The following is a 144,179-nucleotide window of genomic DNA, read 5'->3' as shown; positions in this document are numbered from 1 at the left end:
TCATCTCCTACCACCCTTTTCAGATCGACGATATACTCTTATATACCATTACCTCTACTGATTCTCGTTTCAGTACTGGTTTGGCTACCTACTTTATGTAGATGAGTGTCTTTTAGTAAGTATGTTTTCCTTTATTTAAGACAATCTCAGCTATGGTTTGGCACTTTATATGTAAAGTTCTAAATATAATGTTTGTACTTATATTTGCCATGATTCAGGTTTAGCAGTATATTTCCTTTTTGCAGACTGTCAGTTTCATTTTGGGAAATGCATATTAAAAAAAAAAAAATTTCTTTACTGAAATTTTAAAATTGACTTTCTTTCTAAATTGCGGGCTATCAGGCTTGCGGGTGCGCAAAATGCTATAAATTATTGCGTCATTCTTGGCGCAAGACTTTTTTGGCGTGAGAATTACGTTTGTTGACGTAATTTCATCATTTCTGGCGTCTTGGCACCGAGAATTTTCACATAGTTGCGTCATCTATGACGCTCGTGTTTGTTGCAGACGTTTTTGGTGCCAAAAATATTTTGTCAGTTGTGGGCGTCATACTTGGTGCCAGACTTTTTGACATTATTTAAGTCTTCATTTATTTTTGCTTCTGGTTTCCAGAGGCTTATTTTGTTTGCATTTTTTCCCATTCCTGAAACTGTCATATAAGGAAATTGATATTTTGCTTTATATGTTGTTTTTTCTATTACATTTGCAAGATATCTCTCAACTGTTCCTGTATCAGAAAACACTGTTGGATTCCTACTGACTGATATCAGTCCTACCAAAGCTAAGTTCATTTATTTTAATGTTATGAATTTTTATCTTTAGCTATGGTTTGTAATAAGTTATCATGATAAACTTTTACATGCAGAAAGAATGTCCATCAGTATTAATGCATTGTCTGTTTGCTATTCTTTTAACATCTATGTACTAGATATTCCTGGGAATTTTTAAGAATATTTTTCTGATTCTATACAGAAGGCTTTGTCTGCCATCCCCGCCTTCTAAAAAAAAAAAAAAAAAAAAAAAGAAAAAAGAAGAAACTTCTCATTTTAGTTGATGAATTTTCAAATGACCGACAACATACTGAATTATCCTTCTCCGATGAGGATTTATCTGATTCAGAATATCCTTCTTCAGATATTGACAGTAACAAATCTACTTTTTTTTATTTTTTGGAGTACATTTGTTCTTTGTGGAAAAGGTGTTGATTATATTGGATATTGAGGAGACTAGTCCTCTTGATTTTAAGGCTAGTTAACATTTAAATTCTGTTTATTAACCTCCTGTGGTTACTTCAGAGGTTTTTTTTTCCAGTTCCTAATAATAGGGAATTGAATAGGCCTGGTACTTCTTTTATTCCTTCTTTAAGGTTTTTTAAAAAAAAAAAAAAAAAAAAGTTGTATCCTTTGCCAGTAGTTTGGAGTTTTAGGAAAAGATCCCCAAAGTTAATGGGGCTATCTCTACTCTTGCTGAACGTACTACTATTCCTATGGAAAATAGTATTTATTTTAAAGATCCTTCAGATGGGAAACTTGTATCTTATCTAAGGAAAATTTATTTATTTTCAGGTCCTTTTCTCAGGCCTGCAATTTCTTTGGCTGATGTTGCAGCTGTATTAAGCTTTTTGTTGGAGAATTAGCGCAACAAGAATTTGATTCTGGTTTATCTAGTATTGTTCGCTTACTGCAACATACTAATCAGTTCTGATGCCATTTTTTTTATATCATCAAGATTGATGTTTGATCTATGTCTTTAGCTATTTTTTAGCTACAAGAGTTTTGAGGCTTAAATCTTGGAATACTGATATGACTTTTTTAAGTCTAGATTGCTATCTCTTTCTTTCCAAGGTAATAAGAGACCTAAGGGTAAATATAGAGCTTCTAAATCGTTTTCGTTCTTTTTTGTCAAATTAAGAACAAAAACCTAATCCTTCCCTATGGAAACCTTCCTTATATGGAATAAATCCAACCCATTTAAGAAACCAGAAGCCAGCCCTAAGTCCGCATGAAGGTGCGACTCTCATTCCAGCTCAGCTGGTAGGGGGCAGATTAAGTTTTTTTTCAAGAATCTTTTGGATACATTCGGTCCAAAATCATTGGTTTCAGAGTATTGTCTCTAAGGGGTTTCGAATAGGATTCTGAGTAAATCCTCCTGTGAGAAGATTTTTTTCTCTCACGCAATCCAGTTAAAGCTCAGGCTTTCCTGAAGTGTGTTTCAGACCTGGAGTTTCAGAAGGAGATTTCTTTCAGACCAATTTTGGATCTGAAAATATTGAATCCTTATGTAAGAGTACCAATTTTCAGTTGGTGACTTTAAGGACTGTTCTGCCTTTTATTCAGCAAGGACATTATAGGTCCACAATGGATTGCAGGATGTATACCTTCATATTCTGATTCATTTAGATCATTTTCAGTTCCTGAGATTCTCTTTTCTAGACAAGCATTACCAATTTATTGCTTTTCCATTTGGTCTAGCAAAGAATCTTTTTTAAAGGTTCTTGGTGCCCTGCTTTATGGAAACCAGAGAGCAGGGTATTGCAGTCTTTTCTTATTTGGACGATATCTTGGTACTAGCTCAGTCTTTCCGTTCTGCAGAATCTCACTCTAATCAACTAGTGTTGTTTCTTAGGAAACATGGTTGGAGGATCAATTTTCCAAAAAGTTTCTTGATTCCTCAGGCAAGGGTCACCTTTTTTAGGTTTCCAGATAGATTCAGTGTCCATGACTTTAGGTTTCCAGAGACGTTTGAAAGTGGTTGCAGCCTGTCAGCACCTTCAGTCTCAGTCATTCCCTTCAGTGGTTATGTGCATGGAAAATTTAGGTTTCATGACTGCAGCATTGGACGCGATTCCCTTTGCTCGTTCTCTCATGAGATCTCTCCAGCTTTGTTTGCTGAATCCATAGTGCAGGGATTATTCAAAGATATTTCAATTAATATCCTTAAATTCCAATGTTTGATACTCTCTGATGTGGTGGTAAATCACTAGCGTTTAGTTTAAAGGGGCTTCTTTGTTGGCTAACCTGGGCTATGATCTTTACAGATGCAAGTATTTCAGGTTGGGGAGCTGTTTGGGGATCTCTGACAGCACAAGGGGTTTGGAAATCTCAAGAGGTGAGATTACCAATCAATATTTTATATCTCCGTGCAATTCTCAGAGCTCTTCAGTATTGGCCTCTGTTGAAGAGAGAACTGTTAATTTATTTTTATACAGACAATATCACATTCAGTGGCATTTGTCAATCAGCAGGGTGGGACTCACAGTCCACAAGCTATGAAGAAGTATTGCGGATACTTGCTTGGCCGGAATCCAGCTCCTGTCTAATCTCTGTGGTGCATTTCCCAGGTACAGACATTGGGAGGCGGATTATTTTAGCCGTCAGACTTTTCATTCTGGGGAGTTGCTCCATCCAGATGTGTTTTCTCAAATTGTTCAGATATGGGATCTTCTACAGATAGATCTGATGGCCTCTCATCTAAACAAGAGACTTCCCAGAAGCCTGTCCAGGTTCAGGGATTTTCAGGGGGAAGCAGTGGGTGCGCTGACACTTCCTTGGTGTTATCAACCTGCTTATATTTTATCGCTTCTAGTTCTTCTTTCAAGAGTGTTCTTCAGAACTATCGTTTGTGTTGCTGGTGGCTCCAGCATGGCCTCACAGGTTTTGGTATGCGGGTCTTGTTCGGATGTCCAGCTGCCAACCTTGGCCACTTCTGTTAAGGCCAGACCTACTGTCTCAAGGTTCGTTTTCCATCTGATTTTCAAATAATTAAATTTGAAGGTATGGGAATGGATCGCTTAGTGCTAAGTCATAGAGGTTTCTCTGACTCAGTGATTAATACTATGTTATAACCTCGTAAATCTGTCTCTTGAAAGATTTATTATCGAGTTTGGAAGACTTACATTTCATGGTGTTCTTCTCATAAATTCTCTTGGCATTCTTTTAGAGTTGCAAGAATTTTACAGTTTCTTCAGGATGGTTTGGATAAGGTTTTGTCTGCAAGTTCCTTGAAAGGACAAATCTCTGCTCTTTCTGTTTTATTCACAGAAAGATTGCTAATCTTTCTGATATTCACTGTTTTGTTCAGGCTTTAGTTCGTATTAAGCCTGTCATTTTAATCAATTTCTCCTCCTTGGAGTCTTTAATTTGGTTTTGAAGGCTTTACAGGCTCCTCCGTTTGAGCCTATGCATTCTCTGGACATTAAATTACTTTATTGGAAAGTATTGTTCCTTTTGGCCATCTCTTCTGCTAGAAGAGTTTCTGAATTATCTGCTCTTTCCTGTGAGTTTCCTTTTCTGATTTTTCATCAGGATAAGGCGGTTTTGTGGACTTCGTTTTATTTTTTACCTAAAGTTGTGAAACTCTAACAACATTAGTTGAGAAATTGTTGTCCCTTCTTTGTGTCCTAATCCTAAGAATTTTCTGGAGAGATCCTTACATTCTTTGGATGTAGTAAGAGCTTTGAAATTTTATGTTGAAGCTACTAGTTTTCAGGAAGACTTCTAGTCTATTTGTTATCTTTTCTAGTTTTAGGAAAGGTCAGAAGGCTTCTGTCATTTCTTTGGCATCTTGGTTAAAGCTTTTGATTCATCATGCCTATTTGGAGTCGGATAATTCCCCGCCTCATAGGATTATGGCTCATTCTACTAGGTTAGTTTCCACTTCCTGGGCTTTTAAGAATGAAGCTTCTGTTGATCAGATTTGCAAAGCAGCAGCTTGGTCTTCTTTGCATACTTTTACTAAATTCTACCATTTTGATGTTTTCTTTTCTTCAGAAGCAGTTTTTGGTAGAAAAGTATTTTAGGCAGCTGTTTCAGTTTGATTCTTCTGCTTATAATTTCAGTTTTTTTCATTATAAAGATTAAAACTTTTGATTTGGGTTGTGGATTAATTTTACAGCGGAATTGGCTGTCTTTATTCTTATCCTTCCCTCTCTAGTGACTCTTGCGTGGCAGGGGCGGACTGAGACCAACCAGGGCCCCCAGGCAAAAAGTGTGGCAGGGCCCCCCACCCCCTTTTTGCTCCACCTACCTATCTCCTCTGCCTCTCCTCCACCCTATTGCCCCTCCCACCTCTTGTGCCCCTTCCCTGCCATGTTTTTAATTGCCATATAAAGAGAGACAATTTAGTTTTCTTAAATATTTTAATAAGAACAAAATATAAAAGTGGTGCATTGTGCCCAAATATATATATATATATATATATATATATATATATATATATATATATATATATATATATATATATATATATATATATATATATATATATATATCAATCTCTCTCTCAATCTCTCTCTCTCTCGCTCATTCCCAAATCACAACCCAAGTTAGTAACAGGTATAATATTTATTTGTATTATCATTTACACTTTGACTTCCTCCCTTTAGATGAAAAATTCATCTAAAAAGGGGGGGGGTCAAAGTATAATTTATATTAAAAATAAATATTTAATTTATGCATTGCATATTTTGTTTTTTAACAAGAAACAAGTACTGTTTAGTTTGCATCATATATTTTGCAATGATGCAATCAATTAGGCGAAAGGAAATCATTAGTTTAGAAAGAATAGAATTTTATCAGCAGAAAGGGGTAAGGTTTTTATGCCCCTATTGATTGCTAGTTATGTTTCATCCTGAATAGTGTGTACAGGTCTGTAGACCATACAATCTAGAAGGAAATAAATGGACTAGAAACTGTTCAAAAGACAGCTACTAAGTACTAAAATGATGCATGAAAAATAAAGTTTTCAGGGAAGACTTTAATACTTACAGCTTAAAGGAGCAAAGGGAGAGAGTTGATACTAAAGGATTTAATATGTATGTGTATGTATATGTGTGTGTGCATGTATATGTGTGTATGTATATATGTGTGTGTATATATGTGTATGTATATATATGTGTGTGTATATATGTGTGTGTATATATGTGTGTGTATATATGTGTGTGTATATATGTGTGTGTATATATGTGTGTGTATATATGTGTGTGTATATATGTGTGTGTATATATGTGTGTGTATATATGTGTGTGTATATATGTGTGTGTATATATGTGTGTGTGTATATGTGTGTGTATATATGTGTGTGTATATGTGTGTGTATATGTGTGTGTATATGTGTGTGTATATATATGTGTGTGTGTGTATGTGTGTATATGTGTGTGTGCATGTATATGTGTGTATGTATATATGTGTGTGTGTGTGTGTATATATGTGTATATGTGTGTGTGTATATATATGTGTATGTATATATGTGTGTATATATGTGTGTATATGTGTATGTATATGTGTGTGTATGTGTATATGTGTATGTATATGTATGTGTGCATGTATATGTGTGTGTGTATATAGGTGTATGTATATGTGTGTGTATGTGTATATGTTTGTGTGTATATAGGTGTATGTATATGTGTGTGTGTATGTGTATATGTGTGTATATGTGTGTGTGTATATAGGTGTATGTATATGTGTGTGTATGTGTATATGTGTGTATATGTGTGTGTGTATATAGGTGTATGTATATGTGTGTGTATGTGTATATGTGTGTATGTGTATGTGTATGTATATGTATGTGTGCATCTATATGTGTGTGTATATGTGTGTGTGTATATAGATGTATGTATATGTATGTATATGTGTGTGTATGTGTATATGTGTGTGTATATAGGTGTATGTATATGTGTGTGTATGTGTATATGTGTGTATATATGTGTGTATATGTGTGTGTGTATATAGGTGTATGTATATGTGTGTGTATGTGTGTATGTGTATGTATATGTATGTGTGCATGTATATGTGTGTATGTATATATATGTGTGTGTATATATATGTGTGTGTATATATATATGTGTGTGTATGTAGATGTGTGTGAGAGACCCAGGGAGGGAGAGCCCTTAACATGGTCCTATGTGTGTGTTAATTTAAGCTAACAGACAAAGATATTCAGATATTCCCCAGAGCCCATATTGGTTAAACACATATTTTATATTTTGTGTTGTTACAAATCTATTTCTATACAATCCAGTATAAATATATATATATATATATATTTATTACCTGCGGTGCCCTGTACAGTTACACAGTGTGTGCTTGTGTATACTGTGTGTAGCGAGCCTGTAGGCAATAAAATAGCAGAGGAGGAGGGCGGCATTAGAGGAACTAAGTCTCACCGGTTACCCGCTCATTTTAAAAGCATTTTTTTTTCTTCTTAATGTGGCTGCCGCTGGGCAGTATATTAGGCATGCAAACGGAGCTTATTAAAAAGGCAGGGGGAAATAAGGCTCAGTAAATTTTGCCATGCTCACTGAAATGAAAAGAAAAAAATACTTACTTTTTAATAAGCTCCGTTTGCATGCCTAATATACTGCCCCACTGCCCAGCCACATTAAGAAGCAAAAAAAAATGCTTTTGAAATGCCGGTATGTGCACTAAAGACTCCGACTCCTACTCCTGAGGTAAAATCAGGCTGTGGAGTGGAGAAGTGCAGGGATGACAGCTGGAGAATGTCTGCTCTCCCAGACTCCCACGGAACTCAGTGAAAGCAGCGGGAGTTGGGCTGTCAGTATGAACACAACAGCCGACAAGGGGGGTATGATGTTTATTAACTAAAAAAATGCTGTCTCTTTTTTTGCTGCTGGTCTTCTTTCTTTACTGCATTGTCAGTAACGAAAGCTGTGTCTCCAGCAAGCTTTTACTCAGTGCTATTTCTGACACTTTTGAAAGAGTGGGGGAAGGGAGCAGACATGGGGCTGGGACTTAGTAGTGTGTGTGTATATATATATGAGAGACATGTACACACACATATTATATATATATATATATATATATAACTCACTCTGTATATATATAATATGTGTGTGTGTGACCATAGTGAATGCAAGCCCTGGTGAACATCTACTTAAAGACTTTTTTTTTTTTTTTTTTTTTACACCCTGACCAAAAAAAAAGTCTATAAAAAAATGCCTTAAAACTGGGGTGGGGGTGGGGGTGGGGGGGGGCAGAAAAATTTTGAGTGCCTAGGGCAGCACAAAACCTAAATACGCCCCTGATATATATATATATATATATATATATATATATATATATATATATATATATATATATATATATATATATATATATATATATATATATATATGTGTGTCACGGCATTCTATATTATATTTTATGATGGGTTCAGTCCCCAGGTGTTTTGGAAACCCCCAAATCATGACCTTAACTATTCTATCTTTATTAAGCAAAGCTAAGTATTTAATTATCATCATTTGAAAAAAGAAAAAGAGTCTTATTAGGCATTGCTTAAATCGCCTGGTTACATTTTGTGATTTGGGTGCCTCATTGGTAAGCAGTGAAGCTGTTTTTGGTCATACAGAGATCACTGCTGCAGTTTCATGAGGCTCATTGTATAGGCAATACAAATTTCAGTATATGTTGTAAGTAGACAAATTTATGTACACCTAGCCTCAGATTGATAAGAGCAAAGAAAAGTAGATATATTTACAACTAGAGGGTTTTTAGCAAGTGTGTTTTAAGATGAACACCTGAATAGATTGCTATATGGTTTTGTTATACACATAACTGATTAATCCAGTGAGTAAATGCTTCAGGGCAAGCCTGGTTAAGGTTGACTTAAGCTGTTAGCCTCTTACCATATGACTGGTTAGTATGACTCAGTCAGGTGAGACATTTAAATGACAGTTCAAATTAATAGAAGATTAAAGATTAATCAGTGTAAGTAATTAGTAAAGTACTGCAGTATGCTTAAGTTGCTTGCTTGATTTGCTAATAGCAAATCAAGCAAGCAACTTAAGTAGACTGCAATACTTTACTAATTACTGTCTTACACTATCCTAACAACTCGAAGTTCACTAGTTCAGTCAAACAATGATGCCTGGGATTTTTGCAAATCGCTGCTTGTCTCTGGCTTCCGGCTCCTTCACTTACCTGAGTCGTCGTCGCCTCGCCTGACTCATTCCTCCTCTCCTCCTTCACCACACATGGTCACACTGTCTGATATGCTATTGCAGTGCCGCGGCTGCCGCCTCTCTAAACGTGCTGTTAAAATTGTGTGCGCACGGCGTGTGGAGGCGGAGCTGAGCAGCCAGACAGAACCAGGGCAGGCCAGGAGGTGATCATTAATATGTGGACCGGATTCTGGATATATACACACCAGCCGGTCCACATATTGCAGGGCTGGCTACTGGTTAATTGTTACTCTATCTCCAGTCCAGCCTTTCTTTCCTTCACAGTGCCAGTTGTCACTTTCTTACCTAACCGGCTCCTGCTGCTGCTGCACCTGCTTGAGCTTCCTTCACACGAGTAGTCATCAATCACGAGTGGTCACAACACACTGCTGCTTCACTCACACTCTTCTCGTCTCCTCCACCACCGCACCAACCGGACCCCCACCCACAAACAAAAAAAATTAAAGGCAAAAAAAAATAATTCTTAAAAAAAAAAAAATAATAGAAAAATAAAACTGCAGCTTTAGATTATGCATGGGGCCCCTTTAAGAAGCCGGGCCCTCGGGCCAGGGCCTATTTGCCCGACTTGTCAGTCCGCCCCTGTTGTGTGGAGTGCCACATCTTGGGTATTTGCTATCCCATACGTCACTAGCTCATGGACTCTTGCCAATTACATGAAAGAAAACATAATTTATGTAAGAATTTACCTGATAAATTAATTTCTTTCATATTGGCAAGAGTCCATGAGACCCACCCTTTTTATGGTGGTTATGATTTTTTTGTATAAAGCACAATTATTCCAATTCCTTGTTGATGCTTTCGCTTCTTTCTTATCACCCCACTTCTTGACTATTCGTTAAACTGAATTGTGGGTGTGGTGGGGGGTGTATTTATAGGTATTTTGAGGTTTGGGAAACTTTGCCCCTCCTGGTAGGAATGTATATCCCATACGTCACTAGCTCATGGACTCTTGCCAATATGAAAGAAATGAATTTATCAGGTAAATTCTTACATAAATTATGTTTTATAGCAATCTTATACATAGTTGCAGACTATGCTGCCATAGAGGGGCAGAGACACCTGCTCGCTCCTAAGCTCCTATCAGCTTACCTAGGTTTACTCATCAACAAACAATATCAGGAGAACAAAACAAGTTTGATAGTAGAAGAAAATTGAAAAGTTATTTAAAATTGCATGTTCAATCTGAATCATGAAAGTTTAATTTTGACTTTATCGTTCATTTAATTTCTGATTAATGTATAAATCAATTTAATGTCCCTTTCTGTTAATGCTGTCTATTTTGATTTTTAAATTAAAAAAAAGTGCAAACTCTGAACTCGATTTTCACTGGCTGATAAAGGACAGTTCCTACATTTCTATTGGTTGACAGTGACACACCCACAACATAAAAATAAAAGTTTTTTTTTCCCAGCATAGTAACATCTGTTAAAAAGGAAAATAAATGGTCTTAATGCAACTTTACAAAAATCCCTTGTATTTTTTTAATTTCATTGCTGGTATCATAGGCTTTCAAGAAACTAAGCTGATAAAATTCTTATTTTTGGAAATAATTCATTAAAATGTACTCTAAAATATGACGGTGTCAGCTAGCTTTGTTCTTTTATGTGTTTGCTTAAAAGAAGGATTATGTTTGATGTTGTTCTACTACTTATGTTTCATCAAAGGGTTTTTGGTTTCCTAAAAGCCACCTGCTAAACATTCCACATATGAAAGGGAAATTTTACCAGTGCCTTACAGACAAAGGTTTGTAGGTTGCTGAATTCAGCTAAACTGAAGAGTGTCTTGTTTGAAAGGAAATAAACGCTCAAATGTATGAAGGATGTCAAAAGACGCTACACTTTATACTACTCACAAGATATAATAGGTATCTAGAAAACCTGCAGCTGTACAAAAAAATGTACTGTGTGTTGTTGATCAATTTCGTTTTCTTGATATTAGTGTTTAATTTGGTTTTGTTAATTTGCACTGTACATAAATCTTAGTGAATTTCAACAGTTTATAAATGCTAAACTTTCCTGGAAATTCAGAATTCTTTTTTTTTCGTTCTTATTGAATAATGATGTTAAATGTATCTATTGAAGTCATGTACAGGAGAAATCAGGAGAGAAAGAAACTTTATTTAACTGATGTTTCAGGAAGTCCACATTTTGGGCTCAATTTATCAAGCAAGGGCGGACAGGGGTGTACATATTCACCCCTGTCCGCTCCAGCTCTCCTCTAGCGGGCAGCAATCTGCTGCCGGAATTTAAGATGGCACACAAGCGATATTTTGGCTTGCGTGCAATCCCGCCTCCTACCCGCGTACAACCAATCATGCACTGGCAGGAGCTGTCAACATAAGAGGTGAAGAAGAGGGTAGGGAAGCAGCAGCCTTGATAAATCGTGACTGCAGGTCCTCTTGTGAGATATGGCAACAATGGGCTATTCGTGGATTTATGTTTCAGCAGCAGTAATAGTTTATCGAAGATCCATACTGGGCACCACCTATTACCTATTGGGTAAAAGTTAACATGCACTGAAGTTTTACAAAGAAACATAGATTATGAGGCATATAAGAACCATACGCCCAACAAGTCTGCCCAATATTTCCCCAAATTATAAACTTATCTAGTTCATAGGATAGACCTATGCTTATCACAGGCATTCTTAAAGTTCCCCACAGTTTTGGTCATTATCACCTCTTGTGGACCAATTTAAGATGTATTCAAGATGTAATGGACTCCAGATTTACCATGACTCTCTCACCAGCAGGAGGAAGAGTAGCAGAAGTCAACTCTCCCTGCAAGAGGAATCCATGAAAGGCCAAATAGATAATGTTGCAGTCAAAAGGGCATAAGGAGATACAAGAGCATCTTAAATTTTGACCTCTCAATCAGCTGGCATGAAGGGTACTTAACTAATTCAGAATGATGAATACCTCTTTAAAATGGGATTGGGTAGGGAGAAAGGAAAGGCCCAACCATAAGCTTTAAAGATGGATTTAGCCTGAGCTTTTCCAAACAAAAAACAACAACTTTCTGTTAGAGCGTGGATAACCCATCATAATATCTGAAAATAGAGATGGGAAGTATTAAGGGGTGAAGTGTGAAACAAAATGGTTAACAATAGACAGCTTTGTAAATTTATGCCCAAAAAGCATAATCTGGAGTGATTTAGACATGCCTTTATGTACCACATGGACAGCTGCCTGATTTATTAGAAAGAAACCCAAGTGCAGACCGGAAACAGCAAGCAGTGTGAGAAAGACTTACTTCTCCAATGCCGGACATACACAGATGTAATCCATCCAATGCTGGACATATGCTGATGTAATCTCTCCAATGCTGGACATACACTGATGTAATCCTTCCAATTCTGGACATACACTGATGTAATTCTTCCAATGCTGGAAATATGCTGATGTAAGCACTCCAATGCTGGACATACACTGCTGTAAATCCTCCAATGCTGGGCATTCACTGATGTAAGCACTCCAATGCTGGACATACACTGATGTAAACCCTCCAATGGTGGACATACACTGATGTAAACCCTCCAATGCTGGACATATACTGATGTAAACCCTCCAATACTGGACATACACTGATTTAAACCCTCCAATGCTGGACATACACTGATGTAAACCCTCCAATGCTGGACATACACTGATGTAAACCCTCCAATGCTGGACATACACTGATGTAAACCCTCCAATGCTGGGCATTCACTGATGTAAGCATTCCAATGCTGGACATACACTGATGTAAATCCTCCAATGCTGTTAATACACTGATGTAAACCCTCCAATGCTGGACATACACTGATGTAAACCCTCCAATGCTGGACATACACTGATGTAAACCCTCCAATGCTGGACATATGCTGATGTAAGCCTCCAATGCTGGACATACACTGATGTAAACCGTCCAATGCTGGACATACACTGATGTAAACCCTCCAATGCTGGACATACACTGATGTAAACCCTCCAATGCTGGACATAGACTGATGTAAACCCTCCAATGCTGGACATACACTGATGTAAACCCTCCAATGCTGGACATATACTGATGTAAACCCTCCAATGCTGGACATACACTGATGTAAACCCTCCAATGCTGGACATACACTGATGTAAACCCTCCAATGCTGGAAATACACTGATGTAAACACTCCAATGCTGGACATACACTGCTGTAAATCCTCCAATGCTGGGCATTCACTGATGTAAGCCCTCCAATGCTGGACATACACTTATTTAAGTCCTCCAATGTTGGACATATGCTGATGTCAGCCCTCCAATGCTGAATATACGCTGATGAAATCCCTCCAATGCTGGACATATGCTGATGTAATCCCTCCAATGCTGGACATATACTGATGTAAGCCTTCCAATGCTGGACATAAACTGATGTAAGCCCTCCAATGCGGGACATACACTGATGTAAGCGCTCCAATGCTGGACATACACTGATGTAAGCGCTCCAATGCTGGACATACACTGATATAAGTGCTCCAGTGTTGGACAAAAGCTGATGTTAGCCCTCCAATGCTGGACATATGCTGATGTAAGCCTCCAATGCTGGACATACGCTGATGTAAGCCCTCCAATGCTGGACATATGCTGATGTAAGCCTCCAATGCTGGACATACGCTAATGTAAGCCTCCAATGCTGGACATATGCTGATGTAAGCCCTCCAATGCTGGACATATGCTGTTGTAAGCCTCCAATTCTGGACATATGCAAATGTAAGCCTCCAATGCTGGACATACGCTGATGTAAGCCTCCAATGCTGGACATATGCTGATGTAAGCCCTCCAATGCTGGACATATGCTGATGTAAGCCTCCAATTCTGGACATATGCAAATGTAAGCCTCCAATGCTGGACATACGCTGATGTAAGCCCTCTAATGCTGGACATATGCTGATGTAAGCTTCCAATGCTGGACATACGCTGATGTAAGCCTCCAATTCTGGACATATGCAGATGTAAGCCTCCAATGCTGGACATACGCTGATGTAAGCCTCCAATGCTGGACATACGCTGATGTAAGCCTCCAATGCTGGACATATGCTGATGTAAGCCTCCAATGCTGGACATACGCTGATGTAAACCATCCAATGCTGGACATACGCTGATGTAAGTCCTCCAATGCTGGACATACGCTGATGTAAGCCTCCAATGCTGGACATATGCTGATGTAAGCCTCCAATGCTGGACATATGCTGATGTAAGTCCTCCAATGCTGGACAAATGCTGATGTAAGCCTCCAATGCTGGACATATGCTAATGTAAGCCTCCAATGCTGGACATATGCTGATGTAAGCCTCCAATGCTGGACATACGCTGATGTAAGTCCTCCAATGCTGGACATATGCTGATGTAAGCCCTCCAATGCTGGACATACGTTAATGTAAGCCTCTTAAATATTTGTTTGTTTGTTAATTTGTTTAACCCCTTTACACTGTTAGGACATTCCATGCTGTCCTAATAGCACTGGACTTTAACACCGTAAGGACAGCTTGGAATGTCCTACCTTATATGATGTTTTGCAGCTTCCCTCTTTGACGCCCCTAATAGGCGTGCCTAGCTGCGTAAGCAGTCCGACATGATCCGGTCACAGCCTTGAAATCAAGTGATCACATTGACAATCACTTGATTTAATTTTTACTTTAAGTGTTTACATCGGAACTTTGTTCCGATGTTTACACTATTGTGCCGGCAGGAAGGGGATAAAGGGTTAAAAAAAACATTTTTTTTGTTTTTAATCAAATGCAAAAAATAAAGCAAAATGATTAATCTGAAACTGAATTCAAAGTCAACCATGTAACCTCTCTATACCTGACCCTATCTCCTCAGCCATCAATATCACAATTACAACCTAGGACAATATATATTAGAAACACAGCATTTATTGCAAACTATAAGATAAACCAATGTGGCCATTTAATATATAACCTTTTGCTTTATTATTTATTATACAATATTTTTATTTAATTCCAAATATTAATTATAAAGTATCCAGAGAAGAGCATTTATCATTAAAGGAATATATAAGTAAAACAAAAAACAAACTAATATTTAGCTCCAAAGCACGTTATTATAAAGATTATTATTATTATTATTATAATTATTATTATCATTACTAATCTGCGTTTATCATGTTCCCTCAACAGCTTTAGCTTTACAGAAATCTACTGAAATTCCTAGTACCCTTCACTCAAGAGGATATGAGTGATTTTTTTTGTTTTTGCTTTTACTAATTTACTAATTTATTTTAGTTAAAGGGACAGTATAGACACAATACATAATTAAGATTACCTAGCAGAGAATTAAGGTTACATAACAGAGAAACATCCAGCTATTGATACCACATCTATAAGCTTGTAAGAACAACATGAAACATTTACATATTTATTGAATGTTAAGAGCCAAAAATGGCCGTCAAGCCTAATTAAACTTATAGTTATTTTATTTTTATTTTATTTTTTTCTTACATTTTATATACAATATCCTTACTTGTCAAGTAAACCGAACAAGAGACACCCTATCATTTTTTTAAAGTCTTCATAAGTAGAGATATATCATTGGGAACAAGTTGAAAAAAAATGATTGAAAGATGAGTGAGTAATAGCCGTCTATATTATCCCAGAGATAGATACCTGACCCATACTAGGAATTATATCCAGTGTTCTGGTGCACTAAGATTAGCCAGGTAAAAGGCTCAAGACTTAAAGGGACAGTCTCCAGAATTGTTATTGTTTGAAAGGATAGATAATCCCTTTATTAACCATTCCCGTTTTGCATAATCAACACTGTTATATTAATACACTTTTTAGCTCGGTGATTACCTTGTGTCTAAGCCTCTGCAGACTGCCCCCTTATTTCGGTTCTTTTGACAGACTTGCATTTTAGCCAATCCGTGCTGACTCCTAGGTAACTCCACGGGCATGAGCACAATGTTATCAATATGACACACATGAACTAACACCATCTAGCTGTGAAAAACTGTCAAAATGCCCTGAGATAAGAGACTGCCTTCAAGGGCTTTGAAATTAGCATATGAACCTATCTAGGTTTAGCTTTCAACAAAGAATACCATAAGAACAAAGGGATCTTTTCCAGATAAGCCCCGCCAAAAAGTTAACCCCCGCCACCCAAAAAAGATGTAACATTAACTCTGCTGAGACACTATATCTAGATGTGGATGCCGTCTGTTTCATGACCACTGGTATATTATGAATGTACCACTGTTTATTACTTTGTGTAAATGTTTTTTAAATGTTTTGTATTTGTTTTTGTATACTGTTGCCATGATGGCAGAGAAGCTATTGTGCATATATAGGGATACCAATGTGAGTGTGTAGTGGTGTCAGGAAACAAGGGGAAGATATTGGAAAACCATGCAAATATGTTATAGGGTAACTACCGATACCTTGATTGTGGTCTATGTAAGCAATCATTTCTAGATATTGGCTTGTCTCATTCAACCGATTGTGTTCCATTCTAGATACAGCTGGGAGGTGGGCCCTTTATGCATTATACGCATGCGTGCTGCACTGATCCACTACGGGATATGTGAATCCCCCTGACTGCACTGGTCAAATATTAGTATCCTGCTTGCGGTACCTTGTTGGGTAAAGATATCTTAAGTGACCCATCCTTACATATCTTTGGTACACTATGAACTATACACTCCACCCTGAACGACCGTCATGAAACATACCTGTCTGTCATGGGGGCTTGCCCTCTTTAACCTATAGGCACACACATACACACTCTCTCTCCAAGTGAATAGGGGGCGGGTTTACCAGTGCTAAACGCATGTGCATTTCATTTGCCCCATATACTATCAGGGAATCTCCTTTTGATCACTATGTAGCTCTAGTTATTGTGAAACATCATTTTAATTGAGGGGTACTCTAGACTCTGTACGATCCACCCTGGGGCCCTTTTGAGAGTCACATTGAGGTAATCTGTTGCCTAGAGGCGGATAAGGAGTTGTTTTTATGGCGTGCGTTAGTGCATTTTAAATTGGAGCTGTCAAAAGTGGCGGGGCTTAACTTTTCGCGCATGCACTTTTTGCATTAGTGGCGGGGCTTATCTGGAAAAGATCCGAACAAAGACATTTTTTATGATAAAAGTAAATTGGAAAGTTTTTTTTAAAATGGCATGCCCTATCTGAATCATGAAATTTAATTTTGACTAGACTGTCCCTTTAATGATAACAATAACATTTAGACATGACTTTTCAAATTGATACACTACAATAGATTACAAACATATCCAAAATCAGTTTTCTTTATATTTCAATATTTTCTTATCAATAATAAAAACAAATCTATATATTTTCCTATATCTATTACAGTTGCAATAAATTGATTGATCTGATTTATAATTAATCAGTAATGACAATAACTAAATTTGCCAAATTCAAATTGCAAAAAATGCTAACATTTTATATTCTTTGACATTTATAGCAAAACATTTAAATGATTTAAGGGAGGCAGATTTTAAAACCTACTCATTTATTCTACATAAAGTAAAAAGGAGCTGTGAATGTATTAAAATACATTATAGGTGAGGGGGAAAAGGCATTTGTAGGCTGGGAAAATGAAATGATTTCTCATGAAAGATCATTCATGTGTGTAATAGACTTGGAAATGGGCTCTGCTTTAGTAGATAATTCAAGGTTGCTCGAGGAGTAGGTAGACTTTTTCAGTGCAGAGCAATATACAGTATGCATCTATATTCAGAAAAGTTATTTCTCAAAATGTGACAAGCCTAGTTATAGAGCATATGTAAAGTTATTGGTCTATGTGTGTGCATGCAACTGCATTATTAACATATAAAATAAATAAAAAGCTTTTTTTCTAATCTTAAGAAATTCATGTTTCAAATGATAGAAGCAAAAATGTGTATGATATGACCAAGAAATATTACCTGCATTGTGTACACGTCTATACAAAGCTATACTATTTATGTTATGCGTGTAAAATTTAAAAAACTAAAATAAACTGTGGAATATATATATTTTTTTGCTTGAGGCAAAGGGGTATGTTTGGTGTAGACCAGCTAGGCCTTAGAGCAGCAGGATTTAGGGGAGGGCAGCACATTTTTAGTGTTTGGTTCTATGACATAATTGTTTCCCACCCCTAAATTAAACTCAGATTTTTACCTCCCACCATTTTCTGAAGACTTTCAAGGACAAGGAGATGAGGTGGACCCCACAGAGTTTTGTGCGTGTGGCCACAACAGATGGGGTGGGCCGGGGGTGTTCTGTGTAAGAGGATTGTAATATGGGTGGAGCCTGGAGAGACCCTGGAATCCTGGAAGGGATAGTGGGCAAACCTCTCAATCTGTGGCAATTCCAAGAGATCAAGGATGGTTGAGAGGTATGCAGACCTGAGAAATGTATAGCAATTAAAAGTTGTGACTGTGGAAGTCAGCAGATGCTCCATTGCTAATAATGGGCGAATGTTCTGAAAGTGTAATTCATTTGGACATTCATTTTCGACAATCGAATGTTGATAAGAAGGAAAATCCTTGAAAATTCAGTAATCTAATGTTATTTCCGGTTCTCTAATGTTACTTTCGTTTTCGAATGTTCATAATTAGATCAAAAATCCACATTCGAAATTTCGAATGTAACATTTGATTTCAATAATACTTTTCAGAAGTTCAATAGTTTATTTGTTAGAGAATTTAGTAAATTGATACATAATAGATACAAATATATTGATTCAAATTTTCCTGTTTTGAATATTGCATAATTCAAATATTATATTTAAAGAGAGCATTAGAAATACTATTACATTAAACGAATGTTAGAATGTTGTACAAACATTTGAAATTAAAAACTAATGAACAAATAACGTGTTAATAATAATCGCCTAGATTTAGAGTTCTGCGTTAGCCGTCCAAACCAGCGTTAGGGGCTCCTAACGCTGGTTTTGGCCACCCGCTGGTATTTAGAGTCAGTTAGGAAAGGGTCTAACGCTCACTTTCCAGCCGCGACTTTTCCATACCGCAGATCCCCTTACGTCAATTGCGTATCCTATCTTTTCAATGGGATCTTTCTAACGCTGGTATTTAGAGTCTTGGCTGAAGTGAGCATTAGAACTCTAGTGACAAAACTCCAGCCGCAGAAAAAAGTCAGGAGTTAAGAGCTTTCTGGGCTAACGCTAAAATCCAAGATGGCGTCCCTCGAATTTCTGATTGGCTGATAGGATTCTATCAGCCAATCGGAATTAAGGTAGGAAAAATCTGATTGGCTGATCGGAACAGCCAATAGAATGCGAGCTCAATCTGATTGGCTGATCCAATCAGCCAATCGGATTGAACTTGAATCTGATTGGCTGATTCAATCAGCCAATCAGATTTTTCCTACCTTAATTCCGATTGGCTGATAGAATCCTATCAGCCAATCAGAAATTCGAGGGACGCCATCTTGGATGACGTCCCTTAAAGGAACCTTCATTCGTCGTCTAGTCGTCGGGAGAAGAGGATGTTCCGCGCCGGAGGTCTTGAAAATGGAGCCGCTCCTCGTCGGATGGATGAAGATAGAAGATGCCGCTTGGATGAAGATGTTTGCCGGTCCGGATGTCCTCTTCTTGCCGGATAGGATGAAGACTTTGGACCCTCTTCTTGACCTCTTCTTGCCGGATAGGATGAAGACTTCGGAGCCTCTTCTGGACGGATCGGTGATACCCGGCGTGGTGAAGATAAGGTAGGGAGATCTTCAGGGGCTTAGTGCTAGTTTTTTTAAGGGGGGTTTGGGTTAGATTAGGGGTATGTGGGTGGTGGGTTGTAATGTTGGGGGGGGGGTATTGTATGTTTTTTACAGGCAAAAGAGCTGTTTTCTTTGGGGCATGCCCCGCAAAAGGCCCTTTTAAGGGCTGGTAAGGTAAAAGTGCTGTAAACATTTTATTTTAGAATAGGGTAGGGCATTTTTTTATTTTGGGGGGCTTTGTTATTTTTTTAGGGGGCTTAGAGTAGGTGTAATTAGCTTAAAATTCTTGTAATCTTTTTTTATTTTTTATAATTTAGTGGGGTTTTTTTGTAATTTAGTGGTTTTTTTTTGTAATTTAGTTTAGTTGATTTAATTGCAGATAATTGTAGGTAGTTTATTTAATTAATTTATTGATAGTGTAGTGTTAGGTTTAATTGTAACTTTAGGATTTATTTTACAGGTAATTTTGTAATTATTTTAACTAGGTAGCTATTAAATAGTTATTAACTATTTAATAGCTATTGTACCTGGTTAAAATAAATATAAAGTTGCCTGTAAAATAAATATAAATCCTAAAATAGCTACAATGTAATTATTATTTATATTGTAGCTATATTAGGGTTTATTTTACAGGTAAGTATTTAGCTTTAAATAGGATTAATTTATTTAATAAGATTTATTTTATTTCGTTAGATTTAAATTATATTTAATTTAGGGGGGTGTTAGTGTTAGGGTTAGACTTAGCTTTAGGGGTTAATACATTTATTATAGTAGCGGCGAGGTCCGGTCGGCAGATTAGGGGTTAATACTTGAAGTTAGGTGTCGGCGATGTTAGGGAGGGAAGATTAGGGGTTAATACTATTTATTATAGGGTTTTTGAGGCGGGAGTGCGGCGGTTTAGGGGTTAATACATTTATTATAGTGGCGGCGAGGTCCGGTCGGGAGATTAGGGGTTAATAAGTGTAGGTAAGGTAGCGCCGACGTTGGGGGGGGGCAGATTAGGGGTTAATAAAGATATTATAGGGGTCGGCGGTGTTAGGGGCAGCAGATTAGGGGTACATAGGTATAATGTAGGTGGCGGCGGTGTACGGAGCGGCAGATTAGGGGTTAATAATAATATGCAGGGGTCAGCGATGGGGGGGCAGCAGATTAGGGGTTAATAAGGGTAAGGTTAGGGGTGTTTAGACTCGGGTTCATGTTAGGGTGTTAGGTGCAGACTTAGGAAGTGTTTCCCCATAGGAAACAATGGGGCTGCGTTAGGAGCTGAACACTGCTTTTTTGCAGGTGTTAGGTTTTTTTTTCAGCCCAAACTGCCTCATTGTTTCCTATGGGGGAATCTGGCCGCGTCTGTAAGCAACGCTGGTATTGAGAGTTGCAGTGGCGGTAAATATGCCTGTACGCTCCCTTTTTGGAGCCTAACGCAGCCATTCAGATAACTCTAAATACCAGCGTTGTTTAAAAGTTGCGGGGAAAAAAAACACGCGTAGCTAACGCACCCCTTCTAACGCAAAACTCTAAATCTAGGCGAATGTGTTAATGTGTTAAAATTTATTTCAGTGAATACACGACTAACTTGTCACAGTCTACGCAATGCAGCAGCACAGTAAAATAGAAATGCTTTCTTGCATAATCAAAATATCCAAGTAGAATCACAAATGCAGCATTTTGGGAACAACTCCCTTAGTCATGCAGAAGTTACAGGTTATAACACCCACTTCCCTTATATACATCAGAGTGCTAACAATTACACATTTGTCTTTTTAACCCTTTAGTGACAGGGTGAAAGTGCCTACATCGGAACACCTGTTCCGATGTAGACAAATTGAAACTACGCGATCGTGCATACGATCGCGAGATTTCAATTATTGGATCGTATCTGGGGGGCGTCCCCACAACCCTAGGAACGCCCTCCAGACCGCGATCAAGTCCTAGAAGCACAGACGGCTTCAGGACAGCCGTTTGTTATGACGTTCTATTCCGTCATAACGGCTTTAAAGCCCAGTGAATTTATGACGGAATAGAATGGCATAACGGCGTTAAAAGGTTAAAGGGTTATTGTTTTGTGCCAGGAAGAGCACGGAGTGTAACTTTTAGTGCTGAAGGGGAGAATAGCAGAATGCAGTGAAACCACATCACCTTTATTGGAATCTTATACTAAAACAAAGCAATGAATATACATTAGGCAATGCTCAGCTTTGAGTTGCTAATGACTTGTTAATTGTTAAAGGTGGCATACACTGGCAAGAAGACAGATCACTGTAATCACACACAGACAGGAGGAACGTCATCTAATCAGACGACAAAACACTATGTAGAAGATGTTTTAGCAAAGTTTCCTCTCAACAGCTGCTTGTTCAATTCTTTGTTCTGTTTGGAAGGAATTCTGCTAACAAATCTTCCAAGGTCTGATGATCAACAATTCTCCTGTTTGGAGAGAAATTTTAGCGCAGACTTCACAGGGGCTGAACTCACTGAATGATCAAAGAAAAAAGGCAGAAACCTCCAACACTGTGAGATCTCTCTAATTGCTATGTTATTTCCCAAAATATTCATTACAAAAGATTCAAAAGATTTAAACAAACCACATTTTTCTGGGCTGCAAAAGTCTACTAGATATTAAAAACTGTCCCATTTTACAGATGCAGATATTTCAAACTCCAAACTATTTCGAAATTCAAACCTTTTCCGGTCCTAAGCAGTTTGGATAAAGGGTTGTTATTGTTCATTCAAAAAAATGGAAGGTGTAGAACGAAGAACTAAAAACTGAGCGGATTTTTTTCCAGCTCCATCAGCTTAAAGGGACATAAAACCTAAACATTATCTATTATTTAATTTGCTTTCTTCTCTTGTTATCCTTTGCTGAAAGGTTTATCTAGGAAAGCTCAGGAGCAGCAAAGAACCTAGGTTCTAGCTGCTGATTGGTGGATGCATATATATACTGATTGTCATTGGCTCACCCATTTGTTCAGTTAGAAACCAGTAGTACATTGCTGCTCCTTCAACAAATTATACTAAGAGAATGAAACAAATTAGATAATAGAAGTAAATTAGAAAGTTGTTTCAAATTGTATTCTCTATCTGAATCATGAATTTTTTTGGGGGGTTTCATGTCTCTTTAACGTTAAAGTGTTACCCAACAATTTTACTGCAGCCTCTTATAGAAATATATTATCTGAGGGAAATTACAAACCTGATATATCTGACATAAATAACTTTAGCGCACACCACACTTGCGCTTGAGGTATGGATTGTGCATCAGAAAAGTTAGCGCTCTATTCTGCTTGCATTTTTGAACTTCATTTGTAATCTAAGTCTATGGGGCCGATTTATCAAGTGCCGAATGGCCCGATGCCCCTGTTTCAGCGCAAGCCTTTAGGCTCGCCGGAAACAACAGTTATGAAGCAGCGGTCTTAAGACCGCTGCTCATTAACTGGTCCGCTGTCTCTGAGGCTGCGGGCATCAATCTGCTTGATCGTATATGGTCGGGTTGATTGAAACCCCCTGCTAGCGGCAATCTGCAAGGGGCGGCATTGCACATTCAAACAAATTTTACATTAGAAATCGTTAAAGCGCAAAATGGTAAAATTATGTAGCTTCTTCAATCTCTCCTACATGTAATTTCTCACAGTACAGAACAGGTTTATCGGATGCAGAATAAATAACGTTAATTTAAAAAACAAAACAAAAAAACAAACAACAAAATGTAAACTTGCTTTTATTTTTAAAGGAATACCATTCATTTCACAACCACACAAGATTTATAGTATTGTCACCAGAGAGCCATATTAGAATCTGTAAACACTAATTTATAATTGTAATGTTTTTTGAAACCTTGCGCATAACCCCAAAGAATAAAATCCCATTTGTAATGACGTGATTACCGCGACAAATTATGTTTTCAGTAACTAAAGTAACTTAACATAACACAAATGTGAATATTTAATAAATGCCAGCATCGGATCAATGTGTTTGCACAATGGGTTTTCTAGCTATTTCATGTCATGTAGTGATTTTTGTATTGTCGTGTTTTTAGCAGATCTCGTCTGCTGTGCAAGATAACATGTAACAGGCCAATTAATATAATTAAATAAGCAAATTACAGGAACAACCAATAACAAGGGACTTTTTTAAAGTCAGATGAGTAGAGTCTCTATTAATCTAAACCATTGTATGATAAGTATTGCCTGTTCCTTTCAGTTGGTTTTCCCTAAGCACAAAACCAACATTTCATTCCAGAATGTCTTGGAATGTTCTTAAAATCTCCAAAGTGTCCATTATAGGATGTTATAAAGAACTGTAGTGTGTGAAGCTTGATAAGTGAAAAATAGAATGTTCTAAGTGCCAATAAGTTAGAGACTTTGGATTGTGATCACTTTGAACAGGACCGTCTCATGTAAAGTATAGGGCTTTACAATACTGTATTACTTTTTTAAAGCTGAGAAACATTGAAAAATTAGTGACTGTGGTCACCCTGAGATTGGAAAGTACTCATAGGGAGCATTTGACATGCCCTTATTTATCACAAGATAGATTGTGATCAACCCCCATATGCTTAACCCCCACAAAGGTGTTAAACACGTAGGTAAGGTCCTGCTTGGGAGCCACAAGCATTACATTGCATTACAACTCCCAAATAGGAAACTATATGTGACTGTGATAAATGATTGGCTTAATAGCAATGTTCTGCTAGGAAGCTGCAATGCGTGCAGCCACAGAGCAGGACTTTACCTATGTTTTAAATTATTTGTAGGGATTAAATTCAAATAGGTTGATAATAAGCCTTTAGAAAAGTTAATTGAATGATTATCAAATGATTTATCTACAGATAACCCGATACATACAATCATATACTTTTTAACAACACTATGGGTTCAATTCCAATCATGTTTATCAGCTGTTCTGTGGCATCAAACACGCCTTTTTTCATCATTAGAGCAATAACAAATGATAGCACCATTTCCGTAATGGAAAAATATTGTATCACATCTGAGTGGATGTCAGAATAGTCACCCATACGATAAAAGGACAGCACTGATTGTAACGATCGCAATCTATACCACCATTGTCAACTAAATATTAATTAAATATTATTATAATATTAACTAATATAATATTGATAATAACAATAATAACTAATAATATTTACTAAGTATTGATAACAAAAAGGTCCCATTGAATTCTGCCAAAATCCACACAAGAACTGATAATACACATCTGATAAAAGGTATCGATATCGGCCACCAATCTGCACATGTTCAAACCCAAAATACAAGATGGCACTGGTCATGCCAGCAATGAAGACGCACATTTTTGCTGACAATTGAATCACGTCAAATACAAAAAAACTGTACTGAATGAATAATCATCATCAGTTACATGAAAGGCAAATGTAAAAACATGAATAAAACATGTCTACAAGACATTGACAGGTATTCAATACCAATGTATACCTATCAGTAAATGACAAAAACTTATTTAACTTAAAAAACACCATTCTATCCAATTGAAAACACACACACATACTCAGTTAACCCAATAAACCCAATATAAAATTAATCACTCACTGTTAAGGCCGTATTACCTCTGTGGAGTGAGGAAGATGCAGAGAGAGAGAGAGGAGACTGTTGTATCCTTACTGTGTATTGATCTGGCGTTTGTTAAAAGAAAGCCCATATCATTTGTTAAGGCTCCCATTATGGTAAAATGGAGATTGAATCTAGTGAAAGTTACCAATCCTGGCTGTTTTTGCCTCAGTAAGATTTTCGTTGCTTGATAAAAAAAAAAAAAGGACTATGCCGTTTTCCCAATATCAAACAAGAAAATCAAAAAGATCAGAATCGGCCCCTTTATTGATTATCAAATTACTGAAAACTGGACCTCTACTTAATACAGGAAACCATAAGGTGAATAGAGTCCACGAGACATTACTCCTGGGATTTGATTTGACAAGGCAAAGATTCCCAAAGTTTTAAGAGCATTCAGTCCCTCCAACCTCTCTGGTATTCTAGTTTTATCTTTGCCTCTCAGGAGGTATTTATTTAGAGGGGAGTATACTTAAGCAGTGAATGTAATTCTGCTCTGGGAGTTTATCGTTAGCCTACCACAGGTGTCGCAGGGATTGATCCCTTAGTCTCCTCCTATATGATTAGTAGGCCACAAGTTTTGCGGGAACCTGTCTCTTAGCCTCCTTCTGTTGGCTCATCTTTATACTCTTTGTGATGTCCTCTGCTGGTTCTGGCACAGCACTGGATGTACTTTCTACTGGATGTAATCTCTACTGGAAGCAGTCTTTTCTGCAGCTAGAAGCACAGTACAATGAGTGCATCTCAAGGTGAGTGAGGAAATTTCATGCACTCACATAGCCCACAGGCTTTTAGTAGTTACACCAATTTCAAAGTACAGTGTAACCAGGAGACATACATACACATGTAACAGGCTAATTGCATCTTTTTTTCGTTAGACTATTCATACTTCGTCTAGTAATTATGGAAACTTTATTATGTGTTAATAGTTGCTATTTACTTTTCAGCTAAATCCCATGGAAGTTACATCTCACTGCAACCTTATATCTTTTGTTATATGGACAACAAAAGGAATTTATTTGTTTGGTAACATGAGGGGGTCTCTTTGTGTATTTTATGTTGTTTTATGCACTGACTTAGCACAGCAGTTACAGTTCAGGTAATGACTTATATACTAAGGGGTAGATTTATCATAGTGCGAGCGGACATCATACGATGTAGCGTATCATGTCCGCTGCACATCGATAAATGCCAACAGCATACGCTGTCTGAATTTATCATTGCACCAGCAGTTCTTGTGAACTGCTAGTGCAATGCCGCCCCTGCAGATTCGTGGCCAATCGGCCACTAGCAGAGGGGGTCAATCAACCCGATCGTATTCAATCGGTTTGATTTCTGTCTGCGGCCTCAGAGCAAGCGGACAAGTTATGGAGCTTGATAAATCGGCCCCTAACTCCTTAAAGAGTAATATTTCAGCTTTTTATGTTTCCTACTACAGGGAAATTGCTAAGTGTCTTGACATCAAGGCTTTGTTCTTGCTTAGTTATGATATATCCAGTGACTAAACCAAATTATCCTCTTTCAAACCTGCATGCTTTGAACATTTAGCTTCCGTATTGGAAGTTTTTTTTTTTTTGTTAGCAATATCTTCTCTGGAATACTTTGTGATTTTTTTTACCTAAAGTGAATTTTCGGATATCATCAATCAGGAGATTATAGCTCATCTCCTTGTCCTTATCCAAAGAATTCATTTGATGGTCTCTTACGTATTAGATATATTGTAAGAACATTAGAATTCTACTTTCAGATTACAAAGGTTTTTATACAATCCTTTAATTTGTTCGTCCCTTAGTCCACGTAAAGGTCAGAGAGCCACATCAGTTTATTTAGCTTTTTAGCTAAATTTCTTGAATTACAAGGTTTACTTGTAGACCCAATTGTCTTTTCAAAAAAGCATTATGGCCCTTTTTTGTAGATTAGCTTCTCCTTGGATTTTCAAGAATGAGGATTATATTGAATAAATTAGCAAGGCAGCAACATACTTTCTCTAAATTCTACAGCTTTGATGTGTTTGGTAGTAAAGTCCTTTAGGAAGGAGTATCTGGTAATTGGGTGCCTGTCTTAATAAAATGTTGTCCCACCCAATTACTCCTGGACTCCAGAGCTTGGGTATTAGCTCCTAGGAGTAATCACTCATGGACTCTCACCACCTTATCAAAGAAAACAACATTTAACTGATAAATTAATTTCTTTTATGGTGGTAAGAGTCTACAATACCCACCCATTTTCAGTTCTAGTTTGCACTCCTTTCTTGGCTATACGTCAGACTAGAATACCAGAGAGGTGGGAGGGATTAAGTGCTTTTAGAGCTCTGGGAATGTTCGCTTCCTTCTAGTGGTCAGGAGTGGAATTTCCAGGAATAATGTCTTGTGGACTCTCAACACCATGAAAGAATTTAATTTATCAAGTAAGCATAAATTTAGTTTTTTTTCAGTCATTTTTTACTTTTCAAATTCAACAGCTAAGAACAGTTGATAAAGCAACATCATTTATAAAAAAATTATCTAATTATTTTTCTCGAAAATCCGCCACTAAAGTTTTTAACAGTTTTTGTAGATAAATAATTCGATAAGCTTTCCTAATGGATTGTTATCAACACCTACATCTTTTCTATACTTTTCACTTAAACTGGAAGTTGCCTTTTTAAAATATTTGCAGTTTTTAATTGTGAAATCATGCTGAAATTTTTAGCTGATATTTATAAAAAAATATTGCTGAAAATTTTAACAAGATTGTAATCTATGGGCTAGATTATAAGTGAGACGCAAATGGTTATACGCTAGCGTAATCATGTTTTTGCAAGCCATTTTCATTGTACTGATATTACAAGTTGAGCGAAATGGCGATTGCACTAGCGTAATTGCCATTTACGCTTCAATCCTTACCACAATCTCAGAACTATGGTTAACTGTTTTCCGAAACAAAGAAGTTGCACAAAACAGTTCATAAATACATTGCAAAGTACAGTTACACTCATATTAACACTGTCTAATAAAAATTATTTCAAAAAAATATTGCACAAAAAAGTTATAAGGGCTCAAAGATATGAGATCTCGGGTGTTAGAAAAAAAAGGCAAAGTGTTTTAACATTGAGACACATACATACAGTATATATTAATGTATTTATATGTGTATATGTATTTACAGACATATACACACATATAAAAACATTCATATATATGTATACATATATAAACATATACAGTATATAAGTGCATTGGAACACTTTGCCTTTAAGTAGCTGAAAACAAGATAAAACATATTTATGCAATATTCATATTTAATAAAGATTTTAACTATGTATTTACTCTAAATATTTCACATTTGCTAATACAAATATGCTATGTTGTTTGCGCTATGGGTGTTTTTTCTTTTCAACAATTTTTTTTCTACATTGACTCCTATGGGGAATGTAAAAATGCGATGGAGTTTGCGCAACCTTGGTTGTTTAGTTTTTTTTCCCCATTGATTTTTATGGGGGGAATAAATGCACACACAAACGGAAAATTAAGTTGTTTTTTTGTGTGCTATTCGGGTTATGGTTTGCGCAAAATAAGTTTGTTTGAAACTTGTAATACAAACGCAACCCGACTGGCGAAAAAAGCTTAACACAAGCTGAGTTTTTCGTGATAATGAAAAACAAAATACTGCGCCACTTGTAATCTAGCCCTAAGTAAGCTACAGTTTGTAACAAATTGTTGGTAAAATTACAGCATTGTTTTCATTAGAAGATATCCCTTTAAAGGAACATGAAACCCAAAATATTTCTTTCATGATTCAGATTGAGTGTACAATTTTAAACAACTTTCTAATTTACTCCTATTATCAATTTTTCTTAATTCTCTTGGTATCTTTTGTTGAAAAGCAGGGACATAGCAGGACATATGCAGGGACATATGCTTTGGAGCCAGCCCATTTCTGGAGCACTATATGCCATCAGTTTTACAAGAATCTTATTGATTTAAGAAGGGTTGTGCTAGGGCACTAAATTGCAGCACTGTTTCCTGCCATATAGTGGTCCAAATGCCTAGGTATCTCATCAACACAGAATATCATGGGAACAAAGAAAATTTCATAATAGAAGAAATGGAAACTTTTTTTGGGACATTGTAGTAAAACATGTTCTATCATGTGAAGGACAAATAACTTCAAGCTGCTGGGTATAACCAGTGTTCCCTCTAAGGCCACTTTTTGTGATCGACACAGAAGTGAAACGGTTAATTAGGGAACCCCACCCTGAAGTTAACAAACACTAAACAATGCAGACGGCAAGGTATGGTTCCCTAATCAACTGTTTCACTGCTGTGCCGCTCAAAAAATGTGGTCTTAGAGGGAACACTGGGTATAACTACAATATCACGATTACTACTACCATGATATTGTTTTCCCTCCTGTGCCTGAAAGCTGTTTTTATTTTTACCCCAAATCAGTGCCAGTTAGTAAAGGTTTTCATACTGGGAGCCACCATCTTGGAGCTTAGACAATATTGCACCCTGTGACAGACATGGGGACCAAATTATTAAGGGCAGAATGGCCCTGAATACCTCTGTTTCTGCGCTAGCCTTCAAGCTCGCCGGAAACAGGAGTTAAGAAGCAGCAGTCTTAAGACCGCTGCTCCTTAACTCAGACGCTGAGTTCTGCAATCAGCCCGATCGTGTACGATCGGGTTGATTGACACCCCCTGCTAGCGGCTTGCAGGGTGGCAGCATTGCAAAAGCAACAGATCATGTCCACCAGACATTGATAAATCAGCGTCAAGGTGTTTTTTTTCCAGTGGCTGTATTACTCTATATTATTCCTCTATATTTGTTACAAAACGTTTAAACTGTGTAAATTAAAAAACAACAAAACAATGTAAAGCTTCAATTCTTTTAAGCAAGCTTAAAGGGACACTGAACCCAATTTTTTTCTTTTGTGATTCAGATAGAGCATGCAATTTTAAGCAACTTTCTAATTTACTCCTATTATCAAATTCTCTTCATTCTCTTGGTATCTTTATTTGAAATGCAAGAATGTAAGTTTAGATGCCGGCCCATTTTTGGGGAACACACTGTGTTGTTTTTGCTGATTGGTGGATAAATTCACCCACCAATAAACAAGTGCTTTCCATGGTCTGAACCAAAAAAAATAGATTAGATGCCTTTTTTTTTCAAATAAAGAAAGCAAGAGAACGAAGAAAATTGATAATAGGAGTAAATTTGAAAGTTGCTTTAATTTGCATGCTCTATCTGAATCACGAAATAAAATTTTTGGGTTCAGTGTCCCTTTAAAGGGACACTAAAATCAAAATTAAACTTCCACGATTCAGATAGAGCACAGAATTTTTAAAGATACTTTCCAAATTACTTCCATTATCACAATGTGCACCTTTTTATATGCACACTTTCTGAGGCACCAGCTCCTGCTGAGTAGGTATATGCCCTTTGATTGGCTGATGTCTGTCACATGATACAGGGGGAGGGAAAATGGAATTAACTTTTACATTTCCCAGAAAAAAAATATACTACGCATTTGAAATTCACAGTGCTATTGCATTGTCTTTTTATTATGTGTTTGTAATTCATGCAATTTTACTGAATTTAATGATATTTTAACTGAAGTGTACAGTATAGATATCAAAAAAGTCTGCAACATCGCTGGTCTGTGTGTGCACCACTTCTGTGACAGGGTGCAAGAATATGTAAGTTCCAATAATATGGCAGCACCCTGTATGAAGAGGCGGAGCTTCACCATCCTGCACCTATAATGGGTTTCAATAAAAGAACAGATTTGAAGATAAATGCTGGCATGAGAGAAAAAAGAAATAGCACAGTGAATAGTATTTTTTTTTACTGTTGTTGTACCCACTACCCAGCAGTTTAATGTCCCTTTAATTTTTCAAATTTGACTAGAAAACTCTGAGGAATGTTTTAAGTTATGACAGATTGTGTGATACTGTTACACCTATGCTCATAAAAAAACATATTGGAAAATGTACTGTACTGCAAAAATGCTTCTAATCAAATTTAAAATGAAAGGGACAGTCTACACCTTAGTCATCTTAAAGTCATATCCTCCTGCACTTATTCTATACCATGCAGCAGGAATATTAAATAAAGTTATTTTAAAATGAATGTTGTTTCTTGCCACTTTGAAATGACTGCCAAGCTCCGCCCACTGATGACATCACAATCTGGGCTGCATATGGCATCCAATCACAAAGGCTCACTAGTTGGATTCAACAGACTATTCCGCAGAGTGTATAGATCTAGCTCAGATTGTGATGTCATCAGTGGGCGGAGCTTGGCAGTCATTTTAAAGTGGCCAGAAACAATATTTATTTTTAAATAACCTTTTTACCATTCCTTCTGAATGATATAGAAAAGGTACAGGAGCTTATTTTCAGGTAAGACTTTAAGATGACTAAGGTTTAGACTGTCCCTTTAACTACTGTGCATTTCATATTTTATTGTTAAATTCCTTTAGCAAAAGGTTGTTTGCAGTTAAATTGAAAGAAATATGGCAAATTTAGCTATATACTTTCTAATAGAGCTCACTGCCTGATATGCATATCTGCTACTATTGTATTGGTGGAGAGAAACACCCTCTACATGGTTTAAAGGGACATGATTCATAAAAAGCCTTTAAACAAAGTACATTTTAAAGAAAGAGGATTATAAACAACTCTGCAATTTACTTCCATTATCAAATTTGCTTTATTCTTTTGGTATCTTTGTTGAAGGAGCAGCAATGCACTACTTGTAGCTAGCTGAACACATGTAGTGAACTAATGATAAGAGGCATAGATGTGCATCCACAAGTCAGCAGTTAGGTCCCAGTAGTCCACTGTTGCTCTTGAGCCTACCTAGGTATGCTTTTGAACAAGAGAATGAAGCAAATTAGATATTAGAAGTAAATTGAAAAGTTGTTTATAATTGCATGCTCTATCCAAACCATTTTATTTTAATTATGACCTTTCTGTCCCTTTAATGAAATATGTTTTATACTCTTGAACTAATTCACTGGAAAACTCCATCACACTTTATGGATTCAGCTGCTTAGGATAACATAAGTAATAGTGAAATATTTGAATTATCTATTTAACCCACAGAGATTTTGTTCTGTTTTAATATTTCAGATTTAAAGTTTAATATTTTTCAGCTATGTTTCCCTACAGCATTATTAAATGTTGTCATAAGAAAACTCAGAATACAATATGACTGACAAATTTACATTTTCTACATTTGCACACTATTTACCTGTTTGGCAGCACATAAAAGTAGACAATATTTGATATAATATTTTACCACTAGATGTCTCCATACTACACAATACAGTATCCTTTTATTTCACATATTTATTTATTTTATACAAACACATATGTACCAAGCATTTCAGAAGATATTTTTCAGGATATATAATGTAATATATTATGTATGTGTAATTATCCAAAAAATATGTTTAGATATTTAATATTGCAAATTAAATATTTATTTTTGTCAATTATGGGCCAGAAGTATGCGCCAGCAGTTATGCGCGAGTGAAAGGGTTTCTTATCACGGGTGAAAGTTGATAGTAAACGCGAACGTGTGAGCGCAATCGCAATTTATACTAGAAGGATTGCCGCGTCCTTTGAGCTCTGGTTTGGAAAAAAACAAACAAGTGTCACAAAACACAACAAAAATACATTACAAAGTTCAGTTACACTCATAATAACACTGTTTAATAAAATATATTTTAAAAAAATTGCTCAAAAAAGTTATAAGGGCTCAAAGATATGAGATAGCAAGTGTTAGCAAAAAAAAATGCAGGCAAAGGGCTTTAACATAGAGATACATACATATACAGTACTGTACATGTCTAAAGATATATATATATATATATATATATATATATATATATATATATATATATATATATATATATAAATAAACATTTATATTTGTTTACATACGTATTTCTTTCATGTAATTGGCAAGAGTCCATGAGCTAGTGACGTATGGGATATACAATCCTACCAGGAGGGGCAAAGTTTCCCAAACCTCAAAATGCCTATAAATACACCCCTCATCACACCCACAATTCAGTTTTACAAACTTTGCCTGCTATGGAGGTGGTGAAGTAAGTTTGTGCTATAATTTTCTACGTTGATATGCGCTTCTCAGCATTTTGAAGCCCGATTCCTCTCAGAGTACAGCGAATGTCAGAGGGACGTGAAGGGAGTATCACCTATTGAATGCAATGGTTTTCCTCACGGATCTATTTCATAGGTTCTCTGTTATCAGTCATAGAAATTCATCTCCTACCTCCCTTTTCAGATCGACGATATACTCTCATATTCCATTACCTCTACTGATAACTGTTTCAGTACTGGTTTGTCTATCTGCTATATGTGGATGGGTGTCTTTTGGTAAGTATGTTTTCATTACTTAAGACACTCTCAGCTATGGTTTGGCACTTTATGTATTTATATAAAGTTCTAAATATATGTATTGTACTTATATTTGCCATGATTCAGGTTTTCAGGATATTTCCTTTTGCAGACTGTCAGTTTCATATCTGGGAAATGCTTTTTTTATGAAAATGTATTTCTTACCTGGGGCATAGTCTCTTTTTCAAATTGACTGTCTTTTAAATTTGCGGGTAGAATTAGGCTCGCGAGGGCGCAAAATGCCAGAGTTTATTGCGTAATTTTTGGTGCAAGATTTTTTGGCGCAAAGTTATGTTCGTTGATGCAAATTCGTCATTTCCGGCATCTTAGTTGACGCCTAGTCCTTCACAAGGTTGCATCATCTATGAAGCGAGTGTGTCGTTTTCGGACGTTTTTGGCACCAAAAAATATTTTTCTGTTTGTTGTGTGTCATACTTGGGACCAAATATTTTCATTATTTAAGACCCCATTCCTATTTGCCTCTTGCCATTTCTATGTCAGAGGGCTATGCTGTTTGCATTTTTTCCTATTCCTGAAACTGCCATATAGGAAATTGATAATTTTGCTTTATATGTTGTTTTTTTCTCTTACATTTGCAAGATATCTCAATCTGATCCTGTCTCAGAATTCACTGTTGGATCCCTGCTGCATGATAACAGTTCTACCAAAGCTAAGTGCATTTGTTGTAAACTTGTGGAGATTATACCTCCAGCTGTGGTTTGTAATAGTTGTCATGATAAACCTTTACATGCAGAAAATGTATTAATCAGTAGTAGTTTATTACCTGTTGCTGTTCCCTCAACTCTCTAATGTACAAGATATACCTGCAAATTTAATTTTTTTTATTTCTGATTCTATTCAGAAGGCATGTCTGCCATTCCACCTTCTAATAAACGTAAAAGGTCTTTTAAAACTTCTCATAGAGTTGATGAAATTTCAAATGACCGGCAACATACTGATTTATCCTTCTCTGATGAGGATCTATCTGACTCAGAAGATCCTGCCTCAGATATTGACACTGACAAATCCACTTATTTATTTAACCCCTTAATGACCGAGGACGTATACCATACGTCCTCAGAAAAAATACAGTTAACGCCTGAGGACGTATGGCGTATGTCCTCGGTTTGGAAAGCAGCTGGAAGCGATCCTGATCACTTCCAGCTGCTTTCCGGTTATTTCAGGATGCCTCGATATCGAGGCATCCTGCAATAACAATTTGTACCCCTCCGGTGCAGAGAGAGCCACTCTGTGGCCCTCTCTACACCGGACATCGATGGAGGCATTCGTTGGTGGGTGGGAGCTGCAGTGGGAGGCGGGTGGGCGGCCATCGATGGGTTCTGAGACACAGAGGGGGGCGGGATTGGGGGCGGGACAGTCAGGCGCGCGCACAGACGCAATCGCGTGCACGGGGGGGCGGCGGGCGCGTGCACAGGGGGGGAGCGGGTGTGAACCGCTACACTACAGAAATTATCAAGTATAATTGGGAGGAAGGGGGGGGAAAATAACCCCAAAAAGTAATCTATGGGATCTGGGAGGGGGTGGGGGTTGGTCTTGGGGGGTGGGGAAGCTACACTACAGAAAAAAATAAAATAAAAAATAAAAAAGAGACTATATATTGTAAACTGGGTACTGGCAGAAAGCTGCCAGTACCCAATATGGCTGCCAAGAAGGTAGAGGGGGAGGTTAGAGAGCTGTTTGGGGGGGGGGGGGCAGGGAGGTTGGGGGCTAAGGGTGGATCCTACACAGCAGCATATGTAAATATGCAAAGGAAAAAAAGAAAGAAAAAAGGATGCCTTTTATTTTAGTACTGGCAGACTTTCTGCCAGTACTTAAGATGGTGGGGACAATTGTGGGGTGGGGGAGGTAAGAGAGCTGTTTGGGAGGGATCAGGGGGGGGTGATGTGTCAGGTGGGAGGCTGATCTCTACACTAAAGCTAAAATTAACCCTACAAGCTACCTAATTAACCCCTTCACTGCTAGCCATAATACACGTGTGATGCGCAGCAGCATTTAGCGGCCCTCTAAATACCAAAAAGCAACGCCAAAGCTATATATGTCTGCTATTTCTGAACAAAGGGGATCCCAGAGAACCATTTACAACCATTTGTGCCATAATTACACAAGCTGTTTGTAAATGATTTCAGTGAGAAACCTAAAATTTGGAAAAATGTTACGTTTTTTTAAATTTTATCGCATTTGGCGGTGAAATGGTGGTATGAAATATACCAAAATGGGCCTAGATCAATACTTTGGGTTGTCTACTACATTACACTAAAGCTAAATTACCCCAAAACGCTCCCTACATGCTCCCTAATTAACCCCTTCACTGCTGGGCATAATACACGTGTGGTGCGCAATGGTATTTAGCGGCCTTCTAATTACTAAAAAGCAACTCCAAAGCCATATATGTCTGATATTTCTGAACAAAGGGGATCCCAGAGAAAAATGCCATAATCGCACATGCTGTTTGTAAATAATTTCAGTGAGAAACCTAAAGTTTGTAAAAAAAAATGTGAAAAAGTGAACGATTTTTTTTATTTGATCGCATTTGGCGGTGAAATGGTGGCATGAAATATACCAAAATTGGCCTAGATCAACACTTTGGGATGTCTTCTAAAAAAAAATATATACATGTCATGGGATATTCAGGGATTCCTGAAAGATATCAGTGTTCCAATTTAACTAGCGCTAATTTTTTAAAAAAAAGTGGTTTGGAAATAGCAAAGTGCTACTTGTATTTATGGCCCTATAACTTGCAAAAAAAGCAAAGAACATGTAAACATTGTGTATTTCTAAACTCTGGACAAAATTTAGAAACTATTTAGCACGGGTGTTTTTTGGTGGTTGATGTGTAACAGATTTTGGGTGTCAAAGTTAGAAAAAGTGTGTGTTTTTTTCATTTTTTCCTCATATTTTATAATTTTTTTATAGTAAATTATAAAATATGATGAAAATAATGGTATCTTTATAAAGTCCATTTAATGGCGAGAAAAAGGGTATATAATATGTGTGGGTACAGTAAACGAGTAAGAGGAAAATTACAGCTAAACACAAACATTGCAAAAATGTAAAAATAGCCTTGGTCCCAAACGGACAGAAAATGGAAAAGTGCTGTGGTCATTAAGGGGTTAAAATGGAGTATATTTGTTCTTTATTAAAAGAAGTGTTGTTTACATTAGATATGGAGGAAACTAGTCCTCTTGATATTAAAACTAGTAAACGTTTAAATTCTGTTTATAAACATCCTGTGGTTATTCCAGAGGTTTTTCCAGTTCCTGATGCTATTTCTGATATGATTTCTAAAGAATGGAATAGGCCTGGTACTTCTTTTATTCCTTCTTCAAGGTTTAAAAAATTGTATCCTTTGCCAGCAGTTAGATTGGAGTTTTGGGAAAAGATCCCCAAAGTTGATGGGGCTATCTCTACTTTTGCTAAACGTACTACTATTCCTACGGAAGATAGTACTTCTTTTAAAGATCCTTTAGATAGGAAACTTAAATATTATCTAAGGAAGGCTTATTTATATTCAGGTCATCTTCTCAGGCCTGCAATTTATTTGGCTGTTGTTGCAGCTGCTTCAACTTTTTGGTTGGAAACTTTAGCGCAACAAGTATCGGATCATGATTTGTCTAGCATTGTTAAGTTGATTCAACATGCTAATAATTTCATTTGTGATGCCATTTTGATATCATCAAAATTGATGTTAGATATATGTCTTTAGCTACTATTTTAGCTAGAAGAGCTTTGTGGCTCAAATCTTGGAATGCTGATATGACTTCTAAGTCCAGATTGCTATCTCTTTCTTTCCAAGGTAATACATTATTTGGTTCTCAGTTGGATTCTATAATTTCAACTGTCACTGGGGGAAAGGGACTTTTTTTGCCTCAGGATAAAAAACCTAAGGGCAAATCTAAAGCTTCTAACCGTTTTTTTTCCTTTTGGCCATATCTTCTGCTAGAAGAGTTTCTGAATGATCTGCTCTTTCTTGTGATTCTCCTTTTCTGATTTTTCTATCAGGATAAGGCAGTTTTTAAATTCTTACCTAAGGTTGTGAATTCTAACAACATTAATAGAGAAATTGTTGTCCCTTCTTTGTGTCCTAATCCTAAGAATTCTTTGGAGAGATCTTTAAATTCTTTGGATGTGGTGAGAGCTCTGAAATATTATGTTGAAGCCACTAAAGCTTTCAGGAAGACTTCTTGTCTATTTGTTATCTTTTCTGGTTACAGGAAAGGTCAGAAGGCTTCTGCCGTTTCTTTGGCATCGTGGTAAAAGCTTTTGATACTTCAAGCTTATTTGGAGTCGGGTCAAGCCCCGCCTCAGAGAATTACAGCTCATTCTACTAGATCAGTTTCCACTTCTTGGGCTTTTAAGAATGAAGCTTCAGTTGATCAGATTTGAAAAGCAGCAACTTGGTCTTCTTTGCATACATTTACTAAATTCTACCATTTTGATGTATTTGCTTCTTCGGAAGCAGTTTTTGGTTGAAAAGTTCTTCAGGCAGCTGTTTCAGTTTGATTCCTCTGCTTATGATTTACGTTTTTATTTTTATTTTTTGAGAATAATCTTATATTTGGGTTGTTGTGGATTAATTTTTTTCAGCGAAATGGCTGTTATAATTTTGTCCCTCCCTCTCTAGTGACTCGTGCGTGGAGTTCCACATCTTGGGTATTGCTATCCCATACGTCACTAGCTCATGGACTCTTGCCAATTAAATGAAAGAAAACATAATTTATGTAAGAACTTACCTGATAAATTTATTTCTTTCATATTGGCATGAGTCCATGAGGCCCACCCCCTTTTTTATGGTGGTTATGATTTTTTTGTATAAAGCACAATTATTTCCAAATTTCTTTGTTGATGCTTTTTACTCCTTTCTTTATCACCCCACTTCTTAGCTATTCGTTAAACTGAATTGTGGTTGTGGTGAGGGGGTGTATTTATAGGCATTTTGAGGTTTGGGAAACTTTGCCCCTCCTGGTAGGAGTGTATATCCCATATGTCACTAGCTCATGGACTCTTGCCAATATGAAAGAAATTAATTTATTAGGTAAGTTCTTACATAAATTATGTTTTATGTATTTATATGTGTATATATGCATCTACAGATATAAACACACATATGAACACATAAATAAACATGTACACAGTCATATTGAGAGCCCTTTGCAGTTAAGTAGATGAAAACATGAAAAAGCATATTTATGTAATGTTCATTATTAATAAAATGGTATGCTGTGTATTTACTGTAAATATTTCACATTCCAATGTTCTACACATGGTAAGTAGAATATGTTCTATGTATTTTTAAATATATATTCCTATATATATCTGTATATTTCTATACCTATATATAATCATATATATATATATATATATATATATATATATATATATATATATATATATATATATATATATATATATATATAGGTATAGAGCTATATTGCACCAAAATGCCATCAGATATATATGGAAATATGTATTTATAAATAAATAGAACACTGTAATGCAAAATATTCATATTTTCATGTTGGGTTAGCGCACTTGAGAATATGCCATCAGGTTTGCATGCGAGTAAGGTGTTTTTTTCTAATTTTTTTGCTCCATTGACTTCTATAGGGGAAAGTGATCGCAATATTCAAAGTTTTTAAAAAAAAAAAAAAAATGTATCAGGTTAGTGTGCGAGCTTTCAACTTGTAATACAAGCGTTCTTCGACGCCCACACAAAATCCTTACTTCTAGCAGAGTTAGTGCGCGAGCGGGAGCGTTAAATACCACTCCACTTTTAATCTAGCTCTATATGTTTTATTCTTTTTTGAAAAACACTATTTGTATGTAAAAATAAATAAATAATATTGCTAGTTTAGACATCTCTACAGCAAATACCTGTAATCCATTTGAATACAATTTTATAAAAAAAGGTACATGCACAGATCCACTGCAACAAGATAATTCAAGATTAAAAATGTAATTCTACATTACAAAGCGTGCCACATTTATACAACAACATAACATTTAGCCACCAATCAGCAAGCACAACCCAGCAGGGATAGGCACAAACAAAGGCTGTGGCGGACATTTTCCAAAGTACAAACCTTAGTGAAGGACACCAAGGTACATTTGAAATTAAAAACATTATTTTATAGTGCTGGGTGTTATTATACTGATCCAGATTATGATCCTATAACCAGCCCTCCTCTGGCTATACCCATGAGCCAGTGTCACTACTGTAGGGTTGCCACCTCAGCCATGTTTTCCTGGACACTTATGAGTTACACATGCTGCAGGGTGTGCAGGGAGGAACATGTATTGTGTTTCTGGACAGCACTATTTATATGCACTATTCATATTCCTCCCTGCACACCCTGCAACATGTGTAACTTATAAGTGTTCTGTATTTTAAGGGACGGGTGGCATCCCTACACTACTGTGTCATTATATAGTGCTGGGTGTTATTATACTGATGCAGATACCACTGATTCTATAACCAGCCCTCCTCTAGCTATACCCATGTGGCAGTGTCACTACTGTGTCATTATATACTACTGGGTGTTATTATACTGATGCATATACCACTGATTTTATAACTAGCCCTCCTCTGGCTATACCCATGAGCCAGTGTCACTACTGTGTCATTATATAGTGCTGGGTGTTATTATACTGATGCAGATAACACTGATTCCATAACCAGCCCTTGTCTGGCTATACCCATATGCCAGTGTCACTACTGTGTCATACAGCGCTGGGTGTTATTATACTGATGCAGATACCACTGACCCTATAACCAGCCCTTGTCTGGCTATATGCATGTGCCAGTGTCACTACGGTGTCTTTGTATAGAGCTGGGTGTTATTATACAGATTCAGATATACATCCAATATTTCACTCAGGCTTTATTTATTCCATAACTTATCACCCAATATCGATAGCAGTCTCTTGACAAGCCACTAACTATATTCACACTACATATTTTTTTTTTAATTCCTATTATTTAATCAGAAAGAAAGATATACTAAGGTTGTGGCGGACACTGCAAGGGCTAGTAACGGACACCAGTGTCCGTGTACGGACACCTTGCCTATCCCTGCAACCCAGGTGCTGATAAAAAAATGGTCCGGCTCCTAAGCTTACATTCTTGCTTTTCAAATAAAGATAGCAAGAGATCGAAGAAAATATTATAATAGGAGTAAATAAGAAAGTTGCTTAAAAGTGCATGATTTATCTGAATCATGAAAGAAACAATTTGGGTTTAGTATACCTTTAACATTTTGGGGTCGATTTATGAAGCAGCGGATGCTGCTTCTGACCCACTCCACTTCAGTTCCGCCTGAAGCGGAAGTTAAGAAGCAGCGGTCCTAAGACCGCTGCTCCTTAACTCGTCCGCCACCTCTGAGGTGGCGGACAGCAATCAGCCCGATCGAATACGATTGGGCTGATTAACACCCCTGCTAGCGGTCAATTGGCCGCAAATCTGCAGGGAGCGGCATTGCACTAGCAGTTTACCAGAACTGCTGGTGCATACATTTATCGATGTGCGGCGGACATGATATGCTACATAGTATCATGTTCGTCCCCACAATAGTAAATTTACCCCTTTAACTGTAGAATAAAATATCAGCCAAGTTTTAATGTTTTAAACAAAATAACATCCTTTATACTGCAATCATTTTCCAATAGACAAACTCCACCCACCTTTTTGCCTTATTTGGAGGAGCCAATCAGGGCTTTGATCTGCAGACAACAAGGCTATTCACTGTCATAATGTTATTAAAGGGACAGTCTAGTCAAAATTAAACTTTCATGATTCAGATAAAACCTGTAACTTTAAGCAACTTTCTAATTTACTCCTATTACAAAATGTTCTTTGTTCTCTTGGTATCTTTATTCTAAAAAGCTAAAACGTAAGCTTAGGAGCCGGCACATTTTTGTTTCACCACCTGGGTAGCACTTGCTGATTGGTGTCCTAATGTATCCATCCAATCAGCAAGTGCTGAACCAAAAATGGGCCGGTTTTTAAGCTTTTTTTAAATAAAGATACCAAGAGAATGAAGAAAAATTGATAATGGGAGAAAATTAGAAAGTTGCTTAAAATTGCATCCTCTATCTGAATCATGAACGTTTAATTTTGACTAGACTATCCCTTTAAGTACATTGTTTTGCAGTTGTTAGCAGTTAAAACCAATTAGTAGCAGAGTTAGCCTTGATAAATCAGCAGGGTGCATTTCAAGATCAGAAAAATAGAAAAGCCTCAATTGTCAAGGATAAATTGCATGAAAAGGGGAAAAAATTAATAATGAAGGTAGTTTTCTTATACATAACTAAATATTGTATATACAGTATTTTGTACAAAAATCTCAACCTGTTTACGGTTCCTTTCAAAAACAGAAAAAATGACAAGTTATATGAATTGCTAATGCATGGACACATTATTGAACAGCCTAGAGAAATTATTACAAGGACAGAAGAGATTAGAAGCATATTTTATATAGCTACATTTGAAAAAAATGCATCTTTTAAAAGTTAAAGTGATGGTAAAGTCTAGCGTTACAAAAACGCTAGGATTTACCATCACTAAAATAAAGGTGATTTTTATTAATCAGTTAAAAAAACCTGATGAATAGGTACCTTTATTTTGCCGCGGCTTCAGGCTAACCTAAGCACCTCCGGCTGCCCCCGGCATAGCTAAGTTTTTCAAAAATGCCAAAGGGCAAGCCCGGCTATTGGCTAGGAGGTGGAAACGTCACCTTACTGAAAAAAGTGAGGCGGCCGGAGGCAGTGAAATAAAGGTATCTAATCATCAGTTTTTTAAAACTGATGAATAAAGGTCACATTTAATTTTAGTGATGGTAAATCCTAGCGTTTTTGAAACACTAGAATTTACTATCACTTGATAACACTGCGTCAGTGATAACGTTGAAAGCACAATTAGCATAACTTGCTGCAGATACAGCCATAGGTGCTGTGACATAATGCTTCAATTACAATTAAAACATCCTTGTAAGGCAGATTTGTAAACGTGTCTTACGGTCACATCTCAGTGTATTCTGGATATTTTTTAAATGTTTTCATTCTTGCAGTTAAAATAAAAAAACACAACTGAATGACAACAATGCTTCTAATCATATATGAAATACACTGCTGCATAGTTCTGCTAAACAAAGAATGGCCAATAACAACACAATTCTGTGCTTGATTAAAGCTATTTGAATAAAAATAATTTGAATAAAAAAGTAACCCAACAGTTATGTATTTTATTCCTATGCTCACTGGCTGATAAAGAAAGCTCCTATATCAGTATTGGTTAAAGCTAAGGTAAAGTTTTAGCAATTCGAAGACATCATTTGATTTGCTAATATTACCAGATTTCTCAATTTATTTTATATATCTCAAAATATATAGATCTAAAAATCCCTACCGTTAAGATGGTGACTTCTCCCAAACCCTATTTCCTGGTTTTCTGTTCTCAGACTTATAGAACGGTCCCACCCGCTCTATATGTCTCCTAAAAGCGTGTTCACAATGCTCAGTAGAACTGCGCATGCGCAAAACGGCGATCTCACTCTATTATGCGCATGCATAATGCGATTTGAAAGGACAGCAGTATTTACTTAGTCAATATTTTGAAGTCAAGTGCTGCGCTTGTCCTTATCAGAGCAGCCTGTTAAAATTCCTACACTACTACCAATGCGCATGCCTGAAACTGGAGCGAGCATTGATTCCAAGCTTATGAAAAAAAAATACCACATGCGCATAAGAGCAAGGAGGCGGATGACGTAGAGTGATGGCCGCCTAATGGCCAGATTTTCAATTGGATCACAGAAAAAAGTGACCAAGATAGAAAAAAACAAAACAAAAAAAAACGAGTTGATTTACTCGAGCTTCAGAAAATGATTAAAAACAGGAATAACTTTAATTTTAAGCACAATTATACAAATCAATGAATGAAACTCATATTTATTTGGGACATATTATTATATACTCCATCGACAACTAGGTAACTTTACCTTCACTTTAATGAAAAAAGACATGCCTTTGCATGCCTGACAAGAGCATATTTGTTAATTTAGAAAAGGAGCATGCATTTCTTTCATAAAGGTAGTGAGAGTCCACGATCAATTACTCTTGGGAATTTTACTCCTGACCACTAGGAAGTGGCAAATATCACAGGTTCTCCAGGTGTTTGTGAGAAAGGTGCTCAGACTGATTTGAGGCCCAGTTTCCTCTCAGTGAGCTACTTTCTGGGATGTCTCTGGAGTATGGGTAGTGGCACAAGAACACCATATGGGAGTTAGTTACAGGCCTGCCACAGATGTTGCAGGAACTGGTCCCTAGCCTGTTGCTGTTGGTTAAACGTTATACTTTATTTATTTTGATCCTCTGCTGTCATGCGTACAACACTAGATTGGCTATCTACTGGAAGCAGTTTCTTCTGCTTATGGTAAGTCCAGTAGTATGGGTGCCTATCAGGTAAGTGTGGGGGTTGTTATTTGCATTTGTTTAGTCTGTAGGCTTTTAGTAGGTACTCACTTATGTGTATATCATAGCCTGGGGACCATGTGGTTGAAATCATGGTCTGTTGACATGGTTTTTAAATCCAGACTTCTGCCTCTTCCTTTTAATCTATCTCATGTTCCAAGGAGTCTTGTAAGGCCAGAGACTTTTTTTCATTTGATTTCAGATCTGGAATATATGGGTGAAATAGTTCCAGTTCTGGTATTAGAACAGAGTCAGGGTTTCTATTCCACCCTCTTTTTGTTCCTAAGAAAGAAGGAACTTACAGACGTGTTCTGGATTTGAAAACTTTAAACAATTTTCTCAGGGTCCCTTTTTTCAAGATGAAAACTATTAGGACTATTCTTCCTCTTGTTCAACCCGGACAGTCCATGTCCTCTATAGATCTAAAGGATGCTTATCTTCATATCACTTTTCACAGGGATCATTGTCAATTTGTAAGATTTTCATTCCTGGCTACTGCTCCAATAATCTATACAAAGGTTTTGATGACTCTTTATATTTAGCAGTATTTAAAGGGACACTGAACCCAATTTTTTCTTTTGTAATTCAGAAAGAGCATGCAATTTTAAGCAACTTTCTAATTTACTCCTAATATCAAATTTTCTTCGTTCTCTTGCTATCATTATTTGAAAGAGAAGGCATCTAAGCTTTTTTTTGGTTTCAGTACTCTGGACAGCACTTTTTTATTGGTGGATGAATTTATCCACCAATCAGCAAGGACAACCCAGGTTGTTCACCAAAAATGGGCCGGCATCTAAACTTACATTCTTGCATTTCAAATAAAGATACCAAGAGAATGAAGAAAATTTGATAATAGGAGTACATTAGACAGTTGCTTAAAATTTCATGCTCATTCTGAATCACGAAAGAAATTTTTTGGGTACAGTGTCCCTTTAAGTAAACTTTCAGTTCCTTCTCCTTCTGCAGGTCTTTGTATGGAAGTTTTAGGTCTGATGATAGCAGCCTCAGATGCTATTCTCTTTTGTTCGGTTTCACATAAGCCCCCAGCAGCTTTGTATGCTTGATCAGTGGTGCAACAATTACACTCAGTTGTCTCAAAAGATTATTTTGGATGCCCTCTCCTGGTGGATCAATCATCGATCCATTGTTCTTGGGGCATCCTTTGTCCATCCAAACTGGACAGTGATCTTGACAGATGCAAGTTGTTCAGGTTGTGGTGCAGTTTGGGGCACTCAGAGAACACAGGTTTGGTTACTTCAGTAGGTGAAGTTGCCTATGAATATTCAGGAACTATGTGCCATTTTTAGAGCCCTTTAGTTCTGACCCTTCTTGAAAAGAGAGACTTATCTGCGTTTCCAGCAGTGGCTTACATCAATCATCAAGGGGTAACTCACTGATCCCTGGTGAGCAAGGAGGTTTCCCAAATTCTGACTTGGGCAGAGAGCAAATCCTGTATAATTTCTGTAGTTAATATTCCAGGCTTAAGCAATTGGGAAGCAGATTTTCTCAGTTAGCAATCCCTTCATCCAGGGGAATGGTCTCTTCATCTGGTAGTCTTCATTCAGATTGTAGACCTATGGGTTCTTCCAGAAGTAGATCTGATGGCTTCTCGTTTAAACAAAGAGCCCCCTAGATACTTTGTGAGGTCCAGGAATTGCTAGGCTAGGCAGAGTTTGTGGATGCTCTAGTAGCTCTTTAGTTGGGTCTGCTCTTCCTGCTTTCTCAGCCCTTTTCACTGGGCGTCTCAGCCTAACCTCATGAACAGTGCTAAATTGGGAGCTTCTAAGTAAGGTTTTTTAAAGGTTTAATACTAGATTTTTATATGAGTATCTGTGCATATTCTTCTTTACAGTAGAGTCTATTACAATCAGTTATATAAAAATTGGTGTATACTGTCCTTTAAAGATTCAGCTATCTGCTCTTTCTTTCTTGTTTCAAAATAAGATTGCTAAATTTCCTGATATTAAGAAATTTGTTTAGGCTTTAGTCAGGATTGAGCCTGTTATTAAACCATTTTCTCCTTCTTGGAATTTTAATTTGGTTTTACGAGTTTTGCAGGTTCCTCCTTTTGAACCTTTGCATAATTTGGATATTTAGTTTTTGTCCTGGACGGTCTTGTTTCTTTTGGCTATTTCTTCTGCTAGAAGAGTTTCTGAACTGTCTGCTCTTTATTGTGAGCCCCCTTATCTTGTTTTCCATCAGGATAAGGCAGTTTTAAGAACTAAGTTTGGCTTTGTGCTTGAAGTGGTTTCTTCTGATAACATCCATAGGGAGATTGTTGTTCCTTCTTTTTGTCCTAATCCAAAGAATTCTAAGCAGAGGCTTCTCCACAATTTGGATGTGGTCAGAGCTTTGAATTACTATTTACAGGCTACAAATGATTTTAGACAATCTTCTAGCATGTTTGTTTATTTTTCTGGTTCCAGAAAGAGTCAGAAGGCTACTCCCATTTTATTAGCCTCTTGGTTGAACCTTTTGATTTATAAAGCTTACTTGGAGGTGGGTCAGTTTCCTCCTAAACAGATTACTGCACATTCTACCAGATCAGTTGCTACTTCTTGGGCCATTATGAATGAGGCCTTGGTTGATCAAATTTGCAAGGCAGCTACTTGTCTTCCTTACATACTTTTTCTAAATTCTACCATGTTGATGTGTTTGCTTCTTCTGAAGCAGCTTTCATTATGAAAGGCCTCCAGGCAGCTGTTTCTGGGCATTTAATATTATTGGATATGATTTTCTGCATAAAAAAACAAACAAACTATTCAACCAATCTAATTGGAATATTATAAAAATGGTCCTGCCCAGATTATTTATTAATTCCACAGCTTGGGTATTAGTTCCCAGGAAGAATTGATCGTGGACTCTCTCCACCTTTATGAAAGAAAATAGAATGTATGCTTGCCTGATTAAGTAATTTCTTGCATGGTGGTGAGAATCCATGAGCCCCCTCCCATTATTTTCTATCATTGATTGTTTTTTCTGGCGGCAGTTTAAGTATGCACCTCTATTTTCCCTGCTCCTTTTTTGTATAGTACTTATTTTCTTTTTCCTACCTGCTTCTTCTCTGACTTGGCTATATGTCAGACTAGCTGAAGATGAGAAAACACAGAGGTACCAATATGGCCTAGTAACGTCTGTACAAGTGGTAATCAATGTTAAAAAGTTGGGTACTCACAAAGGTGAAGCAACCAATGGTGCTAATGGGACAGACTGGAACTATAGCTGTGGTCCAGCTCACTGTGTGCCGGCAAATCAAACACCCGTTCAGGAGGTAAATAGACAAGGCATTCGTTCCTATGAGTGAAAAAGCAGAGCTACCATGGCCTAGCACAGTATGAACAGGCAGATTACCACTTGTACAGACCTTACTAGGCCATATTGGCGCCTCTGTGTTTTTCTCCTCTTCAGATTATCTATCATCAGGGACTGACCATCATTTTGACAGAGTGCTGCCACCTTATTGAACTCCAAGGACTTTTTTGTTTGTGTTGTGTTATATTCAGATGTTATATGTTATTGATTTGCTGATTATATATCTGAATATGCTAGTTTTATTGCTATATCAATAAGGAAGCGCCCCTATGGGAATTTTGGGTTAAAATTTTCCCCATTTTTTATATGTCAGACTAGTTACCAGTAAGGATAGAGGGGTTTTAAGGGCTCTTGGAATTTTGGGACCTTTGCCTTCTCCTAGTGGTCAGGAATATATTTCCAAGGAGTAATGAATTGTGGATTCTCACCACCATGAAAGAAATACATTTATTAGGAAAGCATAAATTATATTTAAAAAAACAAACAAACAAAAAAACTAATGATAAATATATTTTAAAAACTTTATTTTGGAGGTAACGAAGACTACATTTTTTAATATTGAACGATGTTAAAATAATATTTATTATTTATACATAAAAAAGATAATAGAAAGAAAGATTGCCATTTAACATACATAATTTGCAATAGTTTTACATAATAGTATTTTACAAATATAATATTTAATGGATCAATATAATATTTGTCAGAGTTTTATTTTTTTTTAGCTGGGAAATGTGCATGAATGAATTAGTTTAGTGTCTTTGCCGGGGTTACTGACAATACAAATCAGCTTCTTTTATAAAGCTTTACATCTGTTCCTTTAAAATAGAATAATACTCTACTCACAGCTCACTAGTCCAAAGCTGATGACAGTGATAATCTATAATTTATGAAACTACAAGAAAAATATTTTCTATCCATACTAATGACAATAAGGAAATATACAGGGCAGAGTAATTGATCATTTACTCGATCATCAAATAATCACAATGAGGAAGATGTAGAAATCGCTTATGTGCCCTAGTTAAATACTGTCAAGCCTTTGTTTTTGAGGTCACACGAATACTTGATAAAATCACTGACTTTTGCTGTCATGCACCAGAAGGAAATATGTACTCTATATTTAACCTTTATAAAAATTACACATTCATCATTTTAGATGGCCTGACCTTAGAATGCAGTAACAGCAACTTTGTATAATGCTTGTACTTGCGAGTCAGCACTTTACGGATGGTCAGCATTGCATCAGGAATGCCTTCAGATGGCATGCAATTATGTATATTTTATAACTGTACAAACAGTTTCTGCACATATAAGACTTTTCCAAATGCTTCACATTATCACAAAATGAAATATTTCTCAGAAGAAAGCCTGTCAAAACAATAAATAGATTATCTAAAAACCTCTGTTATTTTTTTTTTTTCAAGGTTTAACTGATGTTATTGTGTTTCTGAGTTATTTTTGTAACATGAATGCTTATTTTTTTTAGGCTATGTAAAACATTGCTCTACAATTTTCTAATTTACTCCTATTATCAATTTTTCTTCATTCTCTTGCTATCTTTATTTAAAAAGCAGGAATATGAAGCTTAGGAGCCAGCCCATTTTTAGTTCAGAACCTAGGCTATGCTTGCTTATTGCTTTACTAAATGTAGCCTTCAATAAGCAAGCTCTATCCAGGGTGCTGAACCTAAAATGGGCTGGCTCCTAAGATTTACATTTCTGCTTTTTAAATAAAGATAGCAAGAGAACAAAGAAAATGTGATAATAGGAGTAAATTAGAAAATTGCTTAAAATTGCATGCTCTATCTAAAGAGCAATGTGTTACATATGCTGCATGTCTTGAAAGCAGTGCAACACCTACAAAAAAAGCTGGCTAGAAAATACTGCAAGAACATCTCTATGTAATAAAGAAGATATATATCTTTCTCATACCACAAACTTCCCCTGGTAGCCACATCAAATTCTAGAGGGACTTTAAGGGGCATATTTATCTAGCTCCATACGGAACTTGATGCCCCGTCTAAAGACTGCTGCTCCATAACCTGTCTGACTGCTCTGAGGCCGCGGACAGAAATCGACAGAAATCAACCCGATCGAATACGATCGGGTTGATTGACACCCCCTGCTAGTGGCTGATTGGCCACAAATCTGCAGGGGTGGCATTGCACCAGCAGTTCACAAGAGCTGCTGGTGCAATGATAAATGCAGAGAGCGTATGCTGTCGGTATTTATCGATGTGCAATGGACATGATCCGATATATCAGATCATGTCCGCTCGCACAATCATAAATATTCCCCTTGTATCCAATCGGAATTCTTGTATCGGGGCTAGCAAGGAAGCATACACCTTGCATGTGCAGGCACAGTCACTCTTCTGCTTCAGCTTAAGCAAGTTTATTCTGAAATCACGTGAGATCTTGTAAAATCTGGCGAGTATGTGACAAATCTCAAGATCACAGCAAAGTGTAAACTTAGCACTGATGATGTTAAATGGCTGATCATTTGTTGTTGGGTTTTTTTACCATGTGGATGACAATGGGAAAAGTAGCTTCATGGTTAATGTTCACAAAAAAAATACACCAGTGAGTAAACCCCCCCTGCAACTGGTTGCGAGACAAGTCGGAGAGGCAACCCCCAAAGTGGCCTCTGGCTTCTGAGCGCTTGCGGTGCTCACCTGCAGGAGCACAGTGACGGTAAGCCGACTTTCAAGGGCTGTTTCCAAAATTGCCGCCAATGTTGTCACCGGAAGTTAACGCGTGTGTCTGGAAGGCCTACCAGAGCTGGCAATGGTAACACCGGTAGAGGGAGCAGAGGATTGCAGAAGCAGAGTGGGCGCCCTGGAAGGGCATTGCGGAGCAGGATATGGGGGAATGGAGCCGGGTATAGGTGAGTTGAGGTGAGGTTACGCCGGCATTGCCAGAAGCATCTGGGGCAGAAGATTGCCCAGGGCCATCTTAAGGGTACCTCTGAGTGAGAGAAAAAGTCATTGAAGGCCAGAGGTCGCCGGCCAAAAAAAAGCAAAGTGGGGTGCTGCATAAGAGAGAGAGAATGTAATGGGGCAAGCAGAGGAGGGGGCAAAGGGGAAGGATGGGGATAATTGACAGGGTAGGAAGGCTTAGCTGCATGGCCCTCAATGAGAGCAGAAGCCAGAGTGGAAAGCAGGGATGCTACCCCACCTGCTGATACTGGAGGGAGGTAACTGAATAGAGAAAAAATGTCAACAGCAGATTCAGTAGATAGCAAAGAATAGGGCTGGAGGGGCTGACTGGGGAGTTGATTCTGCAATACTTGGGATTCCACAATCAGAACTTCATGCCCAACAGGCTGGGTCTCAGGGACCCAAGTTACAGGAGTAGGGAGAATAACTCTGGGAGGGGTAGGAATTTGGCCCCATCAATTTTTTTTAGGTTTCTAAGAGGTGTAACAAGTTGATGTTCTGTATAGGCACTCACAAGATAAATATATAGACAAACAGGCATTGTCCAGTGTAGACTCCCTCCATGCACTGCTTGGATAAATGTAACTTTTTATTCAGTTCCAGAATGATCACTTAACTTGGCACTCACAAGATAAATATACACTGTCTATGTCTATTGTAAATTACAGCTCCTACCATGCACTACTACTTGTGTTAATGTCACTTCCAGTTTCTTGTTTATCCAGTTACAGAGCCCCCATGGGAGAAGAACACTTAGCTAGTGGGCCCCAGATTCAGCTTGATACCCCTGGTCTAGCACGATCCATCACAAAGCAAGAAATTCAGCAGCAACTTGACAGCTTCTTGTTCAGAAGAAAAGAGGAACACGAACTGATGTCACCAGGATATAAAAAGTAAGACACTCCCAGCACCATGCAACATTGTTGCAACTCACAAACTACTCTCCTTCAACTATCCCACTCCCTTACAGACTTAAAGGATCAGTTTACTCATGGGAAAGGAGTTAATTAGCAACAATAACACTATATTAGCAAGTAAATGAGATGATAATACATAAATAAAGAAGTTTGTAAAATATTTTTTTTTTAAATTTTTGTCTTCTTCTTTGCAGTACAGCTCAATGTCCCTGGATCACCCTGATACAAGGGTAATGCTACAATACTCTATTACCCCGCCCCATGGCCAATCAAAGTGCATTAGTAAATGATATGCTAATGACCTCCAATCAGCAGCTAACAAAATAAATGCAAAGTGTGGGGAGTGATATTTTAATTTAACAGTCTCTGGAAGCATAATTGCATAGGACCTGGGTGATTTTCTATATTTTTCAGTTTGTTTTTCAATATACATAACCACCTTATACAGAGACCTTTAAAACGTTAATTGGGGCATTATATACAACCTGCAACTGACGTTTAGAAAAACAAAATTTATGCTAACCTGATAAATTTATTTCTTGACACGGTGAGTCCACAGATCATCTAATTACTATTGGGAATATCATTCCTGGCCAGCAGGATGAGGTAAAGAGCACCACAGCAACAAGGTGCAGAGGTGCATGAGGTTTATAATACAACAAAAACCTGTCTTAAAAAACAGGGTGGGCCGTGGACTCACGGTGTCAAGAAATAAATACATTTATCAGGTAAGCATAAATTTTGTTTTCTTTCTAATGACACGGTGAGTTCACAGATCATCTAATTTCTATTGGGAATTAATACCCAAGCTAGAGGACACAGATGATAAGGGAGGGACAAGACAGGGAACCCAAACGGAAGGCACCACTGCTTGAAGAACCTTTCTCCCAAAAGAAGCCTCAGCAGAGGCAAAAGTATCAAATTTATAGAATTTATAGAGGCTGCTGTCCAGCAGTTTCATAGGCCAAGCAAATTATACTCTTCAGCTACAAAGAAATAGAAGTAGCCGTAGCTTTCTGACCCTTATGTTTCCCATAGAAAATAACAAACAGAGCCGAAGACTGACAAAAATCCTTAGTCGCCTGTAAATAGTATTTCAACACATGCACCACATCTAGGTTGTGCACCAGACTATCCTTATGAGAAGAAGGGTTAGGACACAAAGAAGGAACAACAATTTCTTGATTAATGTTCCTATCCGAAACCACCTTAGGAAGGAACCCTAACTTAGTACGCAGAACTACCTTATCAGAATGAAAAATAAGATAAGGGGAATCACACTGCAACGCTGAGAGTTCTGAGACTCTGCAGGCAACAAGAAACAAAACTTTCCAAGATAATAACTTAATATCTAAGGAATGCATAGGTTCAAACAGAGCCTGTTGAAGAACTTTAAGAACAAGGTTAAGACTCCAGGGAGGAGTAACAGGTTTGAACACAGACCTGATTCTGACCAAGGCCTGACAAAAAGATTGCACATCTGGTATAGACAAGGCAGATATTTGACCCTTCAAAGTACTCGCAGATAAACCCTTCTCCAGACCCTCCTGGAGAAAGGACCCAATTCTAGGAATCCGAACTCTACTCCAAGAGTAGCCTCTGGATTCACACCAATGCAGATATTTACGCCATATCTTATGGTAAATCTTTCTAGTCACAGTCTTATTAGCCTGAATCATGGTCTCAATGACCACCTCAGAAAAACCACGCTTAGATAAAATTAAGCATTCAATCTCCAAGCAGTCAGCTTCAGAAAAACTATATTTGGGTGAAGGAAGGACCCTTGAAGTAGAAGGTCCTTCCTCAATGGAAGTCTCCAAGGTGGAAGAGATGACATCTCCACTAAGTCTGCATACCAGATCCTGCGAGGCCATGCCGGTGTGATAAGGATCACCAACCCCCTCTCCTGTTTGATTCGAGCAATGACCCGAGGAAGGAGAGCGAACGGAGGAAATAGGTATGCTAGACTGAAATTCCAAGGGACTGCCAGAGCATCTATCAGTACAGCCTAAGGATCCCTTGCCCTCGACCCGTACCTTGAGTGCTTGGCATTCTGACGAGATGCCATGAGATCCAGTTCTGGCTGTCCCCATTTGAGAATCAAGCTAGAAAAACACTTCCGGATGGAGTTCCCACTCCCCGGGTGAAAGGTCTGTCTGCTCAGAAAATCCACTTCCCAATTGTCCACTCCTCAAATGTGGATTGCAGATAGACAGCAGTTGTGGGTCTCTGCCCACTGAATAATCTTGGCTACCTCTATCATGGCCAAGGAACTCTGAGTTCTTCCCTGATGGTTGAAGTAAGCCGCTGAAGTTATGTTGTCTGACTGGAACCTGATAAACCGGGCTGAAGCTAACTGAGGCCAAGCCAGAAGAGCATTGAAGATTGCCCTCAGCTCTAGAATTTTATGGGGAGAACAGACTCCTCCCATGTCCATGTCCCCTGAGCCTTTAGAGAGCCCCAGACTGCTCCCCATCCCAGCAGGCTGGCGTCTGTTGTCACAATCACCCAGGTGGGTCTGCGGAAGCAGGTTCCCTGGGAGAGATGTTCCTGAGACAACTAACAAAGAAGAGAATAACTTGTCGCCTGATCCAGATGTAATCGCGGAGACAGATCTGCATAATCCCCATTCCTTTGTCTGAGCATGCATAACTGCAGAGGTCCGATGTGGAAACGGGCAAACAGAATGATGTCCGTGGCAGCTACCGTCAGACCGATTACCTCCATACATTGAGCCACTGACGGCTGAGGAGAGGACTGAAGCGCCCGACAAGAATCGAAGATATTTGATTTTCTGACCACTGTCAGAATTATTTTCATCGATAGGGAATCTATTATGGTTCCCAAGAACACTGCCCTTGTAGCTGGAATTAAAGAACTCTTTCCCAAATTCACCTTCTATCCGTGAGAGCGCAGGAAGGATAACAACATCTCCATGTGGGAGTTCGCTAGTTCAAAGGATGGCTCCTGAACCAGAATGTTGTCCAGATAAGGTGCCACTGCAATGCCCGCAACCGGAGCACCGCCAACAGAGATCCCAGGACTTTTGAAAGAATTCTGGGAGCTTTGGCAAGGTCGAATGGAAGAGCCACAAACTGGAAGTGTTTGTCTAGAAGTGCAAACCTCAGAAACTTGTGATGATCCCTGTGGATGGGAACATGCAGGTATGCATCCTTTAAATCTACTGTTGTCATGAATTGACCCTCTTGAACCAAGGGAAGAATGGAACGAATAGTTTCCCTCTTGAAGGACGGTACTCTGAGGAACTTGTTTAGACTTTTGAGGTCTAGAATTGGTCTGAAAGTTCCCTCTTTTTTGGAAACCACAAACAGATTGGAGTAAAATCCCAAACCCTGTTCCTGCATTGGAACAGGAACTATCACTCCAAGGTTGGAAAGGTCTCGAACACAGTGTAAGAATACCTCTCTTTTTATCTGGTCTAAAGATAATCTTGTGAGCAGAAACCTGCCCCTGGGAGGAAAGGTCTTGAACTCTAGTTTGTATCCCTGGGACACAATGTCTACCGCCCAGGGATCCTGAACATCCCAAACCCAAGTCTGAGCAAAGAAGGAAAGTCTGCCCCCCAAAAGATCCGGTCCCGGATCGGGGGCAGACCCTTCATGCTGACTTTGAGTCAGTAGCGGGCTTCTTAGATTGCTTTCCCTTGTTCCATAACTGGTTGGACCTCCAGGAAGGCTTGGACTGTTCCTGCTTTGTAGAGGGAGAGGAAGGCTTACCCTTGAAGTTTCTAAAGGAACGAAAATTGCTCTGACGTCCCTTCTGATTTTTTCCTCTTATCCTGAGGAAGGAAATGACCCTTACCTCCCGGAATGTTGGAAATAATTTCAGCCAAGCCTGGCCCAAACAAGGTCTTACTCTTGTAGGGAATTGCCAAAAGCTTAGACTTAGATGACACATCTGCAGACCATGATTTCAACCATAAAGCTCTGCGGGCCAGTACTGCAAAACCAGAAATCTTTGCTCCCAACTTAATAACCTGTAGGGAAGCATCCGTAATAAAGGAATTGGCCAACTTAAGAGCCTTGATCCTATTTTAGTAACCCTTCCAACTTCTTATCCATAGGATCCTTAAAGGAACCCTTCCACCTTGGGGACCGTCTGCCAAGAATCCTTGATAGAGTCAGCTATTGGAAACATCTTCTTAAAAATAGGGGATGGAGAAAAAGGGATACCAGGTCTCTCCCATTCCCAAGCAATAATATCTGTAGCCCGGTCTGTTACCGGAAAGACCTCCACCATGGAAGGAACGTCAAAGTATTTGTTTAACTTACTTGACTTCTTAGGATTGACCACGACAGTCAGGTCGGAGTCGTCCAGAGTTGCCAAACCTCCGTAAGTAACAAGCGGAGGTGTTCTAGCTTAAACCTGAAGGATACAACTTCAGCATCAGTAGAAGGAATTAAACTGTCTGAGTCTGAGACTTCACCCTCAGATGCTACCGAAGTATCTTCCTCCTCAGACTTCTGGGAGGAAACATTCGGAATAGCCATGACTGTGTCAGAAACCTTACTCACTGATTTCTTACATTTCCTCTTGCCCTTTCCCTGTAGCATGGCAAAAGCAGACAGCGCATCAGTTACCGCAAAGGATATGTGGTAGCAATGTCATGCAAGGTAACCCCAACTGGAGTTTGAGAGAAAACGCAGGGCACTGCATGTGTGGATGATAAAGTTTGGGACACTTGAGGAGAAAGCTGCCGCATATCTTGGACAGGGGACCCCTGAATAGCATTCACCTTATCTAATGATGGCTCAGATTCAAAAAGTCTATCCCTGTAATGTAATGTTCTTTCAATACATGAGGGACAAAATGGAATTGGGGGTTCCACATTAGAGTCAAAACACAAGCCACATGTAACATTTTGCAGGGCCTCCATCTTACTCAATTTATAAACAAAATAAACGCAACAGCTTTATTTAAGTTTAAAAATATTAATACCAAAAAACGTTACTGTCACTTTAAATTTTAAAAGTAAGGGGGGCGGAGCCTGGAGTGAGAGTGGAATGGCCGCATAAGGGTAAAGCTCCAAGTCAGCTTACAGGCGTTTATGACCGGTCAGACTCATGTAAGCCTGGTATAAGAAGATCGGGGGTGAGCCCAGAGTGTCAGAGCAGTGTGAGTCTCGCGGCGGAGCGCCGCTCATAACACCCGACAAGGAAACAGCATAAGAGGTGTAAAGGGGCACAAAGGGACAGCGGCCATGTTAAGAGGCCACGTGGCGAATTTGTGAGAACATCTACTCACAGACCAGTGCCGGGTGAAGTCAAAAGGAGATGTAGTGAGTAGCGGAGGTTACCGCAAGTCAGCGGGGAAGCATTCTTGAGTGGCAGAGGGTGTTCATATGTGGGGCCATATAGTAAGGGCTGAAACGAACAGCGGGTAACACCGCAAGTGTGCTGGGAGGAATTACCACTCACAGAGGATTAATAGGAGGCCTGCACACACTATAGAAGGGAGGCAGCTGCTAATAAACAGCAAGGGGTAAAATTTGGAGTGACGCTAAAGGGCTGCAGAGAAAATAATGAGCAATACAAATCCTATTGTTCTGGGAGTGCTAAGATGATGCACAAATTAATGGTTGAGACCCACAGTCTGTATAAATGAAGCAGGCTCAGGCCCTGTAGGATTCTTTACACCCCTCAGAGACATAAGGGCGGCATAGCGAAGCACACAGTGGGCACTTCTTTTGACCCTAAAAGAGGCCTTAAACATTATATACATGTGAAGAGGGTCAGAGGAGGAGCTGTACGTTACTGAGATTACCTCCAGAAAACAGAGGGAGCTGCCCCTTTCGAATGTTAAAGCTTGAATAACGGGGAGTGTGAAAACAAGGTGTATTAAAGTGACTCAGAGACTGTTGAAGGTTCATTTGCTGGAATTTACAAGAGAAAGATATTGCCCTGTCACTGGGGAGCGGCAATAATGGCCTCCAAAAGGAACATTAAAGCCACGCCTATAAACAAGCAGTCTACGGCATCCATCTTTTTTAAAGCCACCAGAGGGGAGAAATCGCCAGATCAACAATCACCCCAGTCAGACAGGGACGGAGAAAATGACACGAATCCCCATACGAGTATGGGAGGCCAAGAACCCTTAACTAGAGCTGACCTAGAGCAACTGGTGTCAAAACAAGACATTTCTACAAATTTCGAGAGACTACTTGAGAAAATTGAAACACTTCAGAACACGGTCACTAACAGTTTGACGGAGCTGAAGCAGGAAGTGGGTGAAATAGGCTCTAGAGTTGACTCTCTTGAAGAAAGCGGAGACGCTTTAGCAGAAGGCCTGAATGATATTACAACTCAAGCGACAGCCCAGCAGCAAGAACTGGAAGAGATACAAGACAAGCTTGAAGATCTCGAGAATCGCTGTCGCCGATGCAATATACGCCTGAAAGGTGTCCCAGAATCGGTGAGCACAAAAGAGCTGAACACGTACTTACTCAACCTATTCCAAGGTATTACAGGGGTTGGAGGCGAGGAGAAATTCCAGATAGAAAGGGCTCACAGGGCACTCAGGCCGAAAACCCAAAGGGGAGGACCCGCCTAGGGACATTATAATTCGGATGCTCAGATTCCAAGAAAAAGAGGAAATAATGGCGGCAGCACGCAGAAATCCGACATTTAAGCATCAGGGCAATGTCATCCAATTCTTTCAAGATTTAAGCTTAAGGACATTACAGAGGAGAGGAGCAGTTCGCCCACTCACAGCCCAGCTGAGGAAAAACCAAATCCCTTACAGATGGGGATTCCCATTTGCTTTGCACATCTCCTGGGAGAATAGAATCCTCTCAATCAAGGATCCAGCAGAGATTCCAGAAACCTGCAGAAAAATGAAACTCGAGCCACCAACTTTCCAACAGCAAAGACCCCCTACAGGGGGTGAAGAGGGTAACAGAAAACCACTCCAGAGGAAGTGGACGCGTGTCCCTGAGAAGAGAAGAAAGACGTGAAGTGACAGAATTTTCTTTTCAGGGTTTCATTTAAGTGGAGCTCTATGGTGCTCAGTTTTTAGCCCGGTCGTGCTGGACTTACATGACTGGGAAGAACGGGACTGGCTAGGACCAGAGCGCCGGACAGATGAGTATGCACAGTTGTTAATGCTATGTTTTTCTTACAGGTTATGTTAAATGTTTGTTATGGACTAAGGACTGAGAAGCTGTGGGGTTATGTTTGTTAACAAGTATTAAAGGGATGGGACTAGCGCCTACTCTATTACCCTTAGCTTGGGGGAGGGGTGTAACCTAGTAACCACCAATAGGAGTCAAGTAGCGAAAGGGGGACCCCCAAGCGCCTACCAAGCCGGAGGCAGAGGAAATAGCACTACGAGTAAATGTACTAAAATATTTAATAACAATATCTAAAAACAATGTAAATCATGGATCCATGAAGAGCAATAAAAACAGTAAAACAAATGTAAAAACAATATGCAAAAATAGTCGACAGTAGATATTCAGCAGTAGATAATCAGCAACAGATAATCACAGGTGTTGGACTGGGTAATAAGAATAATTTGAATTATAAAGAATGTCACGTGTCCAAAAAATGTGTAGAAGTGTAGAAAAAATAAAAATACAAAATCAAAAAATCATCGTGAAAAATGTCTCAAAAGAAAAAAGAAAAATAGTGTCTTAGTGAAAACAGTCTAGTGTAATCAATGCTGTGAATTGCAATTCAGTGATGAAAAATTGAGAAAAAATTGAAAAAATTGAAAAATAAGGTGTAAAACAAGATGAAAGTAGTCACCCAAACTTAAATGGATATTCCTTGTAGTGATCCCACAGTGTAGATATATCCTTGAAGGTGTGAGGAGAAGAGGGGCTGTGTCCACAGGAGTGTGAAACAGGATCAGAGTCTGAACCAGATATGGCCCAAAAGAACGATATCCACCTAAAAATATAAAGGAAAATATGGTGCAGATAACTTCACACAATAGTACATAAATGGGAATAGGCTTACCTATTGGGGCCGACGAAAGGGGGACCCCCAAGCGCCTACCAAGCCGGAGGCAGAGGAAATAGCACTACGAGTAAATGTACTAAAATATTTAATAACAATATCTAAAAACAATGTAAATCATGGATCCATGAAGAGCAATAAAAACAGTAAAACAAATGTAAAAACAATATGCAAAAATTGTCGACAGTAGATATTCAGCAGTAGATAATCAGCAACAGATAATCACAGGTGTTGGACTGGGTAATAAGAATAATCTGAATTATAAAGAATGTCACGTGTCCAAAAAATGTGTAGAAGTGTAGAAAAAATAAAAATACAAAATCAAAAAATCATCGTGAAAAATGTCTCAAAAGAAAAAAGAAAAATAGTGTCTTAGTGAAAACAGTCTAGTGTAATCAATGCTGTGAATTGCAATTCAGTGATGAAAAATTGAGAAAAAATTGAAAAAATTGAAAAATAAGGTGTAAAACAAGATGAAAGTAGTCACCCAAACTTAAATGGATATTCCTTGTAGTGATCCCACAGTGTAGATATATCCTTGAAGGTGTGAGGAGAAGAGGGGCTGTGTCCACAGGAGTGTGAAACAGGATCAGAGTCTGAACCAGATATGGCCCAAAAGAACGATATCCACCTAAAAATATAAAGGAAAATATGGTGCAGATAACTTCACACAATAGTACATAAATGGGAATAGGCTTACCTATTGGGGCCGACGCGTTTTGGCCCCAATAAGGCCTTTATCAATACCAAGTCAATAAGGCCTGTGTGTGGTCGGACCATTCCTTGGTCTACGCGGAGCTAGCGGGCCTAGTAAACTTCTCTAGACATTGTTCTTGGACATATAATCCGTTACTGTTGAGGGATCCAGAGATACATGGGAAGGCACAGAGGGCGCTCAGGGAGTATTGGGACATAAACAACGGGTCAGTTAATAATCCATTAGTGGTATGGGAGGCGCATAAGCCTTTTATACGGGGACTGCTTATAAAGGAAAAGTCAATTAAAAACAGGCTGGCGGTAAAACTGGTTGATACTTTACAGAAAGAGGTTGAACAATTCGAGGAGGGAGTTGGCAAAAATTTTGAATGACACTTCTGTTAGGGCAGCCCTGCGGCTGAGAGCTCACTATTTTTTATACGCCAACAAGCCCGATAAATATTTGGCATACAAACTGAGAGAAAGGAATAAATTATTTTCCATACCCAAGCTTTATACAGAGAGGGGGGATCTCACCACACATCCACAAGAAATAGCAGATTGCTTCGCTCAATATTATGAAAATCTTTATGACGGGAAAAAAGTAGGGTCAGGAGATATAGCCGCCAAGACGAGACAATTTTTAGAGGGGACGAGATTGAAAAAAGTCAAGGAAAGCGATCTAGATAGTCTTAATAAGAAAATAACAAGCTCAGAAGTCTTGGGGTAATTAAGGATTTAAAAACCGGAAAGGCTGCGGGTCCTGATGGACTGACAGGGGAATATTATAAACTTTTTAAAAAAGAGTTGGTACCCCATCTGGTCAACTTTTGTAACGGTATAATGGAGGGTTGGGAGATACCTAAGGAAACACTAAAGGCGAAGATAATAGTGATACCAAAAGGGGGGAAAATGTCAAATTTTGTCAGAACTATAGGCCGATTTCCCTAATAAATCATGACATTAAAATCTTTGCCAAAATTATGGCAAATAGACTAAAACAGATTATCCCCACACTGATCCACCAGGACCAGGTGGGATTTATACAGGATATGGAAGCCCCGGACAATGTTAGGAGAGCGGTCACCCTGATGGATTACTTGAGGGCAGCTAGGACTCCGGCTCTATTCCTGTCATTAGACGCAGAAAAAGCGTTTGACAGGGTAGACTGGAGTTTCATGTTCACAGTGCTCTCGGTTATGGGGTTTAAAGGGACCTTTATACAAGCACTTAAAGGTATTTATTCTGGGCCAACAGCAGTAGTGGGGGCGGCGGGCCATATATCTAGACAAATAGCGATCTTAAATGGGACCCGGCAAGGGTGTCCGTTGTCGCCACTATTATTCGCTCTCTGCATAGAGCCACTGGCCTCATACATTAGGAACTCGAAAGATATCTCGGGAGTACAGGTAGCAGCTTCGGAATATAAATTGATGTTGTTTGCGGACGACGTGTTATTAATGCTAACCAGACCTCTGCACTCATTAACCCACCTATACAAAACCCTGGAAGAGTTCTCAGTGATTTCGGGCTACAAGATCAACGCCCCCAAATGCGAGGCACTTCAGATATGTCTCCCATCACACACGAAAAAGGCAATTGAGTTAAACTTTGATATTGCGGGGGGGGGGGGGGGAAATCACATCACTTACTTAGGGGTTAAACTGAGTGATAGCTTGTCAGAGCTATACAGGTTAAACTATCTTCCAATCTATAGGGCCATTAGAGGTGATTTGGGAAAATGGAAAAAAGGGAACTTCTCATGGTACGGTAGATTAATGGCAATCAAAATGAACCTCCTTCCGAGACTAATGTACATTTTTAGAGCTATGCCCATAGGTATTCCCACTAAGGATCTTGAGGCCTTACAGGACGATTTAGTCAAATTCTTGAGGGGAGATGGCAAGACAAGGATAGCGGCGCAGGTGTTGAAACAGCATAGACAGATGGGGGGAGGTGGGAGTTCCAAATCTCATAGAATACTACCGGGCCTCTAGATTAGCCCAATCGGTAGTGATGGGGAAGAGTGACAACGAACTAATTTGGCCTAAGATAGAGGCGGAAATAGCAGGTTACAATAGGGCAGCAGACATCATATGGGACGCAGAGAGGCTTTTGAATGTAAATGATTATAAATCACTGGTTACAATGGAGGCAATAAGCCTATGGACAAAAATCACGAGAGGGTTAAAACTTTGTAGACAGGAGTCCTTGCTTAAACCCATTAAATTCTTAATACCTGGTGAACTGAGGAGGTCGGTCGGAAAGTGGGAAAACAAGGGCTTGTACAGGGTAGCTGATTTCTTGCAGAATTCAAAAATACTCACATACAATCAGATCAGGGAAAGAATAGAGCCGGAGCCCCTTCATTGGTATTTGTATCTACAGGTTAGCTCATCCATACACACTTACATGTCACCAAAACGGTCTATACCTCTTACAGAATTGGAGAGAATGATAAGTGCTCTGTTTAGGGGGGAAAAACTGATCTCTCGAATCTATTTGCTGATGCAAAAAGCGAGAAGCCAGTCTAAATCACCTTTAATGGAGAGATGGGAAGGAGATGTTGGAGAAGTAAGGGAGAAGGGTGAATGGGAGGACATACTGAGGGATGCAAGTAAAGGATTACTTAGTGCAGACCTGAGAGAGAATGCTATCAAAGTATTGTTTAGATGGTACCTTACACCTACCAGAACGGTGCACTACAAGGTAACACATGATGGTAATTGCTATAGGGGATGTCGAGAGAAGGGGACATTCAGACACATGTGGTGGGAATGCCCTAGGGTTCAGACACTTTGGGGGAAACTCTCAACTTTGATAGGACTGCTTCTGAACAAAAGAATTACCCTCACAATATCACAGGCATTGTTGCACGATAGAGTAAGACCATTCAACAAACCAATTAATAGTTTAATCAGAATTCTCTGTACATGTCTGAGAATCTGTGTCGCTAGACATTGGAGAGTGGGGACACCCACATGGCAGGAAGTGACAGATAAAATTGTAGACATCTTTCATTTATCAGAAGCGGCGGCATGGTCACAAGGCCAGCCAGAGCAATTTCAAAAGGTGTGGTTTTATTGGATGTTAAGGAAGGATGAGGTACAGAATCTGTTTGATCAAGAAGGATAATAGGAACATCAGTAGTAGGACACAACATACTTAAACAGAAATGATGGCAAGGGTAGAGGAGACATTTCCCGTCTAATTAGGTTAAGTTTTGAGGAAGGATAGTGATACATGTTAATCCTTATGAGGGTCGGAGACATGTTAATACAGCCTGGAAGAAGGGGGGGTGGGGGGGTGAGTTTTATAGGTTGGGGAGTTGAATTCCTTTTTTCATTTAGGTAACCTACCATAATGGCAGAATAAGAGGGGGAATGGTGAGGCCATCAAATTATACTTATTGTTTCAAGATGATTGCATGACAGTATTTGTTTTATGTTGTCAAGAAGGTGTAAACTAGTGCATGTAAATTTTTGAAACTCTGTATTTCTGCTTAAAATCAATAAAAACAATTTCAAATAAATTTTAAAAGTAAAAATAATTTTTCTTTTATTCCTTGAATACCGCAAAAACAGCAGTGTACAATAACTGTCAGACAGCCTCCTCACCTCACCACTCCTTGCTGAGGTGCCTACCTGTACCCCTGTGAACCGGATTCCTCAAACTACGATCCAGACTAAAGTCTAGCTGTTCAAAAATGGCTCTGTAACACTTGTCACTGATTCCTTTAAGCAGTGACGCAGTAACACACTCCGGACCGGAACTAACATGAAAAGCTCCGGAAAGGCATGCAACACTAATTTCCGCCTCAGAAGCCTGCCCTTCTATTCGTGGACGTAATCTAACTAGAAAGAAGTCGGTCTCCATTATTATTAATGCCAGAGCCGTTGCTTCCCATAGTAAAAACACACTGACTCTGTCCCCCAAGAACCGGAACAATAACCATATCTGAGCCTTCAGAATTGGAATAATAAAATAAGTCTGAGCCTCTCCAAAAGACTATACATCCCCAGTGCCTGCACACACTGTCTACTAAAATCCCATTAACCCCAAAGAAGTTCCCAACTGCTTAAAAGCCACCACTGCTCTACTGAAGAGACTGACATGGGCTACGGCTAAACCCCTGGAGGAAGAAGGACAATCTTGCTCTGCATCAAAATAATAAAATTTATATTGAAGAATCTTCTTTCAGACACCTAAACTTTACCACCTCCTTGCTTTTAACGTAGGCAAAGAGAATGACTGGGGTTGGAGGGAAGGGGGTGATATTTAACAGCTTTGCTGTGGTGCTCTTTGCCTCCTCCTGCTGGCCAGGAGTGATATTCCCAATAGTAATTAGATGATCCGTGGACTCACCGTGTCATTAGAAAGAAATAGACATTTAGGTAGTGTAATCCGATCCTCTCCTAATGCAAACTAAAAACTCAAAAGTCAGTTACAGCTGCCTGCCGTCTTTGTTTTGCAGCGTCAAGATCTTATACAATGTTTCAGTTTGCACATACCTTAATTTTTTACAGCCTGTGATTCCTGAGACTAGCAGTGGGTAAAATGGTAACATTATGCTTTCCAGCTGATTGAAGCTTACACAACAGCATTTTATTCCAGCTACATTACGATCTAGGTAGAAAAGCACCAGCACTAAAAATTAAAAAATTGCTCACTGTTCAACACGGAGCCAGGGGGTGTAGCATGGTCTATGCACTGAAGGCAGGGAGACCAGAGTGGCCGCACAGCCAAAAAATATTCAAAGGGGTATAGGCAATATGATATAAAATCAGAGACTTCAAAAAAATATTTACAGAGAAATAAAATGATGTTTATTGTATGCTCAGCACTAGTATATTTTACTATGCCAGCAGTTTTGATTAAAAAATACTTTTAATTTGGGTAAATCTAATGTTTTTTCTTTCGTGATTCAGATAGAACATGTAATTTTAAGCAACTTTCTAATTACCTCCTATTATCAAATTTTCTTTGTTCTCTTGCTATCTTTATTTGAAAAAGCAGGAATCTAAGTTAAGGAGACGGCACCTGGGTTGCGCTTGATAATTGGTGGCTAAATGTACCCACCAATCAGCAAAGCGCTATCCAGGGTCTGAACCAAAAATGGGATGGCTCCTTAGCTCAGATTCCTGCTTTTTCAAATAAAGATAGCAAGAGAATGAAGAAAAAATTATATAAAGAGTAAATTAGAAAGTTGCTTAAAGATGCATGCTCTGGGGTATATTTATCAAAGCGTCAACTGAAAATACGCTTGAATCTCCCATCGTATTTGTCGCGAGATTGATCCACCGTAGTTATCAAAGCGTCAAGATCGTCAAATGTTGAAATTTGTCACGTAATATATGCTCCCGCAATCTCAATCCAACGCAGATCAATGCTTGCATCATTACAGATGTTTCAAAGTCACATTAGACTCTATTTGACCATTTTCCCAATTTATCAAACATTTAACAGGTACGTTCGTGTCTATTCCGTACCTAGTTTTCAATCCGCCACCCATGAGGCCGCGGATGCCATAGAAATCAATGGGAGTCTGAAAACAAAGAAAGCTTATGTTCGATGCTGCAAGAGAATTAAGTATATTACATAATAAAAGTAAATTAGAAACATTAATAAAATTGTATACCCTTTCTAAATCAAACAATGATAAAAATGAAAAATACATTACTACTTATGGATTATGTTACAACTTTGTCTCTCATTACAAAGCAAGGGGACAATATTATTTTTCCAAATTTGTTGCAAAGTTTTGCCCCAAACTTGTCGCACTAATAGATATAGAGAAAAAAATGAAATAAATACACAACATAATATAGCTATCTTCCTTTTTATTTTTTTGGAAAAATCTATTTGCACCATGTTTAAGCCATGTAATACAAGTTCCACTCTCCACTTCGCATCAATTTTGACGCAACACTTTTCACACCAATTATGATACAAACTCCTAAACAACCCACACACTAGTGAATTTTTCAACCACTTTTGATTGGAATATGCATAATCACATGATTTATGACATCAGCCAATCTGATTCAAATATACATTTTAAACTATCACTAACAAATCAAATTGCTTGATACTTGTGTCATTGATCACTCATCAGAACTTGTAAGTGCCATTTGTTACATTGTGTATTATACTTTGAAAGTATGTGTATGTGAAATTAGTATTAAAGATAAACATTGATGCTGACATTAGGACACACAGTGTAATATTTTAGACAAGGTTTTTAAAATTCGAATTGATGTTTGATTCAATATAATCTTAAACAGATAGCTCAAAGGGATTAGCCCACCTAACATTAAACTGACATGATTCAGATACAGCAGAAATTAAAATCACCTCTTTACTGTCATGATATTTTCAGTGTATTTCTTCCTTCTCTTGAATTTCTTTTTCAGTAAGAAATGTCATCTTATATGCCAGCCCATTTTATAACACCTGTGTAGCGGTGGTTTTTAAAACTAGATTGCAATCAGGAGGGGTTACACAGGTACAGAGAGAAAACTTGCCCAGCTCTTAAAATATCCATTGATTGCAAATAAATACATATGATACTCTGATTACATGTTACATTCACAGTTATATTCGTAATTATATAAATTATATATATATATATATATATATATATATATATATATATATATATACAGTATATATATATATATATATATATATATATATATATATATATATATATATATATATATATATATATATATATATATATATATATACAAATATGTGCAAATATATATGTACAACTTCTAGCATTAATAATCCTTTATTAAAAAAAACCCATAAGATAAAATCATATCATGACTCCTAGAAATACAAATACACATTAATTTATGTGAAAGTGTCATATAACAAATAAATATAAAAATAACTTGCTATGAGATATTGTTTGTTGAGATATAAATATAGCTATTTCTTTGACATTAACAGATGACAAATAAAAGATTAGCTTTAGAGAAATGTGCTTGTTCATGGACAGTAATGAAATGGTATAAATAAAGTTGGTAAAAACCAGAATAACCGCAACATCGATGACGGTTAGTTAACAAAAGTTCGATGCTCATCACTCCGTACTTGACGCGCGTATTTTTTACGTTCATAAGGGGATTGTATGTGGATCTGTGTCAGCGATGTCTGGTGAGCGTATTGATGCCGGCGAATGCACTGAGATTGACGCTTTGATAAATATACCCCTCTATCTGAAGCATGAAAGAAAATATTTGGGTTTAGTATCCCTTTAAGGTGCTGCAAGCCCATTCAGACTTTCCACTTTCATTTTCTGCAGTAATGTAAACGCCGCCTAAGTTTGTTGTATTTTGATAGCTAACTGCTTGACTGCTCTTGATTTCATAGACTATTTTTAAATATGGCTGAGTTCCATGTGTCCCAAATAAAAACTAACACATTTTCAATGTTAATAAAATGATATTTCTTCACTTATTAAGTACAAAAATAACTTTAAACGGTGACATAAAAGGACTGATCATAATTAGGATAGTCTGTCATTTTCACAATCTTAAGAACTCTACCTTAATTATCTATACACAGGAAAATATTCAAAATGCAAATTAATATTTATCAACCTGACAGGGATAACAAATTATTCCATTCATTAAAATTCAAATGTAAAATTTGTGCAGATGTTCTTACTGCTTTTTAGATATAAAATCAATTTAACTTTTCTACATGAAAGTGCATCTGTATATACCATGATTTATTTTTCCTATTGATGTACGTTTTCTTTAAAAAATCATACTATCATGTTTTTTAAAATAATTTAAGAAACCTTATAACTGAGAGACAAGATATAATTAATATTCATTCCAAAACATTTCTGTGATATGTCATTTTCAAATTGATATATTGCGGTTGGAAATACTGATGAGGTACAAATGATTTGGTGTTATGAAAATGACCCTCTGTGGACTATATACTTTTCTTTACACTCCTTGGTGCTACCATACCTAGTCCATTACAAATAGATGCGGCAACTAGGTAGAGACAACTTGCGACAGGTTGAGACCTCCTATGCAGCAATGTAGAGATAGTATTTGTATTCTATAGTCATTGCTACAAGGGTGTTTGCTATTGCTACCGTGGTTTCACCCTATCTATAGTTTTAAAAGTAGTACAACCCTTTTATATGTAAAAAAACTGCAGCTCCTCCATCTTTTACTGCATGTTAACATTAAAGGGATACTAAACCCAAATTTGTTCTTTAATGATTCAGATAGAGCATGCAATTTTAAGCAACTTTCTAATTCCTCCTATTATAAATTTTAAATCCTTCTCATGCTATCTTTAATTGTAAAGCAGGAATGAAAGCTTATGAGCCGGCCCATTTTTGGTTCAGCATTTGGGTAGTGCTTGCTGATTGGTGACTAAATGTAGCAAACCAATCAGCGAGCGCTACCTAGGTTCTGAACCAAAAAGGGTCCGGCTCCTAACCATACATTCCTGCTTTTTCAAATAAATATATCAAGAGAACGAAGACAAATTGATTATAGGAGTAAATTAGAAAGTTGCTTATAATTGCATGTTCTATCTAAATCATGAAATAAAAAATGTGGGTCTAGTGTCCCATTATCTACACCCCCCAGCACAACAAGGTCTAGCTAGAATCGACCAACCTCCTTAAAGTTAACCTTAGCCACACACATCAATTGCAATTAACATTAGCTGCAACAACCCTACAGCAAGTTATCCCTAACAGCAATCTCCCAATGCAACTAAGTGTACATGTGACCCCTAGAGCAAGTTAATCATATTAGCAACCCATACCATAACTGCACATAATCAGAAACAAGTTACCCCTATCCACATCCCCTAAGACCCTCCTCCAGTAAACTTTTTTAAAGTATTGAGCCTTAAAGCATTGATTCATTTTTTTTTTTAAATTTAATTTATATAGAAAAACAAATTAATTTCAAATTAAATAAAAAGAAACCTCATACTATAAAAAAGAGGTAACCTCTCCTTACTTATCTAACGAATGTGGTTCTGTGCTGTGAAAAAATCACTAAAATATTAAAATGGTCTATAAAACAGACCACACTAACATATGCAAAATAAAACAATAGAACAATAAAAACAAAACAATTTATGTGACATGTTATGTGACATCACGAGACATATGAGACATCACCAGACATATGTGACATCACCAGACATGCTTATTAATACACACTATACAATATATTTTTCAAATCTGTTAGGTCTGCAATATAGTATTTAGACATTCCTATGTTACTGCATAGATCCAGTGATACAAGCAAATATGATCTCCTCTATTTCCATATCTATTACATGCAGAACAATACATATATTCCTCTATAAGAATGATATTGTTATTATAATATTATATGCGCACAAATCTCCTGTACAGTTAAAGGGACACTCAATTCAAAATTAATGTTTCATGATTCAGATAGAGCAGCAATTTTAAGCAACTTTAAAATTTACTTTCACTAACAAAATGTGCACAGTCTTTTTATATTTACACTTTTTGAGTCACAAGCTCCTACTGAGCATGTGCAGGAATTCACAGAATATAAGTGTATGCATTTGTGATTGGCTAATGACTGTCACATGATACAGGGGGAGTGGAAACAGAAATAACTTTGACATTTGTCAGAAAAAAATCTACTACTCATTTGAAGTTCAGACTAAGGGCTCCATGTATTAAGCAGCGGAAGCTGCTTCGGAGCCCCATCGTTTCAGGTCCACCTTAAACGGAAGTTAAAGGGACACTAAACCCAAAATTTTTCTTTCATGATTCAGATAGAACATGCAATTTTAAGCAACTTTCTAATTTACTCCTATTATCAATTTTTCTTCGTTCTCTTGCTATCTTTATTTAAAAAGTAGGAATGTGATGTATAGGAGCCGGCCCATTTTTGGTTGAGAACCTGGATTATGCTTGCTTATTGGTAGGTAAATGTAAGCCGCCAATAAGCAAGCACTATCCATGGTGCTGAACCTAAAATGGGCTGGCTGCTAAGATTTACATTCCTGCTTTTAAAATAAAGACAGCAAGACAACAACATTTTTTCTTTTTTTATTTTTTTTTTATTTTATTGAGGAGCAGGTTCAAATACATATAAGGACAGAGAAATGACATAAAACATGAAGCTGTACCTCAATAGCAGCTAGTTATATAATAGGGACTGGCGGCAAAGCTAATCTCAAGACTCTTACAGCAATGAGTAAAGAAAACAGCAATTAAGTTAGTATACTAATTGTCATCTAAATCAAGAACTCTGCACCTCTAAATTTTTCTTATAAACTATAATAAACAGTGACTTATGCAGCTAAATCAGAAGGGTAACATCAAGAATAAGATCAGTTCCAAAAATATCGGCTGGAAAGTTAGGGGTCAGGGTTTATCATGGGAATAAAGGTATGGGGGAAGGAGAAAGAAGAAAAAAAAAAAAAATATTTTTACTTATATTTCCCTCTCTCTCCCCCTCCCTTCAGAGGTCATAAATGTAATAGTAAAGGGTCTGAATCAGTCAGAAAATGTCTCAACCCATGGGGACCAGGTCTCTTGGTAGAAGTCCACTTTGTCTAGAATTCTATGTCAGTATAGTTCCATCTGTTTGATATAATGGACTGTAGTAATACCTTGGGTTATAGGGGTGGATCTTTGTGTTTCCACATTCTGGCAATAGTTAGTTTGGTGGCCATAAGAAGGTATATTACTAGGGCTTCTCTGGGGTGCGTTAAATTTGGAAAGTGCATATGGAGTAGGGATATCTCTAGTTTAAACGGGAGGGTGATGTTTAATGAATTAAATATTCTAAAGAGTTTCCGCCAGAGCGGTTGGATCCTGGGACAAGCCCACCAAATATGTAGGGAGGTCCCCAATTGTCCGCAGCCTCTTCAAGCACAGGGGGGATTGAGAGTCATACATCCTATGTAGAGTGGAGGGGACCAGGTGCCATCGAACTAGAATCTTATACTGTAGCTCCCAAAGAGTAGCACAGTGTAGAAGTTTTTTAGTTATAGTGATGCGTGTGTGCCATGTATCGGTGTCGGCTACAAAGCCCATCTCCCTTTCCCAGGCTCTATGTTGGGCTATTTTATGATGTGTGGTGGGTTCAAGGAGAAGATTATAAGTGAAAAGAGAGGGCATGCATAAGACCCTTTCCCTGGATCCATAGAGTCTCCCATTTCAATGGTGGTCTTAGGTTTTTCCCCGGGTATCCCCACGATTTCAACCATGTGTGGAGGCGGAAGGCTTCAAAATATAAAGAGGAGGGAACTTCGAATTTTGCACAGAACTGTGAATGCGTGATCCAAAGGCCTAGGTCATAGAGATCCATGGCCAATATCAGAGGTAGCCTTCGCCAGGACATGAGATGAGAATCCGGAAGACAATAGAGGGCACTACTCAGAGAGAGTGCCGGGGAGGGGTGTGGGGCAAGATCTGGGTTGTATCTTGTTTGACCCAAAAACTTAAGGGCATCCAAAATTATTGGGGATGTATTGGCTAGTGTTTCCCTATAGTGAGGGGGAATCCACAAGAGATCATAAAGGGTGAGCCCTGACGGGAGCACTGATGTTTCTGTGTCAAACCACTGAGGGTGGTCGTCTGTAAGACTCCAGCTTAACAGATGTGATAGTCTAGCTGCGGTATAATATAGTATAACGTTGGGGAGGGCCAGGCCCCCATGTGTAAGTGGTCTCTGAAGTGTAGATCTAGATGTTCTAGGTCTATTTCTTCTCCAAATATAAGCAGTGATAAGACTTTATAGCTTGTTCAACAGGGGTCGGGGTATGTTATAGGAGATGCATCGAAATAAGTAAGTAAGTTTGGGGATAAGAGACATCTTTATTGCGGCTATTCTCCCTGTCCATGAGATCTCCCTGAACTCCCATGAGGAGAGAAGGTGTCGAAATTCTGCTAGCCTGTCTGAATTTTTTTTCGCAATTGTAATATCTGGATCAGCACTCAAGAAAGTGCCTAAGATTTTAATGGTGTGTGCATTCCATTGAAATTGGTATGTTTTTTTGTAGGTAGTTTAGCTCCTGCGTGGAAACATTGATATGTAGGGCTTCCATTTTATTGATGTTTAATTTGTAGTAGCTTAGCTGGCTAAAGCGTCTAAGTAGGTCAAATACTGTGGGTAGAGAGGTCGCTGGGGAGTTGAGAAACAGGGTGATATCATCTGCATAGAGGGATATACTATGTGATGAAGTTGCCAATTGTGCTCCAGTAATTTGGGGGTTCAGTCTGATCGTCTGCGCTAGAGGTTCTATTGCTAGTGCGAAAAGAAGGGGTGAGAGTGGGCAACCTTGCCTGGTGCCATTGGTTATATGGGGGGGGGGGTCTGACCGAAACCCTACTCCCTTTACTCTAGCTGAAGGGGATGAGTATAAAGCCTGCACTGCCCGGATAAAAGCGTCTGGTAAATTGAAGGCTTGCATTGTGATCCAGAGGTACTCCCATCTTACCCTGTCAAAGGCCTTTTCGGCATCTAGGGACAGGGCAAGGAATGGTATTTTTTTACATGCCATAATCCATAAAATTTTAAGGATTTCTCTGGTAGCATCAGGTCCCTCCCTCTGTGGGACAAATCCCACCTGATCTGGGTGAACTAGGGATGTGATGACCCTTGACAGTCTGTTGGCAAGTATTTTAGCATAAAGTTTTGTGTCTAGGTTAAGGAGGGATATGGGGCGATAGCTACTGCAAAGCACGGGGGTTTCGCTGGCTTTAAGATTGTGGTGATTGTTGCTTCCAGGAATTCTCCAGTAAAAGAACCCTTCTTCATTGTCTCTCTGAACAATTTACAGAGGATCGGGGCGATTAGGGGTTGGAAGGCTTTATAGAAATGGGTTGTATAACCATCTGGTCCGGGGGATTTACCTAATTTCATATCTTTGATTACTTTTTGCACTTCCTCCAGTGTTATAGGGTCAGTGAGTAACGGAAAGTTATCTGGAGAGAGAAGGGGTAATTGTAGTGAGTCCAGAAAGAGTTTAATATCCGTTGGGTTGGGTGGGTGACAGTCTAATTCCTCTTCAATGTTATAAAGAGTGTGGTAATAAGATTTGAAGGTGTCTCCGATCCCTCTAGGTGAGTTAATTGGTTTGCCAACTGAATTCTCGATAGTCATGATTTTGGCTTGTGCTGTGCGGTGTCTAAAGTTTGGTGGCTAATATTGAGGAGGCTTTGTTGCTATAGTGGTAGAAAATCCTTTTAAATTTCTCTAATGTGTGATGAGTTCTTTGGAGTTCTAGCTCCTGGATTTGTTTAGAGAGAACTGTGATGTCGTGTATCGTAGAACTAGAATAAGAGGTACTGAGTGAACGTCTAAGTGTTCGGAGTTGTGTAGAGAGAGTGGCTAAAGAGGTCCCTCTTCTTGCACTGATATTAGCATCCAAGGTGATAAAGTATCTTCTCAAAACAGCTTTGAGTGTAGCCCAGAGTATCTCAGACGAGGTCTGAGGGGTGTCATTAATGGTGAGGAAATCTATTATTTTCTCTTGGATTCCTATTTTAAGAGCTGGGTCTGTAACTAGGTGGCTCTTCAGTTTCCATAGAGGAGGAGAAGTATATGTGATGTGCGGTCCCATCGTTAGGAACAACATTTTTTTAATAATATTTTTTTAATAATAGGAGTAAATTAGAAAGTTGCTTAAAACTTCATGCTCTCTCTGAATCATAAAATAAAAAATGTGGGTTCAGTGTCCCTTTAAGAAGCAGCGATCATAAGACCGCTGCTCCTTAACTTTGGAATGATTGACAGCCCCTGCTTGCGTCTGATTGGCCGCCAGTGAACAGGGGCAGCATTGCACAAGCATTGCACTAGAAATGCTTGTGCAATGTTAAATTATTTAGCAAGGTTGAGCGGACATAATTCGCTACAGCGAATCATGTCCGCTCGCCCGTTATTAATTCTACCTCACGTGCTATTGCATTGTCTTATTGCATTTGTTGATTATGCAAATCTACTGTATTTATTGGTTCTTTAAACAACTTACAGTATTCAGTGGAAAGGAGTGGAATAGAAAATATATATAGGGTCACATTGTGGCCCCTGGGCATTAAGCTGGTTTAAACAATTAGAGTAATATATTGAAAATGTCTTAGAACTCAGCAACGGAATGTCTTCTGATATTTTCTTTTGAGTCGTATGGATAAAATATTACTTTAAGTTTTACTCAGTCACAAGAGACTCTATTAAATGGTTATGATTTCATATTTTTTTTACTATAGAGGGATATATATCATGGGAAGTTCTTTAAACATCTGTATTTTAAATGAACATACTTCCCCATGATGGTTTTAAGATGTGAATTTATTAGTCAGAAATGCACAAAGATCAATACAAAGATCAAAGATATTTTATAAGACAGTGTGAAAAAAAGCTTTCCCTCTGCTTCCTGTGAGTAGAAGAGATAAAATTCTTCCAATGTCCTTAATCTTTTCATTTTATTTCACAGCTGTTTAATACTACTATCTCTGTGTTTTCTCAGTACAGATACATCAGTAAGACCTTTTTCTAATTACCTTTACGTTGCACATACAAATGTAATAGCAATAATAACTTTTACAGCATGGTAAAACATGACTTTCTTAGAGCTAGATTACAAGTGGTGTGCTATTTAGCTCTTTTGCTCGCATGCAAACATTGCCAGAAGTAACTTTTAAAGTGCACAGGTTAGCATGTGTGTTATAAGTTGAAAGAAAAAAAGTTTGCGCATGAGAGAAAGCCAACGTGCGCTAACTTGAGGACTGTGTTAACGCCATCCTCCCATAGACTTAAATAGAGCGGTCAAACTAGGAAAACAACTAACATACAGCTAGATTACGAGTTTTGAGCGCTATAGGGAAATGATAGAATGCAACAAAAGTGGCATTATTTAATCCCTTATAGCGCTGCCATTACAATTTTTAAAAAAACAGACTTGTGCGGGCGATATGGCTGTGTTGAGCTCCATACCGCACCAAAAACAAGCGATGTGCTTGATGTGCTTGTGCACGCTTTCCCCATTGACATAAATGGGGAGAGCCGGTCAGAAAAAAGTCTAACACCTGCAATCGCGGAAAGAAAATCTACGTAATGCAGCCCCATTGATGTATATTGGGAAAAAGAAAATACCATTTAAACCTAACACCCTAACATAAACCCTGAGTCTAAACACCCCTAATCTGCTGCCCCCGACATCGCCGACGCCTGCCTACAGTTATTAACCCCTAATCTGCTGCTCCTGATATCACTGCAACTAAATAAAGCTATTAACCCCTAAACCTCTGGCCTCCCACATCACTACTACTAAATAAACCTATTAACCCCTAAGCCTCCAGCTCCCCACATTGCAACAACCTAAATTAAACTATATTAACCCCTAAACGTAACTCTAAGGTAACCCTAATCCTAACACCCCTTAACTTTAACATAATTAAAATATAGCTAAATTAAACTTACAATTATTAACTAAATAAACCTATTAACCCCTAAACCGCCAGCTTCCCACATCGCAACAACCTAAATTAAACTATTAACCCCTACACCTATCCCTAAACCTAACCCTACCCCTAAACCTAACCCTAACACCCCCTAACTTTAACATAATTACAATAGAGCTAAACTAAAGTTACAATTATTAATAGTTATATTGTAGCTAGCTTAGGTTTTATTTTTATTTCACAGGTAAGTTTGTATTTATTTTAACTAGGTAGACTAGTTAGTAAATAGTTATTAACTATTTAATAACTACCTAGTTCAAATAAATACAAACTTACCTGTAAAATAAAACCTAACCTGCCTTATACTAAAACCTAACATTACAAAAAATAAAAAAAACCTACCATTACAAAAAATAAAAAAATGAGAGCTGCTTAAATCCTATTGGCTGATTTGAATAGGCAATAGGATTTTAGCAACCCTAATTCCTATTGGCTGATTCAAATTTTTCAGCCAATAGGAATGCAAGGGACGCTATCTTGAATCGCGTCCCTTGCATTGAAGATTCCATGTATGAAAGCAACCGTATGAAGAGGATGCTCCGTGCCGGATGTCTTCAGGATGGACCCGCTTCGCGCCACCGGGATCAAGATAGAAGATACCGTCTGGATTAAGATTGAAGAAGCCGTCTGGATGAAGACTTCTCGCTGCTTGGATGAGTACTTCAACGCCAGGATGAAGATTGAAGAGGCCGCCTGGATGAAGACTTCTCGCTGCCTGGATGAGGACTTCATCTGCGGGATGAAGATCGTTCAAGCGGGACTTCAAAAACTGTAAGTGGATCGTCGGGGGTTAGTGTTAGGCTTTTTTAAAAGGTTTTTTTGGTGTTTTTTTTTTTTGGTCTAGGGTTTGGGCAGTAAATAAAGCTAAATGCCCTTTTACAGGCAATGCCCATACAAATGCCGTTTTCAGGGCAATGGGTAGCTTAGGTTTTTTTAGAATTAGGTTTTTTATTTTGGGGGTTGGTTGGGTGGTGGGTTTTACTATTGGTGCGGTCTTTGTGTTTTTTTTTACAAGTAAAAGAGCTGATATCTTTGGGGCAATGCCCCACAAAAGGCCCCTTTAAGGGCCATTGGTAGTTTATTGTAGGCTAGGGTTTTTTTTTATTTTGGGTGGACTTTTTTATTTTGATAGGGCTATTAGATTAGGTGTAATTCTTTTTTTTTGATAATTGCGTTTGTTATTCCGTAATTTAGTGTTTGTTATTTTTTGTAAATTAGTATTTTTTGTTTTTGTAATTAGATAGTTTGTAATTTTTAGAGTAGTGTTAGGATGTGTAGTTTGGTTTATTTAATTGGTAGTTAGTATAATTTTAGTTTAATAGTTATATTAGTTTAATTGTTAGTTTAAACTTAGGTTTTTTTATTTGACAGGTAAATTTTAATTTAATATAAGATAGGGAAATTGTAAATTTAATATAAATTTAGGGGGGCGTTAGGTTTAGGGGTTACTAGTTTAATTTAGTTTATTGCGATGTGGGGGGCTTTCATCAGCCAATCAGAAAATTCCTACCTTAATTCCGATTGGCTGATAGAATCCTATCAGCCAATCGGAATTCGAGGGACGCCATCTTGGATGACGTCCCTTAAAGGAACAGTCATTCGTCGTTCAGTCGTCGGTCCGGATGGATGTTCCGCGCTGGAGGTCTTCAGGATCCTGCCACTTCGCTCCGGATGGAAGACCATAGAAGATGCCGCCTGGATGATGACTTCAATCGGATGGAAGATCCTCTTCTGCCCCGCTTGGATGAAGACTTTGACCGGATCATGGACCTCTTCAGCCCCCGCTTGGGCTTGGATCAGGACATCGGAGGAGCTCTTCAGGACGGATCGGTGAACCTGGATGGTGAAGACAAGGTAGGAACATCTTCAGGGGCTTAGTGTTAGGTTTATTTAAGGGGGGTTTGGGTTAGATTAGGGGTATGTGGGTGGTGGGTTGTAATGTTGGGGGGGGGTATTGTATGTTTTTTTTTACAGGCAAAAGAGCTGAAATTCTTGGGGCATGCCCCGCAAAGGGCCCTGTTCAGGGCTGGTAAGGTAAAAGAGCTTGTAACTTTTTTAATTTAGAATAGGGTAGGGAATTTTTTATTTTGGGGGGCTTTGTTATTTTATTAGGGGGCTTAGAGTAGGTGTAATTAGTTTAAAATTGTTGTAATATTTTTCTTATGTTTGTAAATATTTTTTTATTTTCTGTAACTTAGTTCTTTTTCTTTTTTGTACTTTAGCTAGTTTATTTAATTGTATTTATTTGTAGGAATTGTGTTTAATTAATTTATTGATAGTGTAGTGTTAGGTTAATTGTAGGTAATTGTAGGTAGTTTATTTAATTATTTTATTGATAGGGTAGTGTTAGGTTTAATTATATCTTAGGTTAGGATTTATTTTACAGGTAAATTTGTTATTATTTTAACTAGGTAACTATTAAATAGTTCTTAACTATTTAATAGCTATTGTACCTGGTTAAAATAATTACAAAGTTGCCTGTAAAATAAATATTAATCCTAAAATAGCTACAATATAATTATAATTTATATTGTAGCTATATTAGGATTTATTTTACAGGTAAGTATTTAGCTTTAAATAGGAATCATTTATTTAATAAGAGTTAATTTATTTCGTTAGATAAAAATTATATTTAACTTAGGGGGGTGTTAGTGTTAGGGTTAGACTTAGCTTTAGGGGTTAATCAATTTATTAGAATAGCGGTGAGCTCCGGTCGGCAGATTAGGGGTTAATAATTGAAGTTAGGTGTCGGCGATGTTAGGGAGGGCAGATTAGGGGTTAATACTATTTATGATAGGGTTAGTGAGGCGGGTTAGGGGTTCATAACTTTATTATAGTAGCGCTCAGGTCCGCTCGGCAGATTAGGGGTTAATAAATGTAGGCAGGTGTCGGCGACGTTGGGGGGGGCAGATTAGGGGTTAATAAATATAATATAGGGGTCGGCGATGTTAGGGCAGCAGATTAGGGGTACATAGGGATAACGTAGGTGGCGGCGATTTGCGGTCGGAAGATTAGGGGTTAATTATTTTAAGTAGCTGGCGGCGACGTTGTGGGGGGCAAGTTAGGGGTTAATAAATATAATATAGGGGTCGGCGGGGTTAGGGGCAGCAGATTAGGGGTACATAAGTATAACGTAGGTGGCGGTCGGCAGATTAGGGCTTAAAAATTTTAATCGAGTGGCGGCGATGTGGGGGGACCTCGGTTTAGGGGTACATAGGTAGTTTATGGGTGTTAGTGTACTTTAGGGTACAGTAGTTAAGAGCTTTATGAACCGGCGTTAGCCAGAAAGCTCTTAACTCCTGCTATTTTCAGGCGGCTGGAGTTTTGTCGTTAGAGCTCTAACGCTCACTTCAGAAACGACTCTAAATACCAGCGTTAGAAAGATCCCATTGAAAACATAGGATACGCAAATGGCGTAGGGGGATCTGCGGTATGGAAAAGTCGCGGCTGAAAAGTGAGCGTTAGACCCTTTAATCAATGACTCCAAATACCAGCGGGTGGCCAAAACCAGCGTTAGGAGCCTCTAACGCTGGTTTTGACGGCTACCGCCGAACTCCAAATCTAGGCCTAAATGTCTAGGAAAGAACAGCACAACTGCACATAAATCAATCAAAAAGAGACCGGATATGCCAAAAATATAAAACACACTTTAATATACTAAAAAGGTAACACACATACTAGGGATCCCTTAGTATCACAATAATGAAACCAGCTTGAAAAATGGCAGGTGCACCAAAGAGAACAATATAATGAAATCAACTTCTCCAATTGCAAGTATTATTGACTGTATATGGATAATCCAAAGTTAGTAAGGCAATGAGATGTACAATGAATGAGTCATAGTTCCAAAGGTGCCACAAAGCCAGGTAAACCAGGCATCATCCCCACACTGAAGGTGAGAACAGACACACAAGAATATAAAAGAGGAGAGCCTTACACATACGCGTATCAACAGGTATGACCACCGTTGAAGCATCCTCCAAACAAACCAGTCAGTGAAGTATCTACTTCCTTTTCCTTGTTTTGCATAATAACATTTCTTCTTCCAGACCCTTCCCTCAATGTTAAAAGCTCATGTTGTAGTCCTGTCTAAACTGGGTAAATCCCCAGACACTCTTTCAAATTTTCGACCGATATCCCTATTGAACATTGATGTGAAACTCTTTGCAAAAATCTTGGCAGCACGCTTAAACAAATATCTCCCCAGTTTAATACATGTTAACCAAGTAGGCTTTACGCCTTATAGAGAAGCTCTTGACAGCACCATAAAAATTGCCAAATTAATTGAATATGCCACACATGCTAAAACCCCAGCAATCTTTGCGTCTTTGGACGCAGAGAAAGCTTTTGACAGTTTAAGTTGGGACTTTCTCTGTCAAACATTAACGAAATTTGGCCTCCCAGAAGAGTATATAAAAAAAATAATGTCATTATATAGCACTCCAAGTGCCAAAATCAAGCTTAACGACTCCCTTTCCTCCCCCTTCCCAATTTTTAATGTCACGAGACAGGGGTGTCCATTATCTCTTCTTCTCTTTATCCTGGCAATGGAGGTCCTAGCGACTAGAATATGGATGAATAGGAACATTTCCGGTATTAAAATAAATGAGAAGGAATACAAAACATCTCTGTATGCCAATGATATATTTCTGACTATCACTAATTCTTTACATTCACTAAAAGAATTAAACAGTGACTTTCAACTATATGGGGAATACTCTCAATTGAAAATAAATGCTTCAAAATCAGAGTTCATGGGCATAGCAATCTCAGATGAAATTATTAACCAAATAACATCGACTTATTCCTATAAATTCCATAAGACCTCATTAAAATACTTGGGGATACAAATTACTAATGACCCACAAAATTTATACTCAACCAATTACTTCCCTTATTAAACAATATCCAACAAGAATTAAATTCATGGCATAATAAAACATTATCCTGGTTGGGGAGACTTCACGCTATAAAAATGACTTTTCTACCCATGATTTTATATATCTTCCAGACAGTTCCAGTAACTCATTTTTTCATAAATTGCAAGGCATGCTGAACACCTTTTTTATGGCATACTAAACACCCTAGAATTGCCAAATCCATTATATACAGACCTAAACTTAGAGGTGGGGTAGGTATGCCAAACCTCCAGCGGTATCATACAGCGGGTACGTTTGCCCGAATTATTGATTGGTGTAAACACACAATCGACAAAGAATGATCACGATTGGAACATGGCCTGGTGGGGAACAGTCAATTGGGAGCTAGTTGCTGGATGCCTCACAAACCCGACCACAACTACAATAACCAAACTAACATTGGATACCTGGGATAAATTTATTATCAAATTCCCAAACATTTCTTCCATCCCCCCTCCACTAACCCCGGAAATAACCCAGAACTCCAGATTCCCCCTTTCAAACCAGATACCTACATGACAACTCTACAAGAGACATTTAATTGTCACACTGTGTTAAATGATGGCAAATCCAAGATGGCGTCCCTCGAATTCCGATTGGCTGATAGGATTCTATCAGCCAATCGGAATTAAGGTAGGAAAAATCTGATTGTCTGATGGAATCAGCCAATCAGATTCAAGTTCAATCTGATTAGCTGATCCAATCAGCCAATTAGATTGAGCTCGCATTCTATTGGCTGATCGGAACAGCCAATAGAATGCGAGCTCAATCTGATTGGCTGATTAAATCAGCCAATCAGAATTTTCCTACCTTAATTCCGATTAGCTGATAGAATCCTATCAGCCAATCGGAATTCGAGGGACACCATCTTGGATTTGCCATTCATTTAACACAGGTGTGACAATTAAATGTCTCTTGTAGGGAGTTGTCATGTAGGGTATCTGGTTTGAAAGGGGGGAATCTGGAGTTCTTGGGGTTATTTCCGGGTTAGTGAGGGGATGGAAGAAATGTTTGGGAATTTGATAATAAATTTATCCAGGGTATCCAATGTTAGTTTGTTATTGTAGTTGTGGTCGGGTTTGTGAGGCATCCCAGCAACTAGCTCCAATTGACTGTTCCCCACCAGGCCAGTGTTCCAATCGTGATCATTCTTTGTCGATTGTGTGTTTACACCAATCAATAATTCGGGCAAACGTACCCGCTGTATGATACCGCTGAGGGTTTTGGGCATACCTACCCCACCTCTAAGTTTAGGTCTGTATATAATAGGAGTTGGCAATTCTAGGGTGTTTAGTATGCCATAAAAAAGGTGTTCAGCATGCCTTGCAATTATGAAAAAATGAGTTACTGGAACTGTCTGGAGAGATATATATAGATCATGGGTAGAAGAAGTCATTTTTATAGCGTGAAGTCTCCCCAACCAGGATAAGTGTTTTATATGCCAATGAATTTAATTCTTGTTTGGATATTGTTTAATAAGGGGAAGTAATTGGGTTGAGTATAAGTTTTGTGGGTCATTAGTAATTTGTTGCCCCAAGTATTTTAATTGAGGTCTTATGAATTTATAGGAATAATGTCGATGTTATTTGGTTAATAATTTCATCTGAGGATGCTATGCCCATGAACTCTGATTTTGAAGCATTTATTTTCAATTGAGAGTATTCCCCATATAGTTGAAAGTCACTGTTTAATTCTTTTAGTGAATGTAAAGAATTAGTGATAGTCAGAAATATATCATTGGCATACAGAGATGTTTTGTATTCCTTCTCATTTATTTTAATACCGGAAATGTTCCTATTCATCCATATTCTAGTCGCTAGGACCTCCATTGCCAGGATAAAGAGAAGAAGAGATAATGGACACCCTGTCTCGTGACATTAAAAATTGGGAAGGGGGAGGAAAGGGAGTCGTTAAGCTTGATTTTGGCACTTGGAGTGCTATATAATGACATTATTTTTTTTATATACTCTTCTGGGAGGCCAAATTTCGTTAATGTTTGACAGAGAAAGTCCCAACTTAAACTGTCAAAAGCTTTCTCTGCGTCCAAAGACGCAAAGATTGCTGGGGTTTTAGCATGTGTGGCATATTCAATTAATTTGGCAATTTTTATGGTGCTGTCAAGAGCTTCTCTATAAGGCGGTAAAGCCTACTTGGTTAGACATGTATTAAACTGGGAGATATTTGTTTAAGCTGCTGCCAAGATTTTTGCAAAGATGTTTCACATCAATGTTCAATAGGGAGAAGTCGGTCGAAAATTTGAAAGAGTGTCTGGGGATTTACCCAGTTTAGACAGGACTACAACATGTAGCTTTTAACATTGAGGGAAGGGTCTGGGAAGAAGAAATGTTATTATGCAAAACAAGGAAAAGGAAGTAGATACTTCACTGACTGTTTGTTTGGAGGATGCTTCAACGGTGGTCATACCTGTTGATACGCGTATGTGTAAGGTCTCTCTCCTCTTTTATATTCTTGTGTGTCTGTTCTCACCTTCAGTGTGGGGATGATGCCTGGTTACCTGGCTTTGTGTGCACTTTGGAACTATGACTCATTCATTTGTACATCTCATTGCCTTACTAACTTTGGATTATCCATATACAGTCAATAATACTTGCAATTGGAGAAGTTGATTTCATTATATTGTTCTCTTTTGGTGCACCTGCCATTTTTCAACTGGTTTCATTATTGTGATACTAAGGGATCCCTAGTATGTGTGTTACCTTTTTAGTATATTAAAGTGTGTTTTATATTTTTGGCATATCCGGTCTCTTTTTTGATGATTTTATGTGCAGTTGTGCTGTTCTTATCCTAGACATTTTAGGCCGAGATTTGGAGTTCGGCGGGTAGCCGTCAAAACCACGTTAGAGGCTCCTAACGCTGGTTTTGGGCCACCCGCTGGTATTTGGAGTCATTGATTAAGGGTCTAACGGCTCACTTTTCAGCCGCGACTTTTCCATACCGCAGGATCCCCCTACGCCATTTGCGTATCCTATGTTTTCAATGGGATCTTTCTAACGCTGGTATTTAGAGTCGTTTCTGAAGTGAGCGTTAGAGCTCTAACGACAAAACTCCAGGCCCGCCTGAAAATAGCAGGGAGTTAGAGAGCTTTCCTGGCTAACCGCCGGTTCATAAAGCTCTTAACTACTGTACCCTAAAGTACACTAACACCCATAAACTACCTATGTACCCCTAAACCGAGGGCCCCCCACATCGCCGCCACTCGATTAAATTTTTAAGCCCTAATCTGCCGACCGCCACCTACGTTATACTTATGTACCCCTAATCTGCTGCCCCTAACCCGCCGACCCCTATATTATATTTATTAACCCCTAACTTGCCCCCACAACGTCGCCGCCAGCTACTTAAAATAATTAACCCCTAATCTTCCGACCGCAAATCGCCGCCACCTACGTTATCCCTATGTACCCCTAATCTGCTGCCCTAACATCGCCGACCCCTATATTATATTTATTAACCCCTAATCTGCCCCCCCCAACATCGCCGACACCTACCTACATTTATTAACCCCTAATCTGCCGCGCGGACCTGAGCGCTACTATAATAAAGTTATGAACCCCTAACCCGCCTCACTAACCCTATCATAAATAGTATTAACCCCTAATCTGCCCTCCCTAACATCGCCGACACCTAACTTCAATTATTAACCCCTAATCTGCCGACCGGAGCTCACCGCTATTCTAATAAATTGATTAACCCCTAAAGCTAAGTCTAACCCTAACACTAACACCCCCCTAAGTTAAATATAATTTTTATCTAACGAAATAAATTAACTCTTATTAAATAAATGATTCCTATTTAAAGCTAAATACTTACCTGTAAAATAAATCCTAATATAGCTACAATATAAATTATAATTATATTGTAGCTATTTTAGGATTAATATTTATTTTACAGGCAACTTTGTAATTATTTTAACCAGGTACAATAGCTATTAAATAGTTAAGAACTATTTAATAGTTACCTAGTTAAAATAATAACAAATTTACCTGTAAAATAAATCCTAACCTAAGATATAATTAAACCTAACACTACCCTATCAATAAAATAATTAAATAAACTACCTACAATTACCTACAATTAACCTAACACTACACTATCAATAAATTAATTAAACACAATTCCTACAAATAAATACAATTAAATAAACTAGCTAAAGTACAGAAAAAGAGAAAAAGAACTAAGTTACAGAAAATAAAAAAAATATTTACAGAACATAAGAAAAATATTACAACAATTTTAAACTAATTACATACACCTACTCTAAAGCCCCCTAATAAAAGTAACAAAGCCCCCAAAATAAAAAATTCCCTACACTATTCTAAATTAAAAAAGTTACAAGCTCTTTTACCTTACCCAGCCCTGAAACAGGGGCCCTTGCGGGCATGCCCCAAGAATTTCTAGGCTCTTTTGCCTGTAAAAAAAAACATACAATACCCCCCCCCAACATTACAGACCCACCACCCACATACCCCTAATCTAACCCAAACCCCCCTTAAATAAACCTAACACTAAGCCCTGAAGATGTTCCTACCTTGTCTTCACCATCCAGGTTCACCGATCCGTCCTGAAGAGCTCTCCGATGTCCTGATCCAAGCCCAAGCGGGGGCTGAAGAGGTCCATGATCCGGTCAAAGTCTTCATCCAAGCGGGGCAGAAGAGGATCTTCCATCCGATTGAAGTCATCATCCAGGCGGCATCTTCTATGGTCTTCCATCCGGAGCGAAGTGGCAGGATCTGAAGACCTCCAGCGCGGAACATCCATCCGGACCGACGATGAACGACGAATGACTGTTCCTTTAAGGGACGTCATCCAAGATGGCGTCCCTCGATTCCGATTGGCTGATAGGATTCTATCAGCCAATCGGAATTAAGGTAGGAATTTTCTGATTGGCTGATGAAAGCCCCCCACATCGCAATAAACTAAATTAAACTAGTAACCCCTAAACCTAACGCCCCCCTAAATTATATATTAAATTTACAATTTCCCTATCTTATATTAAATTAAAATTTACTGTCAAATAAAAAACCTAAGTTTAAACTAACAATTAAACTAATATAACTATTAAACTAAAATTATACTAACTACCAATTATTAAAAACCAAACTACACATCCTAACACTACTCTAAAAATTACAAACTATCTAATTACAAAAACAAAAAATACTAATTTACAAAAAATAACAAACACTAATTACGGAATAACAAACGCAATTATCAAAAAAAAAGAATTACACCTAATCTAATAGCCCTATCAAATAAAAAAGTCCACCCAAAATAAAAAAAAACCCTAGCCTACAATAAACTACCAATGGCCCTTAAAGGGGCCTTTTGTGGGGCATTGCCCCAAAGATATCAGCTCTTTTACTTGTAAAAAAAAACACAAAGACCGCACCAATAGTAAAACCCACCACCCAACCAACCCCCAAAATAAAAAACCTATTTCAAAAAAACCTAAGCTACCCATTGCCCTGAAAACGGCATTGTATGGGCATTGCCTGTAAAAGGGCATTTAGCTTTATTTACTGCCCAAACCTAGACCAAAAAAAAAAAACACCAAAAAAACCTTTTAAAAAGCCTAACACTAACCCCCGACGATCCACTTACAGTTTTTGAAGTCCCGCTTGAACGATCTTCATCCGCAGATGAAGTCCTCATCCAGGCAGCGAGAAGTCTTCATCCAGGCGGCCTCTTCAATCTTCATCCTGGCGTTGAAGTACTCATCCAAGCAGCGAGAAGTCTTCATCCAGACGGCTTCTTCAATCTTAATCCAGACGGTATCTTCTATCTTGATCCCGGTGGCGCGAAGCGGGTCCATCCTGAAGACATCCGGCACGGAGCATCCTCTTCATACGGTTGCTTTCATACATGGAATCTTCAATGCAAGGGACGCGATTCAAGATAGCGTCCCTTGCATTCTATTGGCTGAAAAATTTGAATCAGCCAATAGGAATTAGGGTTGCTAAAATCCTATTGCCTATTCAAATCAGCCAATAGGATTTAAGCAGCTCTCATTTTTTTATTTTTTTGTAATGGTAGGTTTTTTTTATTTTTTGTAATGTTAGGTTTTAGTATAAGAGCAGGTTAGGTTTTATTTTACAGGTAAGTTTGTATTTATTTGAACTAGGTAGTTATTAAATAGTTAATAACTATTTCTAACTAGTCTACCTAGTTAAAATAAATACAAACTTACCTGTGAAATAAAAATAAAACCTAAGCTAGCTACAATATAACTATTAATAATTGTAACTTTAGTTTAAGCTCTATTGTAATTATGTTAAAGTTTAGGGGGTGTTAGGGTTAAGGTTTAGGGGTAGGGGTTAGGTTTAGGGGATAGGTGTAGGGGGTTAATAGTTTAATTAGGTTGTTGCGATGTGGGAAGCTGGGCGGTTTAGGGGTTAATAGGTTTATTTAGTTAATAATTGTAAGTTAATTTAGCTATATTTTAATTATGTTAAGAGTTAAGGGGGTGTTAGGATTAGGGGTTACCTTAGAGTTACGTTTAGGGGGGTTAATATAGTTTAATTTAGGTTGTTTGCAATGTGGGGAGCTGGAGGCTTAGGGGTTAATAGGTTTATTTAGTAGTAGTGATGTGGGAGGCCAGAGGTTTAGGGGTTTAATAGCTTATTAGGTTGCAGTGATATCAGGAGCAGCAGATTAGGGGTTAATAACTGTAGGCAGGCGTCGGCGATGTCGGGGGCAGCAGATTAGGGGTGTTTAGACTCAGGGTTTATGTTAGGGTGTTAGGTTTAAATGGTATTTTCTTTTTCCCAATTATACATCAATGGGGCTGCATTACGTAGATTTTCTTTCCGCGATTGCAGGTGTTAGACTTTTTTCTGACCGGCTCTCCCCATTTATGTCAATGGGGAAAGCGTGCACAAGCACATCAAGCACATCGCTTGTTTTTGGTGCGGTATGGAGCTCAACACAGCCATATCGCCCGCAAGTCTGTTTTTTTAAAAATTGTAATGGCAGCGCTATAAGGGATTAAATAATGCCACTTTTGTTGCATTCTATCATTTCCCTATAGCGCTCAAAACTCGTAATCTAGCTGTATGTTAGTTGTTTTCCTAGTTTGCCGCTCTATTTAAGTCTATGGGAGGATGGCGTTAACACAGTCCTCAAGTTAGCGCACGTTGGTTTCTCTCATGCGCAAACTTTTTTTCTTTCAACTTTAACACACATGCTAACCTGTGCACTTTAAAAGTTACTTCTGGCAATGTTTGCATGCGAGCAAAAGAGCTAAATAGCACACCACTTGTAATCTAGCTCTAAGAAAGTCATGTTTTACCATGCTGTAAAAGTTATTATTGCTATTACATTTGTATGTGCAACGTAAAGGTAATTAGAAAAAGGTCTTACTGATGTATCTGTACTGAAGAAAACACAGAGATAGTAGTATTAAACAGCTGTGAAATAAAATGAAAAGATTAAGGACATTGGAAGAATTTTATCTCTTCTACTCACAGGAAGCAGAGGGAAAGCTTTTTTTCACACTGTCTTATAAAATATCTTTGATCTTTGTATTGATCTTTGTGCATTTCTGACTAATAATTCAATCTTAAAACCATCATGGGGAAGTATGTTCATTTAAAAATACAGATGTTTAAAGAACTTCCATGATATTATCCCTCTATAGTAAAAAAAATATGAAATCATAACCATTTAATAGAGTCTCTTGTGACTGAGTAAAACTTAAAGTAATATTTTATCCATACGACTCAAAAGAAAATATCAGAAGACATTCCGTTGCTGAGTTCTAAGACATTTTCAATATATTACTCTAATTGTTTAAACCAGCTTAATGCCCAGGGGCCACAATGTGACCCTATATATATTTTCTATTCCACTCCTTTCCACTGAATACTGTAAGTTGTTTAAAGAACCAATAAATACAGTAGATTTGCATAATCAACAAATGCAATAAGACAATGCAATAGCACGTGAGGTAGAATTAATAACGCGAGCGGACATGATTCGCTGTAGCGAATTATGTCCGCTCAACCTTGCTAATAATTTAACATTGCACAAGCATTTCTAGTGCAATGCTTGTGCAATGCTGCCCCTGTTCACTGGGGCCAATCAGACGCAAGCAGGGGCTGTCAATCATTCCAAAGTTAAGGAGCAGCGGTCTTATGATCGCTGCTTCTTAAAGGGACACTGAACCCAATTTTTTATTTTATGATTCAGAGAGAGCATGAAGTTTTAAGCAACTTTCTAATTTACTCCTATTATTAAAAAAATATTATTAAAAAAATGTTGTTCCTAACGATGGGACCGCACATCACATATACTTCTCCTCCTCTATGGAAACTGAAGAGCCACCTAGTTACAGACCCAGCTCTTAAAATAGGATCCAAGAGAAAATAATAGATTTCTCACCATTAATGACACCCCTCAGACCTCGTCTGAGATACTCTGGGCTACACATCAAAGCTGTTTTGAGAAGATACTTTATCACCTTGGATGCTAATATCAGTGCAAGAAGAGGGACCTCTTTAGCCACTCTCTCTACACAACTCCGAACACTTAGAGTTCACTCAGTACCTCTTATTCTAGTTCTACGATACACGACATCACAGTTCTCTATAACAAATCAGGAGCTAGAACTCCAAAGAACTCATCACACATTAGAGAAATTTAAAAGGATTTTTACCACTATAGCAACAAAGCCTCCTCAATATTAGCCACCAAACTTTAGACACCGCACAGCACAAGCCAAAATCATGACTATCGAGAATTCAGTTGGCAAACCAATTAACTCACCTAGAGGGATCGGAGACACCTTCAAATCTTATTACCACACTCTTTATAACATTGAAGAGGAATTAGACTGTCACCACCCAACCCAACGGATATTAAACTCTTTCTGGACTCACTACAATTACCCCTTCTCTCTCCAGATAACTTTCCGTTACTCACTGACCCTATAACACTGGAGGAAGTGCAAAAAGTAATCAAAGATATGAAATTAGGTAAATCCCCCGGACCAGATGGTTATACAACCCATTTCTATAAAGCCTTCCAACCCCTATCGCCCCGATCCTCTGTAAATTGTTCAGAGAGACAATGAAGAAGGGTTCTTTTACTGGAGAATTCCTGGAAGCAACAATCACCACAATCTTAAAGCCAGCGAACCCCGTGCTTTGCAGTAGCTATCGCCCCATATCCCTCCTTACCTAGACACAAAACTTTATGCTAAAATACTTGCCAACAGACTGTCAAGGGTCATCACATCCCTAGTTCACCCAGATCAGGTGGGATTTGTCCCACAGAGGGAGGGACCTGATGCTACCAGAAAATCCTTAAAATTTTATGGATTATGGCATGTAAAAAAATACCATTCCTTGCCTGTCCCTAGATGCCGAAAAGGCCTTTGACAGGGTAAGATGGGAGTACCTCTGGATCACAATGCAAGCCTTCAATTTACCAGACGCTTTTTATCCGGGCAGTGCAGGCTTTATACTCATCCCCTTCAGCTAGAGTAAAGGGAGTAGGGTTTCGGTCAGACCCCCCCCCCCATATAACCAATGGCACCAGGCAAGGTTGCCCACTCTCACCCCTTCTTTTCGCACTGCAATAGAACCTCTAGCGCAGGCGATCAGACTGAACCCCCAAATTACTGGAGCACAATTGGCAACTTCATCATAGTATATCCCTCTATGCAGATGATATCACCCTGTTTCTCAACTCCCCAGCGACCTCTGTACCCACAGTATTTGACCTACTTAGACGCTTTAGCCAGCTAAGCTACTACAAATTAAACATCAATAAAATGGAAGCCCTACATATCAATGTTTCCACGCAGGAGCTAAACTACCTAAAAAAACATACCAATTTCAATGGAATGCACACACCTTAAAATCTTAGGCACTTTCTTGAGTGCTGATCCAGATATTACATTGCGAAAAAAAATTCAGACAGGCTAGCAGAATTTCGACACCTTCTCCTCATGGGAGTTCAGGGAGATCTCATGGACAGGGAGAATAGCCGCAATAAAGATGTCTTTATCCCAACTTACTTACTTATTTCGATGCATCTCTATCATACCCCGACCCCTGTTGAACAAGCTATAAAGTCTTATCACTGCTTATATTTGGAGAAGAAATAGACCTAGAACATCTAGATCTACACTTCAGAGACCACTTACACATGGGGGCCTGGCCCTCCCCAACGTTATACTATATTATACCGCAGCTAGACTATCACATCTGTTAAGCTGGAGTCTTACAGACGACCACCTCAGTGGTTTGACACAGAAACATCAGTGCTCCCGTCAGGGCTCACCCTTTATGATCTCTTGTGGATTCCCCCTCACTATAGGGAAACACTAGCCAATACATCCCCAATAATTTTGGATGCCCTTAAGTTTTGGGTCAAACAAGATACAACCCAGATCTTGCCCCACACCCCTCCCCGGCACACTCTCTGAGTAGTGCCCTCTATTGTCTTCCGGATTCTCATCTCATGTCCTGGCGAAGGCTACCTCTGATATTGGCCATGGATCTCTATGACCTAGGCCTTTGGATCACGCATTCACAGTTCTGTGCAAAATTCGAAGTTCCCTCTCTTTATATTTTGAAGCCTTCCGCCTCCACACATGGTTGAAATCGTGGGGATACCGGGGAAAAACCTAAGACCACCATTGAAATGGGAGACTCTATGGATCCAGGGAAAGGGTCTTATGCATGCCCTCTCTTTTCACTTATAATCTTCTCCTTGAACCCCACACATCATAAAATAGCCCAACATAGAGCCTGGGAAAGGGAGATGGGCTTTGTAGCCGACACCGATACATGGCACACACGCATCACTATAACTAAAAAACTTCTACACTGTGCTACTCTTTGGGAGCTACAGTATAAGATTCTAGTTCGATGGCACCTGGTCCCCTCCACTCTACATAGGATGTATGACTCTCAATCCCCCTGTGCTTGAAGAGGCTGCGGACAATTGGGGACCTCCCTACATATTTGGTGGGCTTGTCCCAGGATCCAACCGCTCTGGCGGAAACTCTTTAGAATATTTAATTCATTAAACATCACCCTCCCGTTTAAACTAGAGATATCCCTACTCCATATGCACTTTCCAAATTTAACGCACCCCAGAGAAGCCCTAGTATAATACCTTCTTATGGCCACCAAACTAACTATTGCCAGAATGTGGAAACACAAAATCCACCCCTATAACCCAAGGTATTACTACAGTCCATTATATCAAACAGATGGAACTATACTGACATAGAATTCTAGACAAAGTGGACTTCTACCAAGAGACCTGGTCCCCATGGGTTGAGACATTTTCTGACTGATTCAGACCCTTTACTATTACATTTATGACCTCTGAAGGGGGGGGAGAGAGAGGGAAATATAAGTAAAAATATTTTTTTTTTTTTCTTCTTTCTCCTTCCCCCATACCTTTATTCCCATGATAAACCCTGACCCTAACTTTCCAGCCGATATTTTTGGAACTGATCTTATTCTTGATGTTACCCTTCTGATTTAGCTGCATAAGTCACTGTTTATTTAGTTTATAAGAAAAATTTAGAGGTGCAGAGTTCTTGATTTAGATGACAATTAGTATACTAACTTAATTGCTGTTTTCTTTACTCATTGCTGTAAGAGTCTTGAGATTAGCTTTGCCGCCAGTCCCTATTATATAACTAGTGCTATTGAGGTACAGCTTCATGTTTTATGTCATTTTCTCTGTCCTTATATGTATTTGAACCTGCTCCTCAATAAATAAAAAAAAATATAAAAAAGAAAAATGTTGTTGTCTTGCTGTCTTTATTTTAAAAGCAGGAATGTAAATCTTAGCAGCCAGCCCATTTTAGGTTCAGCACCATGGATAGTGCTTGCTTATTGGCGGCTTACATTTACCTACCAATAAGCAAGCATAATCCAGGTTCTCAACCAAAAATGGGCCGGCTCCTATACATCACATTCCTACTTTTTAAATAAAGATAGCAAGACAACGAGAAAAATTGATAATAGGAGTAAATTAGAAAGTTGCTTAAAATTGCATGTTCTATCTGAATCATGAAAGAAAAATTTTGGGTTTAGTGTCCCTTTAACTTCCGTTTAAGGTGGACCTGAAACGATGGGCTCCGAAGCAGCTTCCGCTGCTTAATACATGGAGCCCTTAGTCTGAACTTCAAATGAGTAGTAGATTTTTTTCTGACAAATGTCAAAGTTATTTCTGTTTCCACTCCCCCTGTATCATGTGACAGTCATTAGCCAATCACAAATGCATACACTTATATTCTGTGAATTCCTGCACATGCTCAGTAGGAGCTTGTGACTCAAAAAGTGTAAATATAAAAAGACTGTGCACATTTTGTTAGTGAAAGTAAATTTTTAAAGTTGCTTAAAATTGCTGCTCTATCTGAATCATGAAACATTAATTTTGAATTGAGTGTCCCTTTAACTGTACAGGAGATTTGTGCGCATATAATATTATAATACAATATCATTCTTATAGAGGAATATATGTATTGTTCTGCATGTAATAGATATGGAAATAGAGGAGATCATATTTGCTTGTATCACTGGATCTATGCAGTAACATAGGAATGTCTAAATACTATATTGCAGACCTAACAGATTTGAAAAATATATTGTATAGTGTGTATTAATAAGCATGTCTGGTGATGTCACTATGTCTGGTGATGTCTCATATGTCTCGTGATGTCACATAACATGTCACATAAATTGTTTTGTTTTTATTGTTCTATTGTTTTATTTTGCATATGTTAGTGTGGTCTGTTTTATAGACCATTTTAATATTTTAGTGATTTTTTCACAGCACAGAACCACATTCGTTAGATAAGTAAGGAGAGGTTACCTCTTTTTTATAGTATGAGGTTTCTTTTTATTTAATTTGAAATTAATTTGTTTTTCTATATAAATTAAATTTAAAAAAAAAAAATGAATCAATGCTTTAAGGCTCAATACTTTAAAAAAGTTTACTGGAGGAGGGTCTTAGGGGATGTGGATAGGGGTAACTTGTTTCTGATTATGTGCAGTTATGGTATGGGTTGCTAATATGATTAACTTGCTCTAGGGGTCACATGTACACTTAGTTGCATTGGGAGATTGCTGTTAGGGATAACTTGCTGTAGGGTTGTTGCAGCTAATGTTAATTGCAATTGATGTGTGTGGCTAAGGTTAACTTTAAGGAGGTTGGTCGATTCTAGCTAGACCTTGTTGTGCTGGGGGGTGTAGATAATGGGACACTAGACCACATTTTTTATTTCATGATTTAGATAGAACATGCAATTATAAGCAACTTTCTAATTTACTCCTATAATCAATTTGTCTTCGTTCTCTTGATATATTTATTTGAAAAAGCAGGAATGTATGGTTAGGAGCCGGACCCTTTTTGGTTCAGAACCTAGGTAGCGCTCGCTGATTGGTTTGCTACATTTAGTCACCAATCAGCAAGCACTACCCAAATGCTGAACCAAAAATGGGCCGGCTCATAAGCTTTCATTCCTGCTTTACAATTAAAGATAGCATGAGAAGGATTTAAAATTTTAATAGGAGGAATTAGAAAGTTGCTTAAAATTGCATGCTCTATCTGAATCATTAAAGAACAAATTTGGGTTTAGTATCCCTTTAATGTTAACATGCAGTAAAAGATGGAGGAGCTGCAGTTTTTTTACATATAAAAGGGTTGTACTACTTTTAAAACTATAGATAGGGTGAAACCACGGTAGCAATAGCAAACACCCTTGTAGCAATGACTATAGAATACAAATACTATCTCTACATTGCTGCATAGGAGGTCTCAACCTGTCGCAAGTTGTCTCTACCTAGTTGCCGCATCTATTTGTAATGGACTAGGTATGGTAGCACCAAGGAGTGTAAAGAAAAGTATATAGTCCACAGAGGGTCATTTCATAACACCAAATCATTTGTACCTCATCAGTATTTCCAACCGCAATATATCAATTTGAAAATGACATATCACAGAAATGTTTTGGAATGAATATTAATTATATCTTGTCTCCAGTTATAAGGTTTCTTAAATTATTTTAAAAAACATGATAGTATTTTTTAAAGAAAACGTACATCAATAGGAAAAATAAATCATGGTATATACAGATGCACTTTCATGTAGAAAAGTTAAATTGATTTTATATCTAAAAAGCAGTAAGAACATCTGCACAAATTTTACATTTGAATTTTAATGAATGGAATAATTTGTTATCCCTGTCAGGTTGATAAATATTAATTTGCATTTTGAATATTTTCCTGTGTATAGATAATTAAGGTAGAGTTCTTAAGATTGTGAAAATGACAGACTATCCTAATTATGATCAGTCCTTTTATGTCACCGTTTAAAGTTATTTTTGTACTTAATAAGTGAAGAAATATCATTTTATTAACATTGAAAATGTGTTAGTTTTTATTTGGGACACATGGAACTCAGCCATATTTAAAAATAGTCTATGAAATCAAGAGCAGTCAAGCAGTTAGCTATCAAAATACAACAAACTTAGGCGGCGTTTACATTACTGCAGAAAATGAAAGTGGAAAGTCTGAATGGGCTTGCAGCACCTTAAAGGGATACTAAACCCAAATATTTTCTTTCATGCTTCAGATAGAGGGGTATATTTATCAAAGCGTCAATCTCAGTGCATTCGCCGGCATCAATACGCTCACCAGACATGCTGACACAGATCCACATACAATCCCCTTATGAACGTAAAAAATACGCGCGTCAAGTACGGAGTGATGAGCATCGAACTTTTGTTAACTAACCGTCATCGATGTTGCGGTTATTCTGGTTTTTACCAACTTTATTTATACCATTTCATTACTGTCCATGAACAAGCACATTTCTCTAAAGCTAATCTTTTATTTGTCATCTGTTAATGTCAAAGAAATAGCTATATTTATATCTCAACAAACAATATCTCATAGCAAGTTATTTTTATATTTATTTGTTATATGACACTTTCACATAAATTAATGTGTATTTGTATTTCTAGGAGTCATGATATGATTTTATCTTATGGGTTTTTTTTAATAAAGGATTATTAATGCTAGAAGTTGTACATATATATTTGCACATATTTGTATATATATATATATATATATATATATATATATATATATATATACAGTATATATATATATATATATATATATATATATATATATATATATATATATATATATATATATATATATATATATATATATATACAAATATGTGCAAATATATATGTACAACTTCTAGCATTAATAATCCTTTATTAAAAAAAACCCATAAGATAAAATCATATCATGACTCCTAGAAATACAAATACACATTAATTTATGTGAAAGTGTCATATAACAAATAAATATAAAAATAACTTGCTATGAGATATTGTTTGTTGAGATATAAATATAGCTATTTCTTTGACATTAACAGATGACAAATAAAAGATTAGCTTTAGAGAAATGTGCTTGTTCATGGACAGTAATGAAATGGTATAAATAAAGTTGGTAAAAACCAGAATAACCGCAACATCGATGACGGTTAGTTAACAAAAGTTCGATGCTCATCACTCCGTACTTGACGCGCGTATTTTTTACGTTCATAAGGGGATTGTATGTGGATCTGTGTCAGCGATGTCTGGTGAGCGTATTGATGCCGGCGAATGCACTGAGATTGACGCTTTGATAAATATACCCCTCTATCTGAAGCATGAAAGAAAATATTTGGGTTTAGTATCCCTTTAAGGTGCTGCAAGCCCATTCAGACTTTCCACTTTCATTTTCTGCAGTAATGTAAACGCCGCCTAAGTTTGTTGTATTTTGATAGCTAACTGCTTGACTGCTCTTGATTTCATAGACTATTTTTAAATATGGCTGAGTTCCATGTGTCCCAAATAAAAACTAACACATTTTCAATGTTAATAAAATGATATTTCTTCACTTATTAAGTACAAAAATAACTTTAAACGGTGACATAAAAGGACTGATCATAATTAGGATAGTCTGTCATTTTCACAATCTTAAGAACTCTACCTTAATTATCTATACACAGGAAAATATTCAAAATGCAAATTAATATTTATCAACCTGACAGGGATAACAAATTATTCCATTCATTAAAATTCAAATGTAAAATTTGTGCAGATGTTCTTACTGCTTTTTAGATATAAAATCAATTTAACTTTTCTACATGAAAGTGCATCTGTATATACCATGATTTATTTTTCCTATTGATGTACGTTTTCTTTAAAAAATCATACTATCATGTTTTTTAAAATAATTTAAGAAACCTTATAACTGAGAGACAAGATATAATTAATATTCATTCCAAAACATTTCTGTGATATGTCATTTTCAAATTGATATATTGCGGTTGGAAATACTGATGAGGTACAAATGATTTGGTGTTATGAAAATGACCCTCTGTGGACTATATACTTTTCTTTACACTCCTTGGTGCTACCATACCTAGTCCATTACAAATAGATGCGGCAACTAGGTAGAGACAACTTGCGACAGGTTGAGACCTCCTATGCAGCAATGTAGAGATAGTATTTGTATTCTATAGTCATTGCTACAAGGGTGTTTGCTATTGCTACCGTGGTTTCACCCTATCTATAGTTTTAAAAGTAGTACAACCCTTTTATATGTAAAAAAACTGCAGCTCCTCCATCTTTTACTGCATGTTAACATTAAAGGGATACTAAACCCAAATTTGTTCTTTAATGATTCAGATAGAGCATGCAATTTTAAGCAACTTTCTAATTCCTCCTATTATAAATTTTAAATCCTTCTCATGCTATCTTTAATTGTAAAGCAGGAATGAAAGCTTATGAGCCGGCCCATTTTTGGTTCAGCATTTGGGTAGTGCTTGCTGATTGGTGACTAAATGTAGCAAACCAATCAGCGAGCGCTACCTAGGTTCTGAACCAAAAAGGGTCCGGCTCCTAACCATACATTCCTGCTTTTTCAAATAAATATATCAAGAGAACGAAGACAAATTGATTATAGGAGTAAATTAGAAAGTTGCTTATAATTGCATGTTCTATCTAAATCATGAAATAAAAAATGTGGGTCTAGTGTCCCATTATCTACACCCCCCAGCACAACAAGGTCTAGCTAGAATCGACCAACCTCCTTAAAGTTAACCTTAGCCACACACATCAATTGCAATTAACATTAGCTGCAACAACCCTACAGCAAGTTATCCCTAACAGCAATCTCCCAATGCAACTAAGTGTACATGTGACCCCTAGAGCAAGTTAATCATATTAGCAACCCATACCATAACTGCACATAATCAGAAACAAGTTACCCCTATCCACATCCCCTAAGACCCTCCTCCAGTAAACTTTTTTAAAGTATTGAGCCTTAAAGCATTGATTCATTTTTTTTTTTAAATTTAATTTATATAGAAAAACAAATTAATTTCAAATTAAATAAAAAGAAACCTCATACTATAAAAAAGAGGTAACCTCTCCTTACTTATCTAACGAATGTGGTTCTGTGCTGTGAAAAAATCACTAAAATATTAAAATGGTCTATAAAACAGACCACACTAACATATGCAAAATAAAACAATAGAACAATAAAAACAAAACAATTTATGTGACATGTTATGTGACATCACGAGACATATGAGACATCACCAGACATATGTGACATCACCAGACATGCTTATTAATACACACTATACAATATATTTTTCAAATCTGTTAGGTCTGCAATATAGTATTTAGACATTCCTATGTTACTGCATAGATCCAGTGATACAAGCAAATATGATCTCCTCTATTTCCATATCTATTACATGCAGAACAATACATATATTCCTCTATAAGAATGATATTGTTATTATAATATTATATGCGCACAAATCTCCTGTACAGTTAAAGGGACACTCAATTCAAAATTAATGTTTCATGATTCAGATAGAGCAGCAATTTTAAGCAACTTTAAAATTTACTTTCACTAACAAAATGTGCACAGTCTTTTTATATTTACACTTTTTGAGTCACAAGCTCCTACTGAGCATGTGCAGGAATTCACAGAATATAAGTGTATGCATTTGTGATTGGCTAATGACTGTCACATGATACAGGGGGAGTGGAAACAGAAATAACTTTGACATTTGTCAGAAAAAAATCTACTACTCATTTGAAGTTCAGACTAAGGGCTCCATGTATTAAGCAGCGGAAGCTGCTTCGGAGCCCCATCGTTTCAGGTCCACCTTAAACGGAAGTTAAAGGGACACTAAACCCAAAATTTTTCTTTCATGATTCAGATAGAACATGCAATTTTAAGCAACTTTCTAATTTACTCCTATTATCAATTTTTCTTCGTTCTCTTGCTATCTTTATTTAAAAAGTAGGAATGTGATGTATAGGAGCCGGCCCATTTTTGGTTGAGAACCTGGATTATGCTTGCTTATTGGTAGGTAAATGTAAGCCGCCAATAAGCAAGCACTATCCATGGTGCTGAACCTAAAATGGGCTGGCTGCTAAGATTTACATTCCTGCTTTTAAAATAAAGACAGCAAGACAACAACATTTTTTCTTTTTTTATTTTTTTTTTATTTTATTGAGGAGCAGGTTCAAATACATATAAGGACAGAGAAATGACATAAAACATGAAGCTGTACCTCAATAGCAGCTAGTTATATAATAGGGACTGGCGGCAAAGCTAATCTCAAGACTCTTACAGCAATGAGTAAAGAAAACAGCAATTAAGTTAGTATACTAATTGTCATCTAAATCAAGAACTCTGCACCTCTAAATTTTTCTTATAAACTATAATAAACAGTGACTTATGCAGCTAAATCAGAAGGGTAACATCAAGAATAAGATCAGTTCCAAAAATATCGGCTGGAAAGTTAGGGGTCAGGGTTTATCATGGGAATAAAGGTATGGGGGAAGGAGAAAGAAGAAAAAAAAAAAAAATATTTTTACTTATATTTCCCTCTCTCTCCCCCTCCCTTCAGAGGTCATAAATGTAATAGTAAAGGGTCTGAATCAGTCAGAAAATGTCTCAACCCATGGGGACCAGGTCTCTTGGTAGAAGTCCACTTTGTCTAGAATTCTATGTCAGTATAGTTCCATCTGTTTGATATAATGGACTGTAGTAATACCTTGGGTTATAGGGGTGGATCTTTGTGTTTCCACATTCTGGCAATAGTTAGTTTGGTGGCCATAAGAAGGTATATTACTAGGGCTTCTCTGGGGTGCGTTAAATTTGGAAAGTGCATATGGAGTAGGGATATCTCTAGTTTAAACGGGAGGGTGATGTTTAATGAATTAAATATTCTAAAGAGTTTCCGCCAGAGCGGTTGGATCCTGGGACAAGCCCACCAAATATGTAGGGAGGTCCCCAATTGTCCGCAGCCTCTTCAAGCACAGGGGGGATTGAGAGTCATACATCCTATGTAGAGTGGAGGGGACCAGGTGCCATCGAACTAGAATCTTATACTGTAGCTCCCAAAGAGTAGCACAGTGTAGAAGTTTTTTAGTTATAGTGATGCGTGTGTGCCATGTATCGGTGTCGGCTACAAAGCCCATCTCCCTTTCCCAGGCTCTATGTTGGGCTATTTTATGATGTGTGGTGGGTTCAAGGAGAAGATTATAAGTGAAAAGAGAGGGCATGCATAAGACCCTTTCCCTGGATCCATAGAGTCTCCCATTTCAATGGTGGTCTTAGGTTTTTCCCCGGGTATCCCCACGATTTCAACCATGTGTGGAGGCGGAAGGCTTCAAAATATAAAGAGGAGGGAACTTCGAATTTTGCACAGAACTGTGAATGCGTGATCCAAAGGCCTAGGTCATAGAGATCCATGGCCAATATCAGAGGTAGCCTTCGCCAGGACATGAGATGAGAATCCGGAAGACAATAGAGGGCACTACTCAGAGAGAGTGCCGGGGAGGGGTGTGGGGCAAGATCTGGGTTGTATCTTGTTTGACCCAAAAACTTAAGGGCATCCAAAATTATTGGGGATGTATTGGCTAGTGTTTCCCTATAGTGAGGGGGAATCCACAAGAGATCATAAAGGGTGAGCCCTGACGGGAGCACTGATGTTTCTGTGTCAAACCACTGAGGGTGGTCGTCTGTAAGACTCCAGCTTAACAGATGTGATAGTCTAGCTGCGGTATAATATAGTATAACGTTGGGGAGGGCCAGGCCCCCATGTGTAAGTGGTCTCTGAAGTGTAGATCTAGATGTTCTAGGTCTATTTCTTCTCCAAATATAAGCAGTGATAAGACTTTATAGCTTGTTCAACAGGGGTCGGGGTATGTTATAGGAGATGCATCGAAATAAGTAAGTAAGTTTGGGGATAAGAGACATCTTTATTGCGGCTATTCTCCCTGTCCATGAGATCTCCCTGAACTCCCATGAGGAGAGAAGGTGTCGAAATTCTGCTAGCCTGTCTGAATTTTTTTTCGCAATTGTAATATCTGGATCAGCACTCAAGAAAGTGCCTAAGATTTTAATGGTGTGTGCATTCCATTGAAATTGGTATGTTTTTTTGTAGGTAGTTTAGCTCCTGCGTGGAAACATTGATATGTAGGGCTTCCATTTTATTGATGTTTAATTTGTAGTAGCTTAGCTGGCTAAAGCGTCTAAGTAGGTCAAATACTGTGGGTAGAGAGGTCGCTGGGGAGTTGAGAAACAGGGTGATATCATCTGCATAGAGGGATATACTATGTGATGAAGTTGCCAATTGTGCTCCAGTAATTTGGGGGTTCAGTCTGATCGTCTGCGCTAGAGGTTCTATTGCTAGTGCGAAAAGAAGGGGTGAGAGTGGGCAACCTTGCCTGGTGCCATTGGTTATATGGGGGGGGGGGTCTGACCGAAACCCTACTCCCTTTACTCTAGCTGAAGGGGATGAGTATAAAGCCTGCACTGCCCGGATAAAAGCGTCTGGTAAATTGAAGGCTTGCATTGTGATCCAGAGGTACTCCCATCTTACCCTGTCAAAGGCCTTTTCGGCATCTAGGGACAGGGCAAGGAATGGTATTTTTTTACATGCCATAATCCATAAAATTTTAAGGATTTCTCTGGTAGCATCAGGTCCCTCCCTCTGTGGGACAAATCCCACCTGATCTGGGTGAACTAGGGATGTGATGACCCTTGACAGTCTGTTGGCAAGTATTTTAGCATAAAGTTTTGTGTCTAGGTTAAGGAGGGATATGGGGCGATAGCTACTGCAAAGCACGGGGGTTTCGCTGGCTTTAAGATTGTGGTGATTGTTGCTTCCAGGAATTCTCCAGTAAAAGAACCCTTCTTCATTGTCTCTCTGAACAATTTACAGAGGATCGGGGCGATTAGGGGTTGGAAGGCTTTATAGAAATGGGTTGTATAACCATCTGGTCCGGGGGATTTACCTAATTTCATATCTTTGATTACTTTTTGCACTTCCTCCAGTGTTATAGGGTCAGTGAGTAACGGAAAGTTATCTGGAGAGAGAAGGGGTAATTGTAGTGAGTCCAGAAAGAGTTTAATATCCGTTGGGTTGGGTGGGTGACAGTCTAATTCCTCTTCAATGTTATAAAGAGTGTGGTAATAAGATTTGAAGGTGTCTCCGATCCCTCTAGGTGAGTTAATTGGTTTGCCAACTGAATTCTCGATAGTCATGATTTTGGCTTGTGCTGTGCGGTGTCTAAAGTTTGGTGGCTAATATTGAGGAGGCTTTGTTGCTATAGTGGTAGAAAATCCTTTTAAATTTCTCTAATGTGTGATGAGTTCTTTGGAGTTCTAGCTCCTGGATTTGTTTAGAGAGAACTGTGATGTCGTGTATCGTAGAACTAGAATAAGAGGTACTGAGTGAACGTCTAAGTGTTCGGAGTTGTGTAGAGAGAGTGGCTAAAGAGGTCCCTCTTCTTGCACTGATATTAGCATCCAAGGTGATAAAGTATCTTCTCAAAACAGCTTTGAGTGTAGCCCAGAGTATCTCAGACGAGGTCTGAGGGGTGTCATTAATGGTGAGGAAATCTATTATTTTCTCTTGGATTCCTATTTTAAGAGCTGGGTCTGTAACTAGGTGGCTCTTCAGTTTCCATAGAGGAGGAGAAGTATATGTGATGTGCGGTCCCATCGTTAGGAACAACATTTTTTTAATAATATTTTTTTAATAATAGGAGTAAATTAGAAAGTTGCTTAAAACTTCATGCTCTCTCTGAATCATAAAATAAAAAATGTGGGTTCAGTGTCCCTTTAAGAAGCAGCGATCATAAGACCGCTGCTCCTTAACTTTGGAATGATTGACAGCCCCTGCTTGCGTCTGATTGGCCGCCAGTGAACAGGGGCAGCATTGCACAAGCATTGCACTAGAAATGCTTGTGCAATGTTAAATTATTTAGCAAGGTTGAGCGGACATAATTCGCTACAGCGAATCATGTCCGCTCGCCCGTTATTAATTCTACCTCACGTGCTATTGCATTGTCTTATTGCATTTGTTGATTATGCAAATCTACTGTATTTATTGGTTCTTTAAACAACTTACAGTATTCAGTGGAAAGGAGTGGAATAGAAAATATATATAGGGTCACATTGTGGCCCCTGGGCATTAAGCTGGTTTAAACAATTAGAGTAATATATTGAAAATGTCTTAGAACTCAGCAACGGAATGTCTTCTGATATTTTCTTTTGAGTCGTATGGATAAAATATTACTTTAAGTTTTACTCAGTCACAAGAGACTCTATTAAATGGTTATGATTTCATATTTTTTTTACTATAGAGGGATATATATCATGGGAAGTTCTTTAAACATCTGTATTTTAAATGAACATACTTCCCCATGATGGTTTTAAGATGTGAATTTATTAGTCAGAAATGCACAAAGATCAATACAAAGATCAAAGATATTTTATAAGACAGTGTGAAAAAAAGCTTTCCCTCTGCTTCCTGTGAGTAGAAGAGATAAAATTCTTCCAATGTCCTTAATCTTTTCATTTTATTTCACAGCTGTTTAATACTACTATCTCTGTGTTTTCTCAGTACAGATACATCAGTAAGACCTTTTTCTAATTACCTTTACGTTGCACATACAAATGTAATAGCAATAATAACTTTTACAGCATGGTAAAACATGACTTTCTTAGAGCTAGATTACAAGTGGTGTGCTATTTAGCTCTTTTGCTCGCATGCAAACATTGCCAGAAGTAACTTTTAAAGTGCACAGGTTAGCATGTGTGTTATAAGTTGAAAGAAAAAAAGTTTGCGCATGAGAGAAAGCCAACGTGCGCTAACTTGAGGACTGTGTTAACGCCATCCTCCCATAGACTTAAATAGAGCGGTCAAACTAGGAAAACAACTAACATACAGCTAGATTACGAGTTTTGAGCGCTATAGGGAAATGATAGAATGCAACAAAAGTGGCATTATTTAATCCCTTATAGCGCTGCCATTACAATTTTTAAAAAAACAGACTTGTGCGGGCGATATGGCTGTGTTGAGCTCCATACCGCACCAAAAACAAGCGATGTGCTTGATGTGCTTGTGCACGCTTTCCCCATTGACATAAATGGGGAGAGCCGGTCAGAAAAAAGTCTAACACCTGCAATCGCGGAAAGAAAATCTACGTAATGCAGCCCCATTGATGTATATTGGGAAAAAGAAAATACCATTTAAACCTAACACCCTAACATAAACCCTGAGTCTAAACACCCCTAATCTGCTGCCCCCGACATCGCCGACGCCTGCCTACAGTTATTAACCCCTAATCTGCTGCTCCTGATATCACTGCAACTAAATAAAGCTATTAACCCCTAAACCTCTGGCCTCCCACATCACTACTACTAAATAAACCTATTAACCCCTAAGCCTCCAGCTCCCCACATTGCAACAACCTAAATTAAACTATATTAACCCCTAAACGTAACTCTAAGGTAACCCTAATCCTAACACCCCTTAACTTTAACATAATTAAAATATAGCTAAATTAAACTTACAATTATTAACTAAATAAACCTATTAACCCCTAAACCGCCAGCTTCCCACATCGCAACAACCTAAATTAAACTATTAACCCCTACACCTATCCCTAAACCTAACCCTACCCCTAAACCTAACCCTAACACCCCCTAACTTTAACATAATTACAATAGAGCTAAACTAAAGTTACAATTATTAATAGTTATATTGTAGCTAGCTTAGGTTTTATTTTTATTTCACAGGTAAGTTTGTATTTATTTTAACTAGGTAGACTAGTTAGTAAATAGTTATTAACTATTTAATAACTACCTAGTTCAAATAAATACAAACTTACCTGTAAAATAAAACCTAACCTGCCTTATACTAAAACCTAACATTACAAAAAATAAAAAAAACCTACCATTACAAAAAATAAAAAAATGAGAGCTGCTTAAATCCTATTGGCTGATTTGAATAGGCAATAGGATTTTAGCAACCCTAATTCCTATTGGCTGATTCAAATTTTTCAGCCAATAGGAATGCAAGGGACGCTATCTTGAATCGCGTCCCTTGCATTGAAGATTCCATGTATGAAAGCAACCGTATGAAGAGGATGCTCCGTGCCGGATGTCTTCAGGATGGACCCGCTTCGCGCCACCGGGATCAAGATAGAAGATACCGTCTGGATTAAGATTGAAGAAGCCGTCTGGATGAAGACTTCTCGCTGCTTGGATGAGTACTTCAACGCCAGGATGAAGATTGAAGAGGCCGCCTGGATGAAGACTTCTCGCTGCCTGGATGAGGACTTCATCTGCGGGATGAAGATCGTTCAAGCGGGACTTCAAAAACTGTAAGTGGATCGTCGGGGGTTAGTGTTAGGCTTTTTTAAAAGGTTTTTTTGGTGTTTTTTTTTTTTGGTCTAGGGTTTGGGCAGTAAATAAAGCTAAATGCCCTTTTACAGGCAATGCCCATACAAATGCCGTTTTCAGGGCAATGGGTAGCTTAGGTTTTTTTAGAATTAGGTTTTTTATTTTGGGGGTTGGTTGGGTGGTGGGTTTTACTATTGGTGCGGTCTTTGTGTTTTTTTTTACAAGTAAAAGAGCTGATATCTTTGGGGCAATGCCCCACAAAAGGCCCCTTTAAGGGCCATTGGTAGTTTATTGTAGGCTAGGGTTTTTTTTTATTTTGGGTGGACTTTTTTATTTTGATAGGGCTATTAGATTAGGTGTAATTCTTTTTTTTTGATAATTGCGTTTGTTATTCCGTAATTTAGTGTTTGTTATTTTTTGTAAATTAGTATTTTTTGTTTTTGTAATTAGATAGTTTGTAATTTTTAGAGTAGTGTTAGGATGTGTAGTTTGGTTTATTTAATTGGTAGTTAGTATAATTTTAGTTTAATAGTTATATTAGTTTAATTGTTAGTTTAAACTTAGGTTTTTTTATTTGACAGGTAAATTTTAATTTAATATAAGATAGGGAAATTGTAAATTTAATATAAATTTAGGGGGGCGTTAGGTTTAGGGGTTACTAGTTTAATTTAGTTTATTGCGATGTGGGGGGCTTTCATCAGCCAATCAGAAAATTCCTACCTTAATTCCGATTGGCTGATAGAATCCTATCAGCCAATCGGAATTCGAGGGACGCCATCTTGGATGACGTCCCTTAAAGGAACAGTCATTCGTCGTTCAGTCGTCGGTCCGGATGGATGTTCCGCGCTGGAGGTCTTCAGGATCCTGCCACTTCGCTCCGGATGGAAGACCATAGAAGATGCCGCCTGGATGATGACTTCAATCGGATGGAAGATCCTCTTCTGCCCCGCTTGGATGAAGACTTTGACCGGATCATGGACCTCTTCAGCCCCCGCTTGGGCTTGGATCAGGACATCGGAGGAGCTCTTCAGGACGGATCGGTGAACCTGGATGGTGAAGACAAGGTAGGAACATCTTCAGGGGCTTAGTGTTAGGTTTATTTAAGGGGGGTTTGGGTTAGATTAGGGGTATGTGGGTGGTGGGTTGTAATGTTGGGGGGGGGTATTGTATGTTTTTTTTTACAGGCAAAAGAGCTGAAATTCTTGGGGCATGCCCCGCAAAGGGCCCTGTTCAGGGCTGGTAAGGTAAAAGAGCTTGTAACTTTTTTAATTTAGAATAGGGTAGGGAATTTTTTATTTTGGGGGGCTTTGTTATTTTATTAGGGGGCTTAGAGTAGGTGTAATTAGTTTAAAATTGTTGTAATATTTTTCTTATGTTTGTAAATATTTTTTTATTTTCTGTAACTTAGTTCTTTTTTCTTTTTTGTACTTTAGCTAGTTTATTTAATTGTATTTATTTGTAGGAATTGTGTTTAATTAATTTATTGATAGTGTAGTGTTAGGTTAATTGTAGGTAATTGTAGGTAGTTTATTTAATTATTTTATTGATAGGGTAGTGTTAGGTTTAATTATATCTTAGGTTAGGATTTATTTTACAGGTAAATTTGTTATTATTTTAACTAGGTAACTATTAAATAGTTCTTAACTATTTAATAGCTATTGTACCTGGTTAAAATAATTACAAAGTTGCCTGTAAAATAAATATTAATCCTAAAATAGCTACAATATAATTATAATTTATATTGTAGCTATATTAGGATTTATTTTACAGGTAAGTATTTAGCTTTAAATAGGAATCATTTATTTAATAAGAGTTAATTTATTTCGTTAGATAAAAATTATATTTAACTTAGGGGGGTGTTAGTGTTAGGGTTAGACTTAGCTTTAGGGGTTAATCAATTTATTAGAATAGCGGTGAGCTCCGGTCGGCAGATTAGGGGTTAATAATTGAAGTTAGGTGTCGGCGATGTTAGGGAGGGCAGATTAGGGGTTAATACTATTTATGATAGGGTTAGTGAGGCGGGTTAGGGGTTCATAACTTTATTATAGTAGCGCTCAGGTCCGCTCGGCAGATTAGGGGTTAATAAATGTAGGCAGGTGTCGGCGACGTTGGGGGGGGCAGATTAGGGGTTAATAAATATAATATAGGGGTCGGCGATGTTAGGGCAGCAGATTAGGGGTACATAGGGATAACGTAGGTGGCGGCGATTTGCGGTCGGAAGATTAGGGGTTAATTATTTTAAGTAGCTGGCGGCGACGTTGTGGGGGGCAAGTTAGGGGTTAATAAATATAATATAGGGGTCGGCGGGGTTAGGGGCAGCAGATTAGGGGTACATAAGTATAACGTAGGTGGCGGTCGGCAGATTAGGGCTTAAAAATTTTAATCGAGTGGCGGCGATGTGGGGGGACCTCGGTTTAGGGGTACATAGGTAGTTTATGGGTGTTAGTGTACTTTAGGGTACAGTAGTTAAGAGCTTTATGAACCGGCGTTAGCCAGAAAGCTCTTAACTCCTGCTATTTTCAGGCGGCTGGAGTTTTGTCGTTAGAGCTCTAACGCTCACTTCAGAAACGACTCTAAATACCAGCGTTAGAAAGATCCCATTGAAAACATAGGATACGCAAATGGCGTAGGGGGATCTGCGGTATGGAAAAGTCGCGGCTGAAAAGTGAGCGTTAGACCCTTTAATCAATGACTCCAAATACCAGCGGGTGGCCAAAACCAGCGTTAGGAGCCTCTAACGCTGGTTTTGACGGCTACCGCCGAACTCCAAATCTAGGCCTAAATGTCTAGGAAAGAACAGCACAACTGCACATAAATCAATCAAAAAGAGACCGGATATGCCAAAAATATAAAACACACTTTAATATACTAAAAAGGTAACACACATACTAGGGATCCCTTAGTATCACAATAATGAAACCAGCTTGAAAAATGGCAGGTGCACCAAAGAGAACAATATAATGAAATCAACTTCTCCAATTGCAAGTATTATTGACTGTATATGGATAATCCAAAGTTAGTAAGGCAATGAGATGTACAATGAATGAGTCATAGTTCCAAAGGTGCCACAAAGCCAGGTAAACCAGGCATCATCCCCACACTGAAGGTGAGAACAGACACACAAGAATATAAAAGAGGAGAGCCTTACACATACGCGTATCAACAGGTATGACCACCGTTGAAGCATCCTCCAAACAAACCAGTCAGTGAAGTATCTACTTCCTTTTCCTTGTTTTGCATAATAACATTTCTTCTTCCAGACCCTTCCCTCAATGTTAAAAGCTCATGTTGTAGTCCTGTCTAAACTGGGTAAATCCCCAGACACTCTTTCAAATTTTCGACCGATATCCCTATTGAACATTGATGTGAAACTCTTTGCAAAAATCTTGGCAGCACGCTTAAACAAATATCTCCCCAGTTTAATACATGTTAACCAAGTAGGCTTTACGCCTTATAGAGAAGCTCTTGACAGCACCATAAAAATTGCCAAATTAATTGAATATGCCACACATGCTAAAACCCCAGCAATCTTTGCGTCTTTGGACGCAGAGAAAGCTTTTGACAGTTTAAGTTGGGACTTTCTCTGTCAAACATTAACGAAATTTGGCCTCCCAGAAGAGTATATAAAAAAAATAATGTCATTATATAGCACTCCAAGTGCCAAAATCAAGCTTAACGACTCCCTTTCCTCCCCCTTCCCAATTTTTAATGTCACGAGACAGGGGTGTCCATTATCTCTTCTTCTCTTTATCCTGGCAATGGAGGTCCTAGCGACTAGAATATGGATGAATAGGAACATTTCCGGTATTAAAATAAATGAGAAGGAATACAAAACATCTCTGTATGCCAATGATATATTTCTGACTATCACTAATTCTTTACATTCACTAAAAGAATTAAACAGTGACTTTCAACTATATGGGGAATACTCTCAATTGAAAATAAATGCTTCAAAATCAGAGTTCATGGGCATAGCAATCTCAGATGAAATTATTAACCAAATAACATCGACTTATTCCTATAAATTCCATAAGACCTCATTAAAATACTTGGGGATACAAATTACTAATGACCCACAAAATTTATACTCAACCAATTACTTCCCTTATTAAACAATATCCAACAAGAATTAAATTCATGGCATAATAAAACATTATCCTGGTTGGGGAGACTTCACGCTATAAAAATGACTTTTCTACCCATGATTTTATATATCTTCCAGACAGTTCCAGTAACTCATTTTTTCATAAATTGCAAGGCATGCTGAACACCTTTTTTATGGCATACTAAACACCCTAGAATTGCCAAATCCATTATATACAGACCTAAACTTAGAGGTGGGGTAGGTATGCCAAACCTCCAGCGGTATCATACAGCGGGTACGTTTGCCCGAATTATTGATTGGTGTAAACACACAATCGACAAAGAATGATCACGATTGGAACATGGCCTGGTGGGGAACAGTCAATTGGGAGCTAGTTGCTGGATGCCTCACAAACCCGACCACAACTACAATAACCAAACTAACATTGGATACCTGGGATAAATTTATTATCAAATTCCCAAACATTTCTTCCATCCCCCCTCCACTAACCCCGGAAATAACCCAGAACTCCAGATTCCCCCTTTCAAACCAGATACCTACATGACAACTCTACAAGAGACATTTAATTGTCACACTGTGTTAAATGATGGCAAATCCAAGATGGCGTCCCTCGAATTCCGATTGGCTGATAGGATTCTATCAGCCAATCGGAATTAAGGTAGGAAAAATCTGATTGTCTGATGGAATCAGCCAATCAGATTCAAGTTCAATCTGATTAGCTGATCCAATCAGCCAATTAGATTGAGCTCGCATTCTATTGGCTGATCGGAACAGCCAATAGAATGCGAGCTCAATCTGATTGGCTGATTAAATCAGCCAATCAGAATTTTCCTACCTTAATTCCGATTAGCTGATAGAATCCTATCAGCCAATCGGAATTCGAGGGACACCATCTTGGATGATGTCCTTAAAGGAACCTTCGTTCTGTGTTAGGACGTCGGAAGAAGAGGATGGATCCGCTCTGGAGGTCTTGAAGATGGAGCCGCTCGTCGTTGGATGGATGAAGATAAAAGATGCCGCTTGGATGAAGATGTTTGCCAGTCCGGATCTCCTCTTCTGCCCGGATAGGATGAAGACTTTGGAGCCTCTTCTTGACTTCTTCTTGCCGGATAGGATGAAGACTTCAGAGCTTCTTCTGGACCGATCGGTGATACCCGGCGTGGTGAAGATAAGGTAGGAAGATCTTCAGGGGCTTAGTGTTAGGTTTATTTAAGGGGGGTTTGGGTTAGATTAGGGGTATGTGGGTGGTGGGTTGTAATGTTGGGGGGGGGGGGGTATTGTATGTTTTTTTTTCAGGCAAAAGAGCAGAATTCTTTGGGGCATGCCCCACAAAAGGCCTTTTTAAGGGCTGGTAAGGTAAAAGAGCTTTTCTATTTTTATTTTAGAATAGGGTAGGGCATTTTTTTATTTTGGGGGGCTTTGTTATTTTATTAGGGGGCTTAGAGTAGGTGTAATTAGCTTAACATTGTTGTAATCATTTTCTAATGTTTGTAAATTATTTTTTTATTTTTGTAACAGTTCTTTTTTTATTTTTTGTACTTTAGTTAGTTTATTTAATTGTATTTATTTGTAGGTATTTTATGTAATTAATTTATTGATAGTGTAGTGTTAGATTTAATTGTAGATAATTGTAGGTATTTTATTTAATTAATTTATTGATAGTGTAGTGTTAGGTTTAATTGTAACTTAGGTTAGGATTTATTTTACAGGTAATTTTGTAATTATTTTAACTAGGTAGCTATTAAATAGTTATTAACTATTTAATAGATATTGTACCTGGTTAAAATAAATACAAAGTTACCTGTAAAATAAATATAAATCTTAAAATAGCTACAATATAATTATAATTTATATTGTAGCTATATTAGGGTTTATTTTACAGGTAAGTATTTAGCTTTAAATAGGAATAATTTATTTAATAAGAGTTAATTTATTTTGTTAGATGAAAATTATATTTAATTTAGGGGGGTGTTAGTGTTAGGGTTAGACTTAGCTTTAGGGGTTAATACATTTATTAGAGTAGCGGTGGGGTCCGGTCGGCAGAATAGGGGTTAATACTTGAAGTTAGGTGTCGGCGATGTTAGGGAGGGCAAATTAGGGGTTAATACTATTTATTATAGGGTTATTGAGGCGGGAGTGAGGCGGATTAGGGGTTAATAACTTTATTATAGTAGCGGTGAGGTCCGGTCGGCAGATTAGGGGTTAATAATTGTAGGTAGGTGGCGGCGACGTTGGGGGCGGCAGATTAGGGGTTAATAAATATAATATAGGGGTCGGCGGTGTTAGGGGCAGCAGATTAGGGGTACATAGGGATAATGTAGGTTGCGGCGGTGTGCGGTCGGCAGATTAGGGGTTAAAATTTTTTATTAGAGTGGCGGCGATGTGGGGGGGCCTCGGTTTAGGGGTGCATAGGTAGTTTATGGGTGTTAGTGTACTTTAGAGCACAGTAGTTAAGAGCTTTATGAACCGGCGTTTGCCCAGAAAGCTCTTAACTCCTGGCTTTTTGCTGCGGCTGGAGTTTTGTCGTTAGATTTCTAACGCTCACTTCAGCCACGACTCTAAATACCGGCATTAGGAAGATCCCATTGAAAAGATAGGATACGCAAATGGCGTAGGGGGATCTGCTGTATGGAAAAGTCGCGGCTGGAAAGTGAGAGTTAGACCCTTTCCTGACTGACTCTAAATACCAGCGGTAGCCCAAAACCAGCGTTAGGAGCCCCTAACGCTGGTTTTGATGGCTAACGCCAAACTCTAAATCTAGGCGAATTCTAGGAATCTCCCACCATACACTACTAGATGGTTGGAAGAACTACACATTCAGATAGCCCCTAAAGAGTGGTCCAAAATCTTTATCAATATGAGCAGCCACACTTTTTCTATAACCCAATTAGAAACTAACCTAAACATTTTATACTGCTGGTATTATACCCCAACTAGTGTGGCGAATTGGGTTATTTCCAACACATTTGGTGGACTTGCCACCTATTACCCAATACTGGCAAGAAATAAAATTAGCTATTGACCAAATGATTGGTATACAAATTCCCCTTAAATCATCTGTGTTGTTGTTGAATAACCTTCCTAACATAAAATGTAAACTGTGGTACAGATTGATACTTCTTTTGCTCAACTGTGCTAGGAGACTGATCCCCGGAATTGGAAATTGACCACAATACCGTCCTTATTGGACTGGCGTTAGAGAAATATCAATACGTAATTACTAAACATCTGGATGATTTTCTTGATATGAATTTTCTCTGGGAAGAGTACTGTAACTCTCATGCATAGTGTATTTCTATTGCTATTCTAGGGGGGTATTCATAGCCAAGCTAAATCTGGGTTTCTAATATCTATATACCGAGCCGTAACCCTAGTCAGACTTGCTTTATGCAAGTAGTATAACAATATTAGATGGTGCCTGAGATGAGAGATATATGATGTACCTTTATTTCTATTGTTATCTGTGTCAAACGTTCCTCTTCTTTAATTTTTTACTGAGAAAATGTAAAAGTAAAACACTATGGGGCCCATTTATCAAGCTCCATGTGGGCCGTGTTTCTGGCGAGCCTTCAGACTCGCCAGAAACACCAGTTATGAAGAAGCGGTCTAAAGACTGCTGCTCCATAACCTGTCCACCTGCTCTGAGGAGGCGGACAGAGATTGCGTGAAATCAACCCGATCTAATACTATCCGGTTGATTGACACCCCCTGCTGGCGGCCCATTGGCTCCAAATCTGCAGGGGGCGGCGTTGCACCAGCAGTTCACAAGAACTGCTGGTGCAATGCTTAATGCAGAGAGCGTATTGCTCTCCGCATTCAGTGATGTCTGTTGGACATGATCCGCTGATCGGATCATGTCGGACAGACATTTGTTAAATAGGCCCCTATGTAACTACAATGCAAGAAGACCACTGTAAAAGCTGTTTTATGTTGTACTGTTGTGCTGTTATATTATGTTTTTTTATTAATAAAAAAATAATAATAATAATAATAAAAAGAAGGTAAAGTGGTTGTAAGGTAAGGTGACATCACAATAGGTGCATTAGTTGTAGGGTTGTAACCTCTTGCCAGTTAATTCCAGGACTCATGTTGAAGGGACATGGCATGTTTGTGTGAGGAGGGTGTGATTTCTGAGTATGTCTTCACATATTTGTACTAAAATATTTTATATTGCACAGTTTCAAATATTTATAAACACTGAAGGTTAAGAATATTAAGGTATTACATCAACAGTAAAAAAAATCTGCAATATACAGTGCATTTTAAACATTGCAGAAAATATTTTAAAATTACTTTTAACTTTAGTTTTACTACCTGATTCCATGGCTGGTCTGGTAATACCAGGATGGGTGACAACCCTAACTAGTTGTTATTATATTATTATTAGCCTTTTATTTTTATTCTGATTTAACTCTTTGGTTTGGCCCTCTTTATAATGTGATCACACACTGCCTTCTGGTAAGTGCCCAGTATTTGCAATATAATACTATAAGAAAAGATATAAGGGTTGCTAAATAACCTGCTAATTCTGTCAAAACCTTCTTATTCCTGTCACAACTAGCCAAAGCCAGTCACAAGCTGTCAAACTATGTACTCCTGTCACAACTGCTATAAGCTGCCAGAGCCAGTTGCAACCTGCCACAACTTGTTACACCCTAACATTGTGATGTCATAGTAGTATCTGCATTATAATAGTATGAGAGAGGACGAAAGAGCAATAAGGGGTGGCACAGGTTGCTAAATCTTTCCCCAACCTGCTATAACCTTCCAAAGCCAGTCCCAACCTACCATGGCCTAATTAACCCCATCACAACTTGCGTTAACCTGCGAAAGCTGGTCACAACCTATCATAACATAATTTACTCTGTCACAACCTGAACCAATATGTCCTCCAGTTGTCATCAGTTCTTATTAGAGACAAGAGAGTTCCTAGAACCTTCTTAAAATCTTGAGAGTTATAACTAGACCAACCGGAAGAAACACAAACTGAAAAAGAGTGCCCTGAAAGGCAAATCTTAGAACATGGAGATGGTCTAGGTATAGGAAAGTAGGCATCTTTCAAATTAAATATGGACAAAAATTGACCCTGTTGAATAAGGCGTAAAATTGTCCAGATTTTTTTCTATTTTGAAATTAGGAAATCATGAAGTCTAGAATACGTTTTAGGGAGAGCGCTAAATACCACTCCACTTGTAATCTAGCCCTGAATATGGCCTTGTACTATTTTACTAGTGTGCTGTGTAGGCTGTTTGTCCTAGGACATATTGTAGTCTATATAGTAACATAATGGTAATTTGTATCATTTTACAATAAGCTAACAAAACTATTTCTCGTTATTGGTTGCACATAATAATACAAGATTGTGTACAATTACAGTTCCAGTATCCTGTCTAGACATGCTTTCCTTTCTTGGAAATAGGAACTGTATAGAAAAATAGTGTTTTATTATCACTGGCCCTGCAGTTTGCCTTCTACTTTTTTTTTTTTTTTTTTATTAATTTGGTGTCTGAATAACTTATATAATGATAGATATTGTTTAGTGTCTGAATAACATATAATGATAGATATTGTTTAGTGTCTGAATAACCTATATAATGATAGATATTGTTTCATAACCTTCAAATTATTTATAGTGAATTTATTTGCTTTATAGATACTTTATACTTGGTTGCTCTAATTATATGAAACTGCCATATTAAAGGGACAGTCTAGTCCAAAATAAACTGTCATGATTAAAATAGGACATGTAATTTTAAACAAGTTTCCAATTTACTTTTATCATCAATTTTGTTTTGTTTCTCTAGGTATTCTTAGTTGAAAGCTAAACCTAGGAGGTTCATATGCTACTTTTTTAGACCTTGAAGACCCCCTCTTAATGCATTTTGAGAATTTTTCACCACTACAGGGTGTTAGTTCATGTGTGTCATATCGATAACATTGTGCTCATGCAGGTGGAGTTACCTAGGAGTCAGCACTGATTGGCTAAAATGCAAGTCTGTCAAAAGAACTAAAATAAGGGGACAGTCTGCAGAAGCTTAGATACAAGGTAATTACAGAGGTAAAAAGTATATTAATATAGCAGTGCTTTTTATGCAAAACTAGGTAATGAGTAATAAAGGGATTATTTATCTTTTAAAGCAATAAACATTCTGGTGTAGACTGTCCCTTAAACGGCAAAGGGCTCCAATGCGCTTATATATGTCTATATATGTGTAAATATGTATTTATTTGTTTATATGTGTATATATGCTATGAGGGCACGTTTTGCACCCTCATACGCCATCCTGTTTTTGGGTTGGTGGTAGCGTGTTGTTGTCTATGGAGATAGACAACAGCACGCTCTAGATTGTAAATTCCCATGGGAATAGGGCACTCAATTCCTCCTGTATGTGTTTGTACATTTTGTCCTGTCTCTTACAAGTTTTATATCATTGTTTTATTTAAATTAAATAAATAAATAAAGTATAATAATAGTAACCCCTATGTGAGCTCTATACGGATGTATAAGAGATAGGATTCTATCAGCCAATCGGAATTAAGTTCAATCCGATTGGCTGATTGGATAAGCCAATAGAATTGACCTTGCATTCTATTGGCTGATCCAATCAGCCAATCGAATTGAACTTCAATCCGATTGGCTGATTAAATCAACCAATCAGATTTCTCCTACCTTAATTCCGATTGGCTGATAGAATCCTATCAGCCAATTGGAATTTGAGGGACGCCATCTTGGATGACGTCATTTAAAGGAATATTCATTCGTCATTAGTCGTCGGCCTAGAAGGACGTTCCGCACCGGAGGTCTTCAAGATGGAGTCAATTCCTCGTCGGATGGATGAAGATAGAAGATGCCGCTTGGATGAAGCCTTCTCCCGGTCCGGATGTCCTCTTCTGCCCAGATAGGATGAAAACTTCTGCCGGTCTGTATGTCCTCTTCTGGCCCATCGGATGAAGACTTCTGGACGGATCGGATGACCACTGGTGCCCGGCTGGGTGAAGACGGCTTAAGGTAGGGTGATCTTCAATGGGGTAGTGTTAGTTTTTTTTTAAGGGGGTATTGGGTGGGTTTTAGAGTAGAGGTGTGTGGGTGGTGGGTTGTAATGTTGGGGGGGTATTGTATTCTTTTTTTTACAGATAAAAGAGCTGATTACTTTGGGGCAATGCCCTGCAAAAGGCCCTTTTAAGGGCTATTTGTAATTTAGTATAGGGTAGGGCATTTTATTATTTTGGGGGGCTTTTTTATTTTATTAAGGAGCTTAGATTAGGTGTAATTAGTTTAAACTGCTTGTAATTTTTTATTTTCTGTAATTTAGTGTTTATTTTTTTTCGTAATTTAGTGTTTGTTTTTTTTCAGAATTTAGTTTATTGAATTTAATTGTAATTAATTGTAGGTAGTTTATGTAATTAATTTAATGATAGTGTAGTGTTAGGTGTAATTGTAACTTAGGTTAGGATTTATTTTACAGGTAATTTTGTACTTATTTTAGCTAGGTAGTTATTAAATAGTTAATAACTATTTAATAACTATTGTACCTAATTAAAATAAATACAAAGTTGCCTGGGAAATAAATATAAATCCTAAAATAGTTACAATGTAATTATTAGTTATATTGTAGCTATATTAGGGTTTATTTTACAGGTAAGTATTTCGTTTTAAATAGGAATAATTTATTTAATTTTGTTAAATTTATTTATTTTAAATTAAATTATATTTAAGTTAGGGGGGTTAGGGTTAGGTTTAGACAGGTTTAGGGGTTAATACCTTTAATATAGTAGCGGCGACATTGGGGGTGGCAGATTAGGGGTTAATAAATGTAAGTAGGTGTCGGCGATGTTAGGGCAGGCAGATTAGGGGTTAATAAAAATTAACTAGTGTTTGCGAGGCCGGAGTGCGGCGGTTTAGGGGTTAATACATTTATTAAAGTGGCGGCGATGTCCGGTCGGCAGATTAGGGGTAATAAGTGTAGTTAGGTTGCGGCAACGTTGGGGGCGGCAGATTAGGGGTTAATAATAATGCTGCTTTTTAAGGCTAACGCCAAACTCGTACTCTCGCCGATAGTTAGTGAAGGCTGTACTTAAATAGGAAAGTTTAGCTAAAAGTGGCTGCTTGTAGGTGATGACCCACAAAATAACAATCTACTACTGAGCTGTTTACTATCTGATAGGTACAACTCCCACAGAAAAAAAAATGTGAATTTTTCAACAAAGGAATCACTTTAAAAAAGCAAAAAACAAAAACAGCTCTGTAGTATTAATTTTTAACAATTGTATTTACAAACACTTTTTACTTTTCATGCAAACATATTTTAACGTGTTAACTGTTTTTATTTCATATCATTATAAAACATGTTTCAGTACTGGGTACTTTAAACAAAAGTGTTAACTAAATATTTTTTCAAATGTTGTTGAAGATAGTAGATGCCAAATCACATTATTTACTGATGATAAGGATCTGAAAGTGCTGTCAATTTCTTCTTTTATTTATTTATTTTCTGTCTTTGATTGTTTTATAGTTTAATTCATTTCTTATCACTTTCTTATCACTTTTTCTCTGCTGCCCATCTTAATTCTTATCTTATCGTAATCTTTTTCTCCCTATCATAAACTCACCTATTTTATGTTTCCAAAAGTGTATAGTAAATTATATAAGCTATATTTTTAGCTGAATTAACTTTGTAGTGGAAAATGTATACTTTGGAAATATCCTTAATTAATTATTATAAAATAAGACCTGCCTGCATTGTAAAGTTCTGCATTTAAAAATAAATATACTTAAAGGGACAAGAAACCCATTTTTTTTCTTTCACGATTCAAATAAAGCCCAATAGAAATAAATTACATAAAATTATCAAATACACAGTATATTCGGAACTCACTTGAATAACATCTGTGGATAGAGATGAAACTTGCAGTTGGGAAAAGGCAACCATCAAACCTGAGTTAAAGGGAGCAGTTCGCTCAAGAAGAGTGGGGGAAAATCCCAGTCAAAAAGTGTCGAAATCATATTCAGGGCTACAGAAAGCGCTTGATTGCAGTTAGTGGGGCTGATTTATCAAAGTCTGGCGGACTGTATCATGCCGCCAGACATTGCTGAATGCCGACAGCATATGCTGTAAGCATTTAACATTGCACAAGCAGTTCTGGTTAACTGCTTGGGCAATGTCGCCCCCTGCAGATTCGCGGCCAATCGGCCACTAGCAGGGGGTGTCAATCAACCCAACCGTATAGGATCGGGCGGATAAAAGGATTACAAACTTTTGATTTTCCCATGCAAAATGAAACATACTAATACAATTGCAATTATCACACAAATGTAATGTTCCTTATTATGTGCAGAAACGAAGCTCCCTTTATTACTAAAATTTATTTTTATTTTGCGCCCATGATCGTCACGTCATCCAGCCCTCAAATGTGGGCAGTCTAAGGTATAACATAATTGCCAAAGGGATGGCAAGTATTTGCATGTAATTTAAATGCAATTGCGTCAGTCTACGGATGCACATTTGTGTTTGTTTACTCTCGCATGCGCATATTGCGGCACAGATGCGCATTTTAAATTGAAATCGATGTGATAGGTATTTCAGCCATTCTACGTATTCTCCGGTTTTCAATTGTGTCTCAATGCTAGCGGTCCAGTATTGCTTCGCTATTTGCAATATCCGCTGTCAATATTTAAACAATACATTAAATATTAATCTGCAATGTAATTGTTAATCTAATAAAAATTTACTAGATGAATTTATTGTTTCATTTTCAAACCTCATATTACACATATTACAATCTATGACAGTTATTGATATTATAGCCTTCTGCAATGTAGATATAAATATATTTATTAGTAATAGTTAATAAAAGGGGGCAAAGTGCGGCATACATAATGTAAATATTATAAATGGTTTGCAATTAATTTATTTAAATCTACATGTAATGTGTTTTTGACATACGTAATATGTATCGAAACTGGAATATCCTATAATATACAAATATTCAACTTTAATTGGCTGCACTGATATTGACAAATAAATTAAATTAATTGTGATGGACACATAAAAATAATTTGAATGCAGTAACACAATATTTGATGCTTGATTTGTGTTGGTACAAAGAGATGTACTAAGCTTTATAGTAATCAATAAGAATTATTTCTTATGACACACATTTGTTGATAGTACCACACTTTTGTGCACATAACTAATTAATGTGCACATATATACATATTCTGCCATTTAAATTATATTTCATTGTTCTATTAAATAAATTTTTAATATTGCTACATCATTTTATAATGTAGATTCTTCATACACATATTTTATTTTCGACTTATAGAAAATATATCAGATATAACAATCATCAATTTCTTTCCTTTATTTATTTCATCTATAAAAGGGACATCAAAAAGTAATTTATAATTTCATTATTCATAATGATAATACTATTTAGCAACATCATTTCAAACTACTTCTGCTAATTATTTTTTTACTCTTTCAATATCCTTTTGTTGAAAATATATCAATGCACATGGCTGATATAATTACAAAAGGGATTTATGTGCATACAAAAATAAGCATCCTTATGAGCCTATCTATATTTGATTTTCATAAAAGAATATCAATATAATTAATATTAATCTAGACCAGAAGAACCATAGTTTATATTTTTAAAAACCATTCTCTTTATAAATAATCAAGTGTTATAATATTTATTATTAATATCTCTCTCTTATTACATTTATATATATTTATATTTATTATAATTTAAATAGATATACAGTATATATATCTTGATATATATATATATATATATATATATAAATCATATATATATATATATATATATATATATATATAAACATCTTTGTAAGTCATTTAATAATTTTTAATATTAATCCTATTTAAAGTTTTATCAAGTAAAACTCTATTTTATAAACTAAAATGACTCTAATAAATAATAAAGTATGCATACTAGAAAATAAAATTATTTCTAAATTACATTAGTATAAACTATATTTAATTTTTTTTTAATAATTAACTTTTATTCAGGGGAGATTCTTTTGTGTAACATATAAAGCCATACATGAATAATTAACTTTTGTCTGCAACACTATATATGTAAATATATCAATACATTTTGGATAATCATTATATTTTTAAAGTTTGATAATAATTAATGTCTATTTTTTTTAAATGTTTTATATATATAAATCATATTGCATTATGAGCGCTTATTAACATATGTATAATAATTTTAATTGATATATATTTAATATATTGTATTTATATTAGTATTATACTTAAATTGTGTTTGTTAATATATTTATTATATTAATATATTGTGAATAAAACTATTAGATGCATCGATATGAAAAGAGATTAGGGTAAATAAATATATGATTTGTAAGAATCATATATGCCTAGATTTAGAGTTCTGCGTTAGCCGTCCAAACCAGCGTTAGGGGGTCCTAACGCTGGTTTTGGCCGCTGGTATTTAGAGTCAGTCAGGAAAGGGTCTAACGCTCACTTTCCAGCCGCAACTTTTCCATACCGCAGATCCCCTTACGTCAATTGCGTATCCTATCTTTTCAATGGGATCTTTCTACCGCCGGTATTTAGAGTCTTGGCTGAAGTGAGTGTTAGAAATCTGACAAAACTCCAGCCGCAGAAAAAAGCCAGGAGTTAAGAGCTTTCTGGGCCAACGCCGGTTCATAAAGCTCTTAACTACTGTGCTCTAAAGTACACTAACACCCATAAACTACCTATGCACCCCTAAACCGAGGCCCCCCACATCGCCGCCATTCTATTAAAATTTTTTAACCCCTAATCTCCCGACCGCACACTGCTGCAACCTACATTATCCTTATGTACCCCTAATCTGCTGCCCCTAACATCGCCGACCCCTACATAATATTTATTACCCCCTAATCTGCCCCCTCCCAACGTCGCCGCTACCTACCTACAATTATTAACCCCTAATCTGCCGACCAGACCTTACCGCTACTATAATAAATGTATTAACCCCTAATCCGCCTCACTCCCGCCTCGCAAACCCTATAATAAATAGTATTAACCCCTAATCTTCCCTCCCTAACATCGCCGACACCTAACTTCAAGTATTAACCCCTAATCTGCTGACCGGACCTCGCAACTACTCTAATAAATGTATTAACCCCTAAAGCTAAGTCTAACTCTAACCCTAACACCCACCTAAGTTAAATATAATTTAAATCTAACGAAATAAAATAATTCTTATTAAATAAATTAATCCTATTTAAAGCTAAATACTTACCTGTAAAATAAACCCTAATATAGCTACAATATAAATAATAATTATATTGTAGCTATTTTAGGATTAATATTTATTTTACAGGCAACTTTGCATTTATTTTAACTAGGTACAATAGCTATTAAATAGTTAAGAACTATTTAATAGCTACCTAGTTAAAATAATTACAAAATTACCTGTAAAATAAATCCTAACCTAAGTTACAATTAAACCTAACACTACATTATCAATAAATTAATTAAATAAACTACCTACAATTATCTACAATTAAATCAACTAAACTAAATTACAAAACCCCCCACTAAATTACAAAAAATAAAAAAAGATTACAAGAATTTTAAACTAATTACACCTACTCTAAGCCCCCTAAAAAAATAACAAAGCCCCCAAAATAAAAAAATGCCCTACCCTATTCTAAAATAAAAATTTAACAGCTCTTTTACCTTACCAGCCTCTTCTAACGATGGATCCATCCTCTTCTAACGACGTCCTAAGTCCGAATGAAGGTTCCTTTAAATGACGTCATCCAAGATGGCGTCCCTCGAATTCCGATTGGCTGATAGGATTCAGCCAATCAGATTGAGCTCACATTCTATTGGCTGATCGGAACAGCCAATAGAATGCGAGCTCAATCTGATTGGCTGATTGGATCAGCCAATCCGATTGAACTTGAATCTGATTACAATCAGATTTTTCCTACCTTAATTCCGATTGGCTGATAGAATCCTATCAGCCAATCGGAATTCGAGGGACGCCATCTTGGATGAGGTCATTTAAAGAAACCTTCATTCGGACATAGGACGTCGTTAGAAGAGGATGGATCCGCGTCAGTTGCTTCAAGATCCGCGCCGGATAGAAGAAGATAGAAGATACCGCTTGGATGAAGATGTTTGCCGGTCCGGATCTCCTCTTCTTGCCGGATAGGATGAAGACTTCGGAGCCTCTTCTGGACCTCTTCTTGCCGGATAGGAGGAAGACTTCGGACCCTCTTCTGGACGGATCGGTGATACCCGGTGTGCTGAAGACAAGGTAGGAAGATCTTCAGGGGCTTAGTGTTAGGTTTTTTAAAGGGGGTTTGGGTTAGATTAGGGGTATGTGGGTGGTGGGTTATAATGTTGGGGGGGTATTGTATGTTTATTTAAATGCAAAAGAGCTGTTTTCTTTGGGGCATGCCCCGCAAAAGGCCCTTTTAAGGGCTGGTAAGGTAGGTAAAAGAGCTGTTTTTATTTTAGAATAGGGTAGGGCATTTTTTTATTTTGGTGGGCTTTTTTTAGGGGGGTTAGAGTAGGTGTAATTAGTTTAAAATTCTTGTAATCTTTTTTTATTTTTTGTAATTTAGTGTTTTTTTTTGTAATTTAGTGTTTGTTTGTTTTTGTAATTTAGTTTAGTTGATTTAATTGTAGATAATTGTAGGCAATTTATTTAATTAATTTATTGATAGCGTAGTGTTAGGTTTAATTGTAACTTAGGTTAGGATTTATTTTACAGGTAATTTTGTAATTATTTTAACTAGGTAGCTATTAAATAGTTAATAACTATTTAATAGCTATTGTACCTAGTTAAAATAAATACAAAGTTGCCTGTAAAATAAATATTAATCCTAAAATAGCTACAATATAATTATTATTTAAATTGTAGCTATATTAGGGTTTATTTTACAGGTAAGTATTTAGCTTTAAATAGGATTAATTTATTTAATAAGAATTATTTTATTTCGTTAGAATAAAATTAAATTTAACTTAGGGGGGTGTTAGGGTTAGAGTTAGATTTAGCTTTAGGGGTTAATACATTTATTAGAGTAGCGGTGAGGTCCGGTCAGCAGATTAGGGGTTATTAGTTGTAGGTAGGTGGCGGCGACGTTGGGGGCGGCAGATTAGGGGTTAATAAATATAATATAGGGGTCGGCGGTGTTAGGGGCAGCAGATTAGGGGTACATAGGGATAACGTAGGTTGCGGCGGGGTACGAAGCGGCAGATTAGGGGTTAAAAATAATATGCAGGGGTCAGCGATAGCGGGGGTGGCAGATTAGGGGTTAATAAGTGTAAGGCTAGGGGTGTTTAGACTCGGGGTACATCTTAGTGTGTTAGGTGCAGACTTAGGTAGTGTTTCCCCATAGGAAACAATGGGGCTGCGTTAGGAGCTGAACGCTGCTTTTTTGCAGGTGTTAGGTTTTTTTTCAGCTCAAACTGCCCCATTGTTTCCTATGGGGATATCGTGCACGAGCACGTTTTTGAAGCTGGCCGCGTCCGTAAGCACCGCTGGTATTGAGAGTTGCAGTGGCGGTAAATATGCCTGTATGCTCCCTTTTTGGAGCCTAACGCAGCCCTTCTGAGAACTCTAAATACTAGCATTGTTTAAAAGGTGCGGGGGAAATAAAGCACGCGTAGCTAACGCACCCCTTTGGCCGCAGAACTCAAAATCTAAGCGATAGTTTGCTCGTCCATTATAGGGAGATTCTTTTTGATATAACATAATTCAACAGCAAATAAATATAAGGTACAAACAGTAGTAATTGCAATTACTTTGTGAGTTACAAATTATCGGCTAGATTACGAGTTTTGCGTTAAGCTGAAAAAGCAGCGTTAACAGGTCCTAACGCTGCTTTTCCACGACCGCTGCTATTACGAGTCTTGAAGGTTTAGGGGCACCGCACACTTCTTTGGCCTTACCGCAAACCGACTTACATAAACCCTTTTTTCTATGCGACTTGCATAGCGCCGGTATTACGAGTCTGTCCTGGGAGGCCAAAAAGTGAGCGGTACATCTTCTACCTAGTTATGAGTTTTACACTACAACGCCGTACCATAAAACTCATAACTAAAGTGCTAAAAAGTACACTAACACCCATAAACTACCTATTAACGCCTAAACCGAGGCCCTCCCGCATCGCAAACACTATTATACATTTTTTAACCCCTAATCTGCCACTTCGGACATCGCCGCCACTAGAATAAACATATTAACCCCTAAACTTCCGCACTCCTGCCTAGCAAAAACGAGTTAAATATTATTAACCCCTACTCTGTCACCCCTAACATCGCCACCACCTATATTATACTTATTAACCCCTAATCTGCCGTCTTCAACTTTGCCGCCACTAAATTAAATGTATTAACCCCTAAATCTAAGTCTAACCCTAACACCCCCTAACTTAAATATAATTTAAATAAATCTAAAGAAAATTACTATAATTAACTAAATTATTCCTATTTAAAACTAAATACTTACCTATAAAATAAACTCTAAGCTAGCTACAATATAACTAATAGTTACATTGTAGCTAGCTTAGGGTTTATTTTTATTTTACAAGCAACTTTGTATTTATTTTAACTAGGTAGAATAGTTATTAGATAGTTATTAACTATTTAATAACTACCTAGCTAAAATAAATAAAATAAAGTGTAGCTAGGTTGCGGCGACATTGGGAGCATCAGATTAGGGGTTAATAAATATAATGTAGGTGGCAGCGATGTTGGGGGCAGCAGATTAGGGGTTAATAAGTATAATGTAGGTGGCAGCGGTGTTTGGAGTGGCAGATTAGGGGTTAATAAGTATAATGTAGGTGTCGGCAATGTTGGGGGTGGTAGATTATGGGTTAATAAGTGTAAGATTAGGGGTGTTTAGACTCGGGGTTCATGTTAGGGTGTTAGGTGTAAACATAACTTTAGTTTCCCCATTGGAATCAATGGGGCTGCGTTACTGAGTTTTACGCTGCTTTTTTGCAGGTGTTAGACTTTTTCTCAGCCGGCTCTCCCCATTGATGTCTATGGGGAAGTCGTGCATGAGCACGTATGACCAGCTAACCGCTGACTTAAGAAGCGCTGGTATTGGAGTGCGGTATGGAGCACAATTTTGCTCTACGCTCACTTCTTGCCTTTTAACGCCGGGTTTGTAAAAACCTGTGATACCAGCGCTGTAGGTAAGTGAGCATAGCTCCTAACACAAAACTCGTAATCTGGCCGTATATCTTTATGTTTGTTAATTCTAGGGAGATTCTCGTAGCGCTCACATGCTAGTTACTTACGTTTACTGCGCAGCAAATTCTTCTGATGCAGTATCGATAGAGCGTGTCTTCTTCCCCAAAAGATGGTGACGTATGCGATGACGTTGCTCTAACTCGCGCATGAGCATTGCGTCGAGTAGTCACCATCTAACAACTGGAGTTGTCATCCTGGATTAGAAATCAGTAACGGCGAAGAAATCAGTGGGTTTGGAAAAATGTGTTATTTCAAATACTAATATAATAAATATATTATAATAATATAATAAACAATAAATATTTGCTACATGTTCAGCATTGAAAATCTCTTGATTTGCAGGTATACTATTGAAATATAATAAATCTATTTTTGACTACAGTGTCCCTTTAATGTCCGCAGCCTCGGAGGCAGATTTTAAGACAGCTGCTTCATAACTGCTGTTTCTGGGGAGCCTGAAGGTTCACGTGGAAACATGGGAATCAGGGGCCATTTGGCCTTTGATAAATCGGCCCCAGTGTCTCTAATGGCTGTGCTATGAAATATTAGGTTACGGTACCAGTATTTTTGTCCGCACCATTCTCATTTGGATTACTGTGTAAAGTAATATGTGAAGATTCTGTCCTATTACATATGAAATAAAGAATGGCAGGTATATATATGTATTTGGGCACAAAAGGTTGGAGTGCTGGGCCACTGGCTATTTGACATTATATATATATATATACAAACTTCAGAAGGGATCCCACACTCACTGCTTAGCCTCAGCCTCCGGGGTGCACTTAAACCATTGATATAAGCAATAAATAAGAAAGGCACTCTCCGTGTAAATAGTAATATTTTTTACTATTACTATTTACACGGCGAGTGCCTTTCTTATTTATTGCTTATATATATTATATATATATATATATATATATATATATATATATATACAAACAGTCCCAAGGGCTCTGCACACACTTATAATCCACAATATATTGCCTGGGGTGCATTCAAAGAATACACATATAGGGAAGTAAACTACGCATTCTCCGGGTCTTAACCAAAAGGTATACATTAATACAAAAGCGGGTGACTTTTGGGGTGATTAGCCCTGTCCTCAGACCTTAGCAGAACCATACCAGTGATACATATATATATATATATATACATTAACTTACTTACTCTCCACCAACACCAGCGAAGAACCGGAAATGACCATATCGTCCTGCCTGCACCACTGCGCAGGTCCAGCGGTTGCCATGAACTCGCGTCATAATAGGAACAAATGCAAGTAAGCAAACAATTGCGAATGGGAACAGATACTAAATTACAGATCAAAAATATTAGGTAGATATTCTCATTATGTAAATGAAGGTGAACATGGTAAAAGGGTATACAATCCCCACAAAGCATTATTAAATGCACCATAACTTGTTCACCCTCAAAGATGCATAATGAAAGAGTTAGTACCAAGCATCAATCGGTCACTACATAGGAAAATTACAAATTGTAATAAAACTAATGTCTGACATGGGTAACTAACTAAGGAACTAGCTATGGGGTACGAAAATGAAAAGAATATAAACACATTAGAGGAAACAGTGCCAATGGCCATGGCAACCGCCAGACCTGCGCAGTGGTGCAGGCAGGACGCCATGGTCATTTCCGGTTCTTCGCTAGTGTTGGTGGAGAGTAAGTAAGTTAATGTATATATATATGTGTCACAGGTATGGTTCTGTTAAGGTCTGAGGACGGGGCTAATCACCCCGAAACGTCACCCGATTTTGTATTAATAAATACCTTTTGGTTAAGACCCGGAGAGTGCACCCTTTACTTCCCTATAGATAGATAGATATATAGATAGATAGATAGATAGATAGATATACTAAAATCTGGATTTGCACAGATCTTAGTGTGTAGCACTTTCACAAGAAGAAATACGGTTTTGAAAAGAGCCGAATATATAGCCAGTGCCTTAAAAGGACAGTCTGCTTGATATTGTTTAAAAATATAGATAATCCCTTTATTACCCATTCCCCAGTTTTGCATAACCAGCACAGTTATATTAATATACTTTTTACCTCTGTGATTACCTGTATCTAAGCCTCTGCGGACAGTCCCTTATCTCAGCACATTTACCATTTAGTGCTGGTTCTTGAATAGCCATTTTCATTTTCCACGTGAGTGAGCACAATATTATCTATATGGCACACATTAACTAGCACTGTCTGACTGTTGTGCAAGATTTAAAGCTAATAAAAAGCAACACAATAAAAGGCAGCCTGCAGGGGATTAGAAACAGTCAAACGTAGAGGTTATAAAGTATATTAATATAACAATGCTGGTTATGCAAAGCTGGGGAATGGGTAGAAAGGCACCTATCTTTTTAAACAATAAAACAAATCAAGTAGACTAGCCTTTTAAGAAAGTATTCACACCTCCTTTACTTTTTTACATTTTGTTATGTTGCAGCCTTATGCTAAACTGGTTTAAATTAATTTTATATCAAGTCTCTCCAAAGATGTTCAATTAGATTCATGTCCGGACTCTGGCTGGGCCACTCAAAGAAATTCACAGAGTTGTTCCTAAGCCACTATTGCATTGTCTTGTCTGTATATTTAGGGTCAATGTCCTGTAATAAGGTGAGCCTTTGGCCCAGTCTGAGTTCCTGAGTGCTCTGCACCAAGTTTTCTTTTCATTAAGGATATCCCTGTATTGTGCTGTGTTTATCTATCTCTATCTCAACCCTGACCAGTCCACCAATCCCTGCCACTAAAAAACATCCCCACAGCAGGGTGTTACCCTCACCATGCCTTACCGTTGGGATGGTATTGCACAGGTGATGTGTGGTGTCTGTATCCTTGAGAATGAGAAATGATACTTGGGGGTAGATTTAACAAGCAGCGGATGCTGCAATCTACCCCCATAGTTTCCAGATTGTTGGAAACAAGAGCTAAAAAGCAGTGGTCATAAGACTGCTGCTCATTAACTCGTCCGCCACATCTGAGGTGGCGGACAGCAATCATTCCGATCAGATAAGATCAGGATAATTGACACCCCCTGCTAGCGGCCAATTGGCCGCGAATCTGCAGGGGGCGGAATTGCACAAGCATTTCACTAGCAGATCTTGTCCGTCCGACATTTAATAAATCGGCACCTTGGAATTTAGGCCAAACATTTCAATCTTCATTTCATCAGAGAATCTTTTTTCTCACAGTATGAGAGTCCTTTAGGAAATTTTTTTTGCAAATTACAAACAGGCTTTCATGTGTCTTGCACTGAGGAGAAGTTTCTATTTGGTGACTCTGCCATAAAGCCCAGATTGGTGGAGTGTTTCAGCGATGGTTGTCTTTCTAAAAGTTTCTCCCATCTCCACACATGATCTCAGTAGCTCAACCAAGGTGACCATTGAGTTCTTGGTCACCTCTCTTACCATGGCCCTTCTCCCCCGATTGCTCAGTTTGGCACAGTGGCCAGCTCTATGAAGAGTTCTGGTTGTTCAAAACTTCTTTCATTTAAGAATGATGGAGGCCACTGTGCTCTTAGTTACCTTTGATACAGCAGAATTTTTTGTAGCCTTCCACATATCTGTGCGTTAACAAAATCCTGCCTCTGGGCTCTGCAGGTAGCTCCTTTTAATTAATTGCTTGGATTTTGCCTTGATATGCATTTTTAGCTGTGAGACTTTATATAGATAGGTGCGTGCCTTTCAAAATCATGTCCATCAATTGAATTTACTCCAATCAAAGTGTAGACACATCACATAGATAATACAGAGAAATGGGATGCACCTGTATTAAATGTCAAGTGCCATATCAAAGAATCTGAATACTTATGTTGATGTGATATTTCAGTCTTTTCTTTTTAAGAAATTTGCAAAGTTACAAGAAATTAGGTTTTTGCTTTATCATTATGGGGTATATAGTGTAGAATGATCTGAAAAATAAAATAATTTAAACCATTTCTGCATAAGACTGCAGAATAACAAAATGCGAAAAAAGTGAAGTGGTCTGAACAATTTCTGCACTGTATATGCCTAACAATACAGTCATATTCCTCTAAGCACATTGGGCAAGGAGTCCATGTCTGGTTTCTCCATCACCCTTAGGGGAACTTACAAATACATACAGGAAGAGAAGCGCTCTCTCAGATTTAGCCCAATTGTGCTTTTTACAGAGAAGAACTTTCCTAAAGTATATCAGTCTGATCTGCCTAACAAGCTCAGTCCAGCCCCAAAATACCAGGCAATGCTTCTCTGAACAAGGAATATGGAAACACTCACCATAAGTAATCAGCCACCAAAATGTCAGGCTGTAGTCACGTTTAGAAGAGCAAAAGAGCAATACTAACTAGATTTCCTCAAGAAGATATTATAAATACCATGCCACACAGCCAAATCAATCAAGGAGTGGATGGAGGACCACCAGATTAAGACCCTGTCATTGTCAGCCCAATCTCCAGATCTGAACCCCTTTGAAAACCTCTGGAATGCGATCAAGAGGAAGATGGATGGTCACAAGCCGTCAAACAATGCTGAACTCCTTGAATTTGTGCGCCAGGGGTGGCATAAAGTCACCCAACAGTAATGTGAAAGACTGGTGGAGAGCAGCCAAGATGCATGAAGCTTGCTAAGATAAAACAATAGTATTTTGTTGTTTAAAAATGAATTTGAACTTTTTTTCTTTGCATTATTTGAGGTCTGAAAACACTGCATCTTTTTGTTATTTTATCCAGTTGTCATTTTCTGCAAATAAATGCTTTAAATGAAAATATTTTTATTTGGAATTTGGGATAAATGTCAATAGTTTTTTGAATAAAACAAAAATGTTTATTTTACTCAAACACCTATCTATAAATAGTAAAAACCAGAGAAACTGATAATTTTTGCAATGGTCTCTTATTTTTTTCCAGAGCTGTAAAAACAAGTCTTAATACTTTATTACTTTAATATATAACATTTCAAGAATTTATATATTATGTTACTCTAAGCAATATTGCACTGCATAAAGTATTTTTGATGAAAAAACAACCCTTGTCTATATTATTTAATACAATGAAATATTGTGAAAAATCATGAAAACGTCATATGAGTAATTACTCATATTTATTTATTTATTGAAAGTTACATTCAAATAGAATCTTCATGGTTTGATTGTAAGATTTCTCCTAACAGATCATATCATTTGATTAAAGGGACAGTCAACACCAGAATTTTTGTTTTTTAAAATGATAATCTCTTAATTACCCATTCCCCAGTTTTGCAGAACCAACACAGTTATAATAATATACTTTTTACCTCTGTAATTACCTTGTATCTAATCCTCTGCAACTGCCCCCTTATTAAATTTTTTTTTGACAGGCTTGCATTTTAGCCAATCAGTGCTGACTCCTAGGTAACTTCACGTGCTTGAGCTTAATATTATCTATATGACACACATGAACTAATGCCCTCTTGTGGTGAAAAACTGTCAAAATGCATTAAGATTAACGGCGGCTTTCAAGGTCTAAGAAATTAGCATATGAGCCTACCTAGGTTTAGCTTTCAACTAAGAATACCAAGAGAACAAAGCAAAAATGGTGATTAAAGTAAATTGGAAAGTTGTTTAAAATTGTATGCCCTATTTGAATCATAAAAGTTTATTTTGGACTTGACTGTCCCTTTAAAAAAAAAAAAACAACAAATAAAAAAGGCTCAAGATTGTTTCCTTACCATAATGGCAATTTCACTCTTTACACCTAGTAGAGGAAGCTGAAAAGTTGAGTCCATTATCAACCACATAGGACAAGCATAAGATCATTAATCATTAACCTTTCTCTACCTACAGTTTTTTTAAATCCTTAATGGAATGAGGAATGAGGAATTTTATAAACTGATGCATACATTGTAATGTTCTTTTTTACAGGACTTTAAAGATAAATACAAATTCATAAATGCGAAATTCCAAACTACAGAATTCTTTAAAAAATACAGATTTTTGTTTTCATTAATATCTTTTATAATATTTTTTTTTTAAATACCATTTTACCCAACCATTAAGTGTCAATCTTCTCTACCTATGTTTTTTTTGTGTTTTAAAATGCTAACTATAGTTTATATTTATTTGAACCAACAGTTATTTCCTTTCTGATTACAGTGCTATATCATCTTTCTGGTCCTAAGCAGTTTGGATAAAGGGTTTTGTACCTGTGTGTGTTCTTTCTAATCATGTATTTTAATGGGATTGGCTTTAGGTCCCTTTAAACTCAAATTAATTTTTTTTTTTTTCATTACCAACTTTCCAGTTTATGTTCCCAAAGCGGAAATTCAGTTTTGAACCAAAATCTGCATTTTAATTTTTGATTTAAAAGCAATATTACTGGCAGCTGAGTTAATAAAAAGACTGACCCAACTGGCAGCCAACGAGTTAATAAAAAGACTGACCCGATGCTATTAAACAGCAGTGAGGCTTCCTAAATATGTACCGCTTGGCTGCCAATGCCATTGGCTATCAATTAAAAATGAATTTGTTTTTTTAATCTTTTAAAGCTAAAGTGAAAGATTTCGATTCACAGTAATTATACACTTGATACTTGTAAAATTAGGTTTTAAGCCCTAATTATAGCAGTTTGGCAGGTGTAGTGTATAAGATGTAAAATCTCTGAGTTTAGCCAAAAGATCTTCTGAATTTGATAAGTCTGCATTTAAAGAATAGCAAAACTTGTTTTTTTCCCCCTCAAAGGGCTCATTTCTATTGAGCCATAATTAGTTTTGTGTCAGGTCGCAAACCGATACATATGGTGTCGGAAGCAATTTTGTTTATCAACTGCTTCTGATGCCGCATTATACCTCAATATCAAAATATTTTTGCATCCCATAGAAAGGATTAGAAGTGATTAAGTGATAAACAATACCTGGTTTCCAACGAAAGCGCAAACCGTTAAAACTGAAATTTGTCATATTTATTGTTGTCCCATGTATAGGAATAGTTGCACCTATGTTTTTATGGAGATATCAGTATGTATTTACATATAAAAATATATGCAAACACATATCTACAAAATTCAAACTAGACTTATGCCTAGGGCAGCAATACATATTATATACTGTATATTAAAAAAGTGGAAAATATACGGCTAGATTACGAGTCTTGCGTTAGCCTTAAAAAGCAGCGTTGAGAGGTCCCAACGCTGCTTTTTAACGCCCGCTGGTATTACGAGTCTTGAAATGACAGGCTCACCGCTCACTTTTTTGGCCAGACTTGAAAATACCGCAAATCCAATTACGTCAATTGCGTATCCTATTTTTTCAATGGGATTTGCCTAACGCCGGTATTACGAGTCTTCCTCAAATTGAGCGGTACAGCCTCTCCTGTCAAGACTAGTACCGCATTTAAAAGTCAGTAGTTAAGAGTTTTATGGGCTAACGCCGTAGCATAAAACTCAACTAAAGTGCTAAAAAGTACACTAACACCCATAAACTACCTATTAACCCCTAAACCTAGGCCCCCCCCCCACATCGCAAACACTAAAATAAAATTTTTAACCCCTAATCTGCCGAACCGGACATTGCCTAAACGGAATTACAAATAGCCCTTAAAAGGGCCTTTTGCGGGGCATTGCCCCAAAGTAATCAGCTCTTTTACCTGTAAAAAAAAAGTACAATACCCCCCCAACATTACAACCCACCACCCACACACCCAACCCTACTCTAAAACCCGCCCAGTCCCCCCTTAATAAAACCTAACACTAACCCCTTGAAGATCACCCTACCTTGAGAAGTCTTCACCTAACCGTGCCGAAGTCCTCAACGAAGCCGGGCGAAGTGGTCCTCCAGACAGGCAGAAGTCGTCATCCAAGCCGGGAAGAAGAGGTCCTCCAGATGGGCAGAAGTCTTCATCCAGGCGGCATCTTCTATCTTCATCCATCTGGCGCGGAGCGACTCCATCTTCCTGACATTCCGACGCGGAGCATCCTCTTCAAACGAAGTCCAACTGAAGAATGAAGGTTCCTTTAAATGACGTCATCCAAGATGGCGTCCCTTGAATTCCGATTGGCTGATAGAATTCTATCCGCCAATCGGAATTAAGGTGAAAAAAATCCTATTGGCTGATGCAATCAGCCAATAGGATTGAAGATCAATCCTATTGGCTGATCCAATCAGCCAATAGGATTGAGCTGGCATTCTATTGGCTGATTGGATCAGCCAATAGAATGCAAGCTCAATCCTATTGGCTGATTGCATCAACCAGTAGGATTTTTCTACCTTAATTACGATTGGCTGATAGAATTCTATCAGCCAATCGGAATTCAAGGGACACCATCTTGGATGACGTCATTTAAAAGGAACCTTCATTCTTCAGTTGGACTTCGTTTGAAGAGGATGCTCTGTGTCGGATGTCTTGAAGATGGAGCTGCTCCGCGCCGGATGGATGAAGATAGAAGATGCCGTCTGGATGAAGACTGCCCATCTGGAGGACCTCTTCTTCCCAGCTTGTATGAAGACTTCTGCCCATCTGGAGGACCACTTCGCCCGGCTTCGTTGAGGACTTTGGCCCGGTTGGGTGAAGATGTCTTAAGGTAGGGTGATCTTCAAGGGGTTAGTGTTAGGTTTTATTAAGGGGGGATTGGGTGGGTTTTAGAGTAGGGTTGGGTGTGGGGGTGGTGGGTTTTAATGTTGGGGGGGTATTGTACTTTTTTTTACAGGTAAAAGAGCTGATTACTTTGGGGCAATGCCCCGCAAAAGGCCCTTTTAAGGGCTATTTCTAATTTAGTATAGGGTAGGACTTTTTATTATTTTGGGGGGCTTTTTTATTTTATTAGGGGGATTAGATTAGGTGTAATTAGTTTAAAATACTTGTAATTATTTTATTATTTTCTGTAATTTAGTGTTTTTTTTCGTACTTATTTAAATTAGGGGGTGTTAGGGTCAGGGTTAGACTTTAGGGGTTAAGAACTTTATTATAGTGGTGGCGACGTTGGAGGTGGCAGATTAGGGGTTTATAAGTGTAGGTAGGTGGCGGCGACATTGGAGGCGGCAGATTAGGGGTTAATAAATATAATGTAGGTGTCGGCGATGTTGGGGGCAGCAGATTAGGGGTTCATAAGTATAATGTAGGTGGTGGCGGTGTCCGGAGCGGCAGATTATGGGTTAATAATATTATGCAGGTGTCGGCGATGTCGGGGGCGGCAGATTAGGGGTTAATAAGTGTAAGATTAGGGGTGTTTAGACTCGGGGTTCATGTTAGGGTGTTAGGTGTAGACATAAAAGTATTTTCCCCATAGGAATCAATGGGGCTGTGTTAAGAGCTGAACGCTGCTTTTTTGCAGGTGTTAATTTTTTTTCAGCTGGCTCTCCCCCATTGATTCCTATGGGGAAATCGTGCACAAGCACGTTTTACCAGCTTACCACTAACGTAAGCAGCGCTGGTATTGAGGTGAGATGTGGAGCAAAATTTTGCTCTCCGCTCACTTTTCTGCGGCTAACGACGGGTTTGTAAAAACCCGTAATACCAGCGCTGTCTGTAGGTGAGCGGTGAGGGAAAACTGCTCGTTAGCACCGCACACCATTACCGGCAAAATTCGTAATCTAGCCGAAAATTATTATAAACATAGTATTTGCTTAAAGTTAAACAATTTGTAATATAAATAAGTGTATCTTTGTTTTTGTTTCTCTTTAGAGGGAATCACAGGTAAGGACCGCAGATGGAAGCTTTAACACAACGTTAATTTACACCTACAGTACATGAAAAGAGCGACTACACGCAATGCGCAAAATACTTCAATGGAAACGTGGTACTAAAATGGAGCAATAAACTACTTTTAGCTGTCGGCCACTTCGGAAGCTTACGACTCCATTTTTTATGGCTCTTTGGAAGCGAGCCCTTTGTTGGCTTTTTTACTAGAGTTTCCTTAACTTGGTGCATATTGGGCATATACTCAAACCTCTGTAAAAAAACTTATTTTGTGTAGCCTTTGCATTGATACACGGTATAAACGGTATAAACGGTATAAACGGTAACAGGAAATTAGTGAAGACATACTGTCAAGAGTAGAGAAGTTAAAAAATGTAAACTACAGTAAAAGCAAACACTTTAACTATGTAAACATTTAATTTTAATTAATATACATTAAAACTACCAGCTTATGATGGTGTGTATTTTGTATACAATGCCCTTTTAAATTTAGCTACCCAAATAAATATTCATTTATTAGAAACACCAATAACAGATTAAGCCGATGTGCTCAAATGCAATTTATTCTCCCAGTTTTAAATATTGAATTTATTTTCTTAGAAATATTCCGAAGCAGTGAACCTTTGTTAGGAAAGAATTCTTCTCTAATAAATAAATGGATGTGCTTTAAAACTCCTCCGAAATATGGGGGGAAAAATGGAATCGTATTGAGTAAGTGCTTTACTGTTAGACCAGGCTGCGACTAATTTATTTTCATTGATTTCCCCTCTGCTTCGGTTGCTGAATGCTCAAAAAATTATTACAACAGTTATTAGATAGCATTGAAATTGCAACTGTTAAGAATAAACCTCAGGCACTGTACTAAGTGATAATTCTCAGTTCTTTTGTGTTATTCTGACTTGAGATACAGCAGCCCACAGAGCAGAACTAGATGCCAAAAGCTGCAGAAATGGAAAAAGAGACAGTATGTGCTGCTTAAGCAGATGGAGCTGATTGTGGGAGACAGCAATCAGAGAAGAAAACAGTCTGATGCTTACTTAGTACTTGTGTACTGAAATGCTTTTAGACAGAAATATTGCTTATATCATTATGGTGCAGGCGGAAAGTCAACGAAAAATGCATGATGTTTTCTTTCTCGACTGTTTAAGGTTACTATGTAGCTATAAAATCACTGAATCGTTCATAATCCATGAAGAGAATGAATTGCAGTTTTCTGTGTATGTGTGGTTTTGTGATTTGATGCGCTAAAAGACTGAAATATTCTTATTTTGTAAATATACGTAGAATTACAGAAAGACTTGGCACATCAACATTCATAGAAAAAAGTTTAAGGGAACAAAAGGCTAATATATATATATATATATATATATATATATATATATATATATATATATATATATATATATATATATATATATATGTATATATATATGAGGAAATTTTCACAATAAATGCTTTGAATGGTGTTAATCCAGAGAGTACATCCTGTTTGATATTGCTATGTATATACACACACACACATATATATATATATATATATATATATATATATATATATATATATATATATATATATATATATATATATATATATATATGTATAGGTAGAAAATCCTTTATGGGATGGGACAAGGTATGAAAAAACAAAATTAGATGTTAAATCATTTAGGCAATATTTGCATGTCATTATTACAGTTATACATGCAACCTAAAGGTACTTTTATATATTATTGTTAATACTTTTGTATACATAGCACCATCATCAGATAGATAGTGCAGTACTCTAATGGGAAAGGTAATACATAGATAGATAGTGCAGTACTGTAATGGGAAAGGTAATAGTTGTTGTTTTAAAGTGTAGAGTAGGACTTGCATTTTAAAACACAAGAATGAAAGCCAAAGATAATTTTATTTTTGCAAAAATATTTTAAAATTAAAATTTCGGAATTCTGTATTTGTAAATTTGTATCTATCTAAAATCAAGTAAGCACTTACTTAATGTGCTTGCAAAAAATGTAAAATAAAACTAAAGGGACAGTCTACTTGAAAATGTTTATTGTTTAAAAAGATAGATAATTCCTTTATTACCCATTCCCCTGTTTTGCGTAAAAATCACGGATATATTAATACACTTTTTATCTCTGTGTTTACATTGTATGTATGTCTCTCCAGACAGCCCCTTTATCTCAGTGCTTTTTACAGACTTGAATTTTAGCCAATCAGTGCTGACTCATAAGTAACTCCACAGGAGGGAGCACAATGTTTATCTATATGACACACATGAACTAGTACTGTCTAGCTGTGAAAAGCTAATAAAATGCACTGAGATACGAGGCAGCCAAGTGACTTAGAAACAAGCAGATATTGAGTGATTTAGAGTTTATAAAGTATATTAATATAGCAAGGTTGGTTGTGCAAAGATAGGAAATGGGTATTAAAGGTGTTATCTATCTTTTTAAACAATAAAAGAAATGAGTAGATTGTCTCTTTAAATGCTCATTTTTTTTAGCAAATATTGTATTAGTTTGCAGATAAGGAGATGCATCTTGGAGTATCGCTCGATAATCAGATTAGCAAGTAAAGCCTGTTTCCCTTAGTTACGTTTCCAGAACCTACCAGTTTAATGCTGAACAAACACAAATTACTAATACAATGTCCCATCAGGTCTATCTCTTAAATTACAGGTGTTTGTATTAATACCTTTGTACAGTTTAAAACAACAGTAACAATTTACGTGTGTGAAATTTACAGTTTCAGTTCTGAAATTTATAAATGAATTAACTATTTGAGCTGGTGCAATTTTAATTATTATATAACGTATTATTGTGCATTATACTGTGACATTATAGTTTGGCAAGTTTAAAGATGCTCAATAGTTTTATATTAATATGTCACACTGTTAAAGGGAATCTAAACCCACATATTTTATTTCATTATTCAGATAGTGCATACAATTCTAAGCATCTTTCTAATTTACTCCTATTATCATTTTTTCTTTGTTCTCTTGGTATCTTTATTTGAAAAGGCAGGAATGAAAGCTTAGGAGCTGGCCCATTTTTGGTTCAGCACCCTGGATAGTGCTTGCTGATGGTGGCTACATTTAGCCACCAATCAGCAAGTGCTACCCAGGTGCTGAGAAACCTGTGTCTACTATACCAATGACAGCCAGCTGTGTCTACTGTACCTACTTGGTACCCCATGACAGTCTCACCAACAGTACCTGCTGGGTATCCTGTGCCTACTGAGAATCCTGTGTTTGCTTTCCTCTTACCTACCAGGTATTCTGTAACAGTCTCACCCTTTACAGAAGCATTCAAGCACCAGTGTCCATTGGTCTTTGTTACTGAAACCTACTTAAATAATCTGAAATGTTGTATTGGACTGTACTGTTCTGCACAGGACCTCTGTTCAAACTTCTTGCTGTCTCTGTGATCTTCAGGCCTCTAGTTATCAAGCCGTCAACCTCAAATACACTGGAATTCCGCAGCGTATTTGTGGCGAGGCTGATTCACCTTAGTTATCAAGCCCTGCTGCCCAGCAAAAGTAGAATTTTGTGACGTAAGCTTCGATCCGCTGGACTCAGTCCGACACAGATCGATTCTTACATCACTCCAGATGTTCCGCACACAAGTTCAGCACAATCTGACTACTTTTGCTAGTTATCAAATGACTACCAGGTACGCTCGGCACTTTTCCGGGCCAGCGTACCTGGTTTTCAATCCGCCGCCCTGGAGGCAGCGGATCCCATAGGAATCAATGGGAGTCTGACCATAGCGAAAGTTCATGTTCGCTGCTGCCCGACATCCCATTGATTCCTATGGGAGATGTCTGCACCTAACACCCTAACATTTACCCCGAGTCTAAACACCCCTAATCTGCCCCCCCCTACACCGCCGCAACTAAATAAAGTTATTACCCCCTAAACCGCCGCTCCCGGAGCCCACCGCCACTCTAATAAACTTATTAACCCCTAAACCGCCGTTCCTAGACCCCGCCGCAACTATAATAAATGTATTAACCCCTAAACCGCCGCCACCTATATTAAACTTATTAACCCCTAATCTGCCCCCCCCTACACTGTCGCCTCCTATAATACATTTATTAACCCCTATCCTGCCCCCCCTACAACGTCGCCACCTATAATAAATTTATTAACCCCTATCCTGCCCCCCCTACACTGTGGCCACTATAATAAAATTATTAACCCCTAAACCTAAGTCTAAGCCTAACCCTAACACCCCCTAACTTTAATATTAATTAAATACATCTAAATAAATATTATTCTTATTAACTAAATTAATCCTATTTAAAACTAAATACTTACCTATAAAATAAACCCTAATATAGCTACAATATAACTAATAATTATATTGTAGCTATTTTAGGATTTTTTTTTATTTTACAGGCAAATTTCAATTTATTTTAACTAGGTACAATAGCTATTAAATAGTTATTAATTATTTAATAGCTACCTAGTTAAAATAAAGAGAAATTTACCTGTAAAATAAATCCTAACCTAAGTTACAATTACACCTAACACTACACTATCATTAACTAAATTATTCCTATTTAAAACTAAATACTTACCTATAAAATAAACCCTAATATAGCTACAATATAATTAATAATTACATTGTAGCTATTTTAGGATTTATATTTATTTTACAGGTAACTTTGTATTTATTTTAGCTAGTTAGAATAGGTATTAAATAGTTATTAACTATTTAATAACTACCTAGCTAAAAGAAATACAAAATTACCTGTAAAATAAATCCTAACCTAAGTTACAATTAAACCTAACACTACACTATCATTAAATTAATTAAATAAATTAGCTACAAATAACTACAATTAAATACAATTAAATAAACTAACTAAAGTACAAAAAATAAAAAAAAACTAAGTTACAAAAAATAAAAAGTTACAAACATTTAAAAAATATTACAACAATTTTAAGCTACTTACACCTAATCTAAGCCCCCTAATAAAATAACAAAGCCCCCCAAAATAAAAAAATGCCCTACCCTATTCTAAATTACATCATCCAAGATCATCCTACCTTTAGCCGTCTTCAGCCAGCCGATCACCAATGGAACAGAAGAGGACATCCGCAGTGGCCAAAGTCATCATCCAAGGGGCGCTGAAGAAGTCTTCCATCCGATTGAAGTCATCATCCAAGGGGCGCTGAAGAAGTCTTCCATCCGATTGAAGTCATCATCCAGGCGGCGTCTTCAATCTTCATCCATCCGGAGCGGAGCAGAGCCATCTTCAGATGAGCCGACGCGGAGCCATCCTCTTCTACCGACGGACTAACGATGAATGACGATTCCTTTAAGTGACGTCATCCAAGATGGCGTCCCTCGAATTCCGATTGGCTAATAGGATTCTATCAGCCAATCGGAATTAAGGTAGGAAAAATCTGATTGGCTGATTGAATCAGCCAATAGATTGAAATTCAATCAGATTGGCTGATCCAATCAGCCAATCAGATTGAGCTCACATTCTATTGGCTGTTCCGATCAGCCAATAGAATGCAAGCTCAATCTGATTAGCTGATTGGATCAACCAATCGGATTGAACTTCAATATCTTCCTATCAGCCAATCGGAATTCGAGGGACGCCATCTTGGATGATGTCACTTAAAGGAACCTTCATTCGTCGTCGGTGGAAGAAGATGGCTCCGCGTCGGCTCGTCTAAAGATGGCTCCGCTCCGGATGGATGAAGATTGAAGACGCCGCCTGGATGATGACTTCAATCGGATGGAAGACTTCTTCAGCGCCCCTTGGATGATGACTTCAGCCGCTGCGGATGTCCTCTTCGGTTCCATCGGTGGTCGGCTGGCTGAAGACGGCTAAAGGTAGGATGATCTTCAAGGGGGTAGGGTTAGGTTTATTTAAGGGGGGTTTGGGTTAGAGTAGGGGTATGTGGGTGGTGGGTTGTAATGTTGGGGGGGTTGTATTTTTATTTTACAGGCAAAAGAGCTGATTTCTTTGGGGCATGCCCCGCAAAAGGCCCTTTTAAGGGCTGGTAAGGTAATAGAGCTGTTAACTTTTGTAATTTAGAATAGGGTAGGGCATTTTTTTATTTTGGGGGGCTTTGTTATTTTATTAGGGGGCTTAGATTAGGTGTAAGTAGCTTAAAATTGTTGTAATATTTTTGAAATGTTTGTAAATTTTTATTTTTTGTAACTTAGTTTTTTTTATTTTTTGTACTTTAGTTAGTTTATTTAATTGTATTTAATTGTAGTTATTTGTAGCTAATATATTTAATTAATTTAATGATAGTGTAGTAGTGTTAGGTTTAATTGTAACTTAGGTTAGGATTTATTTTACAGGTAATTTTGTATTTCTTTTAGCTAGGTAGTTATTAAATAGTTAATAACTATTTAATACCTATTCTAACTAGCTAAAATAAATACAAAGGCGGTTTAGGGATTAAACAATTTATTTAGTTGCGGTGGGGTCCGGGATCGGCAGGATAGGGGTTAATAAATTTATTATAGGTGGCGGCAGTATAGGGGGGGCAGGATAGGGGTTACTAGGTATAATGTAGGTGGCGGTGGGCTCCAGGAGCGGCGGTTTAGGGGTTAATACATTTATTATAGTTGCGGCGGGGTCTAGGAGCGGCGGTTTAGGGGTTAATACATTTATAAGAGTTGCGGCGGGGTCCAGGAGCGGCGGTTCATGGGTTAATACCTTTAGTTGCGGGGGGCTCCGAGGGCGCTGGTATAGGGGGTAGAACAGTATAGTTTAGTGTGGGTGCTTAGTGACAGCTTATCAATAAAGATGTAAAAAAGCCGAAGAGCAGCGAGATCGGATGAGTGATAACTATCACAGCCCGCTGCTCATCGCCCCGTACTTGGTGCGCGGCTTTTTGACAGCTTTTTTGATAACTGTCGACGGTAGGTGAGCTTAGGCGGGCGTATTGGGCCGGCGAAGGCAGGTAAGTAGACACGTTGATAACTAGTTTGAACTACCAACTGTTCTTTTGCTTATCAGTCAAGCTTTCATTATTCTGTGTATCTGTTCCTGCATTCTGAGCTCTACACACCCTCACACATCACAACGCTCCGTTTATAATGGCACCTATTGCATATCTACATATTTCATAATTGTATTTTTAAAAACCTTAACTATAGCTAGCTCTTTATTGACAGTGAACAAATATCCCTTAAACACAAATGATAGGATTAAGTTCGCCACAACATTATTACAAAGCAAAAATGTGCTAATAAACACAGGGATTGTATGCAGTTGCACATAATTTTTTCTAGATGTTGCTATTTATGTGTCCATTTATATTGGTTGTGGAAAATCAATGTTCTTTTCTAAAATGTCTTGAAATAGTATGGAAAAAAAGGTTAGTTTTGTAGTTAGTTAAGTCATGTAAGAGCAGTTGTAATGGTTACAAAATGTTTAACTTTGGTCAGCATTTACAGTGTTAATTGAATTTCCTCTCGGCCATGAACTTGTAATATGAGCGTGAGTTTCCTCTTTGCACTCATCTTTGAAAGTATAAGGAGCATTATTTAAAAATCAATGAACTGAAATATATTTTTTTAACATCTGATTTGTAATACTGATTCAAGCTGAAACATGCAATATAATACATGCAAAGCCATTCGACAGTGTATACATTAGGTACCAACCTCAGTCTAGGGGAACAAGGCCGTTGTCCATAGGCGTTAAACAGGATACCCTTTTCTAGTCTGAACAGTAGACTCGGGAAGTGTTTCCAGAAAAAGATGCAGTTTAAGCTCCTCTCTGCTGCAGGATGCCATTACAAAAAAAATGAAATATTCCAAGGCACATTTAATTGCGCAGATATCTTATGGGAGCATAGGAGCGTTAAAGCTGTGATGTCATCTGACGCAATTGGCACCCGACTGGCGTTTTCTCAAAGATTGGTTTGAGAGGGGTTACAATTGGGTTACATACCCATGAAGGATCCTCCCCCTGCCATGACGTATGCTCATATATTCATTGGGTTCTTTTGATTCTAAGTTAAAGATCCACTGGACCTCTCTGTCTAGTAATTTTCTGTAACTATCACCTCCTCTTTTTATAGCTTGTATAAAATCAATGGCCTGATATTTTAAGGCATTCTTTCCTTCTGAGTGTTGGCTAAAATGTCTACCTACTGGTGTTTTTGGTGGCACTTTATCTATTGAAGTTAGGTTCTCACATATTCTATCTTTTAGATTTCTAGATGTACACCCTGTATATTGTTTGCCATATACGTCACATGTGATAAGATAAACAACATATTTGGAACAACAGTTTAATCTAAATTTTATGCTGTAAAATGTGTTTCCCATTAGACAATGTGAGCATACATTTCACAGTTTCCTTCAACATTTGAAGAAGCCTTTACTAAACAACCAGGTTTCCCTGCTTTGTATTTTTGAAATAAACATATTTAAAAATTCTACTGAAACTTTCTGTTGCCTTTTTTTGACACAAAATCAATGCCTTCCTTCAAAATGTCTTTTAGTCCTGCATCAAGTTTCAGGATACCAAGATTTAGCAGTACAATTTTCCAAATCTCACCATACTGATTACTGTATCTAGTTATTATGTATTTCTAAAATATTTTACCAGGAAGGATACAATGAGATTTCTCTTGTTTTCAGGTATGTCATTGCTCTGCATATTTTCTGGGGGTTTATAGATTGTTTGGTTCTTGATTTAGTTTGTTTTAACAGCTTCTGTCTGTCCAGTTGTCTTATCTCAGATCTCATTTGCATAAGGGTCCTCTAGATGTTGCTATTTATGTAGATAGTCTACCAACCAGATCCAAGGAATGTTTATCATAACTATGTATAGTACTACATATTCTTTTTATTCTAATTAGCTGACCTTTTGGAATCCCCCTCTTAAAATGCCCTGGATGACACAAATTTGCTCTCAATAGGGTATTACCAGCTATGTTCTTCCAATACAGTTCT

Source organism: Bombina bombina, chromosome 7 (assembly GCF_027579735.1).
Source record: "Bombina bombina isolate aBomBom1 chromosome 7, aBomBom1.pri, whole genome shotgun sequence".
NCBI lineage: Eukaryota > Metazoa > Chordata > Amphibia > Anura > Bombinatoridae > Bombina > Bombina bombina.
Note: the sequence above shows the minus strand (reverse complement) of the source record.